This window comes from Larus michahellis, chromosome 21 (assembly GCF_964199755.1).
Source record: "Larus michahellis chromosome 21, bLarMic1.1, whole genome shotgun sequence".
Taxonomy (NCBI): Eukaryota; Metazoa; Chordata; class Aves; order Charadriiformes; family Laridae; genus Larus; species Larus michahellis.
This window is the reverse complement of record NC_133916.1, coordinates 5,179,850-5,290,890: the sequence shown is the minus strand read 5'-3', so window position 1 is coordinate 5,290,890 and position 111,041 is coordinate 5,179,850. Positions and strand designations below refer to the sequence as shown.

Below are 111,041 nucleotides of genomic sequence, written 5' to 3'. Positions count from 1 at the left end.
TGAAGAAACCAGAAAAGTGGGTTTCGTAGAATGGTTGGGTTTGGAAGGGACCTTAAACCTCATCTAATTCCACCCCCCTGCCCTGGGCAGGGACACCTCCCACCAGCCCAGGTTGCTCCAAGCCCCGTCCAACCTGGCCTTGAACCCCTCCAGGGATGGGGCAGCCACAGCTTCTCTGGGCAACCTGGGCCAGGGGCTCACCGCCCTCACAGCAAACAATTTCTTCCCCAGATCTCATCTAAATCTCCCCTCTTTAGGTTTAAAACCGTTCCTCCCACGTTTCCTAGTGTTTGTGCCCAGACCTCGCCGGTGGGGTGTGCTAAGGGGACATCCAAACACATTTCTTACACAACTCGAGGGTAAAGAGACAGGGCAGCGGTGCGGCTTTTGGCAGGTGACATCACGTCACTTTTAACCACGGCTATTTCAGGGTCAAGACCCGGTGGCCCCTGCAGGACCCGCTCAGCCATCGCTGGCTCCGTGCTCCGAGCAATCCCGGGCTCGTGTGGCTGCAAGACGCCAGATTTACGCTGGTGAACGCACAGTTTGGCCACGTAAGGCCAGGCAGGCTCCCACCCCCAAGGTCCGGTCCCTTCCCCGTGCCCGGGGACACACACACTAAACCTTTCACGTCACTCAGTCTGCTGGGTTAAACTCTTTCTCTAGTATTTTCCCACCTAGCCTGCTCCTGGGAGCTCAGGGCTCCCATTTTCTGCTAGCCTAACTTCTGACTGAAGATAACTCAGGGGAAAAAAACCAAACAAAGCATTTGAGAAGCTTGGGAAAATGGCTCTCTGATTATTACTTTATTTTTTTTTTTTCATCGTGTGTGAAGGAGAGGAAAAAAATCCACGTATTTTGTCCTTAGTCTCCAAGAGACAACGTAGTTTTGTTATTTAAAATCTTAACATAGATCTGGCAACGGGCTGGGCCAGGAAAGGCGTGTGCAGTGTGTACGGGGAGGGTGAAATAAAATAGCTCTGCCTGGAGGTTTTATTGTTGTCCCCTAACACGGACCTCGCTTTACGCATTGCTTTACTTACGTTTCTTTAATTAGCTATCAGCTGGAGACACGAAAGAGCACAGCTTTTCCTGGGGGCACAGCAAAAACTCCCCATTTTCTACCAGAACTGGTAAACAAAAAAAAAAAAGGCAAGAAAAATGTCTGGAAGACAAAGAAATGGTTTCCTTTTGTCAGAACTCCCCATCTGCGGGGAGCGCCAGCTACTGCGCGGAGCGGTGGATGGGAGAACCCACGAAATGACAAAAATGCCGGAGAGCCACAGACATTCCCAGCATTTTCATTAGCGCTACTTTAAAAATCCAACTTGGGAGCCGGCTGGCACTCCAAAAGCTGGGGAAAAGCCTGGCCGGGGATGAGGTGCCGGAGCAGGCGGGGAGCGATGCCATTGGGAGCCGGCAGGGAGGCGCAGGGCACCGCTCTGAATGGGGCTTCTATACACAGGGACATCCACGAGATCCCCATCCTCGTAACCCCAGCCGGACCCCGCGCTCCTCAGCGGGACCATAACACCATCCAGGAGCTGGAGAAGGGGGATTTGGCTCCGGGCTCTAATCGCTGCCGACCCGCAGCTCCTTTTCCTCGCAGCCGGGAAGGCTCTGGCCGGCAGCGTGCCGTGGGAGATCGGATGCTCGGGGCTCTGCCAGCCAACACGTGCAAGTGCAGCAGCGACGGGAGCTTATACATCAAACCTTGCTCAGCGGGGCACCAAATATTTACACACACTATCGCCCCCCGGAATAGGAATCAAATATCTACTAAATGCGCTGGAACAAAAGGGGTTATCTTAAATTCGGCTTAGTAGCGTACAGGGCTAATAAATAACAGTGTCTCCTTTCGGGAGGATTTGCGGCAGGAAAGGCAAAGGCTATGACAGAATAAACAGCAGCTAACAGGCCCTTTGTCTTTGCTATCCGATCCCGGGCAAAGCAGTGCTGTCTACACGGGCACTGCTAGGTCTTTTCCCCAGTGTTTTCCGTAGGTGACCTTGACCTTCAGCAGGAATATCTCTCTCACGGGGGGAGAGCTGAGAGCACACCGATCGGGTGGCCCGGCGTGGTCTGCCTCCATCCCCCCGGTGGGACGGCTCCGCTGGGCACCCACCGCCCCAGCAAGGTCTGTGCCCGAGGCAACCCCAGCATGGGGATGGCAACGCCGAGCAAGAAAACCGCACAAAGGCAGGTCCAACGTGTCCTGAACGGGCTTCCCAAGAGCAGGTGGAGGGGGTTCCTGCTCCCCCTGGTCTCCTCCGCGCTCACGGACCCCAGGGGGGGCTCTGCTCCCCCCAGGCACGCCAGCACTCTTCGCTCCGTGTACCTGAAGGTGCTGCCGCGGGGGCACAGGAGACGCTGTGTCCGGGAGCTGCCCTGCCTGCGGAGCTGCCAATTCCCAAGGGGAGCTGGCCCCCCCGGGAAGTGCAAGTCTGCACCGCCGATCCCTGCCGTGCCAAGGAAATTCCTGTATAAATTGCCTTTGTGAAAGAAAAGACGACGGCGTTGAGAGTTCAGACTTACTCCAGCCAACACCTCCCTTTGTGAACCTCCCTACTGAAAAGCCCCCCGCAGCAGGAGCCGGGTGTAGGAAACCGGGCAAAACACGGCCCTGACACCAGGGTGAAATGCGTCACTGGTGGCTGATGGCTATTCATGCTCTTCCCTATCAAATGGAAACAATTAATGAACTATTCAGCCCGCTGTATGCTGGACATACCGAGAAGGGAACTGAGCAGGGATGGGCAAACCTCAAACAATGCAGACGTCTGGATGCTTGTCTAGGACAAAGCCGAATTAACAGCTTTGGTCTGATGGGGGAAGCTCAGAGGACGCATCGCATCGAGCACTGGCACAGGGAGGTGTCGCCCCAGAAGCTTTGGGGAGCTCCAGGGTGTCCTCGTTTATCCTCACACTTTGCATTTTCTGAGGATCACGGAAGAAATGCTGCAGAGCAAAGCAGAAAAGAGAGCCCTCACGCCCGACTCGGTGGGGAAACAGCGGCAGGGAGAGTTACCGTCCCCCGAGCAACGCCTCCCGGCCTGGGAACGCGATGGGTTAAGACATCAGCATGTCCTGCCAGGTGACGGTCCCGCTGCCTGCCAAGTCCAGAGTCTCCTGGCCACATCCATGGGCTGGAGGACCGGTGGGGGACAGGACTAGTCACCCGGGACAGCCAAGAAAAGGATGTGAATATTATACAGTAGAGAGACTTCTTGCAACGCTCACACGCTGGAAGATGTTTCAGGCTGTTTGCAGGCTGTGGGGGAGAGGTGCGACGGGGCCTCTTCGCTCAGGATGGATTTGGCACGTTCCTGAAGCGTGCGGAGGGGAAAACGCAGCAGGAGCAGGTCCTCGGCCAGCAAAGCACCCTCAGATCTGAGCATGCACCTCAGTCCCACGGCACCCATCCGAGTCAGGGCTGGTACGATCTGGCACTGGCTACAAACGTAGAGGCCGGGCGAGGAGGTTTGAGGGATGATTTGCTTCTCTCTGGGTCTATTTCTGGTCCCCACAGCTGAGCTGTGGGAGGTTTGGCACCTCTCCCCCTTCCTCCGGGTAGAAATGCACTGCGGTGGGTGTGCGTGACACTGTAGTACAGTGACACAGGCTGCGCCGCGCGGGCTCTGCCACCTCGCGTGGGGCTCCGCGACGGGATGGGCTCCCGAGACACCGGCTGGGAGCCGCGTCCTGCCCCTTGTGACGATGGCAGAGAGGGTGAGGGGCTTGGGGGGTGGGAGGCGGTGATGAGAAAGGGGCTGCTCCATCGGTGCCTGGGGAAGGCTGGCCGAAGGGCTCGGCGCAGCGATGGGGGACAGCACGGAGCCGATGCTCCTTTGGCCCCACTTCTGCCCAGCTCTACCAGCAGGTACCTGCACCCCGGGCCAAGCAAGCCCTTGCTCTCAGCTCAGGACACCCCCGGGGAGCAGCCAGCCGAGCGGATTTGGAAACGCGACGGTGGCAAGGAGGGGGAGATGCTGGGGGAAGCAATGGGAAGCCCCCTCCTCCCAGCTGCTCCATCCTTGTCAGGATTCAGGTACCAAAGATGGGGAGAGAAAAAGGTTTTATGCAGGCAGAGGCAAGGGCAAACACGGGAGGGCTGCCCTGGCTTTTGTGCTTCAGGTGCAGCCTCTCCAGTGCCAGGCTGGGCCGTGCCCCCGACTCCGAATGTGGCTGCAAAGTGTCACCCCAAGAAAGAGGGGGTGCAGAGCAGGTTGTCTGAGCAAAGATACTTTTTCAGGAATGCCTGCCTGGGCCAAACGCTACGATCCATAGCCCAGCTTTGGAGATACCACCCTCTGCTCACAAAACCTCCCCGTGCCCAGCTCAACGCCCCCCCCCCCGCCAATGGCAGCGAGCGGTTCCCTGGGGCAGCACACGATCCCACATCCCGGGCAATGCCCAGGGCAGCTCCTCACTACAGCACCGGCTCAGAGGGTGGCAGCTCACATCTGATGGGGACAACGTGATAATAAGAGGGGAAAAAGGCCACAGGTCTGTCACCAGCAGCTGCTGGGGGCTGTGCCTGTGGGGACGGGCAGGGGAGAGCCCACGGCCAAGGGCGCTTCAGCATCGTCCTGCTCGAGTCAGTAATTCTGCGGTGGGTCAGGTGGGAGCGTGTCACCGTCTCCTTTCTCAGTGCCTTGATCTCCATGGTGACAAGGGGAACATGAGATCCGAGTTTAAAATATACTCTGCCTCCTGTTCTTCCCTCGGGCTGAGGAAGAGAGAGAGAGATGGGTCAGAGAGGTCGGACGGCGAGTGGCGCTTTGCAGAGACGCTGAGCCCTGCGGTGCTCTGGGTTAGGAGGTTACAAGCCCACGACATTCACAGAGGAGGGAGCTGCGCCTCAGGGCACCTAGATGTCACTTTGGTAGGTGACAAGCAAGGATGTTCCAAGGGTAATTTGTGGGCTAAGGCAGGGAGCAGGGATAAGATTCGGCTTTTTCCTACGTGGGACCCACTGGGAGTAACCCCAGTGCCAGCGCAGCCCGTGGCACCATCTGAGAGAGGTCGGCAGGATTTTCCCCAGTCCTACCTGACTGCTGAAAGGCTGAGGCTCGGTAGCCAGGGTCCTTCTGAAGCTGGATCTCCTTCAGGGAGAAGATGGAGGCATCTAGGCAGAGGCGGCAGAGAGAGAGGGGTCAGTGGTCTGCAAACCCGGAGCCAGGAGGGACGGCAGTGCCCGAGTGCAGCACTGCACCTCGTCAGAGCTTTTCTCTCGCACTCCACCTCTACGTGCTCCTACCCAAACTGCTTCTTGCCCTCGCAGCCACCAAGCAAGCCACCCCACTCTGCTGCAGGAGCACCTCTGAGCAAGCAAATACAAGAGGCGTCTGAAGAGACCCGGCCGCAGACCACCACCCTCGGGCTGCGCGGAAGCTCTTGGCTCCGCATCCCCCAGGCAAGAGGGACCCCGTGCACTTACTGTCGGGCAGGAGATGCACCCGCTCGCCCAGGCTCTTGAAGTAAGGGTGCCGCAGGGCTGCCTCCGCCGAAATCCGGCCCTTGGCTTCGTACTGCACAAAGCCCCAGAGAAAGGCAATTAACACACAGTCTGCACGTGCCAGACGGCACAGCAGCAACACGCAGGGTGTGCGCACATCTGTGCACATCTAAGTGCCCGAGGAATTTCATATGCTGCGTGGGTGACAGCGTGTCCAAACGCCGTGCACACCATGGGGGTGTGCAGGTAGTTCCAAAATTCCCAGTGCCATCTGCACGTGCGCAGGGACAGCACACACTGTGTGACCATTGGAGTGCACTGGCCACGTCGTACCTTACGGATCATCAGGTTTGTGTCCTCCCACTTGTGTGTGAGATGACACAGGGTGAAGTGTAGATCTCTCTCTAAATTTAACAAATAGAATAAGCTACATTTCCCTCTTCTTCCACACCCACACATTCAGCATAAGGAAATATTTTATCACTTGTAAGAATACTTCTCCGTAGGCTCTCATATTAGGAGAAGAAGAAGAGACAGAATGCAGCCAGCAGTGAAGGATGGTGGAGCTGGTCTGGGGTAGCATCTACCAGGCCACAGCTGTAGGGCCATGACTCATTCTGCAGTCACAGCTCCTCTCCTGCCTGCCTCCAAAATGAGCGGGAGGGCAGTCAGAGTACCTTCGCTTCAGCAAATCCACCTGGACGGCTCTGCCACTCACCAGAAGGAGATTCATCAGCAAGTCGATGCCTTCTGAGTCCAGCCTGAGAGGAGGGGGAAATGAAAAACGGAGCATTATTGCAGCCAGGAGACATTGCAATAGTCAATGCAAGGGACAGGTGGCAGCTGGGACCTCCCGTGCACAGCTGCGTTCAGAAGCTGCCGGCACCACAAGGAAGAAATGAAACTGGTCCCCCCAGGCTCCCCTTTACAACCAGCGCAAGCCCACCATGCCTTACGTGTCCCTGCTCAAGGAGGTACCTTGGGGCGTGATTTATTAACGGCTGGGCTCGGTACTGCGTGAAATTGTAAGCCTTAAACTCCTCGTTGGATGTTATTCCAGGCCAGGTGTCTTCCGTTGGGGTGCCTGGAAGCGGGGGGAGAGGGAGAAACCTGTCACGGGTGTTTGGTGCGGGGCGAAGGGCCTGACGCCTGCGAGCCCTGCCCAGGAGAGCGGGCACGGATCTCCCCAGCACCCCGCGGAGCCCCCTCGCCCCCACGCCTCTGCTGCCTGCGAGCCTGGAGGGGGGCTGTGGGCAGCCCCTGCCCGCGCTGCCAGCCCACGGGCTCCCCCCGGGCTCCCCAGGCTGCGCCGCGCCAGCGCTCCTGCAGTCAGGCACTGCCCTCGCGTGGGGACCGGGGAGACAGCAGAGGGCTCTCACCCAGCAGCCTGAAGATCAAATGCAGCTCTTCTTTCACCGTGGAGCCGGGGAACATGGGCCGCCCGGTGACCATCTCGTAGTGGATGCACCCGACGCCCCTACAACAGCAGCAGAGGCTCTGGGATTAGCGGGGGGAGAAGCCCCGTGGATGCCCCACCACCCCTTGGCCAGGGCTGAGGTTCCTGGAGAGCTCCAGGAGCTGTGTCCCTTCTCTGCTACAGGTAACCATTCATCCCTGGTGTGGAGATCATGCTTCAAAGGCCCTGAGCTCCAGGGGACACGGAGAACAGCAGGGCGTCTGGGAGAGACCACCACCCCCTGGTGTAACCAACACTGTGGGCACATACGGAGCTGCACAGGCAGACAGATGGAAATGCCCGACCCACCACCTCGGAGATCCCAGGAAGCTCGGTTTGGAGCCGCGGCTCACCACATGTCGATGGGCGTGGAGTATTCGGTAGATCCCAGCAGGACATCGGGGGGCCGGTACCACAGCGTGACCACTTCATTGGAATACGTTTTTGTAGGGACTGACTTGGCTCTGGCGAGTCCTGAGGACGAAAGGGGTGGGCGTCGAGGAGCTGCGCCGGGCTGCACCTCCTGGCAGTGCTGCATCTGCCCCAGAGAGAGCCACCTACCGAAGTCAGCCAGCTTGAGCTCTCCTCGCTCGTTGATGAGCAGGTTCTGGGGTTTGAGGTCTCGGTGCAGGATCTTTCTCCCATGACAGTAAGCCAGACCACGCAGCAGCTGGAACATGAAGATCTGTGGGGAGGAGAAGGGGATCGCATTTATCACGGGGACACGGGCACCAAAGGTGAGTCCGCCTCAAGGGCTCTCAAACTCCTGCCCTGGAAAGACCCCTCGAAGCTGGCCTGGGGTGGGACACACTGTAAACAAGCGTTCAGGCCCACCACCAGCAATCCAGAAAAGGGGATGAACAAAGCCTGCATGCACAGTAATTTTATTTAGGGTGGCAGCGACTGGAGAAATGCTGGTGGAGCATCGGAACGGGCTGAAAAAGGTCAAAGAAGAGTAAGAAGGCTGAACTGAAGAGAGAAGGGGTGTCCAGCCTCACCCAGCCCTGCAAGGCCCTGGACTGAGCTCAGGGTGAGCACCCCGTGTTTGGGGAGAGGCAGGGGTACGGGGTCCCAGCACCACCTCACCTTCACGTTGTGCACGCTCATCAGGTTCCCGCAGTTATCGAGGTACTGCTTGAGGTCGTTGTCCTGCAACGGGAAGCACAGCTCAGCCTGTCCCTCCCTCGGCCCCCATCACCCACCCACAGAAGGGCAGCCCCCCTCCCCCCCCTCCCCCCCCGTTCCCGCAGAAAAGCCCCCCCGAGACCCACCAGGTACTCGAAGACGAGGGTGAGGGACCGCTCCGTGTGGATGATGTCGTGCAGGGTGACGATGTTGGCGTGCTTCAGGTTCTTCAGCAGCGACACTGCGAGGAGAGGAGATGGCAGGTTGGGGCAGGACCTGGGTCTCTGCGTGACTGCAGGAGGAGATGTCCCCCTCCACCACCCGTCCCGAACCCCTCTGCGACCCAGCATCGCTCACGAGGGCTGTGGCGGGGAAAAGCCCCTCCTGCCCTCACCTTCCCGTATGGCCGTGCAAGGTGCCCCTTCCTCGTGCTCCAGGCGGATTTCCTTCAGGGCAACGAGGTTTTCGGTCAGCTTGCTGCGTCCCTTGAAGACAGTGGCGTAAGTGCCCTGGGTGGGGAGAGAGAAAATACAAGCTATGGCCACGTAGACCATTTACCAGGGTGGCACAACACCGGTACACTCCATAACGTTTGGAGGAAGGATCATTTGAAGCTACAGGGCCAAGTTTGAAGACCACAGAAAGACTTGGTCTAAAAATTGCTAGATTTTGAAGAAATTTGGCTACAGTCTGCCCTTTTTGCACTTCAAGCTGCCCTTTTAACTTAATTTAAATCCTTACAGAGGTTTCATAGTCTACTCACCTCTCCCAGTTTGTCCAGTTTAACATAGGTTTCCAGCTTCCCAAACCCAATATCTGACTGTAAGAGAGAAAGGAAAACATCACTGGGAGGGATCTCATCCAGGGACAGCTTTGCGTTCCAGGTCAAGGACACTGGACAGGAACAGCTTTGGGGGCAATCAGTCAAGGCAGGTGTTTGCACGCAGCAGCCCAGCTGATCTAAGTACATAAATCCATTACTTTCCTGGAGAAGCCGTGCAGAAAACCTCCACGACTGACTGGCTGCTGAAGCGAGATGGATGGCACCTGCCCGCCGTGCCGTGGGGCGGCCGCAGCCTGCACCCCCATCCCGCTGCCACCCCCTGCCTCCCGGCTCCTCTCCCCACCACCCCGACAGCGGCCGAGGCGACCAGGAGCTGGGCTTTGCCGATGCCCTTTCCATGGGAGAAGCCTCTTGGGATCCTGCCCCCCGATGCCCAGCCCTTTTCTCGAGTGCTTTCCTACGTGCTGGGCTTTGCTGTGACTCCCTTCAGTGCTCTGCGTGCTGCTCAAACCAAGCGTGAAAGGGACATTTTCCCATTTGGAACAGTAACTCTTTAACGTATTGCTGAGAGCTGCCCTCCTGTACCCAGTGAAAGAAGGGCAACTCCCTGCAAGGCCACAGGTTCAGATGTCACTCCCAGCAGACCCCTGGAATTGCAGTTTTCTGTGGGGACAGGGACACCTCCGGTTAGTCTGGATTATCTGCCAGGGCAGGGGATGGCTCCCAGCACAGCGGGGTGCAGGGCAAACCATTGCCGGTGTCATTCTCCCCCAAAATACGTTTGCATCGGCGTAGTCCCAGGCCAGCAGTCAGCTCTGTCTCCAGCCCAGCTGAAGCCCCGCCAGGCATGCCACGGGCTCATGCCACGGGCTCGTGCCATGGGCTAATGCGGTGGGCTCATGCCATGGGCTCATGCCATGGGCTAATGCCATGGGCTAATGCCGTGGGCTCATGCCCTGGGGTCGTGCCATGCCACTTGCCATCAGCAGATGGAGCTGGATGGACAGCTGTCAGTCAGCAGCGAAGTCAAGGCTGTGCAGAAAAAGGGTCCCCTGCGGTGGGGACACTGCAGGAACCCCCCAGTCTCTGCCTGGAGAACCAGCGGCCCCAGGGCTGGGGTGCTCCTGCAGCCTCCCCTGCTCCCCGCATCTGCCCCACGGGGAGGCTTTTTCCTTCCAACAGGCGTTGACCAGACCACCACGCTCTCACAGGCCAAACACGCCGCGGGGAAGCTGCCTTCCTGCTCACACAGGTGGGATTTGGACTGGCAAATCCCAGGGGAACATGATAGAATCATAGAATGGCCTGGGCTGGAAGGGACCTTTCAGATCATCGAGTCCAACCATCAACCCAACTCTGACAAAAACCATCACTAAACCGTATCTCTAAGCGCTGTGTCTCCTCCTTCTTTTAAACACCTCCAGGGATGGTGCCTCAACCACTTCCCTGGGCAGCCTGTGCCGATGCTTAATAACCCTTTCAGTGTAAATTTTTTTCCTAATATCCAACCTAAACCTCCCTTGGTGCAACTTGAGGCCATTTCCTCTTGTCCTATCGCCTGTTCCTTGGGAGAAGAGACCGACCCCCACCTCTCTCTGATGATATTTCACTCCGTTTTGGCTTCCCCAGACCCTCTGCGTAACCTGGGAAGAGACGTGTCCTGCGCAGGGGAATGAGGCGGCTGCTGCAATCCAAGATGCTGTAACACCCCCCGGAACCGCCCTGCGCCTTTCGCAGGAGCACGCCTTATTCATGGAGGGCACCATGAATATTAACGTCGCTCGGGCTGTGTCTATTTTATTGATTATACAGAACAAGCAGCTAAATGCGGGCTCTCCTTTCCTCCTCCCTCCCTCTGGAGAGGCATGCCCCATCCGAGGACGCCTGCCGAGCCCTCGCTGTTGCATCTTCACGGCGCTGAGCACTCCCAGGCAGCAGGACACACGCTCGCCCTTTTGTCAACAGGGCGCTGGGTTTTGGCTCCTACACATGCTTATGCTCTGCAGCAGAGAAACCGAAATGCCAGTACGAACGCGAAGGCTAATTCATTATTTATCGGCATTTGCATTTCAACTAGCAGAGGCTCCAGCGCTTGCTGAGCCGTGGGAGGGTTTTCCACCTCCTCCCGTTTGGAAGGAGCCTGGCCAAGGGGAACGGCAGGTACATGCGGAGGTGAGGGAAGGAGCGCAGGGGATTTGCAGCGCGCAGATGTGCCGCAGATGTGCACGTTGGGGAGTGACACGGGGGAAGAGACGCGTCCGTGCGTGGCGGGGGGAATGTGCGTGGCTGGGAGGGTGCGGAAAGGGATCCCCATGGGCAGGGGCGTGTGTGTGACTGCCCTGGTTTGAGCGACAGGATTCATTTCTCTTTCAGTAATTTTACTTTTCAGTAAGGTCTCTTCCAATGCTTGGGAAAATGCACTTCTAGATGACTCTAGTGCCTGAAGTTGTGAAAATATTTACTTTACAGCCAGCTCTGGTGTGCGGGTTTCAAGGTCTCAGTGCTTTTGAGCTCACCAGATGCGGGGATGAGGAGGAGCGAGACCCGGGCACTTGACCCAAGCTGCCAACAGGGTTATTTCATACCATGAATGTCACGTTCGATAGAAATTAGAGAGTTTGCTGAGGAGTTCCCTCTCTCTCCCTCAATGGCTGGGATCCTGAGAACTCCTCACCCCAGTGCCAGAGCCCTGAGCCCTTCCCTTCCTCCCGAAGCTGCAGTGCCTGCAGGGTCCCACATTAGCTGTCCACTAGAATGGGCTGTCCACTAGAATAATCCTTGTATATTTTATATTGGTATCAGGATCAGTACTAGTTCTTTTAGTGTTATTAATGTGAATTATCTAGTCTTATTCTATTGAATCTGTTTCTATTTCAGCCCTTGTGTTCCCTTGTTTTTCCCCCAATTCCCCTTCCCACGTGCGGAGGGGTCATCGGGTGAGAGAATAGTTGTCTAAATGACAATAAATTGTTGTTGGGTCTTCAAACCATAACAGTGACACACAGGGGGCACAGGGAGATGGCACAGCAGGGCATGACTGCAGGGGTGGGTGGCAAGCAGCACACGCATCTGCTGGCTGGGACTTGTATGCACGATGCGAGACGTTGTGCCCGGCACCGCTTGCTCCGCGGCAGGGGCAGACTTACGAGGGAAGCCCGTCGGGACATCCTGCTGAGGTGCTTGGGGAACTCCGGGCTCTCCATCTGCAGCTTCTGCAAGAACTCGGGCGGCAGGCGGATGTCCATGGGCAGGGAGAGACGCTTGCTGACGTCCTGCGGAGAGGGCCAGAAGAGCGGGTGATGAACGCATTTGATGACAGGAGGACTATACGGAGACGTTCAAGGGGAAGTGCTCTCTAACCAGAGTCGATATTAAAGCCGAAGCAACGGGTGCAGCATCTGTGGGACACTTGGTCAAGGAAAAGGGGAGGTGTGTGCGCACAGGGATGTGCACCGGGCTTTGTCAGGGACCGCGGGAGTCGTGTTGAGTGCACCCAAGAGGACACCAGCGCTCGTGTCTCAGCCCCCTGAATCAAACATCGGCCCTTCCAGCCAGCGGACGGGTGACAACCAGACTTGCCACGTCCCTTCTGCCCGCTCCAGCCTGCAGCAGTACTTGCCTCCATGGAGAAGCGGCGCTGGTTGTTGTTGCGGTAGCGCACGGCCGTGGGGGACTGGCCTTCCACCTCGGAGGGGGAGATGGGGCTGGTGTCTGCTCGGAAGTCCCTGCCCAGGTGTCCCAGCTGCAGGTGTCCTTGAGCCAGGTCTGAGGACAAAGAGACAGGAGAGTGAGCTGTTGGAGAGGCAGCAAAAGCGCCGAGCCCCAAGGCACTTGCTTTGGAGAAAAGAGAGTGAGAGCAGGGCAGGGAGGTCCAGGGGTGCTTTGGGGCCACAGGAAAGTCCTTTTCCACCTCTGCATCCAGGAGGCAGAAGGAATACCTGCTTTTTGCTCCAGGCTCCTGGTGCATTGTCACCCACACAGCCCTGCTCAGCAGCACCCCCAAAGCGCCCTCATGCAGCCCCCTGCAATGAAGGTCTCTTTTGACAGACGGGGAGGGGGACGCAGAGAGGGGAACCGCTTCACACGCAAGGCCACCCAGATCTCCCTCGTCCCAGTCCAGTGTTGCCCAGCAGCTCACCCCTCTGCAGCAGCACCACGGGGTTTTGCACGGGTGAGTATTCACCTTAACTTCCCCCCCTTTATCTTCACTGACCTCACATTAGACAAAACACGATCTGCACTTTAGGGTCACACCTGGGCACCTGACCGTGGCTCTGGATCCCTCTGTGCTGGGTCTGTCCAAAAGCAAAGCAGAAAGACAGCCCTGCCTCTGGGGAGCTCACGAGCACACGTACCGAATCTGCCGCAGGAACCACCAAAACTAACAGACATCAGGGCACTTTCCTCTGAGGATGTGACCATTTCTCAGAAGGTGTTTGGGATTAATGGCTGCAGAGTCACTCACTGCAAAACAAAACACTCCAGGCTGTCCCGTCCTGCTGCGCTTAGCCAGACACACAGTCCCGAGAAGCACAAAAGCTCCCTTGAAAACCCAAGCAGCTCAGAAAAATAACTCTTCTCTTGGGACTCCAGGTGTGAAGCCACACCGAGCCCAAGAAACCCTGAAAGAAGCAAGAAATCAGAACAAAATAAGCCATTGAGTTCCCTCCGGTCTCCACTTTGAGGCTTGCACTTAAACCTCCTCACTCCATAATTAACACCTGGTTGGTAGGAATATTCTGGCACACAGCGACCCAGACAGCGGTACAGCAAAACACGAGTTCAAGGCAGGTCACCTGGACCCCAGCAAAGTGGATTCCCCTGATTCACACGGATGCTTTTCCCAAGGCGTTTTTCATAGAATTACAGAATGGTTGGGGTTGGAAGGGACCTCAAAGATCATCTAATTCCAACCCCCTGCCCTGGGCAGGGACACCTCCCACCAGCCCAGGTTGCTCCAAGCCCCGTCCAACCTGGCCTTGCACCCCTCCAGGGATGGGGCAGCCACAGCTTCTCTGGGCAACCTGGGCCAGGGGCTCACCACCCTCACAGCAAACAATTTCTCCTTAATATCTCATCTAAATCTCCCCCCTTTCAGTTTAAAACCATTACTCTTCGTCCTATTGCTACACTCCCTTTAGAAGGAGGCAGCGCTAACTGGGATGGAGGAGCACCACCCCCCAAGGAAGGGATTCATCTCCCTTTGAAAAGTGTGGGGCCAAGCAGGGACGACTGTTTTGTCCCCTTCCCGGTGGCCACACAGCTCTCTCCCTTCTCATCTAAACCTTGTAGCCACCCTCCAAGTCACCAAGGCCTCCATGGCCCAAGGACCCAGCCATAACGCACCGGTGTCCTCCATGCATCCAGGCAGTTTTATCTCCCCAGAGCAAGGTGGGACTCTGCAGGAGGGAAACTCCCCAGGGAGGACCTGTGATGCCCCGAACTGAGCCACCTGAGCCCTGCCCCTTGCCAAGCCCTGGGCTGCACAGAGACGATCCCCTGCAATGCCTAACGCAGATCTCAGCGCGCTGATCCCGACGTGCTCAGGCAGCCAGCGATGATCTCATTGCTGAAGACTGGCGAGGGAGGGCACGGCTTTCACGGGGCGCTGAGCAGGGCTGGGACCTGGCTGCAGTTCGCTCATCTGACGGATGAGAGGTGGCAGGCAAGTGACCTGGGAAAAGATGCGATTTCGTGCCATGGTCACCAGAGGACCAGGGGACCGGCGAGATAAGGGACACAGGGTGTCCTCGGTAGACAGCCTGCACCTAAGGGACGGGTTCAGCCCGTGTCACTGGGCTCGGGAGCATCTGAAACGGTGCCAGGAGATTTTGGGCAGACAGGCAAGAACAAAGCACAGAGTCACCCCTCCTCCCAGGACCACTGCGGGACTCTGGTCCCTGTCCCTTTCTGGCCATCTGTCTGCGCAGGAACGGTTAGGACAACTTACCCTGCATTTACTGCATGTATAAAATTAACGTGGATCAATTAAACTGAATCAAATCCTTTTTAACTTGCTCACATCCTAAGCAACTTATCTGAAAAAAAAACCCACACCAAACCGAAAACGAAAAGCCACTTAAAATCTGACTGAACGGAGTTCAACTAACCCACTTTAAATGACAGTCTGGGTGAATTTGTGCTGGTTCCCATAGGTAAACAAGCCCAAAAGCTTGGTAAAAGATGCAGCCTGTCCCCAAAAGCTGCGAACCAGCAGCCCCGTCTGTCTGAACCAGCAGCCCACCGGGTAGGTCAGGGTCAGTCTCTCCTCATCTACAAGAGCATCAGGTGTAAAGCCAGAGGAAGACGAAACCTGGGCACTGTGGCGCGTGCAAAGGGGAATGGGATACGCGAAAGATGTGAACAAACACAGGATGGGGAAAAGCCCGTAAAAATACGCAGAAGATTTGCAGAGATGAGGGGAAAAGTGTTTTGGCTGCCCTGGGGCCAGAGAGGACAGGCGGGCTGTGCCAGCCCATCCATCCCGCCGCAGCACCCGGGGGTACCCGGTCCCGCGAGATGCCCTCCCAGGCCTGGGGTTGCCCCGGGGCTCGCAGGACCTCGCTGGGTGCTCGCGGGAGGAGACGCCAAGCTGTGGGCGTGCAAGTGTGAGGGCCTGTTTGATTCTGCTCGGCATTTCATGTGGATTACGGTGAGCCCTGACACTGCAAATAATGAGGCTGCATGGGATATCAAAGCAAATTAAAGTGAGACCGCAGACACGGCGGCTGCCTTTGACGAGCCTCCCGCCTTTTTTTTATAAATATATTTAAACACTGTCTCTGCCAAAACAAGCTTTGATCTCCCAAGGAAAGGGGCCAGAACCCTTCACTGCTTGCCTGACTTATAACTTTTAATTACTTTGCTAAGTGCGAACTCTCCTCTCAGAGCTCTGTTACACTCAGGAGGCAGGGCTGCACTCCGATCTGGGATTATTCATCCTCCTTCCTCCCCCTCATCATCACTTCTTCGTGGCCTTGAGCTCCGAAGGCCAGATCTGGCCCTGGTTTATGTCGTCGCAAACCGGGAATTAGGCAGCCTTCGCAGCCCGACCACTGAGACCTTATTTGGCCTGAGAGGACAGGCCAGGCAGGAGCTGCTTCGGGGTAAAGCCTCGTCACGGCTACGAGCTGAATGCCACCGGCTCTTACCAAAGCAAATGGGAGACACCAAGACTTCATACCTCGGCAAATCTGGAGTATGGAGAGGAATGTGTGACTGGGGAAGCCCAGGAAGAAAGGAAAGAGCCCCTTAATGTGAGGCTGGAGAAGCCATGGAGAAGGTTCCCCATCTCCGAGGATGCAGAGATGGTGCTGTCTGTGGTTAAGGACATGAGATACCGCACAGAGCCCAGCCTGGGCTCTCCTTAACTCAGGGGCTTCCCTCCACCTCTGCTGCTGAGCAGCCGCCGTGGCCGAGGAAAGGCTGTGCAGCCTGGGGGGGGGATGCAGGGCAGGGTGGTGGGACATGGGACCCCCCAGGGTAGGCTGTGACCAAGTCAGGCTCCGACCACAGGCACCCCTTTGCCTCTCTGCATCGTCAGACTCCATCAAGGTGACATTGCCCAGGACGACGGGATGTGCCCAGGCTGGAAAGCTGTTTGCTTTTCCATTTGCCAGCTCTGCTTCTCTCAGGCCTGGTTTTATCAGCCTCTGTGGGTGAGGTCGGGAGAGGTCCGGGATGGAGAGGGCAGAGCCGGGGATTTCCCGCCGCACCACCAACACACCAGGCAGGTTTCCACCTACTCTGTCCTGTTGCCAGGGTCAGAGCAGCTCTGCTTCTGCTTTTGGGACATCTCATGAGCAGGTCTTCTGGCCTCTGCATCACCCTCCTCCCCAAGGGGAGGTGGAGGCACTCACAGCCACCCAAGTGTAGGGTTTGCAGACTGCCATGACCTGTGAATGCTGGTAACCTGTGATTTCGGATGCTGGAGGGAAAAGAAAAACTGCAAGCGATTCCCTGAGGAGCTGTGTGAGGTGATGAAAGAAAAAACGATGTGCTGATCTCTGCTGTGATTAGCACGCTTTTCTGGAGCGAGAGATCCCAGCGCCTGAACCGTCATGTGTCATCCGCTCACCAGGAGATCCTGCCTGCCCCACGGATGGCAGAGACAGCCCCAGGGGCACGTTCAGAGATCCTGCCTGCCCCATGGATGGCAGAGACAGCCCCAGGGGCACGTTCAGAGATCCTGCCTGCCCCACGGATGGCAGAGACAGCCCCAGGGGCACGTTCAGAGATCCTGCCTGCCCCATGGATGGCAGAGACAGCCCCAGGGGCACGTTCAGAGATCCTGAGCAAGGAAGGTGAAACCTGAAGCAAAGACCTTCCCTGTTTCGCAGGGGAGAGAAGCAGCACAAGAGGGACTGCCATGGCTCTAGTCTCAGCTCTGCCACCAGCTTTCTGCATAATGGTAGCAAAGTCATTTTGCCCCTCTGCACCCTGATTTCTCCATCTATAAAATGGAGGAGATAACACCTCAGAGAGGACTCAAGTCAGAGCCCTCTCCACACCAGGCAGCCCCCACGAGGTCCAAACATCACCACCAAACCCTCCAGAAGAGCCACTTGCACATAAACCCCTTCTCATCCCCTCCAGCGCCACCAAAACGATCCTGTCCCCTTACACATCTGAAGCATCCCACTCCCACACCGTGCCCAAATGCCTCCTCACCCCGGGGTGCTGGGGCTCATGTCCCCCCCCAGCTCTGCCCCCCGGCACTGGTGCCTCCAGCTTCCCTCTGCTGAGCCCCCGCCAAGTCCTCCTGGCACAGGGCTGTGGGCGAAGAGCTCCCAGCCAGGAGGTGTTCATTAAACGGCCAAAGAGATGCCTTGGACAAATGTGGCTGCCAGGGCTCTTCATAAACAACAGCCGCAGCCTGCAGGAGACGGAGATTAAGGGCACGGTGGAGGTGACTTCTCGGGGCTGTTTACAATCCCCACGGGAAACTTAATCACGAGATCTCGGGCAGGAGGGAGCGGGCTCGGGGTGGTGGGGACGGCGCGTTTTGCCTGCCCTGTGTGGGAGAGGGCTCGGGTGCAAACCGGGAGCCCTGCACCGGGGAGCAGGGGACACCAGGGAGGGAGAGCTGCAGCAGGGACCCAGGACGTGCCGCATCCAGGCAGGGAGGGAGGTACCGACTGGTGCGGCACCCCGGCACCGGGGCACCCCCCGGGTGATGCTGGCAGACCCCGAGCCCCTGACGCATTGCCGGGTCCAGGCAGGAGGATCTCCCATCACACCATGTCACGGTCTAGTACTGGTCCAGCCTCTACCCACAGGGCTGGGAAAACCCTCGGTCCTGGCCCCAGGACTGCTCTGACTTTGCTCTTATTCTTGGCTACCTCCGGAGTGAGACCAAAAGCCGGGGGGGACAGGCAGATGCTGCTTGCATGGTTTGCCATTCAAGGGCAAAGGAAGAACCGTGACCGAAACTTCATTAAAGCAGAAGAACGGGGAAATCGCCTCCCCGACAAAGCCTTGGTTTGCACGGTGCAGATAACGAGCCCAGGCTCAGCCAGCCCGGAGCACAGGTCCCCCAAGGAAAGCAACAGCAGCAGCAGCAGCTGTCAGCGCCCAGGACTTTCCTGGCCTTGCACCATTTTATCCCCACAGCTTCTGCACATCTAATTAAGGGCTCAAGTCTAATTATAGCCCTCGCTGCTTGCTAGGGTGTGAGGGGAGGTGTGTGGTGGCGGGGAGCGGGGATGGAGGCTGCGAAGGGATGCTCTTTAGGGCAGCCTGGGTGTCCGGAGGGATAAAGAAGAGTGTCAGAAGCTGCAGGAGTGAGGAAAAGCCAGCTCTAAATTAGGTTACTGCATCTCTTCTTTCAAGCAGGTTAGCTGGCAGAGGGACCATCCCTCCCTGCTGGGGCAGACGCGAGCGCCAGGCAATTACATCACGGCCTCAGCCCCTGCTTCCAGCAAAAGTTTCTAGCAATTGTGTCTGCAGGGTGAGGGGAAAAAGAGCTTGAACGTGACCTGAGCGGAGCCGAGGGCACCGACACGTGAACGGGCTGGCCCGTGGCAAAGCGAGCTGCTTTGGTAGGAGGCAGCAGCAAACGCACGATGCGATCGCCCGGGGCGGCTCAGCAGCAAGTTTACCCCTGGATGAATCAAGTCTCGCTTTCTCAGGTTCCCAAGGGCCTGCCTGTCAGCGGCTCTGCCCGCTTGCCCACGCAGGGCCACCTTGGTGTGATCTGCTCCTGGTCTGTGCCTCCAGCATCGCCTCCCCCTCGCCGTGCCCAGGAGACAGGAGCCTGCCCCAGCCTGCAGCCGGGCGCTGCTCTGTTTGCAGAAGGGATGAGCCCCGTTTGGCTCACCCAGGTCTTAACCCTCAACCTCCCTGGGACCAGGAGCCAAGGATGGTTCATCGAGCCCCTGAATGGAGACAACAGCCCCTTTGGCTGGGTGGAAGTGCCAGGCTGTAGCCCCGGGGAGGGCTCAAACACCACTGTCCCTTTTGGGCAGGTGGGAGGAGATCCCACGCTTCCCTCCTTAACCACGGATGTGTCATTCCTCTCCGTTTTCTGCAAATACCTGTCCCTCCTATAAGGCTTTCCTTACGCAAGCGTAAATCTCTCTTCAGACCAGACTTAATGACAAGGTGTTATTAATCCTGCTGGATAGACGGGGAAAGCAACACAGACAAAGGGGCAGTAACTTTCCACACGTCAACACACCCCGAGAAAGGCCGGGGGGGCTGGAGAGGAGATGTTCGCTGGCAGCGCTGGCCCTGGATGCTCCCAACCAGCCCCAGCAGGGGCCTGGGGGGGTTCCCTACCTTCATTCCTCCGGTTGTTGAGCTGGTTGAACTGCTCCGTGAACTCCGTCAGGGACTCCTCGATGGTCTCCGTCCGCGGAACCGAGAGTGAAAATCTCCGCTTGAAGTTTTTCATCTTGTTCATTTTACCTCGTGCTGCGAGGGACGGCAGAGCCCTGCGGGGAAGGGGAGAGAGGAGGATGAGAGGGCTGGACGATGCACAGGACGGCCCCCCCAGCCCCACAGCTCCTGCTCTTTGGGGCTGGCAGCACCCCAACCCGAATTTCCCCTGCTGGGGATCTGCAGGGGTCCCCGGGGACATCCTCATCTCCAAGGCATCGCTGCTCTGTCGGCACAATAGAGGAGCCACATAGTCACCGGGTTCCTCGTGAATTTAAGAGCTGACTTAAAAGCAGGGGGCTTTTTCTGAGCTCATTATCGGAGCTGAGCCCAGGGCAGAGCTGCCGGGCACTGAACCACGAGTACCAACACAGGCTGCGCCTTACAGCATCCTTGGAAACTCCAGGCAAAAGCAGGGTAGAAACAGAAGGAAAGCAGGAAAGAGCAAACAGTGATGGAAAAGATTCAATACCATGCTCCTCCCTGTACAAGGAGGCACCTCTCGCCCGGCAGTTTGGTCTCCGCTTTGCCCTTGCAAGAAAGTCTTCCCAAGCCAGCAGCAAAATGCTGAGTGGAGCCCGTACCGGCCGGGGGGATCCCCGAGAGCCACAGAAGGGGAGATGCTCCGAGCTCCCAGCGTGCTCACCAGCTCTTGAATGACTCATCCTGTACGGGCATTAGAATCGCCTTAGCCAGGGATCTGATTAAAGCAATAAAACCCTTAAACAAAGAAAACCCTCAAGGGGCACATGGTGAAGTGTGCTGGGTCCCAGAAGCCACAGGAGCAGCTGAGGGAGCTTGCCCTGGGCATCTGGGAGCCACACGTGGCTTTTCCTTTCCTACTTCGGCTCTTGCCAGGCCTGTCTGTAGCTCACAGCGCGGAGGGCACCGGGTTGTCCGTGCAGGGTTTGGTCTTTATCACCGTTCCCGCTGCACTCGGGTGTTATTCCTCCTGCTGAGCACAGACCGAGCAAACACCCAACGGTCCCTGGACCCGCAGGCATCCGTGTCTCACCCCCACCCAGCCACAGCTCTGCCCCTTCCAGTCCCAGGCACGAGGAGGTTCGGGTCTGTCCCTCTGCCCTTCCCAATCCGATGAGCGTAGCGCTGCTCCCCCACGTTGTCTCAACACCCTAACCTGTCTAAATGGGGAATTTTCCATTAACAGCACCGAACTCCTTCAACGCTCCTCTCCTCCACCAGCCCAAGGGGGGATCTTAAGGGGAAAATCTTCCTTTGGAACCAAACAGGCATCAAAAGCTACACAGAGCAGTTCTTCCCTGCACCGACACACACATCCCGCGGCCTCTCCCGCAGCCCTGGAGCAGGTTGTCCCCCCTGCTCCTGGGTGTCCCTCCCGCAGCTCGGCAGCCCTCTCCCACTCCCCCCGTCCCCTGCAGGGATGAGCAGCGCAAACAAACAGTGATCCCATTCCAGCCTGATGCGATCAGACACAGCATCCGGGAGCTAATGCATCGCGTCGCCCGGGCAACGGCAACACTTGGGTTGACATGCCTGCATCTGAAAGCTTAAAAGATTATCCGTCAGCAATACAAACACTCCGCTTCTGTGTCTGCCACGCTCTGCTGCGAGGCACGGCACCCAGCTGCGGGTGCAATCCCCTGAAAATCCCCGGGATTCACCTGAAGCCTTGGGGACTCGCACCCCTCCGCCACCCCCACTCATCTCCCACCTTTAATGCTGCCAAACCCGAAAGGTGGAGGCTCGCCAGCAACACTCATGTACCCGGGGTCAGGGCTGGGGTATTTGGCTGGGGGTGGGAAAGGGGGGCTGGAGGCTGCTTTGAGTTGCAGAGCGAGGCAGGGGGACGCTAGACACATCCTCTCCAGCCTTCAGACATTTAAATGTTTTCTCAGCGCTACAGAAACATGCTTTGACAACAAAGATGCTGGCACTAGAGAATGATGCGTTAACAAAGTCCCCACGCTGGTTCTTCCCTCATGGCCCTCATGGAATAAAGTCTCCAAGCAGCGCTGTTGCTTCCAAAGGGCAGGCAAAGCTTGACACTTGCTTTGGAGACCATTTTCCCAGCCCATGGCTCCGACCTGGTTCCCTGCCTTGCAAGCTAAGGTCCAGTGCTGGTGTGTGGAAATGCCGCTGGCGTGGCAGGGACCCGAGGACCTAAACTGACCCGAAGTGTTTTGCTCCGTCTGCGCACGCTGACACTGCTAAGGTGGCACTAGCAAAAGCCACAGAGGCTCCTGTGCTGGGCACGGTTTTAGCCCCAAACAGGAAACAAGAGCCCGGGGGAAATCCGTGATGCTCCCAGCACATACATCAGAGCCTCAAACAAGAGACAATCTTTCCACATTAACGTTCAGATAAGCCCTGGCGATTATTCCTTCAAATGAAGAATTTGAAATTATTCTTTCTGGCACAAGGAAGTTTCCACACATCTCTGGTGAAGGTTGCACTAATGAACTGCACGCTGGTAGCACCCCAAGTGACCCGTGTACATGTCCATAACGCAGCCAGCGCGAGGACACCCTCGCAGCAGCAAGGGCTGCAATTACTTGACTCCTGACTTCAAATCCACTGAGGATACCAGGGATACCAGGCTGCCATCACTAGAGACGGGCAGAGAAGAGAGGGAGAGTTGCATGAGATTGCCCCTCGCCAGGCCCTCAAGATGCTTAAATCACAGCTTGGAGCATTTCAAGAGAGGTTTAGCAACGCGCACCCCTAAGAGTGGCTGAAAGAACCGTATCCAAATCACGGAATGGTTTGGGTTGGAAGGGACCTTAAAGATCACCTTGTTCCAACCCCCTGCCCTGGGCAGGGACACCTCCCACTAGACCAGGCTGCTCAATCCTGGATATCAAACCCCGGATAACACACTCGCAGGACCAAGGAGGATGGATCCCAGCTCTGAGCACCATCCGCTCTCCTGCCCTTTTGGAAAGGGCACGCTGCCTGGCACTGGGTGGACTGGGCTGGAGGGCTGGGGGCTGCTGCAGAGCTGCTCCCCCCCCATGCCTGCCGTGCCCAAAGGACAGCAGTCACCCTGCCACGGTGGGGACAAAGTCTCACCCTGGCAGGGAGTGGCATGAGATGGTCAGGAGAACAAGCGACACCGTGGGACCAGAAGGTCATGGGAAGGTGCTCACCAACTCCTGCACCGACAATCCCCCACCACACCAATCCAGAAGGGTCCTCGGCTCCAGGACCAGGAAAGATACAGGGAATATAAAAGACATTCCAGGTGAATGAAGAAGCGGATGAAGTGGTGAATGAAGAGCAGATGGGGCCTGCAAGAAAGCTGGAGAGGGGCTTTTTACAAGGGCATGTAGCCATAGTACAAGGGGTAATGGCTTCAACCTGGAAGAGATTTAGATGAGACATTAGGAAGAAATTCTTTGCTGTGAGGGCGGTGAGCCCCTGGCCCAGGTTGCCCAGAGAAGCTGTGGCTGCCCCATCCCTGGAGGGGTTCAAGGCCAGGTTGGCCGGGGCTTGGAGCAACCTGGGCTGGTGGGAGGTGTCCCTGCCCAGGGCAGGGGGGTTGGAACTAGATGATCTTTGAGGTCCCTTTCAACCCAAACCATGCTGTGATTCTATGAAGGGAAAGGGTCGTTCTGTCTCCTTCCCTGTCCACTCTCTCTCCTCAAAATGGCTCGAGTGGTTGAGGAGGCAAACACCTTCACACCGACAAAAACCTGTGCTCCACAAATTGCAGTCCGAGTCTTTTCCCCTCTCCATTGCCACCGACTGGAGCACCAGCAGCTACCGGCTGAAAAATACAAACCTTCACTGTGGAGCAAGTGGGGTTGGGGCAAAAATAGCACCGCCGTGGCGAGCTACCTCTGCTGCTACGCTTACGCCTGCCCCCTGCTCGTTATCTTTATGGCTCTGGGCAATTGTGGCTGTTTGTACCAGCCAGACCTGGACCTACTTGGCATCTGGTGGTGGAGCTCACATTAAAGTGTTTGTCAGCCGGAATTTATGGGACTGTTCTTGTTCTCAGCCCTCTGCTCCTCCCAGAGAGGAATTCGCCCTGCCCCAAGTGGCCGTTTGGACCTAAAATGCCCTAAAGGTGGGATTTTCCAGCTAAACGGAGCAGCCCTCTCCTCCACAGTATAGATTTCAAAGGAAGAATTGCTAGCGACCGCCTCTTGTTTCCCACCGCCTTCAGTGCACTGAAGGAAGTGGAGGCATTTATTGACTTTGTGAGAGAAAGCGGCACTTGCTAAGCAAAGCAATGACATCACTTGTTTTACAGCCTGAAGGATCTCGAAGGGAATTACAGCAACCCCTGGGCTGCAGGCAGCCCTGCGACGGGAGCAGCCGGCCGACCAACGGCGTGCCGACACATGACGTTGCAGGGCAGGACGCGAAAGGGAGAAGGCGTCTGGAAGGGCAATAAGGAATTTAGGCAAATCAACGGGCAAAAATGGAAGCCCTCAGGCTGGCATGTGGCCAAGGAGCGGGGATTAAAGCCAGCAGCGTGAACGATCCGCATTTACCGTAGTATAGTCAGAGAGTAAATACTTGGCTACAACACTTCAAAGCGCCCAAAGCTGAACGCCGTCGGGAAAGCTCGCCACATGATCAAGACAAGATGTTAACGATTCTTTAAACACCGCATTCAAAGCCGCGTTCTTCGCTGCACAAGCAATAACCGCACTCGCTATTCCACAGCGAGCTATTCCCATCGGCATTCGAGCTGTGACTATCCCTGTGAATCTCTCTTGCGTCTGCACAGCAAAACCCGCTGGCTCTCTGCTGGGGAATTCAAGAGACAGGTATTTTAGGCACAGACAAGCCACCATCAGTGTATGAAACTGTCCCCTTTCTCCTTCAGCATATTGCAGGGGCTTGGAAGCAAGGCCTTCAAGCAATAACCACTTTATTGCTCTTCACAAAAGATAAGTGGCTCCATTCTTTTCTTACCGTTTTAACAGACTCCTGCCCCCATTTCCCAGCTGAAAGGATGGAAGGCTTGGAGGGAATAGTATGCTTTTTTTAAGGTGGGGGGGTTTTTTTGTGTTTTTTTGTGTTTTTTTTTATCCACAGAGGTTAACGCTCGTGTTTACAGGCAAAATGAACAGTCTATTCAGCCGTTACAGCTCATGCTTCTGGCTATTAGGTAGCACTGATTCGCTCCTGCAAGGATCAGAGAAATGGCGAATTCTGCTCGTAGAGCCTTATTTGCTCTGCAAACACAGCCATCCTGCAAGGCTGCATGTGCCTACAGGGCTAAACAAACAACCCGCGGAGGCACCGGTTGCATACGTGCCCCTCCTCGCATCCCAGAGACAAAGGGCAGACCCCCCCGAAAGCTCACCGGCATCGCTCGTGTGCCGGGCTGCCCTCTCCGCTGGCCAGCAGCAGGTCCCCGGGGTGGCCAGTGGATGTTCTCCCTCCCGAGCCCCCGCACCGAGGAGGGGCAGAGAAAAGCAGCAGAAGCTGCCAAGACGCTGGCGATGGGAGAGATTTCGGCCCCTCCATGGTGCACAACCTTGTGCAAACAGGAGCTCAGCACAACCCGAATTCCTCCTCCGCTCCGAATTTCCTCGGCAGGGCCAGAGCTGGGTCCTCGGGAGATGGACAGAGGGGGAAGGGGAGAGATTTGGGGCTGTTCTGGGGAGTCAGAGGGAAATTACAGCTTGCTGGGGATGACGCTAACATACACCAGGGGCGATGCCGAATTTTCTGCAGCAGCTGGGAATCCTACCGGAGCAAGGTCGGAGGGGCAAGGGAGGAATTCATCCCCCGACCAGCAAATGAACGTCTCCCCGGCTGCTCAGCTGTCGGCATGAAATTCCCCCCGGGGTAACAAGGTCCCAGCCGCTCCCTCCCCGTGACAGATGCTGCAAAGCCCAGTCCTGGGGAGCTTGGTTCAGATGGACCGAGGCTGCTCTGAGCTGCAGCGAGGACCGACACGGACCCTGCCCATCAGACAGAGCCGTTTGCACAATAACTCTCCCCAAAAGGCGAGTGGTGAGGGGGGAAAGAGCGAGCCCAGCTCTCCTCCCTCCACATTTCCCTCCCACCGCTCGGCTCCGCTGTTCAGGGGGCCTGACATTTCCCTCCGACGCAGGGAGCAAAGCCCTCGCCAGGAGGTCAAGGTCCTGCGGGGAAGGGAGTGCAATCAATTCGTATTAATCTACAGGAGCCCTGTAGCAAACAGCAAAACCCTTCATCCCAGGGCAGAGGCATGATTGAAAAGGGAACTTTGGGTCTCCAGGGAGTCGGTCCATCCTCGCATTGCAATATTTTTCCCCTCCTGTACTACCGGCTTCCATGATTACAACAAATGCAGTGCACCGGGAGTGTGATTACGGCAGCCAGGAGATCACTGTCCTCCCTTCTCACGTCTGCGGTTTGGAGGAGGCTTGGGAGGAAAAATGATCCTGTAGCAAATGCGCAAGACCGGCTTCCATGCCTCGGTTTCCCCAGCTATAAATCAAGAATGACAACGCATCCGTCCTCCCGTCCCGATTGCATTCGCCTCAGCCGTCACCCCGTGCAGGCGGAAGCCGGGTTCGTGGGGTGTGCGGCGCCCACAGGGGTCCCATCCCTCGTTTGCAGCCTTGCAATTAGTCCTTGGTAAGGTGTTGTTAAGAGACAACGACACAGGCAAAGCACGAGCCCCATGGAGCACGTACAGATCTCTGGGACTCAGACAGACACAAAGATAGCCCGGAAAGGGTGAACGCCATGGAAAACTTCCTGCAAGCCCAGCCTTCGGAGACTTCATAACCTGTACCCGATGCACGGGTGGGAGGGGGAAGGAAAAGCCGTTTTGCTAGATGCGCATTTCCACTCCCGCTTGTCCCAGTCCTGACAATGAGCCCAGTAACAAGAGCACACAAAGGAGGTTTGTTCTGCCTTTGTATATTTTGCCTTTCTCTGTGTCCGCAGCCCTGTGCGGCGCAGTCAGCAGTTCTCGCTCGGCTCTTCCCGGCTCTTGGTGAGATCAGGGCAGCTCCGAGGAAGGCATTAAAATGACGGTCATTATTCCAGCAGCCTCAAAACACTGGGCACTTATTCCTCAGCCGAAGCTAACCTGAGAAAAGTGTCCAGTATTCGGCTGGAACAACAATCGACCGCTCACAGCCAGTCTGTCCACCACAGGCAGGGGTGGGTGCTCAGTGCTCACACTGTCTGGGGGCCACGCGGAGCCGCCCCCGAGGTGGTCGTGTCAGTGGTTCTATGGTACGTCCATCCTCTTCAGGGGGTGAGGGGTCCGGAGGCGCAGATGCTGTGGATCAGCAGATCCCGGGATCTGCTCCAATCCATCCATCCCTGCTGGTTTGCACCGGAAGGGAGGGCAGCAGGGAACGAGACTCGTCAAAAGTGCACGACTTGACCCCCTGGAGCCCAACACAACCGCGTCTGGCTCGGAGACAGAGATGCTCCCTCTGATACTCCATTTTTCTACAGCAGTTATTTAAGTTATTGAGACTTAATTTACGGCCGCTGTGGAGTTCTAGATGTGTGTCCCACTGGCAGCACCCACCGTGATGGCAGCCCCGTCTCGTCGTACGGTGGTGCCAAACCGTGACCCAACAGACCCAAGCTCTAACGTCACCCTTGGGAGCAAAGAGCCGTGCTGGGATTGCCGGGGCAGCAGCACTTTGCAGCTCAGGTATGCTCCTGGAGGCGCTGCCGATCGGCTGCATGGTATTTAGCCGTTCTCTACCCTTACCCATGACTCACTTTCTCCTTTCATCCTTTTATTACACGGCGGGCACGTCCCTCACAACACGCATCGCACCATGTGTGTACCAAGCTCATTGCACAGTGAGAATTGTGCAATATCAACACAATTATTGAAGAGGAACATCACGAGCAAAGGCCAGCCCCGGTCCTTGCCTTTTATGACACTCAAACAATTACTGACTGACAATTAACTAACACAATCCAAGTTGCATCCGAGGCAGATTGGCTCCGTTGCTGACCTCGCTGTGAGTCCTGCCTCCCCTCTCCCCCCATCGCCTCCCTGTTACCTGCCCGTCATGTCACACCCCAAAAGTGACAAGAGGCTCCCGAATATACAAGCGCAACCAAGAAAGCGTTCACGGATCCTGCTGGATGAAAGAAACTCCAGAAACACAACCCGAGCCCCGCCATCCCCGCGGCTGGCAGCCGGCGTTCCCAGGTGGCTGGGAGAGACGGCGAAGAGGGCGCCAGCTTCCAGCTGCCAAAGAAAGCCATTCTCAGTAACACAAAGCCTCTTATTTTCTCTCCCAGGAGTGTTTAGACCTGTGGCTGAAGCTGTCAGTGCCTGCCCTTCCTTTACTGATGGATGGGAAGGAGGATCCATGTTACAGGAGAAGATCCCTGGTGCAGGAGAGACCAAGTCCCTCTGCGCCTCTCCCGCAGCTCCGTCCCGCTGGATGAAGCTGTGCAGCGCTGTCATCCACACGCTCGCACAGCACGGGGTACATAGGGTCTGCCGGCTTCTTAATTGCTATTTTCTTTCCTCCTTTTCCTTTTTTTTTTTTTTTCTTTTTTTTTAATTAGAGCTTTCGCTCCTTCCCCAGCCCACGCAGAGCTCCCAGAGCTGCAAGCTTATCTGCGATTGCCGTGCAGACAAGAGCTCGTGGAAAGCCAGGATTTTCTTTCCCTGCCGTGGTCAGGAGGAGCCAGGATAAGTGGCCTCCTTCTCTCTTTAACAGAAAACACTGGAATTTTCCTCCTGTGACCCATGATTTCATCTTCCACCTAAGATCAGATCTCTCTTTCCAGCACATGAGAACAAGGCTGAAAGGATGGTGTCGGTGCGAAACGAGGGCTGGGGGTAATTAACTTCCTCAGTGCAGCGTGGAAGGCAGACGCAGGAGAGGGCTTTGAGCCGATGCCCAGGGATGGGAGCAGAGCTCGGCTGCCATCCCCCTGCCTGGCCCAAGCAGAGGGATCACACAGTCCCGCTCCCGGGTCTCCTTTCTAAAAGCATTCCGTGGGAGGGTATTTAAAGAAAAAAAAATTTAAAGACATTGCATCCTGTACACCCGACCGTCCCGCGGGATTCGTGAAACGCAGCTACCTGTAGTGCAAAGAAAAGGAGGGGGGCAACAAGCAGCGCCCAACGGAAAGGTGAAGAGACGAAATGAAAGCCAGAGCATTGCGGAAAGTCTTGCCAGAGGGAACCCTGGTATCATCAAAGGACCTTGACAGGACCTAATTTCCCGGAAAAAAACAGAAAACGCTTTTAATATAAACAGAAGCACAACATTTATAAAGAAGCAGCACCACCACAAGCACTCAAAGCAATAAAGAGCTCGGCATTTCACCATGCGTTTTCTGGGAGAGTTAAACCGCACGGAGTTCAGCCTGCCTTGCTCTACCCTGATAAACCACGCTTAGAAACGGGCCGAGGCTCCTGCCAGTTACGCTCTACCATCGGCAAATACCTGGCGATGGGAGGAGGAGCTGGAGAGATTGTACAAACAGCTTCGTACGGGATTAACGCTCCTTCCTCCCCCAGCAAGCTCCCAGCTCAGATCCAGCAGCTCCTTGGAGCCGACACGGCTAATAAACCATCCCCCCCGCCCTCAGACAGATCTTTCTGCAGCACCAGAAAAAGAACTGAATGAAAGGGGACGGTGTTCCTGACCTACTGGTCCCCACAGTGCCAGCTACGGACTGGGTTTCTCCCCAGGACGGTGCTCCGGTACCACTGTTCGGCACCAGGCACATAAAACTCTTTGCAGCAGGGTTTCAAATCTGTTTTATTTAAAGCTCGGGAAGAGTCACGTGGCGGTAAGGCGGTGAGCAAGCACCGCAGGTCTACTTCTCTGCCAAGGATTGCACTAATCTGGTATTTAATCTTAAACCAGTTGTGCACCCATCCTCGGAGGGCTTTGCGCACGTGTGTGTATTTCTCCCTCCGATGCCAGGGGAACGCAGCCACACAGGTAGGGAGCCCGATGAGCCCACGCTTGAGGAATCGGAGGATTTCAAAGCGCAGCACAAACTGTAATTACTTTTGGCATCCCCGTCTCCCCCGTAATGGGAAGAGTCGTGCTGCAGTATCTTTTATCAGGACCCTTCCTTATCACAGTTACCGCGGCGGTGCTGAGAGCCCCAGCTGGGGGTGAGACGTGCAAGTGGGCATCCCCGTGGTCCTTCTGCCTTGGCTTGGCTTCCCAGAGCCCGCACCTCATCCTCGTGATGAGAGAAGGGGCTGCCCAAGCCCTTGTTCCAGCTGGTGATCGGGAACTTCTGCTCTACTAAGCCGCTGCCAAGGCTGGAGGAAGGCAGGAGATGTAAAAAGCCTCCCGAAGCAAGAGGTGGCTGCCAGGGATCCCAGTGTGATAAGAGCACTGTTTTGAGGCAGCGAACTTGGCAAAAGCTCCGTGTTTCTGCCTGGATGCCAGGCTTTGAGACACCCTTGCATCAGCACGAACAGCCCCCAGGGATGGTTCTCCCTGGCCCATGCACCACCTTGAAGGTGAACCCCGACAGCGCTTTGCCTGCCTCGGGGCGATGCACGACTCGAGCCCGGCTGCTGCAAACTCTTCCAGCTGCCCCCATACAGAAGGGTGTCACTGGCTCTCCTGGCCCCCGTGCTCTCTCCCCTCTCCCCATTTCAAGGTTCAAGTTTTTCCTCCATCATCTGAAGGGAGCCAAGCGTTCCCGCCATTCCTTCTCCGGTCTCACCACCGAGACCTCCGCCAGTAACACTGCGCTCCTTATTTCTGCACATGAAGCCTCTCCACTTCGCAAAGAGCCAGGGGTTGGGCAACACGGCGAAAACCAGACATTGTCTGGGCCACATGCAGGGAAGGAATAATGCAGAAGCAAACAGCAAAAGAGATTTTCACAGCAGCAAATGTCTCAGGGAATGAGTCGTGAACGCAAATGAAGCGGATCCTCACGTAGTCCTGCTCCGCTCAGGATGCGTCCAGCACAATTGGCGTTAAATGAGGGGCTCCCCCAGATGCACGGCAGCTCCTGAGACCCGGGGGTTGCCAGCCAGCTTGGACACGTGCCCATATGGCAACAACCTTCCCAGTAACCGTCTTGCCTCCTCCACCAGCTTCCTTAGAAAGCGCTGGGAGAGCAGAAAGACGGGAGGCTGCTCTGAGATGCAGAGACACTCTCTCCCCTTTTCTCCTCATCCCGAGGTCCTCTGGTGTACCTGCCTCCCCTGGGCAGCCCGGGACAGGGATGTTCTTGCAGATCCGACTGTCCCGCTGCGTCCCTGCTGTACCTGCTCTGCTCAGGAAGCTCTTCGTCAGGTGTTTTGCACCAGCAGCACCATTTTCCTTAAACACAGGGATGCCACCAGGAGGACTGCCCAAGAGCCAAGCCCAGGCCCTGGGATGGTGCAAACTCTCCAGGACCCCAAACCCCGTGAGATGCTGCCTTCCAGGAAACCTCCGTCCCCGAGAGCGCAGCACACGCTTGCAGAGCATCCTCGTCCCTCTGCACTGCCTGGAGACACCCACCTCCCTCATATCCCTACCCTAAGCACCGCCACGACTACGGCATTTTCACGTTCAACCAAATACGGACACGTCTGGATACCAAATAGAGAGATCCCAGATGAAACATGTATAAACAGATTAAGCATGCCCCAGTGCCTGCAAACCTCTGCTCACTTCCCTGTGGAGGGCAACATTTCATGCATATCTGGGAACTGGGCAAGCGCACGCTGTTCAGATAAACCTTGTTCCTTGTTAAACTGTAAATAACAGCTGTTTCGCCAAGCCTGAGCCCCAGCTCGCCGCTCGCTGTCCTCAAAGTTGCAATGTCAGTCATGGGCATGGCAGACAAAGCAAGTATATTTGGTGAGGTTTTAAAATAAAGAATTTTTCTCTTTTCCCCCCCCCCCCCCCTCTTTTTTAAGCTCACTTTTCCACTTCTCTCTTCACTCCCAACCCACCTCCCCCCCGCACTTTAAAAACTATCGCAACTCCCACTGCGTACCGGTGGAGCTGCCCGCAGCTCTGGTGTCCTTGACAAGCTCGATGGGTTTCCGCACGAGCCCCGGAAAACGGGGGGAGATAACAGAGCCCAGCGTGAGATAAACAGAGCGAAAGAGCGAAGGAGAGCGATGTCTTGCAGGAAAACGCAGGGCTGGTCTCCCCAGCGTGGACCCTGTTAGGGAGAGATAGGTGCCGGGATGTCACACGCGGTGGCCTGCAGTCCACTGCCCTTTTGGAAGACATCAGAAGCATATTTCAGAAGCTGTTATTTCAAATTATAGCCCCCTCCACCCCCCAAATCAAAACACAGACCTATTTCCATGTGCTTTGCAGCAACGGGCCACGAGAGTCAAGGAGACTGAAAGCTCAGAAAGCGAGATGAAAAGGGACTACATCACGCAGGGCTGTTCAAAGCTCGCTTGGTTGTGTTCAATCCTGCTCCTCTCCTGCCTCGCAAGCTGATAAACTGCATGTTCCGTAGGAAACGCTCGAGATAAGAAAGGATTATAATTGTGAAGCCCACAGAGACGAGCGATTTGGCCTCCGTTCCCACGGCAGAGCATCAGCCGAGCGGAGGTGCCCCCCTCCCGCCACCGCTCCAAGTTCTTATCTGGTGGGATACTGGTGGGGTTGGTTGTACACACGGCGACAAGCTGCACTCGCAATGCCGCTATCATAGCGCGATTAGTTGCACAATTAATCGTTAATAAGAAGGGATTGAAAGGGATTAAGTACTTAAATAGCACACATGCTGTTAATGGTAATTTATAAAAACGCACCTTCTCCCTCAGATACTGTGTCATGTTTTCCTGGAATTATGACGACTCAATGGGACCTTCTCTTTGCCCCTCCTGCACAGAGGGAATACCTGTTCCCATCGCTGCGGAGCTGCAGATGGGCTCTGAGAGGAATTCAAGAGGGCGACGGGCACCTCCGCGCACCCCAGCCCCGGCTCTCCAGGGACAGGGCAGCGACCAGAGCGACGGGAGCTCCTGGCTGCCACTGCTCTTCCTGGGGCTCCGAGAGGATGCTGGTGGGAGAGAGGGATGCGACGGTGATACTGGGAGGAGTGCACTGGGGTTTGGTGATGGTTCATCTAATGGGGAGAGCATTTTGGAGACAAAGGGGCACTCTTTGCCTCTGACAGCTTTTAACTGGCTTTTGGACGAGACACAGAACCATCCCTGCCTATGACCAAAAAGAGCATAAAACCCACTCGTTCTGTCTCCTCCTCAGACTCCCAGGCAGGTAATGCTGCTTCCCTGTCCCACACGCACCAATTTACATTGCAAATGATGTTTGAAAATTCCTGCCCAAACCCCACGTCCTAGGAAGGCTGCCCAGGTGCCTCCAGACCATCCGCAGCCGTTCTGGGACCCTTCCAAAGAGCTGAAACAGCTCCCAGGCGCCTGGTCAACGCAAGAACTGTGGGGCTCAGACTACCCCTCCTCCAGCCTCACGTCCCCGTGTCCCTGAATCCCTTCGGCCACAGGCACAGCAGCAGCTTTTGATGCCGAGGATGATTCTGTGATGGCCCCAACAGCCCATCCTCCCCCACCTCAGACCCACCTCGGAGAAGTTTTCTGCCTTGAATCAAAAACCAAACAGGTGGAAAAACACACCCCTTGGCTCCTCTGACCAGGGCAGTCTGGGCATCCCTTACACGTTTCTTGCCTTGACCACACAAGGCCACAGCGAGACCTGGCCCTGCACCAGTTTCCTCTGCACCAGGCAGCATTTCGGACTCTAGATCTCCCTCAAAAAAGAAAACATGCCCGCTGATGGACTAAGGCACCGCGCAGGTTCTTCCCCTGCTCTGTCTGAGGCTGCAGTGAGGGGTGACAGGGGCTCTGTGCTGTCCCCCAGGTCCCATGGACCCCGGTGACCCCCTCTGCTCAGCATCGCACGGGGACGGATCCATCACACCCTGCGCAGGTCCCTGCACCCCACAGCACTCCGGTGGCCAAGCCGCTCCCTGGCTGTGCCGAACCTGCTCCCGGCACAGACAGAGGCTTTCAGTCTCCGGGGCTGCTAATTCGCCTCCGCTGGCCAGTGCCGCGCTCAGGAAACACACGATATCAATGCCTTTCTTGTAGAGGCGGATCGCGAGGGCTGCGAAAGCTCACCCCTAGATGCGGTCTTCTTCAAGCAGGACGGGAAACATTGGCAGACCTGCAAATAGAGGTCCTCCTCGCAGCCACAGCCCGGGATGTGGCCGATCCCTGTTCCGGACTAACACTGGCCTTCAGTCCCCTAATTGCAAACATGAAAAGCAAACAGCGCACGGAGGTATCCAGCCACAGGCTGACTCGTTATGTGCCTTCTGAGAGCTTGATGGGCAGGGCTGTAAGTCAGACACCACCGCGATGGGCAAAATACAAAGGACAGATAAGAAAAGGCTGGGATTTGTGAGATAAGGCTTGTTCCCGACTGCCTATACTTCCTGTATCCTGTGGCACAGTGATTACTGTGCAGTAATTAGTTAATAATTATAAGCTGACCAACCCTCAGGAATATGCGTAGCAGAAGGAGCAATATATGCTTTAGGCTAAAAGCAGATTTTTCCTTACTGCTTCTCTCCTGCACTTAAACCATTGCCCCAGTTCAAGGCACGGAGAACAGATGCCAGGGAGGTTATTATGCCGACGGTAACACGGGAACGGTTCCTCGCCCTTCTGTATCGCTGTTCATTCAAGGATAGCCAAGCATTTCACTAATACCAACCACACCTCAGCCTAGCAGTCCCTTTGGCTATTTTCCCCCCAGCCGAGATGGGACAAACCGAAGCGCAGAGACGGGATGGGACTCACCCGAGGTCAAACAGCAAGTCAACGGCGCAGCCAGGAAAAGAGTCCAGGAGATCTGGCCCTGGATCCTACCTCCAAACTGCTTCCTTTGCTCTGCTGGTCACGGACCACCGCCGCCCCCATCTACCGCATCGGGGCTGGACCCTGAATTTCCGAAGCACACTCTCTAGCAGGACACTGGCGATGCTGGTTCTGCAGAAATGAGCCGTAGCTCCTAGTTCTCTGCATTATCTGGGTGACAGCAGAGACGACACAAGCACGCATCACAGCAGAGATCCCACTAGGAAACTAGAAAGAATTTGTGACGCTCACAGCCCTGTCTGGTGACAAAACTGCCATGTTTTGTGCCGCTGTGCGTCTACCGACTTCAGCGGAGCAATGCTGATTTACACCACTTGAGCATCTGGCGAAGAAAGGCAGAAAGTGGAATTTAACCCACCAACGCGGGCAGAAGCAATAAGAGGATGCATTTTCTGTGTGAAAAGAGCTCACTTCAGCTGCTGTTAACACTCTTTCAACCAGATTTTTAGAGTCCAAAATAAATATTAAAAAAAAAACAAGCAAAGTGCTATTGAAGATCCCTGTAGGTCCCTGGCTGCACCGTTGGGTATCTATAGATCAGCAGCGTTTGCCCCAGCACAGGCTCGGTGCGTAAGCTGCCAGCCTAAGAGGCTTTCCACCAAATAATTCAAGTCATGCTAGAAGGCATAAAACCAAGCTCCAGGTGATGTTCCACACTGGAATACAGAAAAAACCCAACACCGATGAATTTATATGCATGTGCATGTTCACAAGGGTTAAGGCTCCCGTTCATAAACCTTGTCAGATTTAGCAACTAAAAAAAGACGCGGCTTCGGGAATGGAGGGGGGGGGAAGCGGGTGTGAGGGAGAAGGGAAGTTGGGGGGGGGGGTTTGAAGCTGAATCTAACTGGGATCATGAATCATAACCCCTGAGTGACCAGCATATTAATGCTTACCAATTAATTAAACAGACAGAGGAAAAATAAACTATCCAAATCAAAATAGAGAAAGAGCAGAAAGAAACGGAACGTTTGGAATGTTTCTGCTTCCCAAAAAAGGCACAATTTCGATTTCGTCAGAAGTTTCAGTGTTCGGTGGTCAGCTTCAACAGTCTCGCCCTTTTAATTTAGCAATTCAATGAAATCAGCAAAACAACAGCTGGACCCCGCGGAACTGGTCAAATCCAGGCCCCTGCCCCACTCCAAAGCCCCCAGCTGGGGAAATTCGGGTTGTTCTAAAGGAAACAGCTGAGCATTTCAGAGCTTGGGGAAGACAGAGAGGGAGAGGGTCCACGGAGAAACCCTCGGCAATAGAAACACGGCTGTGTGGCAGGTCATGAGCAAAAACTGAAAGGGTGCCCGGAAGACAAACAAAATTCCTGTCACCTCAGACGACAGCGAGAGACGGGCCGTCCACTACAGACCAGCACAAACCAGCACGTGTCGGGGAGCGTATCAGACCTCAGGTTTGAGATCCAGTGCCATCGGCGACGGGACCTTGCTAACAGCAGGAACGCGCTCCTTGCCGCAGTTCCCCGCCTGATAAATGAAGGCGATAGTGCCAGCTCGAGGGTGCTGCGAGGGAGAACTGTTTGGGGGCGATAAACAAAACGAAAAAGCAACAAAACAATTGGATTGGATGCAGCAGTAATTGGCAATGAAGTGTCTTCGTTGGCAGGGCCCTTCCCGCCAGGTGCACACAGAAGCTGCCCACTTTCCCTTCCCCGTGTGCTCACAAAAGGGCAGTAAAACCCATCACCGCCCCATCCTCTTTGCTCCCCCCTCTGTGCATCACAAGCCGTAACAGCTCTCGTGATACCCCGTGTCCCTGCAACGCTGGCAGAGGCGACGGCTACCGGGCACTGACAGCTCTGTATCAGAAATTTGCCACCCAAATAATTTATTATTTTTGTTACAGCGGTGCCTGCTGGCCCCAGAGACTGAGGACTCGCCGTGCAAAAGGCAGCGATGAGAAATTGTCCCCGCTTCAAAACACCCCTGATTTAAATGCACGAAGGAAGATGAAAGGGAAGCAGAACCCAGGGCCGGGCTGACAACGTCAGACCCAGACCGTCCGTGCACAGCCTGAGATGCTGCGAGACGTCTCCACCTGAGCTGCCCTGGGAGACCTGGTTCCCAAAAGCAGTGAGCATCCATCTCCGAAAACAGCAGGTCAAACATCCCCCCGTTCCACAGCGTGAACACTTTGGAGGTATTTATCCTCCCAGCACCCTGCTGTGGCAGGGACGGTACCTGATGTAAGACGGGAGCGCAGAAAAGCCACAAACGAAAAGAGAAGAGCCGGTGCCGGCATCTGAATCCAACTCTCTGAAGCCAGTGCCCCAAAGCCTGGAGCATCCTTCCGCTTCGTGGGCTGTATTCCCGCAGGTCCTGCCTACGCTTCCCACTGTGGGGCATTACGCATTCAGCACACGAGTGAGAATTTCAACAAGAGCCCAGCTGCTGCTCAGGTGTGAAAAGCAAACGCTCGGATTTTCAGCAGAGATCAGCCCAGTGGGCAGGCGTGCTGGGCTGGAGACACGCGGACGTTTCCCAGTGGGAATGCGGCGTGCCTGGCCCCCCTGCAAAAATCCAGCCTTCATTGTGGCGGCTTGGAGCTCACCCCTGACACAGCGAGGAAACCCAGAAGGCAAGAGAATACAGAGCTCAAGCTGCGACTGGAGATAGAGCGAGAAGGAGCCACACGAAAGGAGGGAGGCAAAGAAAGAACAGGAGAGATGAGAGATTGCAGCGGTGTCAGAAGCACAGGCGAAGCCCAGCCATCTCTGAAGGCTTGCTTGCTCTGCTCTGTGGCTTGAAAATAATTTCACACCAGTTTCTTTTTCCAGCCCGGCTGCCTAGACAAAGATAGGAGCTGAGATTGCGAGGGACTGAGCAAACAAGCAGCAGATGAGCAATACTGGCTGCAGGCAAAAATGCTACCTGAAAAGAAACCTTGATTAGAAATGTAAAGAGAGAACAAAAGATGCTCGGTCTGATTACAGATCGACTCTGCAAAGTTAATTGTTCACCAGATTGTAATCTGGGCTTTCGCATCTACATTAATCAACAGGTTGCTTTCTGCTATCAGTTTTCCCTTCACAAACAGCAGAAGCAAGTTAATTTAGAGAAAAGCAAACCCAGCAGGTCAAACCTCTGCACGGGCAGAGTTTGCTGAAAGCAGCTGAAGGGCCTTTTTTAAATAGAGACCTTTTATTGTTTTTCTACCTGTAAAGAAGTAAATCGAGACTATGTCATCAATCAGAGCTGACCTTTCAGGGTTCCAGGACACCAATTACACAGAGAGGAACTCACTCCAGGCTGGGTTGGGATCTTTTTCGAACTCTGTAGCTGGCCCCGGAGCCAAGACCCCCTGCCCTATCGCCTGGAGAAGCTGCTTTAAGTTTGCCTCAATTTCCCTGAGCATGGAAGGAGAATTCGGGACGCTCCTACTCAGTATAAACCCTCCTGGAAACTCTTACTATTATTTGGACATGACTCCAAACATGTGTCCCAGATTTTCTGGTGATTCTCAGACCTCCTGGCCCAAACCTCAGGTCTGTATGGAAGCCAGAGGAATGTCTCAGGGTTTACAAGGATTGACCAAACATTCATTTCTCTCCAGAAGGCCAGACCATGGGGATGGCCTCAGTGGAAACTGCAACGTGGATATTTTAATGCAAACACAACATATGGAAAGTGCATATACAGGTTTCCATCTCACCAAAGGGAACGGCGGGATCCTCATGGACTTGGGAGATGAAAACTCAATTCCCTGCGCTACCACAGGCTCCCTTCAGCAAGTCAGCTGGGCTCTCCGCTTCCCCATATGCAAACTGAAGCTGCCTCCATCTATTTTGTCTCGTTACAGCGCCAGCAACAGTAGGGAAAAACTGTCTCCTCCTGTCCCCGTGCTCTTGGCACAGCAGGGCTGTACCCCAGCCCCTGCCCAACTCCCACAAACAAGACCCCAGCGATGGCGATGAACGCATACAGATGGCAGCAGCTAAAGATTTAAAGCAGATCGTTTGGAAGCCAGTAAAAAGCAGCCGGGCACGTCAGCTGCATTTCAGTCACCTGTACCGTATGAATATGTGACACCATCACTTCACTCTTTGTCACTCGCTTGCCTGCACAGCCTGTCTGAAGGGTCCATTCAGGGGACCACAAAGAGTGCTTGTTTAGTGAAAGGGGCCTTCACAGCATCGAGACAAGCCTTTTAGTGCTTCCATGCCTATCTCTGCCAGCATCCCAAAGCTCTGTAGATCTCAGGGGGCAAACCTCTGAGAACAAAGCAAGGTCAAGTGTTAACAGATGGGGGAACGCAGACATGGGGATGCGGTGACGTGTCCAAGGTCAGACAGAATCCGTGGCAAGGCCAGGGACAGGATCAGATCTCCAGAGTCCTGTTCTTTAGTCAGAAATTTTCCTCTCTTCTCCAAGCAGGATAAGTGAGGAGGAACTCCCGGCCATTGCTGGCGAGGTTGTTCCACTACTCATTTGTTAGTTGCCCTCATTTGGACGTGGTACCAATACTTTCCTGCATTGGTGAGTAAGTCTGGGCTCTTGGAAACACATCTGTGAAATCTGCAAAACCTCCCATCAAAAGGGGTCCCGCCCAGAGATCGGGCACCAAAACTTGCACAGAAGTCTCCTGGCATGGCAAAGAGAGTCTAAAAATCATCAAACTGTGAGCTGGATGCCTCACACACACAGACACAGATGAAGTTTCATGGATGGGGTACCAGCTGGTGAACCAGGTGCCCTCCTCCTGTTCCTGCCTCTGTTCCTTCTCTGCATCAGGCTCTTGGACACCTCACATCCCATCCATGTACTTGTATCTTCTCCAGGGAGGAAAAGATGCAGAAATGCACTGTGAGATCTCAGCGTGCCACCACTGATGTGTCCCCGCTGACGCTAACTGACCAATTACCTACTGGCCTGATGTTTGCATCCAGGGAACCTTTTCAGGATCATGGGAACTGGTTTTCATGACCCAGATGCCCTGTCAATGCCTCGTGAGGCTGGAAAACAAGACTCTGCTTGCATTTACCACATTTCAGCTCGGTGTGTTAGCACATGTTGCAGATCTACATGCTGCCCCATTACCACTGAGGAGGAAATTAGTCCTATTTCCTTGCGGGAAGAGGGTCCTGTCCGAAGGCACTTGCCCTTTCACAAAACTCATCCTGAGGCACCAACTTTCTGCCTGCCGCTTGTTCAAAGCGCTTCCCCTTCAGGCGCCTTCTCCAACCCCCAGCACACACACATCGCACCGTTCATTTGGTTGATGCAGAACACAAAAAAACCCAATGCCAGCAGCCCCAGGCCTGACCTTGATGCTTTCTTCTTTTCAGAGCTAATGCCACCATTATGCCCACCAGCCCAGCTTGCTCATTCCAGTTTGTTTTCACAGACAGTTTATTAAAGGCTGACTTTCCAGGAGCTAGTGCTGGCATGGCTGGGAGAGCTGCTCTCAACGGGTGGTTTTGTCTGTGGAGCTCCTTGCCAGCGAGGAGCGGGACAGGCGTTCTGGGCGCAAGCTCTCTGCACCCCTGGGAACTTGTCAGAGCAACAGGCGTGTTGGAGAGATGCAGCTGATACTGACAGCCACACAAAAATGCAGCGCAAGGAGAATGCCATGCTGCCGGCCGGCCAGCAGCTGGGCTCCAGCCTGAGCAAGGGAACCCACCAGACAGACCCCCCACGTCAGCCCCCCTGCAAGCCCCCCTGGACGCTTTCACAGTGGAGACAGAAGGGTCCCCCCCAGGTCCTTCGCAGAGGGACCCACGCTGGGGGTGTCCACCAAACCGTGCGCGTTGGAGAAGTCGATAGCGAGTGAAGGGTTGACCAGGGCTCCCTAAACCACATTTAGGACCAAGACGCGCAGGGATCTCCTCCACCAGGGAAGAGACAGCTATAAATTCTTGCTGCGCCTGCTACAGAGCCGAACCCTCCCTCACCGTAACTCCAACTTTACCCATCCCCTCCCTTAAGCCCAAAACAGCCCCGAAGGCAGCGACAGCCCCCGGCCGGGGCCGCTGGGGGGGCAGGCAGGGGGGTCCGCCGCCCGCCGCCCCCTCTCCCCGGACTCACCGGCCGCCGAGCAGGTCGCTCTCCCTCCTTCCTCCTTCCTGCCGCCGCCGCGCCGGGTCCCGGGGAAGAGCGGGGGCGGCGCCGCGGGGCCGCACCGGGGACCGGCTGGGAGCGGGGCCGCACCGCGGCCGCTGCCGGGGCTGGAGCAGAAGCGGGGCCGGAGCGGGTCTGCAGCGGTACCGGCGCCGGAGCGGTGCTGGAACCGGAGCCGAAGCGGGGCCGGTGCCGGAGCCGGTGCCGGAGAAGGTCGGGAGCGGTGCCGGAGCCGGTGCCGGTGCCGGAGGAGGTCGGGAGCGGGGCCGGTGCTGGAGCAGAAGCGGTGCCGATGCCGGAGAGGGTCTGGAGCGGTGCCGGAGCAGAAGCGGTGCCGTAGTCGATGCCGGTGCCGGAAGGGGTTGAACCGGTGCCGGAGTCGGTGCGGCGCCGGTGCTGGAAGGGGTTGGAGCGGTGCGGGTGCGGGAGCAGGAGCGGTGCCGGAGGCGGTGCGGGCGCGGTGCCGGTGCGGGACCCGGCGCGGTGCGGTGCCGGCTCTGGGCTCGGTGCGGCGCTGGCTCCTCCCCGCCGCAGCCCGGGGATGAGGATCCCGTTCGGCCCCGCTGCCCCCGCCGGCGGCCCGGGACGGGACGGGCGGGAGCCGGCCCCGCTCGGCGGCTCTGCGGGCTGGCGAGCCGCGCAAGCAGGCAGATGCCAGCCCCAGCACAGCGGCCGGGGGAGTTCCCTCCTGGAGCTCTTCCTACTCGTCCTTGAGGCTCTTGGCAGATACCGGGAAACAGGGGACACGCTCGGGACCCGGCGGGGGCCGTGGGCTGCCTGCAGCCCTTGGAAATGTCAGCCTCTGTCGCTCCAGCGGGGTTATGTATTTAGCAGCGGCTTCACCATCTATTCCAGCTATTTATTGTCTTATATTTAGCCAAACATTCTCAGTTTGCCAAAAATAGACCAGCCATGGAAATAAATCAGGCTGACTGGAGGTGCCAACATTGTCTGTCTGAAACTAATTAATTTCTTATATCCCTCGCCTATATTAATCCTTGCCTTTCCTCTGCAGACCATCCTGCCTGTCAGTAGTTTTTGTAATTAGTGGGTATTATGCCTAAATCTGGGGGATGTGCAGGAGGTTTAATGTGGCAGGGGAAGGCAGAGGGATGCCAGCGGGACACCTGGGCAGGGAAGGAGCAAAATCCATCCACACAGAGTATGGAAAGCAGGAACCTGGAAGACCCAGCAGAGCTGGTGAGGAGCAGGAAAGGGGGCACAAGCTCTCTGGGGGGGAATCTTATCACAAGGGAGCATATAGGATCTTCTCCTTTCCAGACATATGAGATTCCACAAGGAAGCCCGTCCAGAAGACACAAATTGGGGCTTCCTTAGTTCTGCTGCTGACAGAACTCCTTTTTCCCTTTTTCTATTTGAATGTGGGAGTCTCGGGGGACTTGCTGACTCTCATTTCTTATATTAGAACCATCAAGCTTGTTGGGAGACACTTTGAGGAACAGGAAAGTGGTTCACAGATGGCATTGCAGAAGCGTGAAAGCTGAGCCCCTATCGAGGAAAGGGATGTTTTGCCAGGATCCATCTTGTTTGTTGACCCATGGCAACACCCAGCCAAGACCTGAAGCCCTCAGTAATGCTCCTCTGCCCTGTAAGTGGGGTAAAACATTCGACACCAGCTCTTCAGTCACCCTGTTCAGTGAGCAGGCGAGGTGAGACTCGTCTGAGCACACAGGGCTGAACGAACGGGCTCTGAACTGGAACTGCCCCTCCAGAAGCAGACGTGGAGTTCAAGCCCATTGCCCCAGCTGGGGCACGATGACTTTGCAGCAGGGGTAAGACCCCATCCTCCGCGACACGGGGCGAGCGGCTTCTTCTCACTGCCCTGAGCAGCTTGTTTCTCACCTGCATCGTGGGGATTTGCATCCTTTGCTCCGCAGGGCTCAGGGAGGAGCAGCAAAGGGTGAGACCCCGAGGCACGATGTGCAGGCTGCCTCTCGCGAACGGCTCGCGTGAGCGACTGCCCTCCCCTAACCCCTGGTCAATGAGTACCTGCTCATGTGGGCTGCAAAGTCAGCAGCGGCTCCATGTGACGTTAGCCATCATGCTCCCTTTAGGCCGCTGGCTGCAGAAACTGGCTCATTTTCCGCAGCCCAGCCAGGCTCTGGCATGTCTCTGACTTCCACACGTATCGATCCCCTCTATTTAAAGGGGAGATGTCTCCGGGAGGGAAATGTCTCAAACACTTCTGTGCCGTTCCCAGCACAGTGCAGCCCTCGGTGTAACAACTGCTGCCACACACTCCGTACCACAGCGATGAGACCACCTGGCACTGTAAGTCCAGTTTAAAACAGAAAGCAAAGGAGATCCCCAGCAAAAGCTACGGCTAATTAAGGAAAGGAAGCCCCTGAACTGGAGATGGAGGGAGAAGCCAGCTCTAAGAGAAACTGATGTGCAAAGGGCAAGTGTGTTACAAGCAATTAGTGGACACAGACACGAGCTCGGTGGCTGTGTCACACCAGCTGCTTATTGGTGCGTAACATTCCTCATAAACATAAATTACAATAATCAGCGTGGCAAGGAAGGGACTGCTGAAGCCCGGGAGGGCTGGCTTTGGGAGGAGGATGCGGAGAGGCAGAGCACCTGGCCAGCAGGGATTCCTGGACACGATGGGAGGGGAGCTGCCTTACGGCGTGATGGATGGATGTCCACCAGTGTGGGGGACACGAACACAGTACATCTCCCTGGCAGACGGACGTGGTACTAACGAGGCTCTGCCCCGTGTAACGGGGCTGGGTCCGTTCCACCAATAATAGCCCAAAGCAAACTGTCCCTTAATGTGTGCTCTGTGAAGGGCAACACGGGCCGAGGTCGCTGGTGTTGAACTTGGCACCCACCAGTGGATGCCTCTGCAATACTGAGCGCTGCGTTTGCAAGGCAAGTGCCCGCAGGGCGTTTTTCAAACGTGCCAACTTAATGGCTGAGCAAAAGGCAGGCGTACTTGGGGTTTGCGAGTTTTTTTGCTGGAATTACTTTGGGTTCTGGAGTTGTTTTTTTCCCTTTTCTTTCATCATGACGAAATCGCATAGCCTTATGGAGTTCCAGAGGAAACCAGGTATGAAAATGGGCTCACTGTAGTTAGGAATATTTCGTAAAAAAATGGGTCTGGCTGGAAAACTACAAGACTTGGTGTAAGTCCGTGGTTGTGATCACCTCAGCTCAAGCTGGAGGAGATTTTGCTGAGCAAATCCTTGTCCTTCTCCTCCAGGTATGCAATTCCTAGGCCATCCCTCGCTTGCTGCGGCCCACAGCTGCTCTCCCTTTTGGTATAAATTGCATCTTTTGAAGACACACAGGCTGAGCTTCCTCACCTGGGGCCCGTCTGCCATCACCTTCCTGCAAATGGCACCTCGGCCCAGCTGTGTGCTCGGCTGGAACGGGGAAAGAAGGGGAGGTGTGAAGGAGAGGAGGCTGCAGCAAGCAGAGAGCCAGGTCTGACGGAGACCTGCACGCTCGTGTCTGCCCCCGTCCCGCGGCGCAGGGCTGGCTGGGGGCTGTAACCGGGCAGGGCTGCCATGGGCATAGCGTGGAATGGTGGCTCTGAGCTGCTCATGCCGTTACCGCAGTCCTGGCACTTCCCTCGGGTAGAAGGAATCCTGTTTCTGCTGTACACCAGGAGATCACGCACCATCCTCGCCTCTCCTGAAGAGCCATCCCCAGGAACACCGGGCAGAGCTGCTCAGCTGGGAAAATGGTCCTTCTCTTTCTCAGGCTGGGAGCGGCATGCAGGCTGGAGTGATTTTCAGGAGCAGCAGGGAAGGCAGCAGCATCCTGAGCAGCATTTTAATCACAGACCCAAGGGGTTTGCTAAGGCTGCTCCTCTCCAGAACCTTCCTTGCCAGCAAACACCACCGCAGAGATGCGAGAGGGACCATGGGATGCTGAGGGGTGAGCGGGGAGAGCAGTCCTAGCCCCACAGCCGATGCAAGGGCAGGCACAGGGTGCGAGACTCCGCTCTGCGTCCCTTGTCCCTGCGGAAACCTGCCCCAGCACAGGGGTACGGGAGCACGGCACGGCCTGACACGGCGCTAGAGCCCGGCTTGTACGACTGCGCTCTGCCCCAGGCGTGCTCCCTGCCTGGATCCTGGCCAGGCACATTAAATCCTCCCGTTTCTCCCTCACATGGTGAGGCCCCGGCGGGGACACTGCATCCAGCCCCGGGCGCCAGCTTGGGGAGAGAGGAGGGAGAGTGCCCAGGGCGGTCTGGAGACAGCCAGAGGGGCTGGCAGACCTGTCTCTGGAGGGGACCAGGGCAGTTCAGGCTGTTTAGCCTGGAGGGGGAAAAGCCGAGCAGAGGTGATAGCTGTCTCCAAATGCATAAAAGTGGGAGGGAGCAGCCTGTCCTCTGTTACAGCCATGCCAAGCATCCTTTGCAGGCAGCTGTAAGAACACATAATTTTTGCTGTAAGTTGCTAGCCCCCATTTAATACCCCTCCCCAGACTGGGGGGGCAGCCCAGGCCGTCTGTCCCGCTGTAAGTTCCCTGTGCGGCACCCTGCAGAGAGGCAGGAGCTCACCTATGAAGTCTCCAGGCTGGGGGGACTCAAGTCAAATCCAAAGTGGAAGTCGTTTGGATGTGCTTAGCAGGGATCCGAATGGAGTGAAGATCCCGAAACGCAGCAAGCAATGATGTGCCAGGCCCAGTAAGGGCCAGTTAAGAAAGATACGGCCGCCAAGCAGTGCTCTACCCAGTGGGCATCACTGTCTCCCTAGAGAGAGGTCCGGAGCTGCAATCCACAACCCAGTGCTCTCACGTAAGAGTCCTGGCAATCCCAGTAAAAGCAGGAAGTATATTAAACCTGACAGCTTAGACTGGAGCATTAGAGAAACGGCAGCAACGTGAATGTGCTTGACTTATCGAGGAAACGCAGGTCAGCTCCAGGGGGGTTTCACCTGTTTTCTTCCTGCAGCTCCTCCAGCTTCGTTTCCCCGTCTGCTCAGAGCAGCGTCGGGGCTGCACATCCCTCCGGATCCCCCAGCAGCTCAGAGGCACGTTTTCTCCCCCGCTGAACTCACATGGGCACGCATGTGTGCCGCTCCAAGGCAAGCGGCTGTGTGTAGGTCTGCGGGGAATATTTTACAGTCACTGCATCCAGGCGGCGGTTCCCTTCCCCACTGCCCTGACATTCAATAGTAACGCAGGCACCGAGTCATGGAAAGAAAATGTGTTCAATGCCTCCCCTGCCCGTGGACGGCTCTCCCTTGTGCACACGCAGGCATGTGGAAATCATTGCCCAGAGACCAGCGCTGCATTTCAGCAACAATCTCATCGCTTTAGTTTAAAGGCTGGCTGCGAAGCCAAGGAAAACTGGCAAATGGGCCCCGGGCTTGATGGCCCAGCCTGGCATGTCAGGGCTGCTCCTTCCCAGCGCTGGAGGGGCCAAATGCCCCTGCTGCTGTCCTCGGGGGCGGTGGCTGCTGCTGCATCCCAAGGCTCAGCCTGTGACCGTGCCCGGTGCCAACATGGGGGGCAATGGCTGTAGGTCACCCCCATTTGACAGACTTCCCCCCTCCAAGTTACATCTCTGTTGGGCACGTGCAACTCTACTGACTCTGAAAATGGAACTGGGCAAGAGGAAAGGAATGTTGTTATTCCCATTTGGCAGGCAGGTGAACTGAGGAGCAGGAGAAACGGAGACGAGTTCAGATACCCTGATTAACACAGACAAGTGCTTCTTCCCAGAGCTGAGGGAGCTCCTCGAGGTCCCACCGCAGATCTCTAACAACGTTCATAGCCCAGATGAACCGCAACCTGCTCGTCCCGCACGGGAATTGACTCTCTGTGAACACCAAGCATCCTGAAACTAAACTCGCTGTAAATCGCTGCGTAAGCCGACGTGCTGCATGCAAAATAAAGTCACCATCCACAAAGTGCAGCTGGCCAAAGTACAGCTGACCATGGCAACCACCAGGCCAATTGCAAACCAGTGAATCCAGCAGCATCTCCTCTTAATTTTGCCTGTGGAGCATCGCCATAACAACAGAACCACCAATCCACGCCAGAGATTCATGCATTTAGCAACCAAAAGCTGCCAAATTACAAAAAAAGGAAAAAAATTATGCACAAAGTATTTCCTCCACGACCCTACTGTAAGTGTGCAAAACTCCAGCAGCACGATGGGCAAAGCCAGAAAAAATGCAGAGAGTACGATGGATACCAAAACATCTCCCCCAGCAAGTAGCTCTGGAAGAAAAGCATCCATTGCCCTGCCAGTGGTACCACTGGAAGGTGAGTTTGGCCTTGGGTTTTGGCATTTCCCTTTGGGCTCTGTGCGCCCTCCTCCCTGTGACACAGCAGAGAGAAAGGCTCAATGCAAAGGCAAGGCTGGCACGCAGAACCAGGGCCGACGCTCACTAACTCTGATCTTCACCCAGCCATGGGACCTGCAGAAACCCAGCAATATTGCTCTGCTTGAAGGTTTCCAGGGGGGTTTAACAGGGGTTAAAGCATCTCAGCTCTGCGGAGAGGAGCCCAGGCGCCAGCGCTGCAGTTCAAAAGTAACCAAACGCCGGCCCCGAAGGAGTTTGCTCCTGTGAGCGGACCTTGTCCCTCATCGCCCGGAGTGAAGCGAGTGCGGGGAGGAGATAAGTTATTTTTTCAGAGAACAATCCATCTCTCTGCCACTGACTCACTGACAAGCTTCCCCTTTCCAAGGCAGTTCACGAGGTGAGCCACGGGCTGAACACTCCGTCCTCTCTGCTGGGAAGAGGTGAGTAAGTGCACCGAGGGCTTCCATCTCTGCTTCCTCGTGGGAGCAAGGAGCACCGGGCTTAAAGTACTGCAGGGGAATGCGTCTGGGCAAACCCAACACACCAGATGCTTCTCTTCCCCAGCATACACCAGAAACACCAGCAAAGTGCCTGGTGCTTTCCCGCTGACAGAAAGCGGGAGTCCCTACTTGGACCGAGACCAGACCAGTGATTAAGAACAGAGCATCAGACGGGGTTTTCCAGCCCAAAGCAGGAAGGCCCCTATTAGCAGGATGCAATCCTTTGGCCTAGGCGGTGCAGGAGGTCTGGCTGGAGAGCAATAAAGACTCTTCCGAGCCCCTGGGCACAGGAATGGATGGATGGAAAGGGAGGAGCCACGGCAGCGGGCTGGCACTATTCAGCAAGAACAGCTTGGGTGGCACCAGAAAGGGACTCCCTCACTGCTGACTATGACAGCCTCAGGATGCTAAGCCAGGATTTGCTGCTTGCCTCACAGTCTGTTAGCTATTTTCAGCCCAAATGAGGAATCCAACCCGGCTTTGACTTCCCAAAACATTGATGCAGGCAGAAACTTCAGCGGGCATTAGAGGGATGATAAATGCAAGAACATTTCCAAAAAAGAGAGCCAAGAAAGGGCTTGAACTGCAGTGCTGGACACAGGCATGGTGGGGCAGAGAGCAAAGCATCCCGGAGAGGGCAGGAATGGTAGGGATGTGCCCAAGAAAGATGCTTGGCTTAGCTGGGAGAGGAGTGGGCGCAGTCCCACCTCCGTGTATGTGCTGGCGCTTGTGCCAGCCCAGCTCGCGGCGTCTGGGAGCCGCTCAGCCCACACGGGTCTATCGAGGCGGCTGGAGCTGATGTTCACCCCACACCGCCTGCTACCCCGTCTGACATCCCCCACCGCTGCTGTTATAATTAGGGAACTGGAGCAGATGGCAGCAGAGTTAGCTGAAAAGAGGAAAAAAAAAAAATCTCATACACAGCTGCTACTTGCTGTGAGCAAGTCCTTCCCTCTTCGGCAAGTCAGGAGGATGGCAGCTCCTGTCGTCGGAGGGGGAGCTGCTGGGACAGGGAGCTGCAGTGACAATGTCCCCCAAAGCCTGCCGGCAGGGGGCTGGGGGCTGCTGGGGGGCAGCCACGGGGTGTGAACCACAGCGTGGCCAGTGACAAGGCACCGGTGGCACCACGGGAGCCCCGGGGTCCCTCTTCCTTGTGGCCCCGAGGGCTCCTGCAGGTCCGTGCGCCTCAGGGTCAGCTCCTGTCTTCATCCCAGCAGGCTTTAAGGAAACCTGCACGTGAATACAACGCTCTGCTCCGGTCTTCTGCCTCCACAATAAACATTTGCAGGCTGCTCCGTGCTGCTTCTCCCCTGGGTGAAAACAAAACCGGCTGGTGCAGGCAGGGCAGGCAAGGACCTTGCCCCCTCCTTCCCAGCTAGCAAACACAGGCGCATCGACAGCGAAGGTTGTGATGGGCAGAGAGAAGTTCCTGGAGGTGAGACTCGGTGGCAAAGCCTTGCAGGACTGCCTGCACCCAGGGAAAACCTGAAGCATCCCAGGGACAGCATGCAGCACCGTGCAGGCACAGCACGGGTCCTGCTCCGGGCTGTGGGGAGCCGGGCTGCCTTCCCCCCGCAGAGAAGGGCTTTCGGGCTGCAGGCCAGAACTTGCTTTAACTGGCACTGAGGCATCTGCCCAGGAGAAAACCACCCGCGGGCTGGTGGCAGGCAGCGCCCTGCAGGGCAATCTCTGGGGAGAATGTGCAGCACAAGCCTCTTCCCAGCTGAACGCACCTATTATTTCATTAGCGCTGCGACTCCCCAGCCAATAAGTGCTCTAACGGCATGTTGAGTCTCCTCTTCTGCTCGCATGCTGCGCACCTGCTATAAACACAGCCTGAAATCATCTTCCCTGACAGGCCGCAGAGAAGCTTTCCCGCTGACTTCTTTTGTCTGGAAGAGGCTCAAGATTCATTCCGACAGACGCTGAGCGCTCTGCGGACGGGGCGGCCGCAGCCCAGCACGCTCCGCGGGTCCCAGCCTGATCCTGCCCTTGGCTCGTCTGGTTTTCCGAATGCTGAGCCTGCACAGCATGGTGAAATCGCTGGTGGGTGCACAGCCAGGGCTTCTCACCTCGGCATCCCACCCACAGCATCACCAAAGGGCTCCCAGGACTGCTCCCAGGACTTGTAGCTGTAGGAAACACTGTCTTTGCAGTCGTTTCTAGCTCTGGGGTAAAGCACGAGGTCGTTCCATTGCCTGCCATCCCTGTGCATCAAATCACTCGGCCAGAAGCCTTTCCAAATCCTGAAAAAGGGCCCTGGAGGCTCATCCAGTCATGGTGCTTCATACAAGCTCGATGCTCTGAACCAGAGCAGGATGCCCCGGGACTGGAGGCTGCACTTGGTCATTTCAAGCCCTGGAATACAGGCGAAGAGACCACCTCTCCCTGGGCTCCGGCAGCAGCCAGGAGGGCTCACAGCAGGACTTCAAAGGACTCCACATTGCCTCATGCAAGCTCTGCCAGATGGAGTGGGCTGGAAGCGGCAGATGGGACGGTACATTCATGACCCTCAGGAGGTTTCAGAAATCGGAGCAACCCTGGTGCTGCACTTTGCTGTCCCCTCGCCTGTGCCGTGCCTTGGAGAGATCCAGCACTGACCAGCACAGGCATTCCTGTAGCCCAGCCACTGATGCCATTACTTTTGACTAAGTAAGGCACTTCCTAGAAAGACAAAAAAAAGTCAAAATACAGGTTTAAGGCAGGACTGTTCTGGATAAATCTACTCCCTTGCTGTCTCACAGATTAAATCAATCAGCACCAGAGAAGGGGTCTGCATTTGGAGATGCTGAGGCTGATTCTCCTTGTGCTCATGCTGATTCAAGTTGGGAATAAATAAAGTCCCTAAAACTACTTTGATGTAGAACTGAGAGTGAGAGGAAAATACCGGTTCTGTTACCCAGCATATAGCCTTCCGTCTCTTGGTTTAGCGCTACTCAAAAGCCCCTTGGGTATAACCAACTTATTTTTAGCTGTTTACTTATTAAACAAACACAAGGGAAGGCTAAATGTCAAGGCATTTTTGCATACCGAGCTGGCCTCTGCACATTTATTCTGTCACATACAGGGATGCTGGACCAAGCTACTTCTCTGCTCTGGAGCCGGGGGTGGAGCAGGGCCAGCCAAGGAATGTGAGTCCTGCCTGGAAGCTGGTGCTGCTTGTGATCCCCCCCGCCCCAAACCTCTGGAAGCCAAGCACCTCCTGACTGTGGGATCATCTGCCAAAGGAGCGCAGTACCCATTTACCTGGCTGTATATATGATCTCCTTCCTGGTTTTTACCATATTTAACCCCTCCACACCCACAGCTAACAAGGAAACGTCCAGCTCCAGTGTCACAAGTGGAGAAGAAGCGAAGAGACTTGCCCAGGGTCGATGGCATCGTGTGGCGGAGCGGAGCACCGAGCAGGAGCCGCCCACAAGAGGCGAATCTCAGCACCATTTTGCTGCCTTATCCTCTCCGTGCCTCGCTTACAAAATATTTCAGGGAAACGTGCGTTTTCAGCACACGCACTGAAGTTTTGCAGGAGAGCGGGGTGGTGTTGCATAGGCTGGTGTCCATAAGGAATGATTTTTACAGGGGCTTGGTCCCCAACCTGCTTTGTGCCGGACCCTGGCTGGCAGCAGCTGAGCTCTCCTGGCCGGGAAAGCCCCAGCCGGTGTCTCCCATGAGCTGACACGAGCTCCTGGCAGGCTGGTCCCTGGCATTCAGCAGCGTGCGGTGATTCCTGACGGTGATTCCTGCCGGGCTGGGAGGGCTGAGCGCGCCGGGAAGCTGCCTGCTCACCGGGATAGATAAAGCACAGCCGATCGATCGGCTGTGACTCAGCACCCCGAGCCCGTCTCAAGCATGATGAACAAGGGCTGAGCGCGCCGACGCCGTGCCAAGTGGCAAGTCCTGCTGCTGGCTGTGTGCCCGGCCCGCTGCCGAGCCCACCTGAAAGCCCTGGCCCTCCCAAGCAGGCAGAGGCAGGTCCTGCCAGGCTCGCAGCCCCGGGGCTACTGGTCGGACTGGCTGGCTCTAGGCAGCAGGACATGGCGCGTGGGGAGGCTGATAGACAGGGATCTGGGTATCTGTGGTGGCCCTCCTGCGAAAGGGGGTAGGGAGTGGGTGGCACAGAGCTGCCACAAATCCAGGTGTCCACAAGTTCTCTTTAGAGGAGGAAGAAGAGGGACCCGGCCATCTCTGCAGGATGTCTGGGCTCAGCACCTGGCGTCCAGAAATTTCACGGAATTTCAGAGTTGGAAGGGACCTCTCGAGATCACCTAGTCCCACTCCCCCGCTAAAGCAGGATTGCCCAGAGCACATCACTCAGGGCTGCATCCAGGCGGGTCTTGAAAGTCTCCAGAGAAGGGGACTCCACACCCTCCCTGGGCAGCCTGTTCCGGGGCTCTGTCACCCTCGCCGTAAAGAAGTTTTTCCTCATATGACACACAGATGATGACCGGGCAGGCCATCCGCACGGAGCAAGTGTGGGGGCTCTAGACTGTGGTGCGCGGCCCCTGTGCAGTGTGTGCCCCTGCATTTCTGCCTCTGAGGTCCAGAATACAGGACATTTTCTCCCGGGCAGTGGGCAGCCAGCATCACGGACCGTTGCAGGAGCTTTTTCCTGGAGAAGGAGCTTTTGCCCTTGTGACCTGTGCCCCTGCTGACCCCTTCTCAGCTCTTTTGTCCACGACACAGCGCCTTGGCTGTCCTGTCCCCCCTGCTCACGCCAGAGACAGGCTGTCCCCACGCTCCGGGGTGGGGGGGCATCGCAGGAGTTTTTGGAAAATGCTTCCACCTCGTGGCCCTCTGGAGAAACGACGGGCTGGGAAATGCCAGGCTGCACCCACTCGACCCAGCAGAGACAGACACAAACAAGGCCGTGCCACCCTTTCTGCTCGCTCCGTTGCCTTCACCCAGGCTGAACGGGGGGTGCCCAGTCCCTCTGCCCCAGCCCTGGCCCTGCCTGGGTGCTGCCACCAGCGCAGACCAGCCAGGGAGCTGGCAGTGGACCCCGGCAGCGCCGACCACCAGGCAGTGGACCCCCGACTTCCCAGCAGTGGTGTATCCCATGGGATAAGCATGGACTTCCCCAGGGCTGCCCTGCTGCTGCAGGGCTGAGGAGGAGTTAAAGCAGCCCCTGGTCTGTTAAAACACCATCCTGCCATCCCACGTGTGCGCACACGCAGGCACACAAGTGCTTGCAAAAGCTCAACCCAGGGGCGCCCGGAGCTGCCGAACCCGTTCTGCCAGGGGCAGGGGACACACACACACACACACACACACACAGAATCGCCACTCCTGGTTCCACTCCAAAATCTGCCTGCGCAGGCAGGTGGGGTGGGGAAGGAGTGGAAAAGCCTGGAGCGCACGGTGGTGAGCGTCGGGCACCTTGCGACACTCCGGGCTTCACCATGCAATCTTCCCCGGCCCGTGGGAAACGCTGCGGGGAGGGGGGGGGTGGGGGTGTCACACCTCTGTGTCGGGTCCCCATCCCGCTTCTGCCACCAACAGCGCCTGAAACCCCACGCAAGTCACTTCTGCTCCGCTGCGGGAGCCACCCAGGCTTTAATGCTCCGGGGAAAAGCCATCGGCTTGCACACGGAGTTCCCGCTGGGACACGGAGGTTTGGGCTGGATGTTGCACGGGATCAGGATGAAACAGCCGCAGTTTTCTTCTGGGCCACAACTGCTCCGCTTGGCACTGGACGTTTTTAAGACAAACGACCCCTCTGCTGCAATTCTCAGGCGGCATCTCCTTTCTCCCGGTGCCAGCCTCTCGTCCTGCTGCCCGCTAGCGGCTGGATTTGGGAAAAACACTTAAAAACCTGGCAGCGCTTCCCCCAACATGCTGCTACAGGCACCAGGTGGGCCTTTGTAAGGACGCTGTGGTTTAGGGCAGCTGTATCTCTCTGAAATATCCCCAAGGATTGACAACTACCCCTCATTTCTGCCCTCTGTGGAGCTCAGAAACCCAACTCAATAGGTGTATTTTAGAGGACGGAGCCACTCTTTTAGAATTTGCTTTCTCAACATCAACTACAGCTCAGCTGCAGCTCCCTGTAGCTTGCAAGGCTGTAAAACTCCTGCAGCGGAGGATGCGTTGCTCGACTGTGCCTGGCCAGCAGCAAACACGGTCCAACCATGTCACCGGTCGCATGAGCGCCAGATTTCTTGCACTACACTGCAATTTTGCAGGAACTCCCCCCGCTGTTCATCCAAGTGCTGTGCTAACGTGACCTGCCCCTCACGAGCAGCATCAGAAATGCCTCTTTGCCAGCAGCTTTACCTCTTCTTGGAGGTTTGCCTCCAGCCAGGGCACCAAGGACTTCAGCTCCAGGCGGTGGTGTCCCAGGTCCGGAGGTGCTGCCAAAATCTTCATCCTGTGCATCACACAAAGAGCAAAGCCCTCAGTTCCCACACGGACAAAGAGCAAAGCCCTCAGTTCCCATGCGGCCAATAGGATGCTCTTGCAACCTTGGGGTCTGCTGAAGAACAAAGCAAATAGCTGGATTTCCCCGGTGCGTCTGCTGTCCTAATGATCCCCTTTCGTCTGAACAGAGGTGAATGATTCGGTGTTTGCTAGGCATGAGCGAGACCCAGCTTCGTTTTGTAACAGCAGCAGCGTTAAAGTGATTACATTTTTAGTAGTTTTTGCTTTTGTTAAAAAAAAAAGTCGTCCATGAAGATAGCAAATCCATTTGCCACGCTCGTTATGTGCAAAAGGCGACGTGATTGTTCCTTCTGATGCCAGCGAGAGGACCGGAGTGCCATGGCAATGCTGCTGTGGAACAGCAGAGCTGGGTTAGAGGTGCCAAGTGTATGGACATCCTCACCGAGGCAGCTTCTCCATGCTTCTCCACCACCACCCGTCCACCACCACCCTCCAGGCAAGGGGGTCCCCGCTCTCCCTCCTGCCCCCGCACCCCGGACCGCACGCAGGAGCGGTAGGGTCTTGCCGATACGAGACGGAATTAAATGAGCGACTTTCCTGCTGTCACAGCCAACACTGTGCAAATTGGAAACCTTTCAGCAGAGGAGACAACCAGGCTGCTCGTTGCCCGTTTGTGCTCGAACGCACCATCCCGACCCAGTCTGGGTTTGAACAGTCGGCAGAGTGAAAACCATTCCCAGGGGGAACCACTAATTAATGCAGAAGAATGAACAAACCTGCGGCTGATCGGCAAGCACACTAGATGCCGTTGGAAATGGTGTTTGTTACCCAAGAGACACTGCACAGCTCCTCGTAATCACGCAGGGATTTGTCAAAGGGGTGGACTAATTTCTCATGTTATTACGGACTGCAAATTTTGCGAGGAAAGTGGCTAGAGCTGCAGAGGAAGCTTTCCCAGCAGGGCCCGAGGGGAACGCGGCGACTCCGCCTGTGTTTGCAGAGAGCCTGAGAGAGCAGCCCCGCAGAAAAGCTGGATTCTCGCTTTGCGGCTGATTCAAACGTTCAGCTATTTCACTTGGCAAGATGGGTCCTGCACGGGGCTGACATCTAACAGGTAGGCAGGGGCTGAACAAGGATTCTAGCTGGGCTGCTCTTCCCAGCAACAGCTCTCACCTGCCATAGCATGGGGAGAGGCAGCTTTAAAGGCAGGACGCCCATCTCGCTGTCCTGGCTGGGGCTCAAACGAAGAGCTCCCCGTTAATGAGGAGGAAGTAGGGCGCGGTGGAATCGGGAAGTGCTTTGTTCAAGCCCATACGGAGAGTTGGCACGTAAGGATCTACCGGGGGTTAATGAAAGGCCTGCTAAAGCGCGATGAGAAACCTGCCAGTCGCCATACGAGCCGCCGTCCCGAGGAAATTAAAAATCACGCACCATATGCCGCGCGGCACGGGAGGGAGCGGGGCGTCTCGAGCAGCGTTTGCATCTGCCCGAGCGGCCCCGGGAGGGGGCAGGTGGGATGCACATCGCCGGGGAGGGGGGGGTCAAAACCCGGCCATAACTCGCCTCCGTCCCCCCGCCTTCCCGGCACCGAGCGGGGAAGGACAGTGACGGGGAAATGAGGGGAACGGAGGGGAAGGATGACACATGTTCAGCCCAACCCAGTGGCAGAGCAGCCGGAGAGGCAGAGCCAATAGCTGCTTTTCATGCTCAGTGAGTCTGTCCACCTCCACCCCCCCCCCCCCCTCCCCGAGTCCTTAAGTTGCAGCTTTTAACTACCTCGGTGTTCAAAGAAAATATGATGCTCAGCGTGAACAGAAGGAAGAGCCTGCTGACAGGTAGACAGCATGGACACTGATCCTGGCAGGGCTGGCTGCTGAGAGAGGTACGTGCCTTCCAAGGCAGGGATCCGAAAGCAATCACATTTGGGATGCAAACTCAGAGCAGACTTTAATTTTCCAGCAGGGGGAATATGGAAATCTGGCTCCCCCAAAATGATTCATTCCCCCTTCCCACCACCGCCACCTCCCTTCCCCGGCGTCCTCTCCCCATCCCTCCCAGCACAAACCACTTTGCTGCAGTCTCTCTCCATCTGGGTGCCTAAATGTCGGGGGGTTTAGCGTTCCCGCGTGTGCCGGGGTCGGGAGCGGAGGTTAAGTGAGACGTGGGGAGAGTGGCAGGAGAGAGGGTGGTACCCGTGGGGGTGACGGACCCGGGGCACTGGCAAGGTGGCTTGTGCCAGAGGCTGAGCAGGGATCCCGGAGGGTAAGACCCATCCCTGGGGAGCCGGGTGCTGCCCTGCTCAGCACGCGGGTGCTTGGGGTGCATCCAGGGGCTCCCCCAAATGGGTGCCTTTCCCGGAGAAGGGTGAGATTCCCAGGGGAGGGCGGGAAGGGGATGGGAGAGGCAGTGAAGCAGGGACATCGGCAGAGTTAATCTCCCCTCTCCAGGGGTGTTGAGCTCAAGGAGGACCCCGGGCCAGAGCTGCGTTCGTCTCACCTAAGGCCCCTGCCCTGCACAGGCGCTGGTGTGGGGAGAGGGGAGGGAGAGGGCCGGGGTGAAGGATGCCCTTCCACGCACTATTGCTGGTCATGCGAGCCAGGGCTGCCGTTCGCTGTGTCGGGGAACACCCTCTCCTTTTGCTGGGAGGGTCCCGACCTGCCACTTGGCTTTTGCAGCTGGAGGGTCCCCGACAAATGTCCAGGTGGCACCTCTCTGGGGAGGCAGAGGGAGGTGGAGATGACACCGGTGCGGCAAAGTCCCTTGTCTGGCAGTAGAAGAAAGGGACTTCTCTCCCATTGCCGTGTGGGAGGTGTTCAGGGCTTGCTGCCCCCAGGATTTCTGTGGAATTCGGCCTCACGTTTATAAACACAGAGCTGTTTTCTCAGGCGTGTCAAGGAGAATTAAAAAGGGGGGAGTTGTGTGGATTCCCCAAGAAATCTGCCTGCCTCCTGGGCAGCTCGGAAGAACTTTTGTGGCCTTGAGAAGAAGAGAGGAGCCAGTGTGTGAGTTTGCTGAACCCAGCTTTGGTCCATCCCATCCCGGGGACGGGGATGGAGCAGGGTGCGGAGACCAGGGCTGTTCCCAGCCAGCCATTTCCCATTTCCACCCTCCCTGGTGCCGGAGCTGGTTCCCGTGGCTGTGCGGGTACAAATATTGTCTAACAAATCCTTTCTGGAGATGATGCCATCAGGTGGCGCTTGGGAATAGGCAGCGTCGCCGTGGGAGTCCGGAGAGCAAACACTTGTTGCTGCGAGCTGCACATAGCACGGGGACAACGTGGCACCCAGAGCCACTGGCCACCCAAGCCCACGCCTCCGGCCACCCGGGCCCACACCTCTGTCCCCACCGGCTGCTGGGAGGCGACACAGAAATGGAGCAAAGGCTTTCTGCAGGCGCTGGGAGGGATGCGCAGAGCAGTGGCGGCTGCGGAGACGGGAGGATAAGCGTGAAAAGCTTTTTTCTCTCACCCCTGGCACAGAAAAGTGTGATTTTAATTATAGAGTATTTCTTCAGATTAAGCTGTGTCTGGCATGTGACTTCAGCCCCGTAACCTCCTTGGCAGGCTTTGCTCCATGCACGCAGTGTGAGACGGGTCTCTGGAGGAGGCGGCCCGAGGTAAAAGTTTCTGTGCAGTCTAGAGAGCTTTTGTGTGCTCGGGAACACTGTTACGGTCAGCCAGACGCGTGGGGTGCAGAGCAGAACGTACGTACACCTTTTGTCTTGAGCAACCTGCTGCTCCGGGAGCAGGGCTGCCCTAATCCTACAATGCCCAGAACAACAACAACAGAAAAAGGGAATCGTCCCGCGGGCCAGAGCGGAGCTGGGCTTGGGCACACGTGTGCCCGTCCCAGGGCACTGAGTGAGGTCCACCAGGAGGGTCCGCACATCGCAAGGTCCCGTGCAAAGCTGCCCAGGCCAGGACCGGCTACGGGAGCGTGCAGCGAGGCACGCTCCTGCCCACACTTACCTGCTCTATCCCGGGGGCCACCTCCTCGTGGGCCACCTCCCTGTGGGCCACCTCCCCGCCCCACGGGAGGGGACTGGCCCCGGGGCTCGCGGACAGCATCGGGCAGGGGCAGCTGGGTGGCAGCCAGGACCGAAGCCGCTGGCCACCCTCCAGTCTGGCCGTCTCTGCGCCGGTGCCGCTCCCCAGTGCCAGGGTCAGGGAGGGTTTGTCACCCCCCCGGGGCGGACACAGCCCGGAGCACAGCCCAGCCCTCCCAGCCCCAGGGATAACCTCCCGCTGACTTCAAAGGCAAGGCGTGCTCGGGAGGACAAAGAGAAGCATTGTAACTGATAATGCTCGGGGACGTTATTAGGTGCATAAGTTGTTTTCGGAGATCCCAAACGCAGCAGCATTTTTGCAGCCCACCTTAAGTGTACAGAAAACAGAAGGAAGAAAAGAGCTGCTCCGACTAAAGTAAGAGCATCCACACCAGGGTTTGCATCCAGTTTCGCTACGCTAGATCCGGTGCAACTTCCACTTGGTGACAAAAAAAATCACAGGCACAATCCCAGCTCAGAGGCTGGACAAGACAGTGGGGATTTGGGTGCAAGAGGGTTGCCTGCCGTGACTGCGACGAGCAGCAGCTGAACCAGCACCTTTTAGTGCCCTCCAAGCCGCGGGGCCAGGCTGCCTGGCTCCGGCAGGGGCACCAGGCAGCTCATCCCATGGGGACGAGAGGCCGGCGGCATCGCCCGGGCTCTCTGCGGAGTGCGGTGTTACCAGCAGCAGCCCCGGTTCCAGCGCAAGGGAGCACGTCCCCTGTTAATCAGCATTTAATTAAAGGACATGCTGACATTTGGAAATCAGAAACAACTCTCCTGTGTGGGCTGCCTCTCTCTGCTGCTCGCCTCTTCTCTGAATCACTCCCTGACATTTTGCCAGATTAGGATGTGACTCTCTCTCTCTCTCCCTCCTTCCTTATAAAAATAAATTGAAAAGGAGATGCAAAGCCACCGCTGCTCCTGAGGGAGAGGACGTGGGGACAGGGTTTTGCTGGGGAAAAGCTCCTGTTGTCACTGGTGCTACATTGGTGTCCTACAAAACCCCTGACTGCGGGGCAGGGTCTTCGTGTGGTGGGCACCGCAGGGATGCTGGAGCAGGGGTACTCACTGTGTTGGTATGGGGCAACTGGTTCCTCCTCCCCAAAACCAGACAGAGAGCTGTGTGGGCATGGCAGGTCCCCACAAGAGCCCCAGGTGATGTGTCTGAAGGAATCAAAAGCCGATGGTGTGAATGTCTGGCAGCGGCTGGCGCGCCGGGAGCAGGTTGGACCCACTGGAGAGATGTTCAGCATCTCCGCCTCGGAGCGGCCCCGCTGACGGCATCGCTCCTCAAAGTGGGAGCGACCAAACCCGGGCTGAGGGCAGGACCCTGTGCCATGGCGTGTCTGCACGGGGAAAGGCAGGGCACCCCCGGCTCCCCGCAGCCATGGGGGTCCCCTCTCCCCATGTACAGACCCCCTTTTCCCATCACGTTTCCACCCACCTGTGCCTCACAGCCGGACCCCCCGGCACGGGGGGTTGGGGGGCGATCCCTCACCCGTCCCTCGCCCCGTGCATTACCCGAGCCGTAGCACAGCAGCATCCCGCCTGCGCCGAGGTGCCCCCCGCCTCCCGCACCTTCTGCTGCTCTTGAAACGGGGCCAGCGATTCTGTTTATCTGTTAGCCCATGCCAGAGCTGGTAAAATGCAAACAGCAGTGAGGGATGGGGGAAGAGGAGGGGTAGTGGGGGGGAACCCTCACCGTTCGCTTCCCCTTGGCTGCTCATTTCAACCTTCTTTCAAGCAGAAATTACTCACATTAATCAAGACTGAGAATGTGTTTGCAGCCCTGCAGATTTGGCAGCGCGGAATCAAATTCCATCAGTAGCAGCAGGAGGACGGGAGCCTGTATCTCTGCTGTGCACAGCCTAATAGAGCCATTGCCAGAGGAAATTGGATCTGAGAGCTCCCCTAAATTAATCTACCCTTTAAAAAAATGCCAGGAGATCTACATGACAAATGAGCGCTCGCAACGGAAACTGATGCAAACATCCAGCACATCTGATGAGGGTGCATCTGCCCCTCGGCCAACATCTGCACGGGAAGAGGCACGGGAGCAGCCCCAAGGAGCAGGGGCTCCTGAGGCCAGGGCGGAGGAGCCCCGATGGCCAGTTTGGGCCAAGAGAGCTGCTGGGACAGGGGAGATGTGCGAAGCCATCGCTGCCACTCTGCTGCCGGATAAGCCCCTCTCCTCCTCCCAGCAGGCAGGAGATGTGCCGGAGGCTCATCCCATGCTGGCATGTGCAGCCATGGCTGTGCCGTGGGGCAGCGAGGAGCACCCCTGGAGAAGCCCAGTGGGGCAGAGCCAGGGCCGTGGGGCAGCACCGGGTGCTGCGGTGCCGGGTCCCATCGCCGCCGTGCTGTGGCAGCGGGGCAGGTGGAGGCTCCTGGGGTTCTGGCTCGTTCGTGCCACAGTGCCGGGGCGCAGGTGCCGCAGCTCGCTCCACTTTAATAGAGCTGCTGCTGCTCCAAGGTGATTGCTACTTTATTGGCTTATTTTTAGCCACGCGGCTGAGCTGAGAGTAAGATGGATGGGTCTTGTCTTGGGCGAGACTTTTGCTCGCGGTAGGAGCCTGGGCGCAGGATGGGAGTGATGGCTTTCAACGCTGCCTTGAAAACAGCCGGCGGGAAGCCGGTGCAGAGCAGGGAGCCTCCGCTCCTGCCCCGGGAACAGTCCATAGGGTGGGCATGGACCGGGCCATGCCGGGTATGAGGCTGGGATGAGTTGGTGCGGGATGGCTGCTGCTGGGCAGTCCCCTCCAACGGGGGACCCTCGATACACTTTGCTTGCAGCATCCCCCGGTAAAATCCAAAGACCCCTGTGGTGGTCAGGGTCTTGTCTGCCCTGAGGGTCTCCCATCCCGGGGGTCTGTTTTCTCACCGGTGTTTCTCGGAAGCAATCGGACAGCGGGAATGCTGCTGAGCCTGGCTTCTAGGTGCAGCCAGGTGCTCCCCTGGGAAGGGCTGATCCCAAAAGCTGGTCCAGGCGGTGCGGATCGGAGGAACCCCTCTGCACCGCACACCGCCCTGCTCTGCTCCCACAGGCATGTCCCCTGCGCCCCTCTGTTCATTTTGCAGCCATGAGCAGTGGAAAGCCTTAGCACCTTTGCTCCGCTCTCAGCAGCACGTGATGATGGAATCTTGACCTTTGTTTCCTGGGTTTATTAACTCCCTGCCCCTGTTCGTGCGGACTGAGCAGGGCCAGGAGGCAACGAGACATTTCCAGTGCTGCCTGCGCTCTGCGGGGAGTTTGCACCAGGGAGGGGAGAAGCAAGGCCTGGCTGGGCTGGGTGCGAGGGCTGGGTGTAAGGGCTGGGTGTAAGGGCTGGGTGTAAGAGATGGGTGTAAGGGATGGGTGTAAGGGACGGGTGTAAGAGATGGGTGTAAGGGACGGGTGTAAGGGCTGGGTGTGTGGGATGGGTGTGAGGGATGGGTGTAAGGGATGGGTGTAAGGGGCGGGTGTAAGGGCTGGGTGTGAGGAATGGGTGTCAGGGGTGGGTGTAAGAGATGGGTGTGCGGCATGGGCGTAAGAGATGGGTGTAAGGGATAGATGTAAGGGCTGGGTGTAAGAGATGGGTATAAGGGCTGGATGTGAGGGCTGGGTGTAAGGGCTGGATGTAAGAGACGGGTGCAAGGGTTGGGTGTAAGAGATGGGTGCAAGGGCTGGGTATGAGGGATGGATGTAAGGGCTGGATGTAAGAGACGGGTGCAAGGGTTGGGTGTAAGAGATGGGTGCAAGGGCTGGGTATGAGGGATGGATGTAATGGACGGGTGTAAGGGATGGATGCATTGGGCAAAAGGGTAGGTGCTGTGCACTGATCACTTTGGCCCGGCTGGTCCAAACTTCGTCGAGGAGCCGAGCAGTGTTCATAGCACAGCCCCTTCTCTCCTCTTGGCCCCGGGCGAACGTCCCTGCGAAGTGCCTCGCTATGTGCACGGGCCCCAGGACACTGCGTGTGCGTTGGGTCTGCAAGCTAAATGGTTTCGCGGGATTGCAACTGGGCAAACAAGGCTTTCCGTGCCGTTTTTTCTCCCTGAATAGACGCGCTTCTGTGGGGTTTCGTTGCAGGTGGTTTGTTCAGTTGTCTACACAAAATAAGCAGCCAGGTGCCGGGATATTATGGCAAGGGGAAAGTAAAATACCTGAGTAGGTGGGTAAGAAAGAGCGTGAACTCCTTTAAAAAAATCGCCCCGTGTGTGTGGACAGTGTGTGGCCATAATTGCGTGTCTCTGCCTCCCCCAGCAGCGTGGGACCCGTGCTGCCCGGGGAGCGGTGCCCGCGGGTGCCAGCACGCGTGTGCGGCACGCAGCCCGGTGTGCCGGCATGGCAGGAGCTGCGGCCAGCGAGGCCGCGGGGAATATTGATTCGTTTTACAGTGTAACCTGACAGAGCCTATTCTGGTGAAGTAATGAAGACGGATGATCCCGTCCCCTCGCCACGGTGCTTTGGGGAAGGGGAAAATTATTCACCGCATCCTGGAGGGATGCTCCACGGTCCTCCATGCCTCGCTCTGTGCCTTATCTAATTTCCACCTCTCTTGCTGTTTTTTTTAATTCTTTCCATCCTGATGGCTCTCTGCCTTCCCTTGTCCCAGCACCCCACCGTCTCAGCAGGTGCCGGGAGGTGGACGTGACGGTCGTGCTGGGAGGCAGCTGAGCCTGGTCCAGACCATTTGGGGTGCAGACCTGGCTGCTGGGACGAGCTGGGAGAGGAACTTGTTGCAGATCTCGGCCGCCCGTGGTGGAAATCTCTCCCGCTGGGGCTCACCACAGCTGGAGTTATGACCCAGCCTCACGCCACAGCTCACCTCTCCCTCCTCCTCTGCTTTCATTCCCTGTTTCTTGTTCTTTGCCCCCTGCCTTTGCCTACCCGTGAGCACCCATCTGCACGTGCGTCTCCTCCTCAGGGCTGCTGCCGCGGCCGAGGCAGGCCAGTTGCCCCGGGTGCCCGGTTGCCAGCCCAGTTTGCTGCAAACTCATCCCGGGACCTGTTAAATGTCAATTAAGGGCAGTTCTATGAGGTTGATGAGCTCCTTTCACAGCGTTTTGGAAACCGCAGGCAGTACTTTTTCTTCCACTGACCAGCAGTCGTGAATCCATCTTTATGGTAACACCAGGCTCAAGCATTCGCATGCCAGAAGGCAGTTATGTGCAGTCATAAAAATGATTTAAAATTGGTCAAGGCTTTAAAAGAAAAAAAAAAAAGAAAGCTCATATATTATCAGGTCTTTATTTCTCTTTTAGCTTTTACCCTTTAGGATTAGTTTTTTCAGGCTTTTCTCAACAAACAACACAGTTGGAAACGCTAGACCATTTTTATATAAGAGCTGAGAATCCTCCAGAATCACAGGGCTGCGGGAAGAAAAAAAATATACCAAGTGCTGTAATGCACGAGATACGATCTCCAGAGCTGCCAGCACCCTCTGCAAAGTAACTATCTCCTACCACATCTTCAGAAACCCAACGAGTCTCACCGCTACCTTCCACCGGATCCCCATCGCTTCGCAGACCCAGCGTTCAGAAGGGATCCTCTGGTCTGACCCAAGGCGGGGGTGACGCCCAGCGGCTCCCCCGCTTCCAGCTGAGCTCCAGCCTCAGAAAACTCTGGAGCGAAGATTTCCAGGGATACAGAGCCCCAGTGATTAATTGCAGCCTCTGTTTTAAAACTTTCAGCCTGTTTTTGAGGTGGGATCTCTGGTGTTCCCATCAATGCCCCGTGCACCATCCAGCCAACTTCTTTGAGGTGATAAATAAATTCTTGGACGACCGAGAGGGAAATTGTCCTGTAGCAAACACGTGGTGCCTTTCCAGCCTCAGGAGTTCCCTTGGCTATTCAGGGCAGAGAGATTACTCTTTTCCTCAGCTAAGGGAGCTGCTTTCATTAAAGGTGCAGCTCCATCGTGAGCTGGCCGCAGCGTTAGGGAGGAGGGGAAACCACAGTGCCTCAGAATTTTGAAGAAAATACGTCTAAAAATAAGACACCCCAGGTACCTGCCTGGCTGTTACTGGATGCAAACACGCTACGAGCCCAACGATGAACCGTTCTGCGGTCTGCAGGCCTTCCACCAGCCCTTTGCCGGCCCGCTTTTGGGGTGATTTTTGGGGAATAGCTTTGGAGGGCCGATGTGGGGCAAACCCCAGGCATCAAGGAGCACATCCTCACCTTTCGCAGCCGCCTTTACCTCCTGCTCCCAGCTCACGGCTTCAGCCTAACATCTGGCAAAGTTGTGTACCACGGGCAAAGCGAACATCGCTGCTTATGGCAGACCAGGCTGACAGTTCCTGCGAGATCAGCCCCGCGAGCATCATTTCGTGGTGATAGCTCGCTCACAAAGGCAAGAAATGGAAGCAAATCTTACATGACACATTTATTTTTGTCGTCTATTTATTAGCTCAGAGCAAAAGTCCTGCTGCGCTGCATTATGGGGATTATGCAAATGAGGGACATCAAGACAATTAAAAAAAAGCCCAAGTGAGCACAATGTCAGAGCCGAGCAGATGCTGAGAGACGGCGCAGTCCTCCCTGGCCTGCCGCAGCCCGGCAGCACGGCTGGACCCGCAGCCCCGTGCCCACATCTAACGTGTCGCCTGGTCCAGATGCTCCTGCTCCTCCTCCGGCTCGTGCAGACAACCCAGCCGAGCAGGTCATTAGGCCCATCAGTTAATGAGCTGCCCAACACACCTCCCAGAGCGCTCTCCTCCCACGGGACTTCTGCTGCCCCTTCCCTTTTTGGGGGGCGGGTGCATGGGGCGCATCCTCATCCTTATCCCATCGCAGGCGCCCGCTGCTCTCACCCAGACTGATACAGCCAAAATTAATGGTTAGGCTAATCCCGGTCGGAATTTGGATTTATGGGGCTGCTGAGAGAACTACACACAGCCCAGAGAGCACAGAGGGTCCTCGTCCCCTGCAAGGGACCTCCCGGCTCCCCACGGGAGAGCAGCCCATCGCCCCGTGTCCCGGCGCAGAGTGAGGTAATGCCGGGCTCGTGTCGGGTCGGTCCCTGCCATGGGAGGAGGATCTGGCTCGCTCCGCAGGTCCAAAGCCTGGCTAAATCCCCGCTGAATCACCCCCTGTTACACTGACAGCTCGGGATTTATGAGAGCTCAAGCGGATGGATAGCAATGAGCAGGGGAAAAAAAGGTCCCAAATCTGACTTGTCTCTCCTTCTGCAAGCCCCAGAGGACTCGGGATGTGTGTTTGGGGATTTAATCCTGTCTGAACCCTTCTATTTTGAGACGGAGGTGGAGGGAGAGCTTAAGGCAGCTGAAGTGCATGTCGATAGCTGCATCCAAGCACAGCTCCTGCCCCGGCAGCTCCTGGAAGTGGAAAAATGCCGTTTCCCAAAAGCCCACGGAAGAGCAGAGGCAGGCTGGCGGCTCGGAGACACGGAGAGATGCAGGGAATAGCCAGGGAAACACGCTTCCCTCCTCACTCTGCTAATTGCACCCATTAGGGAAGGAATGCTGCCTCCGATTTTGAGCTATACCAGCTATTTTTAATTTCCCTGCTTGCTGAAAGCACCCACTGGCGCGCTCGGGTGGTGGTGGCTTGGTTTTTTTTACTGGAAACGGGTCTTTCTCCTCCCAGGTCAGAGGCTCTTTTGTGTCTGCCTGGCTGGGAGACGGGGCCGGAGACAAAGCCGAAAAGGAGAAAGCGGGAGAGAGACGAACGAGAGAGATGGGGAGAACCGGCATCCCTGCCCCGGGCGGGGGACAGGCAGGGGGCCGTGGGTACCGGGGCATCCGCGGGTGGGCTGTGCGGGGAAGGGGGAGCTGTCGGGGGAGCGGAGCGGCGGGGATGCAGCCGTGTGCGAGGGCTCCGCGACCCAATGGGGAGAGCGGGAGAGACGGGAGATAATTTATGCACTAACCTCAGATTGGGGTTGCGGGCGGCCGTCCCCAGCCGGCGTGGGAGGGAGGCCTCTCCCCATCGCCCCTTCCACCCGCCTCCGCCCGCCCCGCAACCACACACGCAGCCACACAATCCCCTTCACAATTCGGAAGGCACCTATTCTGCGCCGCTCTGGCGTTGCTGGGCTTTTGTTCCTTCTCTCCCCTGCCGGCGAAGCTCTTCTTCCACTCCGCACGGCGGTGCGCAGCGCTCGGCGGCGTGTGAAGTTGCTTTTTCGCAATCGCCAGCAAAAGAATCGCGGTCCCGCGGAAGTCCCGCGATTGAGGCGGCGGGGAGGAGAGAGGAGGGGGGAAAAAAAAAAAAAAGGAAAAAAAAAAAAGGAGCAAAAAAAAAAAAAAGTAAGACGGCATTTTTCTCTTTCTTTCTTTGTTTGAAGTCTTGCCTGGAGCAGTTGTGTGTGTGAGAATAGCGGTGGGTGCTGCGCGCTCGGGGAACGATGGGCGTTTGTAAGGAGCACACGAAACCGCACACAGGCACCTGCATCCCCCAGCTCCCCTGTGCGCGCGTTACCCGCACACATCCCCCCGGGACTTAAACTCCGCGGGCAGCGCCCGCGTATTTCTTTCCCAAAGAAATTCAAGTCCTTCATCTGTTTATTGTGCATGTTGAGAATGTGTTTATGTATGTCTATGCGAATATATATGTATTTACATCTGTTCGCACTGTGTTGCAGTGTGGCATTTGCTTGCAGTAGTTATATTCTTGTTAATATGTATGTGATTAGCTGGGAAAAAAATGAATTCTCTTTGTTCTAGGTGAGAATAACCACCAAATAGTCAAAATTCATCAATATATGGATGTTTGTGAAGATGTGTGTGTATATATATATATTCCCGTGTATTCACATTACGCAGGTTGACACACAATTACATGCCACGCATGTTAACGTACTTATCAGCTAAATTGCACGTCAGCTCTTTAACTGTTGGATTTCAGTACGAGGTGTGCACTTGCGTGAGTGTTCCTGTGTGCGAATATAAGTTTATGTACATATATGATAAGTTTTCTGTCTTGCTTAGGTACCAGACGTGAAGTGGGGGGGTTTGTGTGGGACTGGGTATGTCTGTGTGTGTGCAAACACTTTTGCATTGTTTGTAACGTGTTGTATAAAATCCGTGCACGAGCCCCCGATTGCGGGCAAAGAGAAACTCTGCCCGGTGCAGAAGAGTATTTTTCTTTCCGAGCGTGAACGGAAGGGCGAAGAGCAGATTTGTTTGCGCTTGTGCTTTGCTGAATGTCATTGAATCCTGCACGAAAACGGCGCGGGGTGCCGGCGCGGTGGGAAGAGCTGGGTGTGCTGGTGGAACCGCAGTTGAGCAATCCTTCCTCCGGCTGCAAACTTGCAGCTCCACCAGCAGCGCTGGCACTCGGCACAGCGGGGAGGGAGGCTCTCCGGGTGCTCTCCGATGAGGTAATCCCCAGGAAAGATAAGGGAAGCGGTGCGTGTATTAACCTGCATGGTGATGTCAGCGAGGGGAAAGGAAATTAATTACTTTGAGATAGGAATTTTCTTGATTTCGGTGTCGTTTGATTCCTGCCGTTATTTCGGACATGCTGGGGTACAGAAACCAAAGGGACTCTGGTGATGGGGGCTGGTGGGGGCTGGGGAGACCAAACAGTTCCCAATGGCTTGTGCAGGGATTTGGGTACCGGCGTACACAGCTTCTGTGTGTCTGTGTGTGTAGTGCCTGGGTGCACTCGCCTGTCTGGACTGCGATAGCCCATTAAGGAGAATAATAATTTTTCTCTGCTGGAAGCCTCAGCGATGGCGAGGAGAGGGGAGGGTGGCAGAGCCCCCCGAGAACCCCTCCGAGGAGCGGGCTGGGGCTGCCCGGAGGCATCCGAGGGATGTCCCCTCCTGGTTTCTGCAGACGTCTGTGTGTCCCCAGGGAGCGGTGACAGCCCTTCAGGAGCAGGGCAGGGTGGGACCGGGGCTGGGACGGCTCCGGGCAGAGAGAACAGGCTCGGGCACAGGCTTGGGGCACCTTCACACTGCGCTTGTGGGTCTCCCCGTGGGGTTCGCCTTCCCCCCAGGTGTGGTTGTCCCTTGGGAGGGAGCGGTGGGACCCTGGTGCCCTTTCCAGCAGGGTGAGCAACGGAGGAAAGGTCTCCAAAGTGGAAAAGAGACACTTTCTCCACCAGAATTTCTCCTCATGCTAATAGGTGTCACATTATGTCACGAGACCCCGGTAACTTGTCAGCAGAACATGACAAATCTCTGGTAACAGTGAACAACAGGGCCAGCAGCAGACGAAACACAAATATCTCACGTCTGCATCACCTTGGACCCGTCACAGAGGATGCATCCATCCATGATGCTCCCCAAACCCCGCCACTCAAGCCGTCCAAACCTGCCCCTAGGCACGGCCGCCACCGCTCCCTCTCCAGGGGCTAATCCATGTGCTGTCTCCTGTTCCAGCCCCACATTCCCCACTCGCGGGGCGCACTGCCCTGCCACGCTGCCTGTTGCACCGAGCTGCTGACGACGGCAGAGAAGAGCCCACGGGCCGGGGTCAGCCCCAGCTCGGCTTTCGGGAGATCTTCCATGGGCTGCCAGCTCAGCGCCACCATGGCAGAGACCCTGCAGAGCCCAAAGCAAGAGGAAGCTTGAGCTCTTGGTGCCTGGGTATAGTTCACCAAACCCCGGGAGGGCGTGAATAGCTGCGTGAGGCTCAAACACCCCTCTGCCTTGCACACACACAGGCGCACAACGGCAGCTCCCACGTGGGTAGACCATCAACCCATCCCAATTCCACCCCAGTCACCCCAGCTGTGGCTAATCCTCTCTAGCCGGCAATGAGGAGCATCTGTGGGGGCAGGTGGGGAGGACCACCCCCACAGCTCTACCAGCATCCCTGCCTTCATCTGCCACCGCTCCTTGTCCCCCTGGCCTCACCTGTGCATCCCGAGGGGAATCCCCAGTGGGGAGCACAGTGGTGTCCTGCATTGCAGCCAGACAGGGCTGCAGAGGACAGACCAGATGGGAATGTCTGCCAGGAATCCTCCGTTGCATGCACAGGTTAAGTCAGGGGGGTCGGGGGAGGTCAGTTCAGTGTGGGGCAGTGGGGTTGGTGAAGGAGGTTGCGATTTCTCTTGGTCGTGCCTGTGCAAATCCCCCCTGCTGGTGAGGAAGAGGGGCCTCAGTGGATATGGGTGGTTAAACCTTCTTCAAACGTGGTGCAAAGCTGTAGTGTGAACTCCAGCTAGGCGCTGGCGGCTGTCTCTGCTCCTGTCCCAGCAGGGAACCGGGTCTGTGGCTTTATGGAACTGTTTGAGCTTGTGTGTGTGATGGTGCAGCCACATGCAAAGGGCGTTTGGGGTCTGGTCTGCGAGGGAAGGGGAAGGGCACCTTAGCGGGTCTGCTTCCCCCAGCACCGCCTGTCAGCAGTGAATTCAGCCCTCATTTATGATGGTGGGAGACGGGTTGTGCTCTTTTCTTCCCAAGCTTGTGGGCAGGGCGATGTCCCTGAAGTCACTGGAGTCACCTGAGGTGGGTTTGAGCCCAGGGAAGTGGCTCCCCAGGGGAGTCGAAGGGGCCACGCTGGTGCGGAGCTGATGGTTATCCTGCCTTCGCTTTCCACCTCTGGACAAAGTGCCCCTGCACCCCCACAGGGCTCTTCCTCACCTTCTCCCTTGAATTCCTCCATCTCTTTGTTCCCTCTGCTCTAGTAGCTCCTGATCACTGAACCGTCCCTGTCAGCCGGGTGCTTTCCCTCTCCCTCCTTTACCAAGTCCAAGTTGCCGCAGACCCGAGGGGAGCAGCGCTCGCCCCACAGCGAGGGACCAGCCCCTGCCCCGCGCGGGATGCTCGGGCTGCAGCCCCCGCCTTGGGGACACCATCCCTCACCAGCCCTGCACGCTGCTCGGGCAAATCGAGACAAATCCCCCCCGCCTCGGCTGCTGCGGCGTCTCCTGCCTCGCAGCCCAGACTTAATTACAGCTGGGGCTGCGGGAGCTGAAATATCTGTGACCAAGAATGTGCTAAAAGGCCCGGGAGGATCTTGTTAGCGAGTGACTTACCTGGATTCCCGAGTTGCGTTTGCCCTCTCTTAATGGGCTGTGTGGCGAATTGATGGCTGGTTTGCAGGAACAGATCTGGGTCATTATCTCGCCCCTTCCCTCGCTGCCTCTCTCATCCCTCCGCCTTGAAAAAAAGCCGGAGGAGACAGCAGCGCTCCGAGGGGTGCAGTGGGACTGAGCTTTGGGGTTCCGCAGGCTCGTATGGGCTGTGACCTGGGACACACAAGTCTTGGAGTCCCATGGCCAGACATGTCCCGCCAAGGGCAGCTCGGCCTCTGCTGAGGACGGATTTATCGGTTTGCGGAGCACAAGAAGCTCCGAGGGGTCAAGCCAAAAGGAATTTAATCTAACTTTTTTCAGCAAGCCGAGGGGGGAAAAAAAAAAATCATCTAGGGTTGGAGAACATTTTGTTTCACCCAGAGAAAAACCTTTCATTCCATTTCCAGTCACCTAAAAACCACGTACTTTTGGTAAGAAGGAAGGAGCGCTGAAGTGGCACGCTGTTCCAAATGGCAAAGCGGGAAGGAACAGCTGCGACTTCTCAGAGCTGGTTTTGTACCCAAAGCCGACTGGTACAAACTAACTGGATTTGCAGAATATTCCTCCTGGCTCAAACTTGCCCGTGCCAGCAAGAATATTTCTGTTCTCCAAAGCAACCTCAGGCACCCATGGAAAAGCCAGTCAGTCCCGCAGGAGCCTGGTTCTGGGATGAGCTGTGCCAGGACAGCTGGAGCCCAGCTCCATCTCCCTCGGCATCTCGCCATCCCCGTTTTCCTATACACTTCCCTGAGTTAGGGAAAGCCAGGCCCTGGAGCACTGGTACCCGCTGGAAGGGGAAAACCCATCTCGTGGGCTGCCGGGTGTCGGGGGGAGGCTGCACCAGTCGTGTCTGCTGTTCTGGAGAGGGGTGGCCTGAGCATCCCTGGGGGCATAAATCAAAGCGCAAAAGTAGCCGAAAATGAAAGGATTTCTTTTCTCTCCTTAAAACAGATCAGACCAGTTTTACGCTGTGTTCTGTGTTTTGGAAGATGCGCATGATTGCGTGCGCACCTGCAAGATTAGGACTATTTTGGCCCTTCCTGAGCCTGTGGATTTTTTCCATGGCTGCCAGCGCGTCCCGAGCAGGGAGCCTGGGCTCCGTCTGGTCTCTCCTTAACGCGCTGCTGCAGCGCTGGCGGCAGCCGCTGCGCACAGGCTGGGATGCTGCGATGGCTGCTGGTGCTGCGAACGCGGGTTTGTGGAACACGTCTCTGGATGGTGCTGTCGACGGTGTGGTCTCACCCTGGGCCGCCTGCGGTGGGGAGCGATGGGGAGGCAGAGCTGCCTTCCTTTCCTGAGCTCACCATTAAGGATGCGCTGCCTGATCCGGGGTGTCGCTCGGCTTACCTGGCCTCCCTTTTCATTGCCTGCAGGAGCTGGGGGACTTATATAGCCTTCTGGAAAGATTCGGGTTGTATCTGTTTTGTGAAAGCAGCTATCAATACAAAATCAGGTGATGAGAAAGGCTGATTAAAATCCATAAATAACCCCCGTATTACCCTATCCATGGGACGTACAAGTGACAGACAGCGTGCGCCTTTAGCTGTACAGAGCATCGACACAACAAATGCTTTTGAGCCTCCTCTTCCCCGAGTAGATGTTTCTATAAAGCAAAAAAAAGTCCAACCATAACGACTTGGAGGACAAGGTAATGCACGCTGAAGGCTGGGAAATGACATTGTTACAATGACAAATATTCTCCGAATACCCAATTCATGATCCTGGGCGCCTTATAAATGTGATTAGTAGATCTAATCTTGCTGTGCTGGAGCCAGTTGTCAAGACAGCTTGAAAATGGATCGTTGTCCAACTCTGACTTCAACTGCTCCCCAAGTTCTAATAGTTAATGCTTAAAAACTAAACAAGAGTTGGGGCCCGCACGCCCTGCCCTGGGGCACGAGCCAGCCTGTGGCTGGGCAGAGAGGGACTGGGGCGGGGGGAACTGCAGATGACCCCCTAAAAAAAGGCTGATTGCGCCTTCTTGGGCTGCAACTAGTGCGGATCTCCGTGGGAAACAAAATTCTTTAGGTGTACCCAGCTTGGCTGGTCTCTGGTCTGCAGTATCTACCCATCCATCTGTCCATCCATCCTTTCCGTTTCAGTTGTGGGGTGTGTATTATTTCCCTCCACCTTGCAGCGGGGACGGAGGCAGCCCCAGGGGCGCTCTGTGCATGTCTGAGCTCTCCCCGCACCTGAGATATGGGCAGGGAGCTGGGGAAGGAGGGGATGAGCCCTGGGAGAAGGGGAAGCAGCGCTGAGAGCCCTCGGTACCAGGGAGGCTTCTCCATGTGCTGTAGTTTTGGGCACTCTTACTTTGGGGACTGTCATTCAGGCACCGCAGGGACCTGCCTGCTCCAAAGGTGATGCCGGCGTTTGCCTCTCTGGGTGCCGGTGGGAGCTGCCGAGCGCAGGGTTTTCTGCGAACAGCTGGAAAGGCAGGAGAATGAGATTTCCAAAAGCACTCGAGTGCTTTTGGGTAGCTGGGATGATTTCCAGCCAGGTTGTCACAGCATCCCAGTGCCCTCCTGGGACTGGCAAAACCAGAGGAAGCCCCGAGTGCCCCTGGCTCCTGAGGGAGCGCGGCAGGTACCTTGCTGATGGCAGCAAAGTACTTTTTAATGCACCGCTCCAAGCGCTGTGAGTCTCTAAGGTGCGTTTGGTGCCTTTACCCTGGATTTTCTGGGGGATCCCAGTGGGGACAAGGTTTCAGAGCAAGTTGGTGCTGCTCAAGCTGTTGCCCTTTTGGGGCAGCCTGGCTGGGGCTAAGGCTGTGGGGACGGGGTGAGAGAGTCCCCAAGCTGCCGCCCGCCTTCCCCAACCTGCCCAAACAGCCCCCACCTCCGGCAAACCCGCGCCTGGGACCAACAGCACGGGGGAGGCTTTGAGCGTATCCAAGATACAGCGGATTTGGGCACCCGGTCAAATGTTCTCATTGTCTGACCCTTGTCCAGACGCCAGTAAAACCCTTTGGGAAATTCCCCCTCCACCCAGCGCACCGGCTTTAATTACAGAAGAGGAATGCGAGGCGCAGAGCCCTGCTCCTCCCGCCTCTACACTCGGCTGAGCGCTGGGCGCCCGCACGTATCCCCCAAAGTTTGGGGTCTGGGAGGGTGGCGGGGCTGGGGGGACGGAGTGGAGGGACCGAGGGGCAATGGGGAAGGACAGCAGCGGAGGCGGGCGCTCGGTGCCTCTGCCCGGCGCTTCCCAAACCCAGGGTGACGAGCGGGGACTTGTCCCCCCCGTCCCACTCTGGCAGCAGTACCCGAGCAGCAGGACATGAGTAATATACATCCCACTGGGGGAGTTAGATCAAAGGCAGTGAAGTAGATACAAGAGGTTTCTGCTTCACAGACCAGAGAGGCTGCAGTTCAATAGCGCCTTTGTTACCGGCTCTCCGGAGCCGGGGATGGAGAAATACCTGACCCCCGCTCCCTCCCTCCGCTCCGGCCCCTCGGTGCACAACCATTTCAAGTATGCGACCGCGCAGCGAGGCTTCGGCGGGGACGCGGCGACGGCAGCGGGAGCAGCCACCAAGGGAGGGGTCGGGGCTTCAAAAATAAGACCCCCTCCCCAGTAGCCAACTGGGGCTCGGAGGCGGTGGGGGCAGCGCTGGGCCAAGCATCCCTGCGGCACCTGGGTTTTTTTGCTGGCGGGGGCCAGGGTGGCACGGGGAGGAGGGGACAGTCCGGGCGATGGCGTGGTGGCTGCCGTCCCAAGGCCCATTGCCGGCTGGCATGGTGCCCTTCCCACGGAGAGGACGCCGCGCTGCCAAAGGTGAGGTCAGACGCGCTCGGCCGGCGGCTCCGGGCTGTCCTCGGGTCCCTGCGGCGCGGTGTGGGGCTGGTGGCTCTCGGACGGGCACGTGCCCTCATGCTCCCATGCTGGGGAGAGAGCCTGGCACCGGAGCTGCCCTGCGGCGGGTGCAGCCTCCTTGGGAAGGTCTCAGGTGCCAAAGCAGAGCCACAGGGCCATATCCCAAAGAGCCACTGAGTTCGGCTCAACAGATTTACCCTTTGAACGTGCGATTCACTGGGGTTGGCTCCTTAGTGCACCCCCGGGACCAGGGGGTGGGTTTGGTGACGGGGCTAGGGGGCAGAGACCCTCGTGGGGCTCCTGGTGTGCGTGCAGCACCCACGGGCACGCACCGGGGCATCTGCTGGGGCCAAACGATGCTCCTGCAGAGCTCGGTGTGTCGGGCTGCCAGCGGGCACAGCGTCCTGTGGAGCGAAGGGGCTGGGAAGGGAGTGTGGCTGTGCCAGAAGGTGGGGCACACGGTGGCCTTTTTTCCTTGCCGTTCGTATATGGGAGTTAAAAGAGAGAAGACCTTGGGAAAACGCCAGTTCAGAGCTACCCGCATGCTTCAGAAGTTTGGTTTGTAGGTCAAAGCCATGCTCGCTGCTACTACCAACCGCAGGGTGCGAAATCCTTCCTACTTCCAAACCTGGTTGCTGTATAGTTTTAAAAACATTGAATTTCCCAAGGATTCTTGCTAGGGCAACAAGAAAGGGAGTTTCCTAGACTCAATAGCAGAGCTGACCTCATCAGCTCCTGGCAATTAGCAGTCACTGTTGCTGAACGAGCCGGCGTCCTGGCAGGGGAAGAGAATAAAGGCAGAGGCCAGCGCTTTCCCAGGGAGAACCTGGGCGGTTTTGGTGCCGCCGGAGGAGCCCCCCCAGGTGCGGGGAGGTGCAGAGGCTTTTGCTAAAGGATAACATCTGTCTCCGGCTCTCGGAGGAGCTGCTGGAGCGGCTCACCTTGTCCTGAGATGCCTCTTTTGTGGGTACGGAGATGGAGGCTCCCCCCGAAAAGTCGGCAGGGGAAGGCAGCAGCGGGGGAAGCGGGCGGGAGGCGGGTTTGCAGCCAGACCTTTCTTTAGCCCTTTGTCTCAGCCGACAAAGGCGGGTCTGTTGGATGCACCTCTCGCCGCTCAGCATCCCCAGGTGAGCTGCCGGGGCCACGGGGTCAAGGGAAGGTTTTCCGTTCCCAGTTCTGCCGCTGGGCGACTCCGTGGCTGTGGGCAAGTCCCTTGGTGGCCCGAAGGGTCAGATTTTCAAAACAGCCACAGGCGAGGGAACAGCTCTACCCCAAGGAGTGAGCTTTCCCCCCTTGCTTGCAGAAGGGATTTACTCCGTGGGCTCCCGGGCTGCGGGGAGGGAAGCGGCTGCCGAAGAGCGAGGTGGTCCTCTGCAGAAAGGGACGCTTGGTCTGCCGGCGTAAATTTGTGCTGCTCCCTTTGCAACCAGAGCGACTACCTGGTTTATAACCCAAGGTTTATCGGGTTTATTGGGCTCCTTAAAAGCAGCGCAAAAGGATGTGACGGGGAACGCCATCTTACTGTCAGAGATCAGGTGGAGCTGTGGCCGGGACAGCAGGAGAGGGCAAATAAACCACTCCATTGCCTGTGCCTTGGGCATGCTGCCATTGATTCAGGCTATGGCATGTTGTCTCTTAAGCATCACCTCTGCTGCAAGAGACTGTTGTCCCTGCAAACACAGTTCGTTACTGTTCGGAGGAGGAAAGGCAGGGCGCTGGGTCCTCCTCCCAGGGTCGGGCCACCGCGCCGGCAGGTTACTGCTGAGGGGACGGACATGGCAGGTTTGGGTCTCTCCTTCCCGACCCAGGAGTAAACCGGGAGTAACCACCCTGCGGTGCTGAGGGGTGTTTTGGGTGGGTGACTCCCCTATTTTTGTAGAGTCGAGCTGGGGGGCTGTGGTCCCCGTGCACGGATGGAGCGGGTCGTGCTCCCAGCTGGGCACGGGCAGGGAGGACAACTTAGAGGGGTTAATTCTTTTTCTCCCCCCTCCTTTCCCTTTTTCCTTTTCTCTCCCCAAAGACCGCTGGCTTATCCTGGGTAAGCCCTCTGCTGTGGTCTATGGCTTTTTATTCCTATGTGATTGCTTTTCCTAACTCATGTAGGGCGAAAAGCCATTGGCTACACAGAGGAGGGACTCCACCTTCCAGGCACCTCTGCAAACCGCACGGACTCCTGATCCCTTTTTAATCACCCATATTTATTTGGTAACAAATAACAAGTGAAAGGGGGCATTGAAGCCTTGCAGGGCCTTAGCAAGACGGATGGGGCAGGGGGTGGTGAGCAGAGGGAGAGACAAAGAGGGACGGGGATGGCGGGGGGCATGGCCTTTCAGGCGCCGTCGTCCCCATTCAGAGCTGAAAGGGCGCTCGGCGGCGCCGGGTGCTGGCGAAGGGGGCTGCGAAGGCGGCGGGAGCGGCTTTTCTTTGGCAGCGAGCTTTTCTCACACGGTTCAAAGCATCCCCACCTGCAGCCCCGCAGAACAAAAGCATCAGGCGGGGAACCAAGGACATTTCCAAGGGCTGCGGCCATTGCCTTGACCCGGCACCGAAGCAGCTGCAGGTGATGGCAGGAGCCCTTTCTGCTGCTATCGGCTCTCCCAAGCAGGGGCTTGCAGGGTGTTGAGAAAAGCCCAAGGGCCCTCAGCCCCATCTCCCTACCACGCCATGCCCCTTCCAGGAATGCTGTGGACCCAGCAGGTTGTGCAGGACCTGGAGCAACCCAGGTTGTGCCAGGCAGGACCCGTCCCTGCAGCGCCCATGAGTCCTGGTGCCACTGGGACGTTGGAGGGGAGGCGGCGGTGGGGAGCACGTGAGAAGGACAGGTTTAATTGTACAGAGGGACTTGGCAAATTGGCACTTTTTAAATGAGCAAAGGCAATGTCTGTGAGCATGGCAGCCTGGCAGAGCTGGGCTGGATGGGGTGAGAGACGAGGGCTCTGCTGCACACCCCATCACCGCAGGGCACATCACTGCAGACCCCACTACCACAGACCCCCATCACCACAGACCCCACCATCACAGACCCCATCACCGCAGAGCCCACCGCTGCAGAGCCCACCACCACAGACCCCCATCACCACAGACCCCACCATCATAGACCCCACCACCACAGACCCCCATCACCACAGATCCCACCACCGCAGACCCCACCACCTCCGTCGGCACCCGAACAATGTCAGGGGATTACAAACCACCCTCCCCAAGCAGGAAACGAGCAATTTCTCTGTTCTTTTTTTTTCTCACTTCCTGAGCTTTGAGTCATTAGGTGTCAGGCTTTCAAGTTTATTTCACCAGCCTGGAATGCATCTTTAAAAATAATAGTCATTGAAAAAAAAAAGAGAAAGCTGAGATTCAGCTGTAATCCCATGACTCAAGGAGGTGTGGAGGAAGAAAATCATGAAATCCTGTGAGTTCCAACAATGAAAGCATGAGAGCTGGCAAGGCTGTGGCACATAAATCATCAAAACTAAACACCATCAGTCAAAATGAGAGGAATTAAGCCAATCTCACCAGGCTGTTTTAATTATTTTTTAATGAGGATTTGCTCATTCAGAAAATTCACCCATGACAATGGTCGCCCCGAGCCATTCACACTGAGCAGGGCCCGTCCCTGCGGCGGACACGCATGGCCTGGCCCCGCTGCTCCCACCCCGGGGATGGGGAGCTCGGATCCAGGGTGCCATGAACCGCCGAGCAGGAGAGAGCAGGGCAAATTAACCAAAAATACACGAGGGGGCCCGTTTTTTTGCCATTCGCTTTGTTGCAACCCACGGTGTTGTGTCGGGGGAGCAATGAGCAAAATCCTCTCTGGATGGTTGCAGTGGGTTAGTGGATGCTGTGCCGCGGCAGCTCCCCGAGGCGGGCATGGCCCCGAGCCCCCCGGCAAAGCCCCCGGCATCGCTGCAAGCACCGGGGGGGAAAACTATGGGGGAGCAGGGATGCTGGTGCTGGGGATGACCCCATCCCTGAGAGGCAACTGCCCCTTGGCGAGAGACCACGGAGGGATGCAAACACCCGCGCTGGAGCGGCAGCAGCCCCCATTAATATTTCGGTGGCCGTTGGGCAAAGCGGCTCAGAGCAGGATTATTGGCAGCCTGTCTGCGCTGTGCCGGCGAGATACTCCACCCCTGAGACTTGCTCTCACTACCCTTTACGCTATTGATTTTTCTTTTAGCAAGGCAGGCATTAAGCAGGGAAGAAACGGAGGCAGCACGACCAACTGTGTTTCTGCGGTGCTGTGTCCAGGAGCAGCTGGGACGGGAGGAAACCGAGCGGGCGCCTCGGTTGGGGTGGCTAGTGGTCAGGAGCCAGGGCTGGTGACTTTCTGCCATATCTCTTTCTTTCTTGCCCTTGTTTGTCCAGCTCCACGTACCCCCTGGCAATGCGCAAGGGCTTTAGCAGTGAGATTTGACCGGTGGCTTTCAGTCTGTTTGCTCCTCAGGGCCTGCGGGCGGTCGGGGGGGGGGGGAGACGCGCACGGGACAAGTGTTTCACTGAGAGCCCTGCTGTGCAGAAGGCATTGGCAGGGACCCCTGGAAAAGATCCATCGCGGAGAGGAGATGCTGCCAGCACCAGGTGAGCTCTCAGCCTGTCTGGCATCCAGCTCCCAGCAGCAGCTCCTGTCACCTTTCAATTAGCGCAGCCTCTGCCCGCAGCCCCGATTACTGCCCGTCGCCGGGGCCGGGCAAAGCAAAAACCCTCGGCTGCCGTGCTTATAAAACATTCACAGCATTAAACAAAACAGTAGATGAGGTTGGCGTTTTCAAAGCATCTTAGAGAACTCGGGCACGCACCTATTTTTAAAAAGGCAGTGACTGAAATCCCATCCCTGGTCCAGACAACTGAGCGCGAAGGAGAGCCGCTGCAAAGGCACCCCTGGGGAGCTCCGTCTCCAAAAGCACCGGGAAAAGGAAGATGCTGGAGCAGTCAGACCCCTCCAGCACTCCCTGGTCCTTCCCGGGAGCGAATGTGCAGAGCAGGACAAGCCACTAATTACAGATAATAACTGCCATTTATGAATGAGGCATCCACCGTCCCAGGCTTCCTCTGGGAGCTGGGTGTGGAGTTCCCGTATCCCCAGGCTGCCGGAGGGTGAGGCACAGGCTTGTCCTGCGCTGCCCTGCAGGGAGGGGAAATGGCAGCCGCATGCCCCGACACAGCCCCCACGGAGCCGTGTCGGCCCCTGGACATCCCTGGTGGCAGCAGCCATCATTTTGGCTTCCAGGGATGTTAGGGAGACCCGGCTTGGGCACGGGGCACCAGCTCCCAAATACCACCGGGGCGAGCGGGGATTCCATCCCACATCCCAGCGCTCGGGCTGGGGTCGCGGCCCGCTGCTGCCCGCGCAACGCTCAGCGTGGGGTTTGCCCCCGTGCAGCGATGATGGTACACGGGAAGAGCTTCCTGCCAGGTCCTCAGCCCCACGGATGCTGGTCCCAGGAGGGAACTCGGGGAGAGAGTGCCAATTATTAATATTTTAATTACAGCCAGATGACAATGAACTGAAAAGTTGGGGTTTTTAATCAAAGCTGTGACAGGACCCAGCCCTGACGGGACACAGTGGGATGCTCGGCACCTCGCTGGTGGCCCCTGGGAGGGTTGGTGCAGGCACGGGGCTGCGGGAATGGGATCTCCTATGGAGGGGACGATGCTCAGCGGGAACCCAGGGAGGTTTTAAAGCTCAGCCCTCACGCAGGATGCCCACAGCGGGACCAGGGCATTAAAAATCACGCTGCAGACCACATCTCCACCAGGCAGACCTGAAGGGCTTCCCCGGGGTTTGATCCGTGCCTGGCTACGTGATACTATCTGTGGGTATTTACCTGCCCTTCCCATCAGAGAGTTCAGTTCCTCGAGTGCTGATCCCCCACGAAATCCAGGTCACTTGGCTGCGGCAGCACTTTTGAGAAAACCTGACCCCGGTTAGCCGGCCGAGAGCTGGAGGAGGTCTGCACGGACAATTCACCACCAAGACATAAAGAGACAAATCCGGGACTTGCCGGGAATTATTTATTCAGCTCTGCTCTCGGTGGGGAATTACGGATGCGCCGGTTGTGCCACAGAGCACCTTCCTCCTCCCGTCTGCTTGGAAATGGGTTATTTAGTAACTGGTGAGGCCACCGGTGCTGAGTCAGCCCACAGCTAATGAACACCCTGGCTGCCCATTTGAAATTTATTGCACCTATTAATTACAACCATTAGCTGCAGCCAGTGAAATTTTTATAATGAGGACCCTTGCGACTTTGCCTTCCTAGCAGCAAATTAACTGTGTGGGGGGAAGAATCAATGGGATCAGCATACTTTACAGAAGCGATGTTTTAATTAGCGATTCTCTGCAAACATGCCAAGCAACAGCTTCTCCGTTCATTATCTCTCCTTAAAGGGATGGTGCTTCTTTTCAGGTTAGTTTTTATCCTGGTCTCGTCTCCTCTGTTGTTGGGTTTCTCATGCGCTGCTGCTCATTATAGAAACGGCTTTGAAGCTGGTTTTATCTTAGGTCTGGTTGTAAGCAGTGAGATGTCCAAGGTTTGTGGGAGGGGGGGGAAAAAAAAAAGCATCTCTAGGAAATAATGGTTTTGGAAACTTGGCTGAAAAATAGCTAAATTGGATGGATCCTGTGGCTGTGAGGAGGAGGAGGGGGATAAGGAGTGTGGGAAAGGTGTTGTGTCCCCTCAGCGAGCCCTGGGGATGTGGGACCTGCATCTCTGATGCTTCAAAAAGAAAGGACCGAAAGTTCCAGGCAAGGATCCCTCCGTGCAGGGAGCTGCCGTGCTGCAGAAGTGAGTCTCCACGAGTCCCACTGCGGCCCCGGGTGCTTCTCGGGGGACTTTTCTGAGGGTGGCTGCTCAGCAGATTTTAGAAAACCAGGCTTGTGATCCCCAAACCATCAGTCACTCCTGCAAAGCTTGGCTGTAGAGGTGGACGGACTAGCTACCATGAAAGGCAAACAAAATTAAATTTCTGGGAGCTTTCCTACATTTCATTACAAATGATTTAATTCCAGTCGGTTCGCTGCAAAAATACGGGACCAATTTCCATTGCAAATGATCCCATTTCCCAGGAAAAAAAAAAAAACAAACCCAAAAAACAAACCCCGACACGCTGGCGGCAAAAGGCAGCTTTGAAATTCAGGGTTTTAAAATGCAAAACTGAATGTTGTTTTTTCCAACCAAGTAGCTAAAAGTTAATTTAACGGCGTTGCTCAGAAAGAGTAAAGCTGGGGCAGAGTAAGAAAACCAGATGAAGCCAGAGCTCCTGGTGCCTCAGCATCCCTTCCCCGGGTCCGGTGGCCACTGGTGTCACCTGGTAGCCCCAGCCTGTGCCTGCAGCAAGGCTGTGCTGAGCCCTGCCTGCGCCTTGCCTGCGCCCTGCCTGCACCTCCCTTCCCGAAGCTGGCCCGTTCCAGCTGCCCAGCAAAGCCCAGGGAAACGGGTAATTGCTGGGCTAAGGAATAGACTCCGTCCAGCTGGTTCAGAAAGACATTTTTTAGGGCTCAGGGAAAGTGACATTATTAAAGTGAGCATGCTGATTTCAGACAGCTCCCAATTCATCACTGTGACAGTGACAAACACGGCCTGGGGTTATGCAGTTGACTAAAGAGAATTCTCTAGCTTTACATTTTTAATGCTCCTCGCATTTTCTCTGCTGCAGTGGAGTTTTATCCAAAGGATCTTCTCCCTTGAATAGAAAGGGCAGCGCGGGTCTGTGAAGCATGCCCAGCCCTTGCAAATCAGGCAGGGCTTCTGTCATCACTGCCCAAGCCAGTTCATTTATTTTTTAATTATTCCTTGCTCCTTCAGGATCCTTTTTCTACCTTTTCAAGAAGAACAGGAGCGTCAGCCTCAGCTGGGCTGCCTCTATTCTCCGGGGCTCATTCATCATTGTCTGCTGCCTGAATGGGAGGCAGAGGGTCAGCCTGAAAAGCCTCCGCGTTACAAGCTCCTCTAAATATATCAATAGCTCCCTAATGGACGCTGGGGTCCCAGCCGGACCGCCCAGGCTCTCGGGGCGGCTTTGTGTCTGCAAGGGGGGGACGGATGGGCCGGGGACGCGGGGTGGCACGGGGCAGCGGGGACGGGCACCTGCGGGGACGGAGGGCTGCTCAGCTCAGGCTGCCTGGGAGGTCTGGAGCGGCGTTTGCCTGGTTAATAGGGAGAGCGTTAATCAGCGGGGATGGCGCTGGGTGGGAGCCCTGCACAGGCGAGGAAGGTGTTTGCCGTGGGACATGGTTTGGTGGTGGGCTTGGCAGTGCTGGGCTAATGGGTGGACTTGATCTTAAAGGTCTTTTCCAACCTATGAGGATTCTATAATTCTACATATCGGGGTTTGGCAGTGCCGGATGAGACCCAGCGTGCCAAACCGGGGTCCTGGCTCCCAGAGGTTTCTTCTCCCTCCCCGTTGTCCCCTCCCCGACAGAGCTGTGCGGAGCCGGGAGGGCGCAGGGGAGGTGAGCAGCCCCCCACCCCAGCAGGCTGGCCCCCACGCAGCCCCTCCGCACCAGCCCTTCCCTCCAAAATCTCATTCTCCGGCTGGTAACAAAAAGCAGCAGCACAAAGAGAGACGCGGAGACCTGCCGCTATGCTGAGAAGCCATTCAGAATGGGAGACTCATTAAAGAGCCTGTTGTCATTATTTGTGAGCTCCAGAGGTAGCCTTATTTAATTTGGGAGCTACTAGACAGGTACCCAGATGGCTGGGGAGGGGGGGCTGCGGCAGAAGTGAATTAAATGGGATGGTTCTCGCTGCTGCCGGTCGCTTTGTGCTGCAGCTGGGCCCCTTGGAAAGGGGGAAAGCAGAAAGGCAGGGATGCGGCATCACCCCCCTGCAGCATCACCGCTGGGGAAGAGAAATGGGGGTCCATGGGCCCCACCTGCTTTGGCTTTTTTCCCTGGGGTTAATTTTCTCCCAGCTGCCCCTGCTGTGAATTAGGGCTGCTCCAAACTCTGCCAGGGTTGCTGGCTGCAGGCAGCGGGCTGGGGGTTCTCAGCAGTGCCCGCCTGTTGGGGGGTGTCACTCTTTGCTCCCTACTGTCAGTTGTGAGCCTCAGGAGGTGACAGTGCCTCATACACTGGGGTTTGCTCTTAGTCCTTGGACAGCTTGAGCATTGTGCCCATTTCACAGATGGGTAAACTGAGGCCTTGGGATGGTCCCTGTCTGCACTGGTGCTGACAGGGAACAGATGCCGAGTCAAGGCTCTGCAGGGGGCCCTGGGCAGTGGGTGCTGTGGTCCCTCTGGTCCCTGCATGGCTGCAGGAGGGACAGTTGTTGTGGTGATGTTGTGGCTTGCTGGGCAGCGTGGTGCTGCGCGGGCTGGGCATGGCTCCCTCTGAGCACCAGCACCGCCTCTTCTGGGGCAAGATCAGAGCTGGTCATCTGCAAATTGCACAAAAGCTAAAAATTAAAGTAGGGAGAAAATGAAGGTTTCGCTTCAGATAGTATTTCTGCGAGTATCTGTTATTTATTTTTTTTTAAAAAAGCAGCCTTTCATTTGCATAATTACATTTTGCAGCTGTTGGGCCATAATGTGGGCTGTGCTTTGGGGCATTATTTTATCCATTGGAAAGGGACACAAAGGGAGTGAACTCCACTCTCAGCTGCGCCTCATTGTGCCGTAACCGCTGGTGCTGCCTCTGCTCCCAGGGCACCTCACCTCCCCGGCCGCGTCAGGCGCGGCAAGCTGTCCCCCGTCTGTCCCGATTGTTCCCTGCTTTTGAGGAGAGGGGCTTGGGGAGGGGGGAATTTTAATCTCCTTGTCTTTCGCTGGGTGGGGAATTTGGGAGTCCGTGGCTGGGGGGGCTCGGATGCGGGGAAGGAGGGGGAAGGGAGATGTTCCAGTTTTGTGATTTTGGGGGATCTGTCCTACGCCCTCCGTCCTGCCCGTGCATCCCCCGTGCACCCACAGAACCCGCCCTGACTCCTCTCTCTGTCCCCATCCAGGTCCCCCAGGGGTGCTCCCAAGCCTCTCCTGCTCCAGGTGATGCCCCAGTTCACCTTCGCTTGCTTCTGCGGGCTCCATGGCTTCTGCAAGATGAAGAGGAAGAAAGAAGAGTCCAGCGCGGAGCAGGAGACGGCAGTGTGAGGAGCAGACTCATGTGTGCGTCGCGCCAAGCCGTGCCTCGGGACCCCATCCCCTTCCCCTCGGTATGCCGGGACTGCCAGGGGGGACATTTGCTGCCTCTTTTCTTCTCACCTTTCCAAGGACCAGCTCTCCCCGGAGCATCACCCTCTGCCTGCGCTGTCCCGGGGTGTCTCAGGGTGCTGGGGGGCTGCTCGGCCGAGCTGACGTGCCTGGGATGGGGCAGGGGAAGATGGCCCCCGGGGCCGAGCAATGGTTTTGCTCATCGATAGCAGCAACGGGCTGGGGAGAGCACGGGGGGAGCTGGTTAATCTGCTCTAACACGCTTACGCTGCAGCTTCTCTCATTTTCTCTCCCCTCCCTCTTTCCAGATCCTTGTGTGGCCAGGGGAGAGCCGAAGCGCAGGAATGACCTTGCCGAGAGGCAGAAGCAGATGCTGTGGACGTTATCCAGGTGCTGCAGCAATTCTGCCCGGACGCCCAGCCCGGCCAGGCACTGAGCATCGGGACCTGAGCAGCCGCTGTCGGAGGGACCCTGCATCCCAGCGGGGTAGAGAATTCCCTCCAGAGTGAGCCGACCTGCCCTTGCTCCAACAAATCTCAACAGACCTGGAGGGGTTTTCAAAAGCCAGGGCCAGACCTTGTCCCTACTGGAGTCGTAGAGCCGGAGAGGCTGGCCCCTGGCTGGTAAGTTGTCCTGCTGCTGCAGAATTGGCTGAACCTACAAACCAACTTGGTTTTGGGGTTGTTTGTTTTTTTTTAAAGTCTGTCTCAAGGAAATGTCTGTGACTCCAAGAAGCCGTTCTCCGTGCCTCTGGTCCTGCGGTGCAGCGCACCAGAGCGTTTTGGAGACACCAGACTCACCGTCCCTGCTCGGATGCTGCTCCCAGTGTGACCAGTGCGAACCGAGAGCTCCTGCACCACGGGTCGGGGGGACACCTCGGTGTGTGACCCCCACCCCCTGCACGCCTGAGCCATGAGGCGCAGCGGGAGGTTGTTCTTGTTTGGCAAACGGGCCAAAATCCCTGAGCTTTGGGCACCTGAGATTCACTCCAGGGACATTTCTAGCACAAACGTGTCCTCCGGAGCAGAACTCCTTATATTCTTCCATACTGCGCTTCCCTTCTCCATATGGAGACCCCCTGAGCCTGGAGGGATCTAACCCAGGGTTAGTCCTGCTCCTGCCACCATCTTCTCCTGTGGTGGTTGAGCATCCTACTTGCGCCGCGTGGCTGTCCCCACGGTCCCCTTCTCTCCCCCACCCTGTCTGCGCATCCTTCCCACCCACCGCTGAAGCCATACGGGAGCTCCCTGCGTGCGGAGCCTTCCCGGAGGGTCTCGGGCAGACAGCCCCCCTCAGATACCCTCCCAACAGCCCCAGGCTCTGTGCGCTGATGTCAGGGAGCCAGGGTCCCCCCAGGGGTTTGGGGCGGGGGGTGTCTCGGTGCCCAGTTCCTGCATTCCAGATCTCATTTCAGACACCAGCAGCCGCAATGGTCCCAGTGCTCCCGTTTGCAAGAGGTGCTGGGGAGCAGCAGGGACAGCCCCTAGGAACGGGTAAATGCTCGGGGGCAGCCATGCCCGCTGCCCATCGGCGGGGGGGGGGGTATTGCCTTGAGCAGATTGACACCCCCAAGGAGCCCCCCCCTGCAGGGGACGAGCGTGCTCAGAGAACAAATCCTCCCCCCGCAATTAACTGGCTCGACCTTTCCAGGGTTTGCCCAGTGCTCCCAGACCGGATTCGCGCTCGGCAAACAGAGCTGTATGCGTCACTGACAGCTCCCCTTCGGAGGAGATTTGTTGGCTCAGCCAACATCCCCAACCAACATGGCTATTATTTTATTTTCTTATCTAAAGGATTTAGCACAAAAACCTGAGCCTGGCCAGGAGCACCAGTAACACGAGGTAGAGCTGAGGAGCTTTAAATCCTCTCCGCTGGGTGCCCGTTGTCCGGGTTGTGGTGGGAAACATCGGACTGGTGTGGGATGTGCTGCTTGGGGGTAGCTCGGAGGTGGCTGCCGGGACTGGGCACGGGGGCACAGGCTGCGTGTGGTCTCCGTGTGCCAGACCCTGGGGTCGGGAGGCTCACGGCGCTTTGCTTTTTCCCCTCTTTGAGCCTGAGCGATGTGAGCTGTTGGGATCCAGCGCTGCAGCCCCCGTGCAGGGCATTCCCAGCTGGGCTCCATGTTTTGGCTTGGGAGAGGTGGCACGTGAGGTGCCTGGTGAGGGGCTGGCCAGGAGAGCGATCCGGCTTCCCTGTCATTTGTCACCATCGAGCTCAGCAGATTTCAGGCTGGCGCACACAGATCGATGGAAAACACCGTGCTTAGTGCCGGCTGCAATGTCTCCTCCGGGGCTGCATCAGCCTTTTATTCAGGCAGCGCACGGGGAGAGTTGCCAAGGCACCAAGGGGGGCTGAGGTTAATGCTGATGCACCCACGTTTTGGCTTGGTTGATGGTGCCCCATTCCTGGGGGGGCACAAGCTGGGTCCCTGCTAGTGACGATGGGAGCGGGCATCACCCTCGTGAGCACAGCGCGGAGAGCTGGGGCTGGCGCACGCTCCAGGGAGACCATCAAAAGCAGAGGTTTGGGGAAAATCATGGGCAGCTTTGCTCAGTCAGGCTTTGCAGAAGCTAAATTATTACTGTGGGGTTGAGGGGCGGCTTGGCCCAGTTCATTACTGCGTAACCTCCGCTGCTAAACCTCTTGGATTACAGATCCATCACGGTTTGGCAGTGAAAGATGTGCAGCTGACGGCCGCCCCGAGGTTTTCGTGTCTAGGTGGAGGCTCGGCATTGTGCTGGGAGCAGCCCTGGAGATGGGGCTGGTGTGTGATGGGATGGTGCTTGAGGGGCTCCCGGTTGTGGTAGGGATCTCCCAGGCTGGTCTGGGATGAGCTGGGAGCTCCGGGATGGGCTGGAAGCTCTGCTGGAAACACACCGTGCTCACGTTGTGCGTGCTGTGCGTACGTGGTACATGATGCACGCGCAGGGCACACGCTACGCACATGGTGTACACGGTGCACACGCGATGCACACGCTATGCAGGCACCGCACACGCGGCTCTGTGCCTGTTCAGGTTTTCCCTGTGTCTCGAATATCCCCATTTCCAGCAAGGGGTTCCCAGTGCAGGTGTGTAATGAATGTTGCACGTACAATGGAGACAGGCAGCCGCTCACCCGCACCCGTCATATCTGCATCTGAAAACACAATAAACGAACCAAGTGCAGTACGAATGTTAAAGCGCTCGAGCTACAGTTATTTTAAAAGAGAACTTCCCACCTCCCTGGATGGATGTAGCTCTCAAAGCAACAATATGTTTTCCACCATGGCTCCGAGCAAAATGGTTTGCTCCTGGATTGACCCCTATTGTGTTCATAAATGGCTTGTGGTGCTTTTTGATTCCCCCGTCATAATGACTTGACCTCCAGATTTATGGCTGAAGGTCCTTTCATCTCCACATTGTTTCCCACCAGACTCCAGCCTGCTGCTTTGCTGTAGCGAACCTGCCCAGAGCCCAGCCCCGCGCCCCTCCGAGCCCCCCAGCCGGCTCCCACTGACAAAGCTGCGGTGGGCAAAAGCAAACGGGTTTGGGGTTTTCTCTCTCTCTTTCTCTCTCTCTTTCTCTCTCTCTTTCTCTCTCTCTTTCTCTCTCTCTTTCTCTCTCTATCTTTCTTTCTCTCTTTCTCTCTCCCTTCCTCCCTCCCTTCCTCCCTCCCTTCCTCCCTCTCTCTTTCTCTCTCTCTTTCTTTCCAGTGGCAGCATTTTAATAGGGCAGCGTATGCTCCGGAGACCGCGAAGGCTGGGAAGTTGACAGCTCTTGTCACAGTACAAACACTCTCTCCCTGTCTCTCTTCCTCTCTCCCCCACGTTTGCACAACCCCCGGCACTTTTAAACTAGGAGTTTGCTCATTGTTCAGGGTTTCCTTCTGCCCTCCCAAGTCTTGCCCTCCCACCCTGCCTTTGACTCTCCCACCCCGCTTTCGCTTCTCCACTCCAGGAGCAATTGGACCTGAGCGGTGCTATAGTAGATAAATCTTACTAACGTCGGTGGCAATGAGCTATAAGCTGGAGTTGTCCGTCCAGTGGTTTCCAAGTGCTTTTCCAAGGCTCTCTGGGGAGAGGAAGGGAGGTGCAGGGACCCCCCCACTGCTGAGCAGGGAGCCTGAAGCTGAGGATTTGAAACCGCCCCGTGTCCTGGCTAATCAGGAGCATCCTTGGGCTAAAGGGTGCAGTAGAAGCGCGTGAAATGTAAGTTGTCCTCTCCGTGGCAGTGCTGGCTCAGCATACAGCCAGGCTCTCTGCAACCCCCCCCCACCACTACAACACCGTGGGCTCCCAGGGTTTATGGAGGAAGCCTCCACCTCCGTCCCTCCTCAGGAAGAGGAGAGCCGCACTCCTGAAAGATGCATTTGTTCCCCCCAGCAATAATCCTTCTTTAATCCTGTTACACGAAGGAAAGCATCCAACTTCCCTCGAAGCGGATGGTGGGATGCCCCGAGGAGGGTGGCCCCTCTCACCGTGGGCTGCCCTGGCCACATCCCAGCTGGGCTTTGGGGGGGGTGGATGTCCCATGGCTCGGTCCCTTCCCGGGCGCCCCAAGCTTTTCCTCCAGTCGCCAAAGGGCTAGAGTGAAGCTGGCAGCAGCCAGCAACACCCGTGCCCCAGCCCTGGGGAGGGAGAAGTAACACCGTCAGAAAAAAGGAGCCGCCTGTACCAAGGGTGATGCTGGAGTGTCGGGAAAAATCAGTTTTAATGATCAAAATAAGCAGAGCATCGCCTCAGGCTCACTTCCAAGACAGGCAGTGTAGCCCCTTTGTAAATATTGGCTTACTTGGGAGCGAGGGAGCCTACAGATGTTTATTTGCATGACAATAGCCGGGTTGGGGACCAAAACGTGTGTGCGCGAGGGGCGCAGGGCGCAGCCCCCCTGGCAGAGGGGCTGGTGAGGGAGGTGGTCCGGCTCCTGCCAGGGGAGCTCGCGCCGCGCTGGCTGGAGATGAAGAAATGTTTGTGCAGTGAGCTGGAAGGGTACGTGCACAAATCGTAGCAGGCAAGCCAAGAAAAAAGCTGCAGCTTGAACTCTCGTTCCTGTAACATGTTCTTAAAGGTTTTGCCGGAGATGTGGAAAAGGACCAGGGAATAACCCAGGCGATCCCGAGGCAGATGCTCTGCAGCAGGACGGACGGCTTCCACCCAAGTGCCCCGCGAGCATCGGCTTGACGTAGTGCATTGGATTTAAGACAAGTGCTGTGTTTGCTACAGGCAGGGTGATTTCTGCATCCCGGGTGATAACCAAGAGAAAAAAAACAAAGCTTTTTTTTTTTTTTCCCCAGCAATCACCTGGTCGAAGCTGCCCTTTCTCCCTCGCGCGGGCAAGATTTTTTCCCAGCTGCTCGACGTGTCCGTGCTGCCCCGCTGCCCCCCTGCTCGCGAGCGCGGGGGGATTGCGCAGGGAAATACCGCGGGCAGCCTGATAAAATCCGCAGGGTCACGGTCCGGCTCCATCCTCCCAGCCCGCGCCCGCTCGCCTCCCCGCGCCTCTGCCTTCCCACACTTCAAAAAAAACAACCGGTCTTTGTGGCTGTGCCGAAACACCGCGTTTTTCAGAAGGTTACTGCGAGGACAGAGTGCAGGCAGCCGCAGGCAGCTCCAGGTGGGCAGAGGGAAGCTCACGTTGCTTTGGGAAAATGCTGACCTTGTTCTGTTCCTATTTTTGCACATCAGCACAGCCTCCCGAATTCAGGGTTTGCAGCCCCGGTGCTGTCCTTGGCGGGGACCTTCGGGTTTATCTTTGGGCCAAAAAAACCCAGAAAGCTGGTGAAACGCAAAGCATATTTCTTGAATGTAACTTTATTTTTGCACAGTCGCCCTGTAACACGTGGTGACCACACGAGTGATGCGCTCGTGGACTTCAACCACTGGGGATTAATCACTGCCCTGGAGTTTATTACAAGTGTAAAGATACGGGTCAAATTTGCCCTTTGCTTTATGCTGGTGTAACTCCCGAGAGACAGTCTGTATACTGAGGTGTCTACAAAAATGTTAACTTTACAGAGACGAGCTTGGACTGGATCCCAACACTCAGATTTCTCCTAAATGTGTCTCCGACCCATCCCTAGGCAAAAGCACGTACACAACGAGCACAAGGAGGCGAAGACGGGCTTCCAGCAGGCACACGCTGAGGAAGCCCTGAGTCAACAAAGCCCTGCTTAAATTTAAGTGTTTGCTTTGGGATTTCGCTCGATCCAATAAATTTGCCTAATTCCCCCCTAATAAACCTGTATCGATCCCTGCAGAAGCGCACAACGACCAAGCCGAGGGAAAGGCACAGAACCGTCCTTGCAGCATCTCCCTAACGCTGCCTAACGAGGATCAAAGCATTAAAACCTCTTTTTATTGTCCTTTTCTTTTATCCCACTGTCTGGATTTCATCATGAAGGGACCTACCCAGACATGTTCCTCAGGAGTCTCCCAGCCCCAGTAGCCATAGAAACCAGCTATTTTTAGTCTGTTTTCCTGATGCCAGTAAATGACTTTTCTCTACTTTGGAGAGACAGCAGACCGGGTCAGCCTTGCGTGCTGGCGGATGGTAAATGAGCGTCTCCGGCAAGGCAGGCGTCCTCTCCCGTACTGTACTCGACGTTTGAGAAAATAAATGTGGCATTTGTAAATAAGTGCACATATCTACGCACAGAGCAGGTCACTTCCTATCGTGTTTCCTACGCTAGAGAAAAATCTTTATAAGAATTTTTAGAGTATGGATTTTATAGCTGTTTGGAGATCAGGGTTTTTTGGTATATGACAAGCTTCCTCCTTTTCTGAGCTGGTGCTTCAAAAGGCCCCGTAATAAAAATTACCAGCATTTGGAAATGTGATCAATGCGGGTCAGAGCACGGTGGTACTAAAAGCATAAATCAGCCCCACAACAATGCCTTTCATTCCCGGGATACCAGCGAGACTCGCAGCCAAGGGCTTTTGAAGTCAGATGGAAAACCACATTTGTCTGAGTAATTATCGGGCTACACGCTAATGAGAAACGCTGGCCGGGTAATTCAGCAGGAGGGAAGGGGGCTGGGGCAGAGCATCATATTCCTGGAGGGTTTTCTTGAAACACCCATCATCTCCCAGGACGTTGCCCCTTCCCGGGTGCCTGGCGGCAGGATCCGGCCCGTGGGGGCATTTCCCCAGCTGCTCCCTGCCCCCCCGGGGGGTGCAGGAACATACCCAGCCAGCGCCATGTCCGCGGGCAGCCCTGCGGGAAGGGCCCCGCAAACCGAGCGGGGATGATGGAGCCTCTTTCCTTTTAATGCCTGCCAGCTATCCGGGAGCTGTAAATACACACTGAGCCCAACGGCTTCTGCTGTAACGTATCTAGTTTACAAGATTGTACTATAAATTATAGATGCATATCATGACTGCGGTTTGCACTGAGAGACTCGCCTATTGATCTGTCTCCTGCTGGTTAATATTTGGGACGGCCATGGCCCGGCTCTCGGAAGCAGCATGCTGTTGCGGGTCATTTGTACGTCTCTCCATCTGCACTTGGAGCAAGCACTTTCCTGGCCCAGCTGTACGGGCACGCGGGGAAGCAGCTACGGCAGCTGCTGTAATAAACCGGCTTTATGATACCCCTCCGAGAGACAGGTTTTATTTCGCGCACGCTGCTTGCGGCCCTGAGCCACGATGGGAGCAGGCGGGGAGGTGGGTTTGGTGGGACCATGGGAGAAGATGGGCAGAGGTGGGGGGAGATGGACCCCCGCCAACCCCGCTCTCTTCCCACCAAGCCCTGAGTGCAGCTGGAGAGTCGCCCTGCAGAGTCACTCATTTTCATGTGCACAGTGCAGTGCAAAGCAGAAGCTGCAGTAAAATCCAGGGTCCAGAGGAGGCCACGGAAATTCTGGGAGGGCTGGAGCCCCTCTGCTGTGAAGACAGGCTGAGAGAGTAGAGATCGTTCAGCCTGGAGAAGAGAAGGCTCTGGGGAGGGACTCTGGATCAGGGAGGGGAGCCGTGTGACAAGCGGGAGCGGTTTTACACTGAAAGAGGGGAGATTTAGATGAGATCTGAGGAAGAAATTGTTTGCTGTGAGGGCGGTGAGCCCCTGGCCCAGGTTGCCCAGAGAAGCTGTGGCTGCCCCATCCCTGGAGGGGTTCAAGGCCAGGTTGGCCGGGGCTTGGAGCAACCTGGGCTGGTGGGAGGTGTCCCTGCCCAGGGCAGGGGGTGGCACTGGGTGGCCTTTAAGGTCCCTTACAACATAAGCCATTCTGAGGACAGCCGCCTGACCCAACTCAGCGCATGCAACGGGGCTCCCTCTCCTGGGGCTGGTCCCTTTAAATCTGGGGGTGCCGGGGCCGGGACAGACCAGAGGCGGCGGGGAATGGGGGGAACCGCCCGGGGCGCCGGGGGGCGGAGCGCAGGTGGGCTGGGCCAGAGGGCGCGGATCAACCCCTCCCCGGGCGGTGGTACAGCCCACCGGGGGGCGTGGCGGGCCGAGGCGGGCGGGCAGCTTGAAAGCCGTTGGGCGGCCTGGTGTGAGGGGCTGCGGCTGCTCCACCGCTACCGGGAGCGGCCCGGGGGAGCCCCGCGGCGGCTCCCATTCGGGCGGGAGGGCTCGGGGCGGCGGCGAGATTCCTGTTCGAGCGGGGGGCGGCGGCGGCGGGTCCCGGGGCAGCGGAGGGGCGCAAAGGCCTGGGCGGAGGGGGCCTGTGGGGACGCGCATGCGCGGGGCGGTGCTCAGGCTCTTGCAGGCAGTCCGAGGCTGTTTATAGCGGGACCTCGTGGCGCAACGGTAGCGCGTCTGACTCCAGATCAGAAGGCTGCGTGTTCGAATCACGTCGGGGTCATGGCTCCCTTCGGGGTTTATTTTTATAGCGAGCGGGACCAGGCTTGGGGTCCCCGGGGACAGCGGGGCAGGCACCAATGGGGCGGTGGAGTGAGAGGGCCGGGCAGTGAGAGCAGAGTTACAGTGGTGTCCCCTCAGCTCTAATTTTTGTTCTGGGTGGACGACCCTGGTGCCCACGACATCTGGGGTGCTGCAGCCTAGCAGAGGGGCCTGGCAGACCCAAAATTAACAACACTTAAATTAACCTGGACCATGCATCAGTCTGGATCAGGGGCTGACCTGCAGGAAAACAGCTCTGCGGAGAGAGACCTGGGAGTCCTGGTAGACAAGTTGCCCATGAGCCAGCAACGTGGCCAGTGGTCTCCTGGGGTGCGTTATGAAGAGTTGACAGTGGGTTGAGGGAGGTCATCCTACCCCTCTGCTCTGCCCTGGTGAGGCCATGTCTGTGTCCAGTTCCGGGCTCCCCAGTTCAAGAAAGACAAGGAACTACTGGAGAGAGTCCAGCAGAGGCTACAAAGGGGATCTCGTCAATGCTGATCAATATCTAAAGGGCAGGTGTCAAGAGGATGGGGCCAGACTCTTCTTCAGTGGTGTCCAGTGACAGGACAAGGGGCAATGGACACAAGCTGGACAGGGGAAAAACTTGTTACTGTAAGGGTGGCAGAGCCCTGGCACAGGCTGCCCAGAGAGGTGGGGGAGTCTCCTCCTCTGGAGATATTCAAACCTGCCTGGATGCAGGTCCTGTGCCACCTGCTCTGGGCGAACCTGCTTCGGCAGGGCTTGGACTGGATGATCTCCAGAGGTTCCCGTCTAACCCCCACCATCCTGTGATTCTGTGCAACATGGGTGCGCTTGGCCCTGCTTAAACTAAGTGGGTGCTCCAGCCGGAGTGGGAGAGGGACGGGGAGCACTGGGAGGGGAATGTTCTGGAAGGTCAGGAGATGTGGTGGTGGCAGGGTCCCCCCATCCGCCAGCACCAAACTGAACGGCAGGATGGCGTCATCTGAATTGGCTGCAAACCAAAGGTGGCATCGAGCCTTGTCCCAGCCTTGCCGGTTGCTTTGCCAATTCAGGTAGCTTTAAAAGTGTGTCCTCTCTGTAAAAATGCAGTGAAGAGATTAGTGCTGTAAAGTAACTCCAGTTCCAGGGGGGGAAAACAGTGAAAATATCTAAGTTTTGCTGTTGGGGTGTAAGTGAAGAAAGTCTGGATGACAGAACTAATTCACTATGACTTTATTTTTTTTTTCCAACTACAGGAGCTACTGTCGAGGACAGTGTAGGAAAACAATTTTAGATGGAATAATAGTTCAAAGGTGGTAGAGTTCAACTGCTTTGCTACCATGGGAAGTACCCAATCTTTTCAATGTACCAATCCCACACAGATGTGACCTCAAAGTGCTTGGGAAACACGAGCGATATTGGGACCCAATGGGTGATGCTGGAGCACGGCGTGCGTGGGTGAGTAGTGATCCGCAGAGACGGCATCAGCTGGGAACTTCTCCCTGATGTAAGTAATAATTTAGGAATGTTTTTGTCATCAGGTTTTTGTGTTGTACGGACTCAGAGGGAACTTTGGTAATGGGCTTTGAGAAGATAAACAAAACTGAACCACCAGTAACTGGAGCACAGCTTTTAAACAGCCCTGGGTGACGATGCCTGTCTCCTGTGATGCTATGTGAAGTGGTGCCTTTCTTCTTGCTAAGAATCCCCGGCAGTGGCTGAATTAGATACTTTTTAGAATTAAATATAACACATAGTTCTCGATACATAACACTTTTTCCTGCCTTTGTGACGGCAGAAGTAGCTCTAGCTTTGAAGCAGACATGCCCTCTGTTACTTTAAACTGTTTTACATTTGGAAGGAACAATAAAGGCAAAGTCTAATCTGCAGGATGGATAAAGCTTCTAAGTGGTCATTAACTTTAACTGCTTTAACCTGTTCAGCAGATGATGGGTTGTGTACACCTGAGTTCCTGTAGTCTTGATCTCTTTCCATTAAATGGCTTTTGTCTTGACTAGCTTTTCTTTTGAACTTCATTGCTTTATAATAGCACGTAGGAATGATGCTTTGAGCTTCTGTTGCCACAAAGATTACCTTTATGTTGAAAAATAGCACCAGACTAAACGAAATAGAAATTGAGTCTTTATTGCCCTGCACTGCCTTCAGTGATGCAATTTTAATTAAGGAAAAACGGCTGAGCAAAAAATAACCTCATATCTGGAAGCGTATATCCTCAGTGATGTGCTCCCTGAAACATGCAATATTAAAGCCATTCGTAAGGTGACAGCAGGATGTGTTTAAACCTCACTCTGGAAGTTTGAATAAACACGTTGCATGTGTTTGCTACGTGGCTACTAATTTTCTTTTCCGCAGGTTGCCCAGCGGTCATATCCGCCTTTCGATTTCCCGTAATGATGAAAGAGCTGCCGAATTGATGAGCCTTGCAGTTCATTACAGCAATTTCTTTAGGTAGTTGCACCACTTCTACTAACTTCTTTATTAAATTTCCCTATTTAACTGGTGTTCCTTGCACGGACAAGAGACTCCTTTCCTTCCACAATGCCGTGTGGGCATGTATCACCCCAAAAGCATATTTCGAGTCAGTCTATATGCTAGCAATTTTCCCAGCTGCTATTTCTAAAGTTCTAATTAACACGATTAATTCTGCTTTTTGTTCTGGAATTTCTGGAGGAGGTGCATCTGCCTCTATACCACCTTCTTCTAGGATTACAGCATATCCTGCCTTCCTGGTTCCATTATCAACAAAACTACTCCCATCTATAAATAAATTCATTTCTGCTGAGTCTATAGGTTCATCCTTAAAATCCGCTTGACAAGAATAAACTTGTTCAATTGTTGCCAAACAGTCACGTTCTAATTCTGTCTCACCTGGTGAAGGTAACAAGGTTGCTGGGTTCAATACCAAAGTTACTTTTATTCTACATCATCCTGTTCTAATAAAACAGCTTGATATTTCATCATTTGACTAGGGGACAACCAATGTCCCCCTTTTTTCTCTAAAACAGTAGCCACTGCCTGCGGTACCTGGACAATTGGCTTCTGCCCCAGGCTTAACTTCCGCACCTCCTGGATGAGCATTATGGTAGCTGCCGCTGCCTGCAAACACGAAGGCCAACCTTTACTTACTTGGTCCAGTCGCTTGGAAAAATATCCTACTGGTCTTTTGCAGGATCCAGTCTTCTGAATCAGTAATGTGTTGTTTCCTGTAATCCCAAATTAATGTGTTGTTTCTTGTAAAAAAAAAAAAAAAAAAAAAAAAAAAAAAAAAAAAACAAAACCTCGAAAGGTTTTTCTAGATTTGGTAACCCAAGAGCTGGGGCCATGAGCGTGCGTTTCAATTAATGAATGATTGTCTGTATTCTGGAGTCTATTCTAGGAGATTTCCAGGTCCCTCGATAGCTTCGTAGAAAGGTTTCCGCTAACAAACCAAAACTAACGATCCGTAAGCGACACCATCCGGCCATGCCAAGAAACGCTCTCAGCTCCTGTTGGGAGTTTGGCTCAGGTATTTGAGAGATTGCTTCTTTCCACTCTTCTCCCAGGCTCTGTTCTCCCTGCGTAATGGTAAAACCCCGATAAACAACGGTCTGCTGCACCGCTTGAGCCACCTTCTGAGATACTTGATATCCAACTGCTCCTAGAAAATGCAAGAGGTCAGTTGTATATTGCACACAATCGTGTGTTGTCTGTGGCCCCAGAAGAATATCGTCCACATACTGTAACAAAGTTCTGCCGGTTCTCTAATTCTTCATAAGTAAAGAGAGTATTCAATACAGTTGTATATCCTTCCAATCTGGATCATGATTTTCCACTATAGTTTCTAAAGTTTGAGCCGCCTTTTGCCAATCTTCTCTGTAAGTCCCTGATATTTCTCTCCAAGCCTTCAAATCTGGTACAGAAAAAGGCACCCAAACTGGTTCTCCCTTGTCCGTGGTATTTTTGTCCTTCAAAAAAAATAAACCCCAAACAACATAAGTATTTATGTTGCTTTTGCCTATTGGTACATCACCTTAGACTTGTTCCAGAAATTGTTGGGTTTATCTTTGCAATTTTGCTCCCATAAAAGATGAGGATTAGCTTTTTCTTGGATAAACTTGTTTGAATTGTAACTTTTATATTTAAGCTTGTATGATACTGATGACGCTTCCAACTCTTGTCCTTCCAGGAGAAGGGATTTTCTCCATCTAAGTGGAATTTTTTTCAGGTTGACATCACTACCAGTTGCCATGAGAAGTTCTGACATCACCAAACAATGGGGTAAGGGAAAGGTCCCCCTTCCAGTGCCCTCACCGCTTTAGCTGGCGGTCAGGACTCTGACAGCTGACCATGTCAAGTGGTACGTGGCTTCCTCTGTAATACTGGAACCTTTTATTTCGGATAAACATCCCCACCTGGGAGCTGGCGTGGGCACAGCTGAGGTCTGGGAGCCACCAGCAGGGAGCTGCAGCGGTAGCCATGGACTTCCACGGCAAACTCATGGGCACTTGGACCTGAAGTGGTCTTTCTAGAGAGTGATTATGTGATAAAGCTTGGTAAGGCCTCAATGGTTTGTGGAAGAATGACACCAGTGGGACTGAACTTCTTGTCAAATGTACCGTGTTATGTGATTCTTATTTTTCTTTGGTCTCACCAGAGAAAAATTAAATGTGGAGGTAAATACAGTAAATATGAATTGCAGCACGATCTTCTGGAATCTGAGTGGTCTGTTCCCGCTGTGATCTGGGTGGGCTGGGGGGGTAATGCCCTTCTTTTTCCTTTCCTCCCGTATTTTGTCAGCTGCTAAATAGAGGTTCCTGAAGCGGTGCCAGGGGGTGAACAGCATCACCGCTGTAACGCGGGCTCGCCTGCCAGCCTTCCCTGGGCTGCTCCTGAGGCTTCCTTGTGACTTTCATTAGGAGATGTTGAGAAATTAAATGGGAAGATTGCCAGTATTTGGTGAGGCTCTGATGAAGGGAGGGCTGATGCTGAAGGGGCTCTGTTTATATAAAAACCTCATCTTTCTAAACCACCTTTCGTCTGAGTATTTGCTAGTGATGTTTGTCTATACCTACGACTTGGATTTTGTGTCCTGTGAGACAGGTGCCTCATGGAAATAGAAACAGAGAGTATGTGAATGCCATCGAGGTAGTTTCATTTTATCTTGTCCCAATTGCTTTACTTACTAGCGTGGAGTTGAGGAAAGAGTATTGTTCCAGAAAACAATCTAGAAAGGCATTAAAGAGCAGATCTGAAGCCTCCATCCTCTTAAGCGGAAGCAAATGAGGTGTGGCTTCAGGTGATTTTGCTTCTTAAAACAAACAGTCTCTGATCTCTGGAGTATTTTATTTATGTTCTTCCCCCCGAATCGGGATGGCAAATGTTATAATCAAAATCAGGTCACAAGAGACCAATGCATGAAGGAGCAGCTGTTGCATGCAGTCATGCACAATACTTCTGTGCTAGAAATGATTCGTTTACTCCATGTAATATATATGGAAATGTGCTGCAGGAGCATTGCCAAAAATAACCTATTGTATTCGTACAGCCCCAACAAAACTGATTTTTGATTTGCGGATTTTACACGCCTTTTCCCTTTTATGATACATCAAATAAACATAGGCAATCTACCTTTTAGTTAGGTAGCATTTCTTGACTGTGCTTAATCTGTATGTATGTACTTCTTTTAAACTGACGTACCTGAATGCCATACCTTCAGCCCTGAAAGCTTAAACTAAATGAAGGTTATGTCAGTGAGTTGTAGGAAAAGAAAATCAAATCCTGCTGCAAAAGCATTCTGAATGAACGGATAAAGGAGGCGGAATGAAGAGACTGAAGTGGGGGGGACTGTTTCAAAGGTCTTATAATATTCTGAGAAATCTGAGCCGAAAGGGATTTTTATTCCTTTTACTCAAGTAGAATGTTCTGTGTTTTAATCTCAAAAAGCCTTTTGGGGAGTTCCTTAGTACTAAAAGCTGTTTTGCCCCCACCTTTTCTTTATTGTTTTTGTCCTTTGAAGTTCTCTTCAAAGATGAAGCCAAACTTCCCATTTATTCTACAGACTGTAATGAATATCCAGCTTTGTTTAAGCAATTAGCTTGGTGGGGTGATTTCTGTTTTTCTGTTGCTGTTTTTTTTTTTTTTTTAAAAAAAAAAAAGTTCCAAAATCCTGAGCGGTTCAGACATGTTTTGAAAAAACACTAAGCCAACAGCTGTGCATTGGACTAATCTGACAGTACAGCAGCTGTCATAACAAAAGCAGAGCTGGTTCAAACACAGCTCCTTTGTATGGTGATTGAAAATGATTTAAAGGAAAAGATTATTTACTGGTTCTACTGGGTTGAGCTGTGGGGCTGGAGAAGTGACTGTTCACTTGTTTTTGGTATGTGACCCCACCAGATGAATGGGCTCTCAACCACTTCTTTAGCTCAGAGACGCAAATGTGTTCCCATCCTCGGCTCTGCTTCTCCCGCTGGCCTTGTGTGCAGTCCCTCTGTTCTTCTGGAGCCATGTTCTGTCGGAGCCTGCCCGGATGCTGCTGGGGGGATGGCGAGCCACTTCAGCACGCGTACAAACCACATCTGTAATCAGAGAATGGTCCAGTGAATAACTGAGCAATGCGATTTGTAAAGATGTCCTGAACCATAGCTCTTTCAAGTATTAAATTATGCAACCCGGTGCAGATATCTCAGGCTAATTCACTTGTATTTTAAGGCCCTTTCCCCCCTGCCTTTCTCCTCATTCAGACGAAAGTAGTGAAGTAACCTTTGAAACAGAAGACTTTGAAGTGACAGCAGTCTTTGCCTCTGGCTCTGCTGAAGTAAGTAAGCTACTAATGCGTGAATATTTTATGTATCGCAGCTAAAGGAAGGAAATTGCAAGTTGATATAAACCGGTGTTCTTTGTATTAGCTCATGACAAATGCAGCAATTACCTCCAATCAGTTAATTATAGCATTCTTCTCTGGCCTGCCTTCCACTTTCTTGAGCTTTCCTCTGTAAGAGGAACAAATATTTGTTAAACTCACAGTTCTATAGCTGCTTCACTGAAGAAGTACTTTCTCATTATGCTATTGGAAAACATATGGACCTCTAATACCAGAGTGAAAGTCACTGGTGTTTCCTTGGTCCATCCTGTTGCTTTCTCTTTTGTTTGTAGTCTTCACACCTGGAAGCATCTGAAGGTCACATGGAGCTTCTGTTGCGGGATGCAGATTGCAGTCCCGCTGAGATGATAGCAGAGGAAAGTATCTGTTCTTGTTACACATTAATCTCGTTATGCCCTTGCATCTAGCAATCCCTAAATCTAGAAGTGAATTTGAATTGGGCTTCCATCACTGTTTGCTGTCTCCTGACTTTCTAGCAGTGACTATTAAAGGAAGCCAGGTCTGTTTGTGGCAATAGAACACTAAACTGGGCCTACTGGTACTCCATCTATTTGGATGATCTGGTAGCTTTCAGTGCGTACTGGATATGGTCTCTTCTCCTAAGGAACAGGCGATGGGACAAGAGGAAACGGCCTCAAGTTGCGCCAGGGGAGGTTTAGACTGGATATTAGGAAACATTTGTACACTGAAAGGGTTATTAAGCATCGGAACAGGCTGCCCGGGGAAGCGGTTGAGGCACCATCCCTGGAGGAATTTAAAAGACGGGTAGACACAGTGCTTAGAGATACGGTTTAGTGATGGTTTTGTCAGAGTTAGGTTGATGGTTGGACTCGATGATCTGAAAGGTCCCTTCCAGCCCAGGCGACTCTTATGATTCTATGTTCATAAGAGTAATTGTGAAACAATACATGAAAAATGGTGCCACTTTATGATGGGCCGTTCCTCTCAAACGTGTTAGATTTTTAAATATAAAAGAATTAGATAAAGGATTGCTAATGAAAAGTAGAGTACATATCAGATGACTAATTAGTGAGAAAGTACAAGCTATCTTGAGAATTGCTTTGCTCCTTATTGAATGTAAATTATTTCAGGCTTTTAGTTACATACATTTAAATCAACTTTACATTGTAACTGTATGTGTAGATTCATCACAGGTGGAAAAATTGTAAGAATTTTCTCTTTTAAATCAATATGAATAAGGAGAACATGGTCTGGGTTGCATGGCATTCAAGACTTTGTGTCATGATGTGAGGCTTTAATTACATCCCCTCGCCTGTCTTGAAATATTAACAGGTAGAACAAATGTTGCTGGAGGATGAAATGCCAATAGAGCAGACGCGAGGACAAGAGAGATCCCCCAGCAGCGGTCCCTACAGCGGTCTCAAGGCTGTTTGCAGGAAAAAGGTATTATGGCATTGTTAACTTAGAATAGTCACCTCTGGGCACAAAACGCTCAGACTAGTGCCCCATCCAAGTAACTAGTCGTGGAATCTCACTTCTCTTACTAATGCAGCAGTACAGAAGTGCATGCCTTGGTCTCTTAGTCAGCCTTAAGCTTAGAAATCTTCCATCTTATCTGAATTTATCTAATGTGCAATTCACAGTGCATTGTAAGGATCCTGAGTCAACTTTGAGCAAATGAGCTTGCCCATACCAGAGGAATTCTGGCAGGGTAGCCAGATGTTCGCCTCAAGGCATTCCACTTCCTTCTCAGCATAGCATGTAACCTAGAAGATGGCTATCTTAAAGAAGATGGTATTCTCTTTTGAAGACAATATTTAGGAGAACTTTTTGATGTACTTGTAGGGTAATTTCCACTTAGCATTCAAAATTCAGCCATGGATCACTTTGAAATAGGAGATTGTGAGTCGATCTTTTTGCCCAAGCGCTTACTTACATTTAACGTTACACATGTAATCCTTTGAAAAGTGCAGGACTCAGGCTTCAGCCCTAGAAATGGACCCTGGTGCATAATGTTGAAGATGGTGGTGAAGCCTTTTCAGGGCATGGCCGTTGGTCTTGTTGGCACAAGATTTCTGTCTCTTGGTGGCACCAAGGTCCCGAGTGAGGCCTTGGAGCGTTACTGTAACAGGGATGTTGACTTTAGCACAGTTTTCCTTGCATACAGATGAGTTTGTTGAGCTGCTGCGATTGGATGATGTGTCAGGAGGCAAAATACTGTTTATTGTGCGTTACTCACTGACTTGTGCAATAAATCGGTTTGAAGTAATATTTCTTTTTCCAGCAGGATGAGAAAACGGTGGACAAGTGTACAACGATGTACTGAACATCAGTTAATATTCCAGAGGCATTCATGTTGGACCGCAGGCAACCAGCCTTGATTTTAACCTAATCTCTTGGTGATTTTAAGTACTTTCCAAAGGCTTTTTTTTTTTTTTTTTTTGCTATCTCCAGTAGAACAATCCACTTTAAATGAGGTTATTTCAAGGCAGTTTCTATTCACTGAATCACTTTCCATCAACAAGTAACGCGGTGTTTCTCGGGTCTGGGCACCATTGCTGTTAGACTGCTGTGATCGTTGATGGGCATTTCCTCTTTCTCATTAGTCTTCTGATAACACCAGGACCTCAAAAGATGAAGCATTCTCCCCGCTGAAATTAAGGTGGCCTTGCTTTAGCAATCTGCAGCTTGTTTGGCAGCTTTGCTTGCTAGAAATGAAAAACTTACGCATTAAGTTCATTGAATCTCTTGCCGTACTTTCTTTTTTCATCAGGTGAGTGGAACATCTAGTGATGAGACTGACGAAGATGAAGGGGAAATGCGCTTTTCTGGTTCTTCGCCTCCCAGAGTTATCAGGTAACATGCATTTAACCTGTCTTTTCCTCTTGTCAACAGCCACCTTTCCTTTGGCTTGTTTTCCCATTTTGGAGGAGTCCCCTCATGGCTATCTGCAGATCAACAGCTTTGAAAGCACAGGCTTTGTAGAAGTTCTTGCTTAGAAAAGAAAGCTTTAGCGGAGAAATTTCTGGAACTAGATAAAAAAGCCTTTTTGAAGTTGAAGAGTGCCTTAAGTGCAACGTTTGAATTTCACCTGGGACTCCTGTGAGCCCACTGCCACGTGGTCATAACAGCAAAGAAACGTGTTGCGCTCCTGAACCTGCCAGGCCGTTCAGCAGCTGCTGCCCTTCTGGGCATCTGGGCAAAAATGACGCGTGTGCAGAGTTGTAACAGCACTTCCTGATGCTCAGAAAAATGGGTTTCTTATAAAGGCGTTGTCTGTCTGAGGGGACACCATTTCAATAAACCCGTATCAAGAGTGCATTAAAGTGAGATACTAACAATGGGGGGGGAGAGGGCCGCCTCCTTTAATGCATGAACTTCTGGTAGGTTGTAGATGTGGGTGGCCTTTTTACAATTTACTGCTTAGATACCGAAAGCGGGGTAGTCTCTGCAGACTCCTTAGAGTCTCTTTCGGGTTTGAGCTCCTTTTTAGAGCTTTGTGAAAATACAGTCCTATTCTTCAGAGTTTTGCATGGACAGAAGAGGGAACCCTGGGAGACTGTCTCCTGCTGATGTTAGAAAATCATGAAAGTGGTTTGGTTTTGTGTTTTTTGTTTTGGTTTTTTTTAGGCGTGGGAATACACGAATCAAAAGGGGTCCTGACCTGTAGATCTTCCTTCAGCTAAAAGCTAGCCAGAAAAATATGCTTCTAGTGCTACTGAGCTATTAGTTCTACAGCAGCAGATAGCAGGCATGTCCCAGAATGCCATTCCTGTTAATTCCTTGCATGCCATATCCCAGACACCTTTCCCTAGGTAATCCTAGGTGTCCAGTATGAGAGTGAGCGGCATTAGGTTACCCCTCTGTGCCACCTGCACAAAGGTGGTACTTGGTTTAATTTCAAAAGATTGTTTTATAACGACAACGTTGGTTTGTGCTTTTGTTTTGTTTAATTTTTTTTTTATTATTCTGCCCTAATTGCAAGAACGGTAGGTTTCCATCCCTAAAAGATGCCAGACGTTAGCTCTGTAAGGTCAGCAAAGAGAATTCAGGTTACCTGAAGCAACTTTTTATTTTCCTCTCATAGATCCAGCAAGAGAAGGCCGAGGAGAGCAAGGCGGCGGTCCCCAGCGCAGAAAAACTTGAAGGTGGCTGACGTGGTAAAAGAGACATTGATGCCGGAGGATGGGAAGAACCAAGAAGTAGCGCAGGAAGAGATGAGTCAAAGTTTCATACCCATGCCTGTGTGGATAGTGATATTTGCTGTCTTTGTGTATGTAATCTTCATGTGTTTAATAAATAGATGCTAATCTAAACAGTCTGCTCGTAAACCTCATCCTGGGAAGAAAATAAAAGCAGTGTCCGGATGACATGAGCAGTGTTGAGCGGTGACTACGAAACTGAAGAATGCACTTTTTTTTCTCCCTGCTACTTGTGAACAAGCTCTTCGGGCAGTGAATTAGAAGGCCAGTAGGAGGGTGAAAACAGCCTATGACTTGACTTTGCCTGGAGTTCGCTGTACACAGGAGTTCCTGATTCTTGGAAAAGTGACTTGCTATACTGTTTCTCCTTTGCTGAGGCCAAGTTTGCATGTTTTGTGCCCCAGCTAGTTTCTTTGCACGGAGGTACTTGGGGTTCTGCATGTCTTGGTTTTTCCTAAGCTGCCTGTGGCTGGGATTACTGCGTTGTTGAGAACCAACAGCTTCTCTGGGCCCTGGTTGTCCTGTATTTGAGCAAGAGCAGATATAAATGGAGGGAAGAAGTTGGTTGCCAATCCGGCAAGGCAGGTAAGGGCCCTAGCGTCATACAAGCCATGAGGGATCAAGGGGGGAATTACTATATCGTAACCACTTCTGAAAACAAAACCACATTTTTTTGCCCCTTGAGTCTATAAGTGTTACCGAAAATGGGGGAGGAGGGATGGTGGAAGTGAGTGTCTCCCACTGTTGACCTGCCACTCTTCCTCCAAAGAGAACCTAATCTTGTGTGCAGTTTTCTCATAAATCGACACTTAAGTTTCAATGACTCAAGGGTTAAGATCAAGCTGAAGTCTTTTACTATCTCTTCACAGGAGAAATGCAGAACTTTGAATGCTGCGGATGTGCCGGCACCGGGGCTGTTCGTCTGACCAAGTGACCGTTGGTGGCGGTTATGCCTGGTTTAAATCCGCTGCTGCCGGCTCTTTGGGTGTATCCCCCTCAGGTAAGGGCAGGAAAAGCCCCTTTTCGCCGTCACCTGGCCCCACTGTGGACATGCCTCCACCGGGGCTGTTTGTCTCGCCAAGTGACTGTTAGTAGTGGTTATGCCTGGATTAAATCCGCTGCCGTTGCTGCTGGCCCCAACCCCGTTGTCTTAGCCGCCCTCCTGCAAGATGCCAGCCCCCTGCGCTGCCCCAGCGGGTGCCCCTCAGGAAAAGCGCAGGAAAAGCCCCTTTTTGCTGCCATTGCCAGGCCTGGTTGCCAATGTGCCCGCAGTTGGACTGTCCATCTCGGCAAGTGACCCGAATTACTCTAGTTCCCTCCTTTCAACTGAGGATGGCAAAGCATTGTCTCCAGGGAAGGAGGATTTGACGAGAAGTTCAACATGGCCAGCAATGTGCACTGGCAGCCCAGGAAGCCACCCGCACCCTGGGTGATAAAAAAGAGAAGAAAAAGAAAGAACGTGCCAATTTCCCAGGCTGCTGAAGGCTTCACCCCCTCCTTGGGAAGCAACCTTGCATTAGGCTGTTGTAGGAACAGACTTTCTGCCTCTCGCTGAAGCTGTCAGCACTTGGAAATTCAGACGCTACAGTAGGCGTAACCATAGAAGGTTTGTGTTTAATAAAATGGTAGTGCCTGAGAGCACTGGAAGGCTTTTCTTTTAAATCTGATTGACAGGGCGGCGGGTCCTTGGGATGACTGCAAGGTGCGCTAATGGGTCACGTGCTGGGAGGAACTTCCAGCCTTAGACTGCTAAACTTGGCAAATGTTGCTTGTGTCCCCACAGGATTGGGGTGGGGATGGCTCTGTGTCTTAACCCAGCTCCAGCTGTTGGCATTTAGGACAAAATCTGTATGTGGCATCATCCGCTGAGGAAAGATGATGATACGTAAAACTGAGCTAGAAATTTTACCCTAAAGGAGGGATTTCATAGAATCACAGAATGGTTTGAGTTGGAAGGGACCCTAAAGCCCAGCCAGTGCCACCCCCTGCCCCGGGCAGGGACACCTCCCACCAGCCCAGGTTGCTCCAAGCCCCGTCCAACCTGGCCTTGAACCCCTCCAGGGATGGGGCAGCCACAGCTTCTCTGGGCAACCTGGGCCAGGGGCTCACCGCCTTCACAGGAAAGAGTTTCTTCTTGAAAGTTAAATGGTTTGGTCTGGAGTTTCCTTTTTATGCAGGAGGTAGAAAACCCCCATGTTTATATTCTCCCCCATAAAATCCAGTAGGGTGGGATTTAAGGAGCACATCACTTATGAGTTTTGTGCCCTCCACATGCGGCATCTGTAGATCTAAAGGACAGCAGGACTTGGCCCCCTCTCCGGTGGCAGCCAGGGAAATACTTGTTCTGGTTACTGTTCTGCAGGTTTGTTTTCCTCTTCTTGCCTGAACTGTCTCACTTTGCCCCCAGCCTCTCTTACCCTGCTTTGCTACGTTCCCTTGAAAGCGTGGATGGGATTACTGATGAGCTGACATCTCATTACCGCCCACCTCCTCCTCCAGCTTAACAGCGAACCCCTGCCCTGCAGCTCGGGCCAACGGGGCATCTCGCGCCTTCCCTGCCACCCAGAGCCCCCGCGGACGGCTGGCAGGTTGCTGTCAGAAGCTCTCTCCCCCATGTCTCTAATTTTATGCACCGCAGCCTTCCCCACTAGAGACCTGTCAGCAAGGATCTATGCTTGGCAGAAATAGCTCTGGGAGAGCAATGACAGCAAAATGGGTGCTAAATAGGGAATAGCAGAGGTGCTGTAGCAGTGAGGTCAATTATAATCAACTTTCCTGTAACGCATCTCTGTGTTCTCAGAGACGCCCCAGGATGGGCAGCAGCTGGGGCTGGGAGATGTCTGGAGAGTGGAAGCTACACAAGGCAAGACTTGGTTAGATGGTGAGACTCTCTCTTCTTCCTTCTGCATCTGCCTCCTTCTTCCTGGGGATGGTTTTTCTCCATTTTTTCTCTCTCTGCAGCGATCTGAGCCACTCAGGATCCACTCATCGCTCCCCTTGGCTTTACCGGCCTTTAGCTAGATGTGACCATGCTTGAGATCTCGCAGGTGCAAAAGGAATTCTGCAGCCAATCTGTCAGGAACAGGAGAACGTATAAGGGAGACGCCGGTCAGAGGTGCTTGCCCAGCAGTCGCGGTCCAGCCAAGCTGGAAATGAATTACTGCGGACGGACAGACGGAGGGTTTCAGTGCCTTGTCACAAAAGCCCCATGTGACAGAGCCAAGAATAGAACTTAATCCAGGGAGAACTGGGCAAAAGTACATTGTTACAGATTAATACGTTTGCCCATGAACTTAGCTTTGGGGGTCAGCAAAACAAAGAGAAAAATTCTGAGAAATGAAAGTGTTTCATTATGGCAACCTTTGAAACGAAGCATCTTGACTTCGGAAGGCATTTCATTTTCAAACTGGTTTTTTTTTTTTTCCTTTTCTTTTTAAAGACAAAATGCTTCCATATTTAACCCCCAAAGGAAAGAAAAAACAATGTTCCCTGCAGTTTAAATGAAAATTTTGGGGGCAGATCAGGAGTTAATTCACCAAAATCTTTAAAAATATTCTTTCTTTTATAGAAAATCAGAATTATACACTGATGTTTTTTACCCGCATGCCCCTTTCAAATCCATTCTTTACACAGCCTGCTCTTGCCTCTTATCGCGGCCTGGTCCATGAATGATTAACCTTCGCTTCCTTTGAAGACTAGAGAACAAAACGCCGCCGTTCGAAGTCCCTTTTCTCGCTCAGGCATTCAGCTCTCTCCGAGCTGGACGTGATCTGCGGAAAACCCAAAGCACTTTGTTCCCTGCGCTGGAATAGATTGACTCTTGGTCAGATGCGATCTTCCGTTATAAGAGAGACTCTCTTGGGGAGCACAGGAGAGATGCAGGTTGCGATAGCGGCAAAGCGCTGCTTTATTTCAGTGTTCTGGTAACCGTGCGTGGAGATCAGCGGTTCCCAGCCCTGCTGGGTCTTGCATGAACCTTCTTCCTGGGAAGAAACAGCTATTTTTTTTCCAGTTGTATATAAACATGGACTTATCTTTTGTTTTTACAAAAAGCATGCAAAGCCAGATGCATCCATGGCCGAACTAGTTAGACAGCTTAAAGCTCTTTCATTTCGCTGATGAAATTCTGCTAACTGTAGCTAATTTTGAATGTTACTCTGCGTGTGGGTTTTTTTAATGTTTTTTTTGTTGTTTTTTTTTTTTTTCCCAGCAACTGTCTCTTCAAAGTGCCTGTCTGTCCTGAAATGATGTCGCTCTGTGTTTGTCAAACGGGCAGACACAGCTGGTGGACTTCTCCCCGTGGGTTAAACATTCTGATTGAGAGATCCTGAAGCTCTTGGCTCCTGTCTCCACATATTAAGGTGACTGTCTGCACTGTAACCAGCTCAGGGCCCTGCAGGAGGGAGAATTAATTAATTAACTAGTTAATTAACTGTCAGGTTGCCAAATCTCTGGAGGAAATGACTGAGGAGGAGTGAATGCTGTCTCTAGACCCCCTGCAATTGCTCTCCAGTGCTTGTGCCAAGGCAGGTCTCCCGTGGTCGGGGGGGTCTGTGTGCTCCAGCCACTGCTGGCACAGAGATATTCATGGGCAGGTTCTGGTCCTTTTGCATGTTTTTTCCCCTTAATCTACAAGATCCTGATCTCTTCTAAAAGAAAAGTCTTTTACTGGTGTTCTGGAGGTGCTTTTTGCTGCCTTTTCCCTATTTTCTTACCTCCTGGCCTGCTCACTGCAGTTCAATGCACCTTTCACAAACACTTCAGAGAAACGATCTGGGCAAGAGTGCTCGTTGGCTTGAGTTGGCTCAACCTGAAGCAATGCAGGTAAGAAAGAGGAAAATAAAATGTTACTGTTTGGCTTATTTGTGTAATTTGCAGGAATTCCTGCAACACTCCTGCTGTTCCCATGGAAACAGATGTTGAATTGCAGGAAACTGCTACAGGTTTTCAGGTCTATTATTTTTTTTTTTTCCTTTTAACAGTGAGACCTCCTTTATCATTTCCAAGCAGCCTGGAAAAATTCTTTCCCTTTTCAAGGCACAAATCTGGAGTGTCCCTTGCCCATCCGTGTCCTACAAGTTCTTCAAGGTATCCCGAGAGGTCTCCTTGGCAGCAAGAAAGACGCAGGAAAAGACGCCATCGGGAGGAGGGTGGGCGTCGCATTCCTCCCGCCGCTGGCTGCCCCGTGATGGTGGGTTTGTTTCCCAAACTGGTGGTGGGTACCAGAGTGCGTCCTCCCTCTGTCCCTGCACCATGGGAATGGCTCGCTGGCCACTGGGGCGTAGAGCTGTGCAGTTTTCATTGCTCAAAAAGCATCTGCTGAACGAAGCCAACGCCTGCCGCCTTTGTGCGAGGAGGGCTCTGGCTCTCGGTAGCGCATTGCATAAGCTCTGTCGTTCTGAGACAGACAGTTATTTTCCAGCCCGTCAGGTCTGACTCATCCAGCAGGCAGTCGGGGACTGAACACCTGGGGCTTTATGGCCAAGCTGCCGTACCTGTCTCCGCGCTTTTATCCAATTTAAACCCACCCTCTGCCCCTGCCTTCATCTCTCGTGCCTCTGGTTTTTTGCGGGTGCTGACGCGGCGCAGACTGTTCGTCGTGGGAAGGTAAAGCTGCTTGCATTGATCTGAGAAATGACGTTGGCAAGTGAAAGGTCATCAAGGGGTCTCTTGGGTTTACTTTGTTGTTTTGTTTTTAACTGGGTGAATTAAATGCTTATGAAGATGAAAGAGTATTTGTTTTAATAACAGTTAATAGCATCGGATACTATGAGGACAGGGATTATGAAGGCTTCCTGGCGGAGCTCTGCCAGGGCCCTGCTCTGTGTCACACCATCTCTGCTCCCTATTTTATCGCGATCCATTACATTTCTGGTACCAGCCGGAGGCCCCGGCTGACCTGAGAACCCCATTCACCAGGTGCTGTGTGTGGGGAGCCACGAAACAACAGGGGAAACGGGCAGAGAAGAAGCAGGAAGGAAAACGAAAAGGACACGAAGGGCTTGAGATCAAGCAGCAATGTAAAAACCCAACCAAACGAAAACCCACATAAAAAGAAAATCTAAACCAACCAAAACCCCACCTAGGACCAAATCGAGTGTCCTGTTTGGACCCCAGCCCACAATGCAGGAGCTCCCAAATGTTTTGAACCACCAGCCTGCTCTTGTGTTTCAGTGGGTTTTGTAAACCACAGTTTACCACCAGTTTTAAGACGGAAGCCACCGTGTAATGGGATTGCAGGGGCCAGCTGCAGTCTGTCACAGCCCCTTCTCCACCATCATCCCTAAAGGTTGCCCATCGTCGGGCAGCTCTGAGCTGGTTCCCAGCACAGGAGCCCCATGGGGAGGGAGAGGAGCTGCCAGCCTGCGGCTCGAGCACCAGCTCATCTCAGCAGCCTGCCCTTGGCTGCATCCTGCAGCCTCCCCTTTCCCTCCTTTCTGAGAACTTTCTGCAGGCAGCTCTTCAGTGGTTTGAGAACACCTTTTGTGATGGGTTTTTTACCTCCTGGGTTGTAAAGCCAGGGAGCTCGCAAGCTTGCTGGAAACCTTCGTTCAGGGCTGCCTGGACTCATCTGTAAACAGTCTGGTAAATAACAATAACTTAGAAATACTAAGTGTCCAATAATGCCAGACTGCTAATAGTCCCCCTGTTAAAATCTAGTTTGATGGGGTCTTTTAAAATTTCTGAAGAGGTGAATGCCTTTGTAATGAACATCTTAATGTTAGATTGGCCCTGTGCTTGAGGTTTTTATTTAAATGCAAATTGAATCCTCCCACCGGAAAGCTAACAGGAGATTAAAATAGCTGGTAGGGGATGAGAATGTGCTTTATGTACAGTCATTTGACTCAACTTCTTGTTGATTTCCTCATTTTTCTTATTTTATGGCTAGAGCTGCTTTAAATAGTTTCCCATCTCAACCAGCATGAGTTGAGATGGGAATAATCAGCAAGAATAAACCTTGTCTGGATTGAACTGGGGTCAACACCGAGGGGCTTTTGCAAGCCAGGGTTGATCCTTAAACCTCCTCCGGCCACCTCTGTAGATTGTCACTGGTCCGGGCTGCAGGGAAGGGGTCACCAGAGGAGTGAGATGAAAATATGAGACTCTTCCGTGAAAATACGAGACTCTTCCAGCTCTGGAAGTTGCAGGTTCAAAGGCTGTTGGGTGCTGGAGCACCTGATGCTTCTGCCTTGGTACCGGCCATGCTCAGAGCTCTGTGCCGGTGGGGAAGGCTGTACGAGCACAACGCTGAAAGGAGTAGAAATCCCTGGGGTTGTCGAGGCCTTTCAGAGCTCAGGGGATTCCTGAAGGATTAGAAACATCTGCTGGGCTGAACTGTAAATGCATCTCTGGGGAGGAGCTTTGAAGCTGGATGGAAGATGTGCTGAAAGGATCTTTCTCTTGGCTTTTGCTTAGAAATTATTTTTCTGCAAAGTTATTCTGCAACACCTTTAGGAGAAGAGTTAGAGGAGCAGGTCAGGGAAGCGAAAGCCCGGGACAAGCGACAGGTTGGGAAACATCATCCCT

The 111,041-nt window shown here is 54.9% G+C and overlaps 2 protein-coding genes, 1 long non-coding RNA gene and 1 other non-coding gene across 6 annotated transcripts; 3 read left to right on the top strand and 1 right to left on the bottom strand.

The window, feature by feature from the left end:
- Positions 1–4,059: 4,059 nt before the first annotated feature.
- On the bottom strand, positions 4,060–41,308 carry CDK18 (cyclin dependent kinase 18). Of its 2 annotated transcripts, XM_074564376.1 has the most exons (17): positions 40,522–41,308; positions 31,600–31,770; positions 19,603–19,757; positions 12,443–12,588; positions 11,970–12,095; positions 8,803–8,859; positions 8,434–8,548; positions 8,186–8,280; positions 8,001–8,063; positions 7,476–7,599; positions 7,268–7,388; positions 6,838–6,935; positions 6,437–6,542; positions 6,177–6,219; positions 5,441–5,531; positions 5,051–5,128; positions 4,060–4,729 (listed from the first exon to the last, which is right to left on the bottom strand). In XM_074564376.1, exons 3-17 carry the CDS (start codon positions 19,724–19,726, stop codon positions 4,695–4,697), a joined length of 1,422 nt encoding a protein of 473 aa, XP_074420477.1. In that variant the 5' UTR covers positions 19,727–19,757; positions 31,600–31,770; positions 40,522–41,308; the 3' UTR covers positions 4,060–4,694. The 2 variants fall into 2 exon arrangements, with proteins under 2 accessions (XP_074420477.1, XP_074420478.1); XM_074564377.1 differs by lacking the exon at positions 31,600–31,770 and having other exon boundaries at positions 40,522–41,307.
- Positions 41,309–55,494: 14,186 nt separating this feature from the next.
- Positions 55,495–91,256, top strand: BLACAT1 (BLACAT1 overlapping LEMD1 locus). Of its 2 annotated transcripts, none has more exons than XM_074564548.1 (4): positions 55,495–55,601; positions 83,489–83,692; positions 83,999–84,313; positions 88,737–91,256. In XM_074564548.1, exon 2 carries the CDS (start codon positions 83,529–83,531, stop codon positions 83,628–83,630), a length of 102 nt encoding a protein of 33 aa, XP_074420649.1. In that variant the 5' UTR covers positions 55,495–55,601; positions 83,489–83,528; the 3' UTR covers positions 83,631–83,692; positions 83,999–84,313; positions 88,737–91,256. The 2 variants fall into 2 exon arrangements, 1 of the variants encoding a protein (XP_074420649.1); XR_012584386.1 differs by having other exon boundaries at positions 55,502–55,601; positions 88,963–91,256.
- Positions 91,257–92,397: 1,141 nt separating this feature from the next.
- On the top strand, positions 92,398–92,469 carry TRNAW-CCA (transfer RNA tryptophan (anticodon CCA)). Its single transcript has one exon. It is a non-coding gene; the product is annotated as a tRNA-Trp (tRNA).
- A 14,800-nt stretch (positions 92,470–107,269) lies between these two features.
- Positions 107,270–109,244, top strand: LOC141733694 (uncharacterized). Its single transcript, XR_012584372.1, has 2 exons — positions 107,270–107,396; positions 107,725–109,244. It is a non-coding gene; the product is annotated as an uncharacterized LOC141733694 (long non-coding RNA).
- The last annotated feature ends 1,797 nt before the right edge of the window (positions 109,245–111,041 follow it).

Bases quoted from the DNA above. Each gene is read 5' to 3' on its own strand.
- CDK18 (XM_074564376.1), bottom strand. From the start codon at position 19,726: ATGAACAAGATGAAAAACTTCAAGCGGAGATTTTCACTCTCGGTTCCG. The intron at 12,096-12,442 runs GCAAGTACTGCT...CCCTCTCCGCAG, and splicing joins AGCGCCGCTTCTCCATGGAG to GACGTCAGCAAGCGTCTCTC. The intron at 8,281-8,433 runs GTGAGGGCAGGA...CTCTCCTCGCAG, and splicing joins TTGCACGGCCATACGGGAAG to TGTCGCTGCTGAAGAACCTG.
- BLACAT1 (XM_074564548.1), top strand. From the start codon at position 83,529: ATGCCCCAGTTCACCTTCGCTTGCTTCTGCGGGCTCCATGGCTTCTGC.